At 41.5% G+C, this 144,179-nt stretch overlaps 1 protein-coding gene across 6 annotated transcripts; it reads right to left on the bottom strand.

Moving 5' to 3' along the window:
- Positions 1–61,932: 61,932 nt before the first annotated feature.
- Positions 61,933–139,977, bottom strand: FBXW11 (F-box and WD repeat domain containing 11). Of its 6 annotated transcripts, XM_029997928.1 has the most exons (16): positions 139,857–139,970; positions 131,048–131,127; positions 128,436–128,544; positions 123,034–123,135; positions 99,390–99,452; positions 98,064–98,289; positions 88,095–88,281; positions 87,177–87,267; positions 74,903–75,040; positions 74,170–74,288; positions 72,903–73,152; positions 71,623–71,741; positions 70,875–70,985; positions 69,786–69,864; positions 68,051–68,239; positions 61,933–64,455 (listed from the first exon to the last, which is right to left on the bottom strand). In XM_029997928.1, the coding sequence occupies exons 4-15, from the start codon at positions 123,082–123,084 to the stop codon at positions 68,078–68,080; spliced, it is 1,596 nt and encodes a 531-aa protein (XP_029853788.1). In that variant the 5' UTR covers positions 123,085–123,135; positions 128,436–128,544; positions 131,048–131,127; positions 139,857–139,970; the 3' UTR covers positions 61,933–64,455; positions 68,051–68,077. The 6 variants fall into 6 exon arrangements, with proteins under 6 accessions (XP_029853788.1, XP_029853789.1, XP_040975212.1 ...); XM_029997929.1 differs by lacking the exon at positions 128,436–128,544; XM_041119278.1 differs by lacking the exon at positions 131,048–131,127 and having other exon boundaries at positions 139,857–139,903.
- Between the last annotated feature and the right edge of the window lie 4,202 nt (positions 139,978–144,179).

Raw genomic sequence — 144,179 nt, 5'->3', positions numbered from 1 at the left:
GCAGAGTTTTACCAGCTCACATTACAAAGTCCTCTCTGAAGTGGTTGGTGAGCTATTTCCATTACAAACAGCAAGTGTTCTTGAAAGTAATTCAAAGAGTCAAATTAGGCAGATTACATCAGAGTATATTTCCCTGCAGCATAAGGACTTTTGAAACACCTGCCTGACATATTTCAACCATTGCAGAGAAACACAGCACTGACTGGTTTCAGGAACTGCTAGAGCCTTGAAAGAAAGGCTATTTTATATTTAATTCTACAAAACAATTTTTAATTAACAAAACCATTTTGTTTGCTATTTGTAATTTTGTTTTTAAATACAAAACAACAATAATATGCAGTGACAAGACGCCAAAAGCTGCACTAGCTAAAGTTACAGTAAGTTTTGTACACTTCATGTTAAATGCCTCCTATTAGTGCCAGCGTTTTGCTGGAGACTTTGTTGTCTGGAACACGTTTTAACTAATTAGATATATTACCCACAAAACTCAAGTGACAAGTTTGAGAAAGTAGTAATGGCAGAGTTGGACAACCCAGCATCAGAGACAAAGAGGTACAATTTCACCTTAGCATTGGGAAAGAAGAGTTAAGAGGGTATATAAATGGATTCACTGTTACAGCTGAACTGCCCCAGATGCATCACATCATAGGGTACTTAGCATCTGAAAAGTTCAGAGACTGCTGCAATTGCCTTTTCACTTAACTTCAGTTCTTGGAAAAATGCTGGAAAAAATCATTACACAAACATTTTCAGCAAGAGACAGAGATGACTGATAGCCAACATGGGTCTCTCAAGAGCAAATCACGTCAAAGCAGTCTATTTCCTTCAACAGCAGACAGACAGGTTACGTAGATTGGGGAAAAGCAGCAGATGTAGTTCATGCCCCAAATTATCAAAAGCAGGGTGACAAGGACAGGAGCAGGAGTATCATGATGTAATAATGTTTTGATGCTGCCTTTCAGGACATTTCTTCATCTCAATGTATGTGCAAAGCTGGCTGGAAAAAAAGAAAAATCAAACTGACCAAGTTGGTATCGCGGTTCCCTGCACTGAGCCAGGCTCTGCTTGGTTCTGTCCTAGCTATGGTTTATTTAGTATTTTCCTGAATAACTCAAATGATGGAATAGGTAGTATGCTTCTTAAACACACAGCTAACACTGAGCCAGACAGAGCTGCGAAGGGAGTGGAGAGGAATACTATGCACAGTGGAGAGAAAAAACTGTAGAAGTGGTTTGGGGCGAGGAGGAGGGAAGATTCAACTCAATGTGGAAAAATGCAAGATTTAATCTGAGTCAAGAATAATCAGTTGCATAAATCAAACACTGGGAATACCTTGTGTCTGATACCAAACATATAGACAAATAGTGGAATTATAATTGAAGAATCCGAACATCAGCAGCAACACCATGGTGCAGAAAAAATGTACATATAAACAAAATGGTAGCATGAGAGACATGTATTGTATTCAGCAGATGAACCTCAGCTCACTATATCCTGTTTTAAAAACTCCTCCTCAAAAATATAAAGACTGCATAAGAGAATAAATGAACAGACATGTCAAAAACTGAATGTCTGAAGAAACACCAGAAAAATTGAAGTTGTTTAGAACAAAAAAAGACTAAGAGACACTGTATTAGTCTTCAAGTACTTCTGGGATAAAACAAATTATCTGCTTTGTTTTCACCCTGGATATTCAAGTAGCATGCAGAATGTGGAAATACAGCAGAATCACATCAGTAAAAGCAGAAATATTTATCTGATATATATTAAAGTCAGTTTCATTAAGACAAATCGCTGACTCCTAAAAGAGGGTTCCATTTATATTGCAGTTTTTCACAAAATGACAAGATAAAGCTACTGAGAATCATAAAGAAGATGCAGACATTAGAAAAAGCTTTCCAATTGCACAGACAGTTGTGCACTGGATTGGATTGCATTGCAATGCAAAAGATTTCCATCAGGAGGAAAGGCAAACGTTTAAACAGATGGGAAACACCCACTTGCTCAGGAAGCCTGTCCTACTCCACCCACCCTCATCACTGGACATACCAGCAACATCCATTGCACTCTGCAAAACAGGAGATGGCTAGAGCACGGGACCTCCTCCTTTTTTTGAGGAAGGCAAGATGAATTATTGAGGTTGAAAACACTCCATGATCTGAGTAAGCCGCCACTTGGATTTAGATGAAATAATGGGGCAGCAGTTTCAACAAGGAACACCTATAAGTAAGCATGAAAGCAAGGGCCTTTTGCATCATTTCATGTTAAATGTCTGCCTTAAGTTAAGGACACGACATCTCAAGTTGAGCTGAAACGTATTTCTTAGCAGATATTTCTTACTCTTACAAGATTGCTCTTTTTTAGTCTTTGCATTTTTATAGTGCTTTCTATTGTCCCACATTATTTTTGTTTTTAAAATGATAAAAAAAATCCTTTTCTAAATCTAACTAAAGTTCAACATCACTTTTGCAGTTTAAGCTTCTTTCTTTATAATGGACAAAATCTCCTTATGCTAACAATGTAAGCCAATGTAATATATATCTATGATTCTTTTTAGAAATCTGAGATAAAAAAAAATTACACCCAATTCCTCATGTTAGCAGCCCCAGAAGTCTGTCAAGATGACTGGGTCTTCAATCTATCAATTTCAGGTAGTATTTCTGCTTTTTTAGAAGCTAAGTTTCAACCACCACTGCAATACGATGGTCTATGCGGAACACAGCTCCCATTTTGCACCCATCTGACACGATGAAAGTAATTAGTTAAGCCTGATGCATTCTATTAGCAGTGCTGCTGAATCTTTCTAAGGAACAGTGGAAGCAAAGTTTGTAGGGAGAGGTAAGCATCTTTTATTAGACCACCTTATATAGCATTATTGATTCAGGACTACACACCCAGATTTGTACTGAAATTGTTGAGCTAGAAATTAGTTTAACACTTTTCAAAGTGAGTTTTTCACCTCTTATTTCTACCAAAAGCAGGCACACAGCATTGCAAATTCTGTACATAAGCATTTTTGGTGACCAGCCTCTGATCTTCAGCTAAAAGGTGACTTTCCACCTCACAATTACAACCTTTCACTCCAAGTGAAGAAATACCTGCTACTATGTAAGAAATAAATTAACCCGCTTGTTCTCCTTTCACCAGAGGAAATGCACAATCACAAAACAACAGAAGCAGCAGGTAAAATTTCTAGTAATATGCCCAGAGAGCAGAGCTACCTTAGGCTGCCTGCTGAGATGCATGGCAGCATCATTCAGAGCACACTCATGCAATGCAGCAGCACTGCTGGGTTGCAACGTGCTACTGCTGTTTTAGAGCTGCTGAATTTTATGGAGCTTCAGTGGGAGGAGGAGAAATAGGCCAGTTCCATCAGTTCTTACCTCTATCTCCTGCATTACAAGAGCCAAATAAAAGACTGCTGTCAGCAAAGTTTAAAGTTTTTCTTATCACGTAATGGATCCCAGATATGCCTAAATGTTTGCTTTAATTCTTTCAGAGGTATGAGCTGGGGATTGTTACTTTCAGAAGGAACCTTGAAGTTGAGCTGCAATGCCTTACGTAGCACATGTATAATGAGGATGTCATGGTAAAAATGTCATTTTTTTTTTGTGCTGCACAAGCTCTAAAACTGTAAAACCAGCACCCTGTAAGTCAATCCCTAGTTTTATGGGGTTAAGAAAAATAGTTTATAAACCAAATAAAGCAGTTCTTGGGAGAAAAGTAAATTGATGCATCAGAGCAAGACCTTGTAATGCACACTGAACTGGGATCCAAGAAATTGGGACAAGGCATCAGAAGCAGCTTTACAGAGAGGAAGGATACTGCATTTTTAAACCCGATCATACATCTCGTGCCCCTGGCACAACCAATACATTTTTCCTCTGTACAAACTAGAGCATTAGATGGTCCCAGGAGCAGTAAGTCCAAGACTGAGAAAAATTAAATTAGCGTAGTCAAGAGTTATTGCCACAATGATCTTTGTTCTCACTTTTTCTCCCACAACAAATTGTTAAGTATTGTGAAGCATTTTGTGCTATTCTTCAAGCAATGTATTTTACATCCAAAGCATTACTTCTCACTTGCAAAAGAAATTCAGGATCAAAGGTATATTCTGACACTTGTGGTTTCCTTTGAAGAGCTGCTGCTCAGTGAGGAGGTAAGCGGGTTTCTGTCCAGCTACTGAATGACGGCACAGTAGGCTAGGTTTTAGACAAATTTTCATCACCTGCATGACTAAAGTACGTGACTTCTAGGTGCAGTCCATTCCTCAGGCATCTAATAAATTGCACTTGCAATGATTTGTACCCAAGAAATTACTAACCTAAAAATACATGACTATGAAAAAGCTGAAAAATCAGGCCCCAGTGTTTGCAACAAAATAAGTTTCAGAAGCTTTCGGTCAAGAAAAAAGCCCTCAGGAAAAAAAAAAAAAAAAAGAGATCCTGAAAGCTACTGTTCACTTGTTTTGCTCTTTTTCAAGAATTTAAGAATGAAGTTATGATATTGAAAACACAGCTTTACATACAACACAAGAAACACTGAAGAATTAAATAGTATTTCCCATTTATGGAAAAAAAGATTGATTCAAGACCACAACATATACTCAGTAGATGCTCCCAGAAAACTTTAAACAAGTTTCCATTGTCAGACGTGTGTGCAATTCACATTCACCTTGATGGGACACCTCCATTTCTTAACGAGGACCAGAGCTAGAATGCTAGATTTCAGAACAAAGTTGCCATTCCCCAAGTTAGATAGTTCTCCATATATTTAATGGGAAGTTTGTTTCATGTAACCACCCTCTGCTGTATACTAGCATACCTTGAAGCCTAATGAACCTACCCCAATCAGCACATTCAGAAAGATTAAGATCTCTGAAGGTTCCACACCACACTGAGTATCATTCAGCTGTGAGATAAGCACAAGAATTGTAATTTTGGCCATAGATACAGCATGTGTGGCCAAACATTGTACAATAGCTATAAAAAAAAGACAGTTTTGCTGTTCTCATAGTTGACTCAAGTCTCATACCCCTTTCCAGCTTACTGGAGTGACAGCTTCTACCTCTGGGCTCAACGTGACTAAAGTCACCATTAGTATCCTTATACATTGTAATAACTATCTATGTTTTTATATTAAAAGGGTCACAAGGGTCTTAAATTGCTGTACAAGCTCTGTAAGGCACAGAAATTATTTACACATAACTAACAGTGCACAGCGTTTCTCTAGACTCTGGACTGTTCATCTGGGTGGTGTAAAGTAGGAAGCACATGCTGGAGGCTGAGTACTTGAATTAAGGATAGCTTTCACCAAATATAACTTTGGCAGGACTCCACCACACTTGGCACTATACAAACCCATAATGATAGAAACTATGTTCTGAAGGTCTTAAGAGTCTCTAATGCATATGGAAAAGAAGTGAGGCACAAAGAGCTGAAGCAATTTAATCAAGGTTGTAGAAAACACACAGTTAATTTTACAGGTCCCAACACTGAGTTCAATACTTTAATTAAAAGGGCAGTCAATCCTTTCAAAAACAAAGTGATACACCAATTCAGGGATTAACAGCTATTTAGCTTTACTGAAAGGGAAAAAATCCCCTACCTAGAGAGAACCTCCCTACAGACATCACAATCTTGACAGACATTTTGTACCAAACCGATCACTGGTATAATCCCATGTATGTAATCTCAAGAGAGTCTGGAGTAGCATCAGAAATAAAGACATGCCTGTATGCGAGCTGTGTACCACATGGTGGACACCACAAACATGGCCAGCCAGCTGGTATATACTGCAGAACTCCTCAGGTCCTTGGTGAACACATCATTAACATCCCAAAACATTTAGCAGGTGTTATTAAACATTGTGAGCCACTTCAGAGATAATACATTGTCATGTGTTTGGTCTACATCACAACATCAGCCAACACCTGGCAAACACTGCCAATCCCATGGGAATTCTGGCAATGTCTTTACACAGTCGGATTCATGAAGCAAAGCGTGACTGCCTCAGAAAACACAGTTTTCTGAGACCAACTGGTGCAAGTTTTTGCAAAACTGAGAAGAGAAACTGAAGGCATCAGGAAAGAAAGATCCTGACCTCAGAAAGTCAGCAGAATTTCTATGAAAGCAGCCCAGATCTCACCACTGCAGCCTTTCAAAACTATTGTTGGTATCTTCACACCAGAAGAAACCCTGAAGTCCACAACAGCACTAGATCATCACAGCGGGGAAGAGTTTCTTCAAAACCTTTATAAACATAATGTTTTCTCATCAGAGAGAACTGGGCTGTATCATCTGTTACATAAACAGAATAATCTTATTTATTGATTCATTTTTTTCTTTTTTGTTTTAGATCCCAATACTTCTTTTCTTCATATACTTTAATCCAGGTTTTTTAACCCCCTTCTGGGAGCAAATCCAAAACAATTTAACAAATTAGAAACTGAATGAAGTGACAGAAATACTGAGTAATTACGTCACAATGACAACAGATGAATGTTGAAATTACTTCTCCACACACTGAAGGAGAGTCCTCTGGGGAAATCAGCATATGATGCCCAACTTTGACTCATCTTCAACTTCTGCAGTGCCATCTTTCTTGTACTATTTTTGGTATGGTGTTCATGAAAAAGATCACAGCAGCACTTAAGCACAGTATAAAACTCAAAACATGACATTAATTTAAATTTTAATAAAGGAACACTTTTTATTTAGTGTTAAATCATTGCCTTGATAGAATATTGTAAACTCCCCTATTAATAAACTCCAGATAGCCAGTTTCCCGAAAGGATGTTGCGTGATCAACAGAGATACTCCTAGAAAGATTCAACTGCAGAAGCAGTACGTTAATTGGAAGCCCATCAAGAGTATAGGTATCATTTACATTATGGCAGTATTCCAGACTTAGATGACCATAGAAGTAAGAGTGAAAGATCGTTCTTTTGCTGAAGGTACAAAGTATGTAAAAAAAGCCCACTGAGCAGCTGGGAGAGGAAAGCAAGGACTACAACATATGCAGACCACTGGTGCATAAAATTAGTATGAAGATGACTTTCCTGTCACACTCATTCCAAGAAATATTCTTGAAGAAAGCCTAATTTCTTAAGGGTCTTATTCAGTACAACAGGTTTTTAGTTAAATGTTTGAGCTGCAAGAAGTAAAGGTGTAGAATTGCTTCAGTATTTTGCCAAATTGAGAACAAAAGCTGTATGACAGGTTCAGATGGTGGTAACAGATACAAGCTGGATGTGTAACCCCACATACACAACAAAGTACCTTTCCAGTCACCTGCCACACAGACATACTGCTCCTCCATGAACTTGGTCCTGAGCAATCCCAACAGTTTCATGCAGGTTGTAGGCTGGCTGGAGTTATTTCAGCTACTCCAAAAGGGCACCCATCTCTGGAGCAAAACAAAGCTGCTGTTTAATAGCACGTCAACACCCCTTCAGGAGAGGAAGTGAAGGAAAATACCACATCCATTGAAATTTAATTTGAAAGAATGCACACATCGTTTAAGAACAGAGTGAGACGGAGACAACATTTCAAGAGAAATGCTATGCAAACAACTTCCCCTTCGGTATATACCACCACTCCCATCTTTGAGGGACTGAGTTCAGAGACATAATGGGGCCAAGCCTGTTAGCTGCTGGATAGAGCCCTTCGACAGGAGAGCATTCAAGACAGGAGTCTAATCCAAGTTAGCTCAAAAGCCTTTGAAGTGGGAATGCAGTTTATAGTCCTCTGGTAATTCCTTCCTTGATAGGCTGGAGCAAAGTCTTTTTTTTTTTTTTTTTTTTTTTTTCCTTCTTTTAATGGAAAATGGCCACCATTGGAAGAGGGAGGACTGCACCACTTCTGTCTGAGGGCAGTCGTTATTAGCCTCAGGAGGGAGTTAAGGTAGTTTATAGAGATGCATGTTCTTTTGATCAAACTACATTTATTTAGAGTTAATTTTAGTTAGAGCTAAGTACACAAGAAGCTGTGAAAGGAAGAAAATCTTGCCTTGGGCCTGCAGCACAGAGACAGAAAATGATTTCATTGTTGTCACAGCTCTTGCCAATAATACAGAAAAATGTATCAAGCTGGCACCATTTTTTTTTCTTCCAAAAGAATTTCCTGGGCAGTGCAACTAAAAACCCCTGGCAATAATAATGTTAACACAACAAATGATATAATTTATACACCTGTCTGATTCCGCAACAACTCTCCTCTTAAAAAAAATACATCTCAATTAACTTCACAAATACTTCAACAAGAAACTTTTTTTTAAATAATAAAAAAATTCTATCCAGTAATTAAAGTCAAACACACAACAAAAACAGAGGTTACCTTGAGGGTACCACTAAAATAACTGTGTCCACACATAACTAGATCATCCAACCTGTCAGGGGCCCAAAGATGCAAGTTACACTGTCAGTTTCTGAACAGTTTCCAAAACAACACCCAGGAACCCAAGCATCTCTTTACTCAGCAGGATAAAACCATACACATATACGCCTGCCTTCCCTAAACTATTTTTTGTTTTCCCCTGTTGTCAGTGAAACAAACCAACTGTGGTTTTGTTCAAATTTATTCAGTAAGTTGAACAACTATCCACCCAATGCTTTCCTACAAACACCCTCTGTATACCAGCTAGGTCTCTTCAGTCCACATCACAAGCAGGGTGGTGGGGAGGGTCCCACTGCAGCCATGACCAGTTAACATAGCATCAAACAAGGCTTTTCACTTCTGTGTCTCACTATCTTCATCCTTTGCGTCCCTCCCTAAACTGCAAGAACTTCAAAGACTCTTCTTCCGTAGTCCAGGCTAATGGAAATGGTCCCAGAAGTCTGCTGTGGTTCCTAGGAGCCACGATACAAAATACTCCTGGGATTTTTGCCATTTCCGGAATCTAAGCCAGCAAAACCCTGGATTTAAAATATGAAGGAATCCAACCAAGCCTCAGCTACAAACTTTGCCCTGGTGGAAAACACAATTCTCTGAAATATTTTGGATAAGTGAACAATGACAAACAAACAGTAAATAAGCATCTATGGTTAAAGCCAGGAAACGTGAAGATATCCTAGAGTTTCCATCACCAGTAGCTAATCTAAATCTAAATACCTGCATATGGGACAGCAGTTTTTCAGGACTCTGGCATCACATGGCAATTTCTGAAGCATGGGTCTGCTTTTGATAGAGGCAGTATTTCCCAATAGTGTCCTTCTTTCAGAATAGGTATCAACATAATTACCCTCAGATCCCGTGTACCAGCTCGGACCTGTCCCTGGAACTGACCTGTATTTAGATTGCTTCCTTCCTTTGCTTCAGATTCAGTTCTGCCAGCAAGGGAAGATGATGCAGGAACAGAAAGCAGAGTTTTAGTTGCAGGACTACACTGGATCTCAGTTACAGTCAGGAGTAATCACCAGGGATGGAGGTAAAAGGGAAGAAAATAAAGTTGGGATGGAAAAAGAGCAAATACAAGCACGTAACAGGGCCTCAGAGGCTCCAGGGAGGTTTCTAGCTCATGGTGGTGGCCACACCAACACATGTGGCACACAGTGTGCTCACAGCTCCGTGGAGACTGCTTGCTAAGTACACAGATGAAGGTGAGCAGAAAACAAGATCAAAGCAGCAGTGACTTGTCCACCATCCATCTGCAGGCCTGATGCCTTAATGGAAATAGAATATAGTCCTGTGCTCCCATCTGTTATGCTCCCTCATCTTGTTCCCACTCATGTCAGCTCATAGACAAATACTAACATGTTTGTAGTTTCCCCAACTATCTTCTCTACTGGCTCACATCATCCTTCGTTATTCACAGCCATTCAGGGAGCAACATGCAAACCAGTCATGCTAAACTGGCTATGTATCACTAGGCTAGCTCAGACCAAGGAGAGACAATTTAAAGTCATGCAAAGATAAAGCGATGTTTCCACTCATCCAAAATGGCCTCTAACATGCAGCAGTAGGTGCCCACTTCTACTCTGCCTTTGGCTGAAGGCTCACAGACTAATTCAAGGCCTGTCCGAGCAGCTCTCCAACCCTCTCCCCCCCATCAAGTCTTGTATTTTGAACTTTAGGCAGTGACTATGTTGCTTTACATGTGTGCGTAGTGCCCGCCCTGGTAGTGATCCTATGTATAACAAAAGCATTCAGTAAAGTCAGAGCTGGACCACAAGGCACTGGCTATAGTGCTAAAAGCCCTAAATCCCAAAATCTCTTGGACCGTGATTCCCAGCAGATATACTTCTTGAGCAGGGGCTAGGACTGAAACACACAGCTACAGGGAATGGCTCAATGCAGGGGCAGCACAAGCAAAAGAAATAATTCCAGCCAGCATGATAAGCAGAAACAACATCTAAGCTGTTTTCCAAGAGCAAGAGTTCATTCCTCCTTGTTTAAGGAGTTTGCAGCCAGCAGGACAAAACTGCACTATTGTACATGCAATAATGGTGGCCGATATCTCACCTCTCCTCTCCATTTTATATGCATCTAGAAATAAAAATCTTTTTCAGAAGCATTTTGAGTGTCTGTTACAGTTTCTCTTTCCTTCCCATTTTATTAAGTTCAAGCTTTGGGATATTCCTTTAACTTCTTTCTCTGGAGGAGCGAGAGACTTAGGGAGTAGCAAGTCTCAAATTTTGGCTACTAGAAATCATCAGAGATCCAACTGGATCCAGCCATTTCTGGATGGTCTCGGTATCTGGAGACACACAGGGTAGTGCAGAAGACAACCTCACTTCAAACAGCTAAAGATCAAGCCTGCTACTGGAATAGATTTGGGTGGTATTGGAGTGTATTCCAACAACTCAAATCAAAATGCTTTGTAAACTTTAATTCAGCCTGGCAGCAAACTGTGGAGGAGGTGAACATTAGCCATACTTCATATCTAAGAACTGAAGTAAAAGTTTTATTAGGAGACCAATCTTAAAACTAATCCATAGTCCAGTCCCTTATGAAGGATAGGCCTGTTGAAATCAGGCCTCAGGCAATTCACTCAGGGATAAACAATAAATCAATGTAATTAGATTGTTTCCAACCTAAGTAAATTATTTACAGTTTTCATGTTGAGTTAAAAGTTCTCTAGCTATCCAAATATATCCATGTAGGCATTATTTTATAAACCTTCCTTTTCTGAAGGAAATGTAAATATACATATACAAAAACATCAAGGCTATAGACCCAAGCACTCAAAACTTAGGAAATGCCAGAATTAAGTTTGCATGGGCAAAAGAAAATATTTTTCTCTTAATTTCATTCCCAGAAATGGTGAAACCATTTTTTGTTGAAGCTTTCCAAACAATTCATCTGAGGCAGACATTCAGCATGGAAAGTTTCAGCCCAAACAGTTAAAATTTGGCAAAGTTATATGCCACTGAAAACAGGGTCTTATAATGGGAAATGTGAGGCAAGCTTAATTACAGGCAGCACTACCAGCAGCACTTATAATATATTTAGGACTAAAATTTCATACTGGCTTTGCAAGGTCTGTTTTTCTAGGAATACTGTACAGAAGTATTTGAACCTTCTTACATATGTTTAAATTTCAGACTGTGTTTGTAAGTCTGGGGTCTTTCACAAGCTTGGCCAAAACTATAACACAGCTATTTGCATTAGCCATCAGACATAGAAGTCATTACTTTAAAAAAAAAAACTCACTTATATGATATGAAGTAGAAGCAGTCACAGGTTTTCAAAGGATCTCAATACTCACAGAAGTTTCAAGTTTCCACAAGTTTTAACATGGACTTTTTTTAGTTTGTATATTTCAGTTCACTCTAGAGCTGGTCAAATGGTGATGCTTTTCTTGTGAGAAGTTGGTTTCAAGATAAAAGCAAATTCTTAATACAGAATTTTCAGCAGATCTGATGAAATGAGCAGATCTGCTCAATAATTAGTGCCTGGAATTTCAAAAGGAAAGGAACTAAGTTCAAAGTAGACAGTTAGATATGCTGGTGTCTAAGTAGCTGGCTGGCATCATCGCAGTGCTCAATTCTCACTGGCCCAGCTTTCTCCATGGACTTCTGCAGCATGTATTTTGCATTCATTTCCTATTCTTGATGGAATCCACAAATTTCAATGTTATCTTGCAACACTGGATTAATTCTTTATCAGGTAATAAATCACAACCTTTGACATATGTATGGTTATAAATTAGCACGTACCTATATCAAAGAATTCTCAAGGTCCAAACACACAGTCGGGATTACAAAGAAACATTAAGGACAGCACCAGACCATAACATACTTTTTTTTATTTTGGGGTTAGTTTATAGGGGGCAGCAGCATTACTATATACAACTAGCTTCCTGTCTAATGCTAAACTGCTCACCACAGTTACTGATTTAGAGTTTTACAGTTTTCTTTGTGAAAACTGTTGTAAAACTACTGCCAAAGTAGAAACCCAGTAGGGGCTTCAACTTGAAGAAGGTGGTGGTAGGCTTCCCACCCCATTTCTACTGACTACCAATTCAAAAAATTATTTACAGGAACTCAGAAATTGAATGTGGTAGTGAGGGGACTGAAGGAAAATTTTGCAAGAGCACAGAATTAATTTCTGTGCTGTCAGTATTAAATTCTGGTTTATTAAATTCTTGTTTATTCAATTCCTAAAAAAAGTGAAAATATATCTTATGTAAATGTCAAGTTCTGTTTTATTCTACAAGCAATCAAAATGCATTTATCAAGAGGAAGAATGAGCTTTTGGCCAAAGCCTTGCCTGAGATGCAGGAGATCTGCTCCAGTTCTCTTGCTGACTACAAGCTTTCTGTTTAAATTTGGCCAATTCATTTATCTCTTCCAGGCCGCGCCTTCCTATTTTTATAGTGTAAATACCACCACCTCCATTCTCCTCCCCTTTTCTAGTTAGATGGTAGGCTCTTCCAGGTGAGCGCTGTTTCATCGTGTACGTTGTATACTGCCACCTGCACAACAGCAACACATCCTGGGGGGATTTCAAGGCACTACTACAATAGAAATAAATCCCAGCTCTCTCTGCTGTCAGTTGATTAAATGCATTCTTTCCAGCAAATTTTACACCCCCATTCATTTTAATTAAACACTCATATTTTATTTGGTGCTGCTTCAGTTTGCCTCTTTTGAGGGCCCCCCCCCCGCAAACTACATCAAACATTCTACTCAGCCAAATGTATAGTGACTTCTTTATTCACTTTAATAATACATAGTGACATAAAGGAAGCTTGTGAGGCAAGGCATCTATGGTAGGAAAAATAAAGGTGACCTGTAAAGTACTTCTCCAACTTTCCTAAAGACTTCATATTTGTAACTTATAAATCACAGAGGTTTGTTCCATGGTGACCTTGCCAATTATGCTACATTGCAATGAACATCTTTAAGAGCTCACAGTGACACAATGGCTTCTTGATTGAGTGTATGTGCACAAAATTTCCTACATCAATCTTGCAGCACCAATGGAGGTGATGTAAGAAAGCTGGGAAACAACCATCAACTGTAAAAAAGCTAAGGTGGCCCTCAGCAGCTAAGCACAGCTGTTTGTTGGTTTTTTTTTTTTTTTCAAAACTGATGCTGAGGTTTTAAGCTTTGTGTGCAACATCATCCTTATGAAAACAAGTGCGGAAGAACTTTATTTATAGCAGCAAATTTCACATTGTGTCTGCCTAAACCAGAGAGCACCACTATGATTAGAAGCATCTCCTGAAGGTTACAATTCAACTATAAAAATTTGTTTCAGACTTGTACTTGACATTGAGGGGCTCAGCTTCAGCAGCTGAAAGAAGGCACACTGCTCTTCATAGTAAAGAAAATCCTCCATTTTGTACGAAAAATTAGAGAATACATATGTATTTCTTTGGCCTATTTGCATCACCACAGGCCAACATTACAGAAATGCAACCAATTCCTCATAGAAAAGCTGGGCTTTCAGAGCCAGCCGGATACATTGGTATACTGACAACAGCTACATCCAATTTATCTGTAAGCTCAGTGTATTTCATTTCATCTCTTACACAAATACGTTAAGCAAGTTCTTACTAGTCTTCCAGTTTGCATATCTATATATAAAGATCAACATATATGGATCTTTCCTTGGTTAATGCATGTATCCATTACCATCTCTCCTAAAAATCTGTGCTTGTTTTTGCTGCAGAACACCATCACATTTTTTGCTCAAGGCATTGCTCTGAAAATTCAAACGGTGATTGTTTCTCTCTAACTATATCCCAGGGAAGGTTTCTAAAGGAATGAGACTTGACCCAGCTTTGACATGACTACATCTGAGGAAGCTGCAAACTAAGCAGGAGAGCTTCCACAGCTTGGTAACAGAACACCATTTCACTTGTGAAATTATCCTATTTTAGAGTACTTTCACCAGCTGTCTTAGAAGTGAACTAGCAGTAGTTATATATTGACTTCATACAAACCCAGCCTGACAAGAATGCCTTTACCCTCAAAACTAGACTCATGATGCAGCTTTGCCTCCATATTACCTGTGCTCCCTGGGACCTCAGGTTCAAATGGGGTCTCGAATATTAAAGAATTGGGGATTTTTTTTGTCCAGGGATATAGACTATTCTGTGGCACTGTGGGCGGTTCAGGAAAAGGTTAAGCTACCTTATCCCCATAGACCTAGTCCTCCTTTTCAGTGTTAGTACTCTGGCACCCCCAGTTCTGCCCCTGTCAAGAGCTGGAAGGGTCAGAAGGAACGAAGGATGGGGAAAGGGTATTCAAGCAGTTTTAGTCATGCGAAAACTATAGCATTGAATTTTGTCAAAGTGTTCAGAAGGGTCTGATAGGATTCAACCCGAAGCATTTTTACAGCACTTATCCTAGATCTCAGGTGTATAAAAATACAGAGATTTCTCCAGACTTCTCCTGTATCAAATATATAGTGGGGGAACAATGTCTTCACTCAAGCCAATAAATCAGATCTCTTTCCATGCAGTGTTTTAATGAAAATGACAAGATTTTCTTACAGCCACATTTTAACCTAAGATGCAACATCACTGAAAAGGAAAGGGTTTGTAGAACAACAGAATGACAGGCTGTAAACTTTACTGTAATCCTGAACTACCAAAAATACACTAGCATAGAATCTAGCATAAACCAGACTAATGTCTGGAAGATCAAGTCATAGAAAAACAGTCAAAGCTGCATTTTTCCATAAGAAACATCTAGGATGCCTGCCAGTGTTGTGATGCAGTAGGGGTACTGCAGCATTGGTCTTTCTAGGGAGAAGTCTTGCCTCCGCTGCCCATTCATATTACAGTGGTGCAGCCTTCACCCTCCCATTGCTGATCTAGAGGCTTGTGCTGCAGTGTGGTTTCAGGGGAACTCTGTAAATGGTGAGCAATTTGGGAAGGCTAACCTAAAACTCACATCTGCCAGCAATTACGCTCACTCACTGAAGCACAAAAGAATTCTGCTTATTTGTATTAAACTATAAATGCAACATGGCATTGTCTTCCAAATACAAAGATAAGTCTGTCATTACCTAGCTGAACAGTGTACATGATAAAAAAAGATAGGAATTATGTTCTTATTACCAAACTTTAATCTGGTTGCATATAAATCAGCATTGTTTGCTATCTCTTAAGATTTATTAGTGCAGTAAAAGATCCACTCTCAAAAACTAATATGCCTCCTCATAACCATATTCTTACACAGGTAACACCTGGGAATTCTCCCAAGCCTAACAGGCAGAGTCTCTAGGTTCAAAGCCATCAGGACAAAGAGAGAGCGTTAATGATGTAAGAAAATAAATACATCTCACCAGGTACATCCAACCTGCTGCCATCAGCTTTAATGGGACAGCATTTCATGGAAGACCCTTTAACACCTTGTAACTCTGAAGAAAGCTGCAGTAGCTGCCACAGTCTATATCATAAGCTGCAGAAACACGTGTTATTAACATGCAATGTGTATTATTAATGTGCTATAACTCATGAAGAACACACCGATCAGCTATCTAGTATTTACCCAATATGCTTTGTGGCCTTCATGGTCAGGTCCTGTACCCCCTGAATTACTCTCCTCCATTTCTAGCTCCTGGAGACTGGTATGACCTCAAGAAAGCTGTTATTCAAGACATTAGCAGTTACACCAACTGAACTGTCATAGGTATTTGGTCTTTGCTCTCTGGGGGTATTGTCCAAAGCTCAGAAGTCAAAAGAGGCTTCCAGAGTCAGGATCATCCCTGAGACTGTCAAGGATGGGTAATACTGCTGTGTGAATGAAACCTGACCTCCACATCAGCCAGAGCAGCAGCGCTGGCCAAAAATACCAGCCAGTATGCCACAGCCACAGAGCTGGTGGTTACAGAAAGAGGTTTTAAATGGTTTCGAGAGACATGGAAAATGCCACAATTAGGGGACTGTAGATTCCTTATGCAAATATTTTTCATATGTCCTCCCATACCAGGAGGCATTTGATTTTAGGCTTGTTTTCTTAGGGAAACAAGGCTTAAGCAACCACAAAGTCTGTTTGCTCCACCCAGCAACCTGTGTCACTCGTTACTGCATCTTTATTGAATTTATTTGAAACTGGATGTCCTGCAAAAGTCATGAAAACACATGGCCAGATAGAAAAGAGAGATTATTTCATGACTGAGAGGGATGAACTTGCACTGCAGCCTTTATTACATACTGCTCACAGTTCACTCTCACATACCAGAGATACCAGCTATTGCAAACAAACCCTTAAGAACCTGGTTTCACCAACTCTGCTACACATGGAACAACTTGCATTAACAAGGGCAGGAGAGGCAGTCTCATCTTTTGCACTCTCCTTCCCCTTATCGAAAAGCAGCTTACAGCAGCATCCATACAGCATGGCCAGCCATTTTGTAACAGCCAACTGGTTGAAATAGTAGAACATAACACTGCAAGTAATGGCAGAAGTCAACACTGAAAGAATACAACCTTCAATTTAGGATTACATTTTTGCACCCAAACAAGGTAGCATATACAATCCCATTATTAAAGACTCATAGCTGGAAGTCTGTTTTCCCTAGTGAAGCTCATTAGCAAAAAAATATTTCTCATACAACCACCCTTCAGTTCACTGGGAAGCATCCCACACTGGTAACAGAGGGAGTGTGAATGAACTATGCCTTACTACTTCCCTCTCCTTGCAGCAGACAAGGAAGCACTGAACCATAAACATGATCTGTAGCAACACTTGGAGTTGGTATATGACAATACAGTGAATTAGAAGCACATGTGCTAAGGGAGAAGTGTAACATAGTTGGCATGCTCGAGACATGAGTAAAGCAAGACATTGACTGGGAGATTAAATTACAAAGGTGTCAAATTTGTAGAAGGGATGAAGGCAACAAAACAGAAATAGCTGGCAAGATGGGAAAAAGAAACATTACATCAGAAAAGATTTTTTAAAATAGCAGGTTTTGTTGACATCCCAGAAGCCACTCGGACTAAATAAAGAAGGAAAAAAAAATGAAGAGGCAGGAGTTGAAAGTGGCTAAAACACCTTAAGTCCAGTCAGGGCATTGTTTTATATGTAAAGCATGTCAGCAAAGCAAGAAGCAAAAGAAGAACCAAGGCAGGCCTTGTATCTGCTTATTCCTTAAGCAGAAGCCCAGAGAGCATTATGGGCTTCCTTCTTGAAAACTAGCCAAATGCAGCCAGCAATAGTCTTGTGTGAACATACAAACATCAGGAAACAGAGTAAACACAAAGAATTACTGTGAGGCCAATGTCGCATTGACATCAGGACAAGGAAATAGCACCTGGTATAAAATAAGACAGAAAAGCACTTCTGTCTGAGAAGAAAGAAATAAAAGGGAAGGTGTGTGCCATTTCTATAAAACAGGATCTGTATTAGGTCTATCTAGGGAGATGTTATTACCCGTAAATTGGGTAATGATACTAAATTTGCATACAATAATACTAATTCGCTATCAATAAGTGTAAGATAACATAGCCTTACAACCTTCACTGCATAATATAGAGAATGGTAATTTCTGGTGTTATACACACTTAAGCAGATGTAATCAGAAAGAATTTACAGTCTAAGACCTAGTCTAGAAAATTGTATGCACACAAAAATTTACATCCCCAAATTTATTAGGACTATACACAGCATATAAAATTATTTTAAATTTTTTTGGTAAGAGGGACAAGAGTTTTAGATGCTTACAAAGACGTGAGTTGCAAGCTTTGTGCTCCAGGAAGAAAGCAAAAAAGAACCAATCCCTAAATGTGTTCAATTATGTCACGTCTCTTTCACTCACTTTGTCCCATCTCTCTCCCTCAATTACTTGCCTTCAGCTATTTCATCCCTAAAAACATACCACCTGTCATGGTTTTGGCTGGGATAGAGTTAATTTTCTTACTAGTACCTGGTATAGTGTTATGTTTTGGATTCAGTATGAGAAGAATGTTGATAACACGCTGATGTTTTCAGTTGTTGCTAAGTAGTGTTTAGACTAAGTCAAGGATTTTTCAGCTTCTCAGGCCCAGCTAGCAAGAAGGCTGGAGGGTTACAAGAAACTGGGAGGGGACACAGCCAGGGCAGCTGACCCAAAGTGGCATTCCAAACCATGTGACACCATGCCTGGTATATAAACTGGGGGGAGTGGGGCTGGGAGGGATCGCTGCTCGGGAAATAACTGGGCATCAGTCAGCAAGTGGTGAGCAATTGCATTGTGCATCACTTATTTTGTATATTCCAATCCTTTTATTATTATTATTGTCATTTTGTTATTGTTATTATTAATTTCTTCCTTTCTGTCCCATTAAACTGTTCTCATCTCTACCCACAAGTTTTACTTTTTTTTTTCTGATTCTCTCCCCCATTCCACTGGGTGGGGGGGAAATGAGCGAGCAGCTGCGTGGTGCTTAGTTGCTGGCTGGGGTTAAACCACAACACCACCTTAAATATTTTCAATGAAAAATCTAAGGCATCAGCAACTCTGAACTTTCAGACATGTTTGAAAATGGAAATGTATTTTCATTAGTTTGAAGTTTATTCATTAAGATTGTGTTTCTCCTCCAGCAGGAGCCATATTCATAGGCGTAGAGTTCGTAACTTCACTTCCTCATTTAATGCCCTACAAAAACTGTTTATTGCCTCACAGTTTTCTGCAATGAACATTATCTTTTTACTTACACTGTGAACTACAGAAGATCTTTGCATTTCTTCCTGCCAGACAACACTATTTTTACATATCCATAGACTTGTAATACATAACAGCATTATAAATCAATTGTTTTTCTACTACTGTATGTCAAAGCTCATGCTGTTTATTAATGTCATGCTATAACACTCTACCATAAAATTACTTCATTCTTAAATTACTTCCCCAAGCACTTTATTGGTCTTCAGCTAAAACTATCACCGCTGAAGACTGCTCCCCCATGAACACTGGTTTCTCACTCTAATCACACTGGAGAGGCAAATCATTTTACCACTATGGAGTGACACCAGCTCCCAACCTGACAGTTCCTCGCTACCCCGAACCATTGTTTCAAAAGCACAGGGAGATATATAAACTTGCTTTCAGAAATTCAGACCTAGACAAGAAGCCACTCTGAAGAGCTACGGTAATGGTGACATCCCAAGAACGAGAAGAGTAAAACATGAGCAAATAAGATCAACCAGACTCTTTATTAATGATTTCCTTGTCTAATCAAATAAAAAGAATTAGAGCCCATTAGCACCTGAACACTTTTGTCTCCAAAATCAAGAAATAAATAAAAATCAGGATGAGGGGGCATTAGAAAAACACAAGCAGCAAGAAAATGAATAGGGGAGAAAACTCAAAATCTTGTTTCTTTGTCATAGTATTTCACTGCAAAAACAAATGTAGACAACCAGTCCCACACACACACTTCTGGTGTTTTTTAACTAAATGTTGTAGGAAACTGCCTTCTGACCTGGTCAGCTTTCTATCTGGGACCTTCAAATCCTGGCAACAGTCATGGAAACTACTCTGCTGTCACCTCGTTCAGCACCCTATCTCACAAGGATGACTAAATGGAGAGCCACTTCTGAGACCTGGAAGTGATATTCCCTACCTGAGAAGGGTCTTAGGAAGCATCTGTGTTTCCCATAAGTAAGCCCCCACAGGCTAACTCATGAAGAACCAAGGATCTGGAAACAAACAAAACAAAACAAAACCCCAAAACCTATGAGTCAAAGCCCAAAACATGTAGAAACACCTCCTCACCTGCTAAAAGACCACTTCCACATTAGAACAAAATTCAGCCCATACGCCACTGCAAGGTCTGGCTTGAGTCAGTAACCTGACCATAACCAAAGAACGGTCTTCACACGATCTTTTCTAAACATTTAATCAACATTTCCTCCTGCCTAAGCAAGGCATTTTTCCTGTACGCTCAAATGCTCTTGACTCAGGACTTCACCTGGTACTGCAGCGTATGAAGGAGAGGGATCATTCGAGTCATCTGTTCCAGGCAACCACACAGTCATTTAGTGCAAGAAGGTACCCAGAAAAGCCATCGTACCACACAGCACTTCATGCTCTGTTATAAACATCCTATCAGAAGCCACAAAAAATATTCTTGTGGCACAGGACTTGAGCAGACTACCAGCAAGCCAGCTTTTTGGAGGACTCTATTCCCTGTTTGACAATTGATAATACAAACAGAAATATCAAAGTCTGCCAGTCCACAACGTTCCCAGTGTTGTTAGAACATGCGTAAGCCAATGATGAGTATGCACATGGCAGATACGCACAAAGCCATTCACTGCTAATTATAAATGAGATCTTACCTTTCCAGTGCTTGAATATGTCACTTGGAGGTAATTTCAGCAACTCTGCTGGGACTTGTTTACACTGTCAAGAAACAAAGAACAGGGAAGAGAGGTCAGACAGGAAAAGAGTAGATCAAAAGACAAAGTTGCTTGTTCACCAGTAAAAATGGGAATGATTCCTCAGTTAGTATCTGTATCCTCCAAAGTAAAGTAATGATCCCTGTAAGTCTCCCATAAATTAAAACTTAACCCTGTAGAACTGAGCAGAGCACTGTGGTACCACAAAGTCTACAGCATCAGGGACAAGTCACTTCCTCCACATAGCTGTGCCACCTGGGGCGACTGCCACTTACCCTGAGGAAAGAGGTTTGCATGGGGCAGAGGCTGGACTTGGTGGTTACAGACAGGATTCAGGTGCAAGATAATTTTGTATTGCAATGTGCATTCGAACCAAATCTGAGGTTGGACGTGCTACAACTTTTCAAAGTCAACACAGGACCCTAATTCAAGTCTTACAATATACCATCTTTCACAAACAACTCCAATCCAATCAAAAAACTGAAAGAAGTTTTTTTTTTATTGTAAAACAGCCTCAACTCCAGGTTACTCAGTGTTCTGCTCAGAGCACCCTTTAAATGGCTTCAGTCTCCAAAGATGGCACAGGAGACACTGCCACACTCGGCAATCAGCTGGTAACCTGACACTGAATCGAATCTCTTAGCCAAGTTCTTGGTTTGCATCCTCTGGATAGTTTCAGGACATACAGGGAAGAAACTGGCTTTCCTTTTCTATCACTCTGGGACTGTGGTAGGGTGCCCAGCCCTGGGAATAGCAGAGGAGAAATCTGACAAAGACTCTGAGGACTTCTGTACTATTTACAGTTCATATGCTGAACTTGATATTGATACTGCTTACTCTAGTGGGCGTACCATATACTCTTACACATGTGGAGCAATCCTTAAGGGTCCATTATTCTGCTGCTCCAAAAAGCACCTGAGCTGATAACATAAGCATTTTTACAGATCTCAGAAGAAACCTTTTTAAGCTCATCTACTTTGTACAAGCCAACCTTGAAAGATGAAGCACAGATGAAGCTTAAAAAAAAAAAAAAAAACCAAAAAAACCAAAAAAACCCACAAACCAACAAGCAAAAAACTTGTCACAAAATAAGCCACATGAAATCAAAGTTTAATTCTATAAAACATCTAGTCTAATTAATCTAGTTTAAAAATCAATTCAGACCAATTCCCCTTAATGCCTGGTCCCAGCCAGTGTTATCAGAAGTGTCATTTTTATGCCTTCCTTATTAGAAATTATTCCACAGACCATAAACAATGTCTTCAAGTGTGTCTGAATGTTATATAAAGACAGGTATAAATTAATGGGAATTATTAATTTCTGATTACATTGTGGCAACAAGATAATTTTGTATCTTTTCATAGCTCTGCAGAGGTGGAGCATATAGTTGTGGCAGCTGCATGCCTTCCTTTGACCCACCCCACAGGTCATAAACCAGATGCAATTAAATCCAGTTCTGTCACTCTGTTTCTTTTCAACAGAAATATTGAGCGTTAATGTCCTTCAGTATTTACCGAACTCCAGACAAATCCTGGCTGCAACCAAGCCAACGTGCAGCGTCTTCCCTCCCATGCAAGTCTGCCTTGTGAACACTATTACAGCCAAACAGCAACATCCTCGGTTGGCAATTACCATCGATCTCCTGAAATTATACCTGCTTACACCGATGGCCTGACCTAATTAGCAGAGAAGCCACAGACTAGCAACTGAGTTGGAAGAGTTTAAGAAATGTATAGCCTCAAGCAAGGCCCCCCTCGGTCCTGCTGGGGGGGGGGGGGGGTGGCACCTCACTTCACACAGCATCACAGCACCAGACACAGAAAAAAACCCACCCTCGGAGACTGCCAGGGTGCCGCTGAGCTCCTGCCTCGCAAGCAGAGGCAGCGAAGCACGTACTGTACTCACGTCCGCAGAGGAGCCGCCGCCGCCGCCGCCCCCGGAGCCCCCCGGAGCCCCCCGCCGCCCTCACGCCTCACGCCATCGCTGCTGCTGCTGCTGCTGCTGCTGCTGCTGCAGTTGCCGCCGTCGCGGTCACGTGGTGCAGGGGCGGGGCGATGCCGCGCGCGCTCTCCAGAACGTTCCGTGCAGCCCCGCCGGCACCTGTGACCGCCACGCTGGAAAGTACCATCTGCTCCGGCGGGGGCGGGGGTGGGGAAGAGGTGGCAAAGAGCCGGCACTACAGAAATGCCCTCTCTATCATTGACGCTGAAATACCAAGGCGGAGCCGGAGGGATTAAGCAGACCAGACATTTAACCCAGCTGCTTCGCCAGAACCAGCGAGCCTTCCTTTCCCGCCTGTTACTGCACAATGGTTCGTTCCAGCCGCTCGGTGCAGGGAAGTGCGAGGGCTGCTGGCTGGGCACGCCTTATCTGAGGTGATTTTATCTGGCTGTTCTTCAGTTCAATAATAAAGCAAAGCTGGCTGGGAGCAAGCACTTGAGTGGAGGGGAAGATTCCCCTCAGGACAGAGCTGGCCCCCCTCAGAACTGGGAGGAACTGTGCCTCCCAACAGACTCCGTGTTCTTGATGGTAAAGTAACACTAAAATAACAAAAATAATACAATGCCCCTTCACACAAATCATGCAGTTATGCATCAGAGTGATAAAAACGGCCTGAAGTGCTCCCTTCTGGGACCGTCCCGTTGACTACCCTGTCAGCGGGCGCTGACGGGTGACAGGAACGGGCTGCGGGTGCCCTGCGCAGCAGGCAGTACCAGAGCGGGTCCCCCATGGGGACGTCTCCTGGCTGCTCCCACCTGCTCAAGTTCAAAAAACAACAGGCATTTTTAAAATAGCTTGTATCCTACCCTTTGACATTTCAACTTCCCTCCTTGTTTCCCCTCTAGTTTGACAGTCTGTTAGCAGCAATCCCAGACTCGCAGAAACTCTCGCTGGAACAAAGTAAAGATTATGGTTTGGCATGAGGCGCTGTCTGATGATACGAGACTGCTAGCTGTCCCCAAAACTTACATTTGCATAATTATCTTCCACCTTTTGCCAATATTTTGCCTTTGTGCTTCTGTTCTCCTCGAGCCACTGTCCCTCTACAGCTAAGAGACCTTTTGTTTTCCTTCAGACCCTCCTTCCTGGCTTTGCTGCTGAGAGGAACATACAGCAGAACAACCTGTTGTTCAAAGAGGGGCAAAGATATCTTATCATCCGTAAGACTGGGTTTTTTTCCTCCTGTCCCCCTCTCCTATCTCACAACTCCTTTTAGTTCCCCAGGGAAAGGACAGAGCATTGCCTGCTCTCCCCAGCGCCCATCTATTTTGCTAGAAGAAGGAAGCAGGAAAGGTATCCAACCCAAACAGAGATTTCCCCCAGGCAGGCAAGAACAGAGTGTGACAACTGACATGTTTCATCTTAATGCAAATCCAGCTCCAGCAGATTTATTATTAAACTGTAAAAATTGGCAATACTGGAAGGAATTAGTATCATAGAAGATCTTATAGTCACAGGAGTTTTGGACTAGTTACTCAGAGAGATAAGGACAAGGAGCCTCAATGAAAGACAAATTCATACTGGTTGCACAATGCTTTTGCTGCTGTGAACCGAGAGTAATTTTCAGTGGGCAGTACCTGAAACATGAAGTACATCTGGTTTACCCTGGTGTAATATGAGACTGAACTTTGAATTTTTATGAACACAGAGAAACAGCTGCAGAAGTTAAACCTCACAATAATCCCCCTCAGTAAAGTATTTGGCCCAAAAAGGAGTATATAAACTCACAGGCTTTGTGCATCATTTCTCATATATGCTATTCAGGTCTGTTGCTTCTCAACACACATAGTGCAATAGCACATTCAGCCACATATGTAACATTAGATTTAACAAAAGGATAAAACTTGCAAGTACTTCAGACATTTACATCAATCCCACCTGACATAGCAGGTGGCCCTTCAAAGCACCTGCAGTTTATTTGTTATCAAAATAACCTAGGAGGTCCAAAATGACAAATCAGGGTAGCATCGTAGCATAGAATCACATCAGAAAGAAAAATAGACCTCACCCATGAAAAAGCACTTCACTGCCAGTCTTAACATTCATAGTCACAGTCGTACTTTTTCTGCTGTCAGTGAGCTCTGCAAAACAGGTTCTGGGCTCTCAGAGGCCGGGAGGAGACAGCCTCAGCAGCAACAGCTAATAGGATAACCTTCACTGAAGCTTTGAACAAGCTGAGAGGATGATACAAACTGTCGAAAGTACCCTCCTTAGTGTTGTGACATTAGCTACTGCCAGTAAAGCAGTTGCTCCTTGGCTCAACAAAAAAGTACATTTTCTAAATGGGACACTGGGCCTAGAAGAGCAGAAAATGTGTCTGATTTCATTTTGAAAGGAGGGAGTGCAGAGAACTTGATTTGTAGCCTGCATCATGCTTTAAGATCCTACATGATGAAAGCTGTTATTATACTTTCAGGGTCCAATGCTGGCAATCCTTAATTACACTGAGCAATAACACTTCATTACTTGAATAAAACTGTGGGGTTCAGCAGGTCTGTTTGTGTGAAGTACTATTCAGACTGAGAGTTGCAGTTTGGCTTCAGTGCTAATTGCTTCTCCTATTTCTTCATATAACATGAGAGCTTCTAAATGCTTTTCCAAAGAAGCCAGAGAGAACATTGCGTGTCTGTTCCTTTTTCATGTAAGAGAAATGCATCGCTGCCCTTTACAGTCATTATCAAGATCTGTATTTAAGCCCTGAGAGCGCCACAGTCATTTTTACTGTTTAACGTATTTTGGGCTACTTTCAGTTTTGTCTAAGTTAATATCTTGCAGTAGTTGGTTTGTTCTGGCCTCTCCTTCCATGATACATACTGTGCAGTAGACCTGGCCACTGAGTCTTTTATGGAATACTTGGTTCAAAGAATTGGATTTTTAGGTGTTGGAAAAAATCAAAAGAGTAGCTCCAGAGGGCAAATTTACTAGGTCAGAGCTCTGAGAAGTGTTACATAGATCTCCTGACACAAAAACAGTTTTAGGCAGTTGGGAACAGCCTTAATTTGGGCAATTGAGTTTGACATGGCTGTGACTGAACATGATTGAAATCCACTTTAGAGCCCCTAGAACAAGACGACAAGTCAAACCTACCACTTGAAAATTATTTCTTTCATATCTTTTATTGGCAATACTATGAACTTCTACTTAATGGTGTAGCAGCTGCAAAATGTCCAGGTCACAGCTACAGTTTGGGGAAACAAGCAGAAGTTTAATTTGTTACCCAAACAACCTGAGACTCTGAGACGTTGTTCCCTTTGTCAGCATACTCCTGCCATCAGACATTCTCTTAAAGCATGCAGTAAGGATTGTCACTTCTGGAGCTGGTTACTAGTGCAAGGGTAGCTGTGCTATATGAGAGTTCAGGACATGAAATAAGACAAATTGCTTTCAACTAGCACAGCAAGTTTCAGCAGGACTGTAAAGGGACATTTTTCAAGGCACCCAAAAGGAGTTGGGTATCACACTCCTATTGAAAGACCACAAGTATTTAAGTAATGAACTTCTCCTTTGCACTTTGGAGGAGCAGCAAGGAGTACTAAACAAATAGTGTTTAAATGAACACCAGCCTGCTTTCAAAGTCATCAATGAGAGCTCTCAATCCTGGCCAGTCATCTGAAAATATTCACAGCCGCAGACAAAAGACTTTAGAGTCTCCTCTTTAAAGTTGGAGAGAAAAAGCCCACGCTGCTAGCTTTACTCAAAGGGCATTCCTGATGGACAGTTATCCAGATGTGTTCCAGCTCTGTGTGAAGTTGTGTCCTGCAAGACTCACTAAAATGTTTCTGTAGTCATGAGACCAGGCTGCAGGAAGTTAATCCTTGTCATCACCTTTGTGACTCACCTTGCAGTTTCAATTGGACAAATTATTCCTCACATCTCCTCTTCAGAAAAATAAACCACTGTGTTCAGTTGTTAGTGCAGAATGGCTGCCACGTTCCAGCATGGGCAGATGGATTACAGCAGTGAGTCATCAAATTGAATGTACAGGCGTGATAGCTAAGATTTATAAAGAAGCCTAAGCCTTATTGATTTCACTGGAGTTAAATATCTAAACCATTTACATTCTGCTAAAACCCCTCAGCAGTGTACCTATTACCTATGATAGTGGTAGCTGTATGTTATATGCTGCAGGAACTTCAGTTTTACAAGATAGCAATTGTTGAGCAATAATGCTAATTGCCACATGATCTGCAATGCCAATGTGGTTAGGAACACGGGAAGAATGATTGCAGGTAAAAAATTTTGAATTGTTCTCAAAACAAACAATGACAATGTTCAGACCAAATGTGAATAAGTAAAAGTTTCATTCTTTTCATTTTAGTGTCCTTAAAAACTGCTTCCTTGAGGACTCTGACCCATAAAGCAATCTGGGACAGAGCTGACAACTTTTGTTGATGGTGGTCTTGTTTGTTGACAAACCAGAAACTCCAGGAAAAAAAGTAATTACTTTGAACCATATCCACACAAGCTGTCTTACTGTTTTCAACTGAGATATTTGTATAAATAAGTAAATTTGTATGAATATTTATACAAGTATCTCTGAGTATGTAACCTAAGCAGTGGTAGAGCTGAGATGCAAGTTGTCTTAACGACGAAGACAAGATTATGTCCTATTGTATTTTTAATACCTTCTGTCTTCCCTCTTCAGCACTCTTATCAATTATTTATTCAGTTATGGTGACTAAACAGCCTAATGAGCAAGGACCTGAACACATTATGTCAAAAGATACTGACATAATAACCAAAGAATATATGCAGATGAGAAAAGAGAGCAGCTGGCAAAATAAATAAGGAAGTGAACTCTCTCAGTGTAAAATAACTGATTTTGGCATCAGAATTGAAAATCACAACATGTCAGAGACCAAGAGAAACCTTCATAATACAGGTCCTGCTTTCAGTTAAATTACTTACTTGTTGAACAGCCTCAGTTAGATGGCTTCATATTGCTGAATCTGTTTAGATCTTTTTTCTGAAAATGTGATTCATCTTATTCAGCCCCTCCTTTATATATTTTAGAACATATTTCACCAGTGATTTGAGATCTGCAAAGCTATTTCAAATATTTCCTGTGGTGTATTGATAAATAAACAATAAACCCAAACCTACTGTCCTCAAAGTCAGACATCCTGGAGGCTCTGACCATGAATTTTCTTCAGATGCCCATTACAGATGGCTTTATCTCCAACATGTCACATCAAGAGCATCACCTGCTGCTTGTAGTGCTCCTTTGTTAAACAAAGGGACCTCTGAGAGGCACTCTGAGGTAGAGACTTTAGCCCTTTACATTAGCCATCAAGGATTCAGAAGTTATTACTCCATCAGACATACCAAACAGCCCCTGGAAGTGCCTTGCTCACTAGTCATCTCATTGCCAGAGACACCATTTTCCATATAAAACATGAAAATTATAAAATGGATATAAAATGAATTACCATTGTGAAATCTCAGCAGAATATACCCCTCTCTGCTGCAGCCCTGATGACTAGGTAAGGTAACAGGAGTACAACAGGAGTTAGGAATATTTTTTGGTTTTAACCCAGTGAGCAGGATCCCAAACCCACACAGACTACCTATTTAATTGGTAAGAAGGTATTGTTATGACAGCCACATTTGAGATTATAACACACTTTGATGTTAAAACTCAATAAGATTTCAGTTTATCTAACCCCAAAAGACTCTCTGTGGGAGATGCCAAGTCTTTTTTTTTTTTTTTTTTCCTCAGGGAAACTAAGAATTTAATTATATTTCATCAGAGCATCATCTATACTTACACTCTGAAGTTGCATGGTCTCATTACATCATAGATCTCCTAAATCCTTGTAGCACACAAACACCTCCATCATCTTTCTATTTATTTAGTTACAAATTATCTTCACTTACACCAAAAATCTATCATGAATTGGATGAAGACCATCTCACAGAACTGTTTTGCTATTTTCTATGCCCGCTTTTCAAGCAGCAATGGTATCCTCTTCATCTCTTCCAGAACTCTGAGTGAAACAAGATGTTTGAATTACTTTCTCTAAACCCAATTTAGTGCTTTTACTAGCAGAACAACCAACTGATTTGGTGTAGAAAGAGCACTGTCAGATTCATCACTAACTTCAAAGCATGCAGCCTCGGACCTTGGAGTACAGCTTTTCTGAGAAAGATAATGCTCAGTGTAAAGTGGCATTAGATCTATCACTGCATATGTGCAAGGTGGGCAGGCAGATTTATTAAAAAACAAACGACAGCTCATTTGACTGAGCAGGCTCATATTCTCCTGCAGGCCCTCACACCTGTGATCAGAAAAGCAGTCTTCAACATCTGTCAAATAATACTCTACCCAAGCTGATGGACATACGGTAGATATAAAGAAAGTAAAAAGAATTGGTCTGTTTTATCACTGTGATGCTGAAAGATGTTTTTCCTTGCTTATTGCTGTATGAATAATTAACTGGTTTAATTAACTTTTCATTCTAGGTAAGGAAATGCGATGGAAAGATGGTAAGAGTACTGTAAGCCATCAAGCCTGAGAGCCTCCTGCTGACACTGAACTTTCACAGAAGGATGCTAAGGAAACTACTCACCGGAAGAAAATTGAACCCATTCTGTAATTCTCTGTCAATGGTGCCATTCAGTTCACTAACCTCCAGAAAGCAAATTACCCTCTGTACTGGCGAATGGCACAGAGCATCTGTGGAAGCAGCAATTGATAGGAAGCATGGTAGCCTTATCAGCAGATTAGCTGCTGATTGCATTAAAATTAACCTCCTCCCAGACTTTCTCTGTGCCCATGTCAGGAACTGACAAGGTAAAATCCCATGCTGCTTGTTTAATACCAAAGAGTTTTAGTTTTCCATGTTACAGTTATACCTGCCCAAACATATACTTTGAGATTTTTAAAAAAATGGAGGGATGGGTGTGGAAAATTAACACTGAGGTGGGATCAGAAGCAAATTCAGAACAACCAAAAAGCCAAGGTAGATGTTAAGTTGAACAAGATTCTGGGCTAAGTTTATGTGACTTGTTTCCTTTTCCAGTTGACCACATTTCTCTAAGGCTGTCTTTCCAGGTTTGCATCTGGAAGGGGTATCTTGAAGACAATATGAACAAAAGCAGGAAGAACATGGAAAAATGACTGACACCAAAATTTGGATGAAGTTTTAAAACAGTGGACTGAGACAGAAGGGAGAACAAAGGATTAGGTCTGTTGTAAGAGAACACTAAGAAAAAGGTGGGACACAAGGGCATGAAGGAGGTGTATGAGGCGGCAGGAAGGATTGGCTGTAGTTGAGTGGGACTTGAAAGAAGCAGGCATAACAGGCTAGATCCTCAGCCTGTTTAAATTGGCATTGCTTCTTTGACTCAACAGAGCAGTACAATTTACACCAGCTGAAGAGCTGGCCTGATAGCTGCAAGTTTGAGGATAGACCATATTCATCACAAGGCTGTAAACCTTCCCCACCCTAGGAAAACAAGAAGTGTAATCTGGTTCCTGAGCTTGCTGTAGCCAAGTGGAGAAGGTGCCAAACACCTGAATATCCCATATGTGAGGCTCCTTATTTGGGGTAAGAAAAAAAAAAAAAGACAATAAAAACAATTTTACTGCCAAATAAAAGTGTCCCTGATGCTTTCCTATAGAGAAACAATGACATCCAGTGGTGAGATACATTAATCACAGGGGCTTTACATCAACCCTGTCTCAAGAAATCAGAGCTCATACCTGTTCCACGGAAGGGATCAGTTGCTGTACCCATTACCCATGTGCAGCGCTATTCCAGCCCTTGGAAACTTTAAAACTGTCCTTGCTGCTTTCTTTTCTGATAAGCCAAATGCCTCTGCATTTTTCTGTCAGCTGCAGTTCTGAAGCCCTGCTCTAGGTCCTTAAAGTCTAATAAGGGCTTCATAGTTGCTAAGAGAAACATCTCCAGGTGATAGCAATATTATCTTCATGAGCAACTGAAGGCTTCTCAGCAGGGTGGGCAAAATAGAGTTTGCAGTGCCAGCAGAGCAGATTATTGCCTGGCACTGTCCTCCCCATGCCAGTGGTGACTACCTATGCCCTGCCTCACCTAGGTCACAGACTAACAGGCAGCTCCAGGCTGGAAGATAGAGGGAAAAGGTGATTGGGAATACAGCGTCTCATAAATCTCTACTTCTTACCCTTAGGATAATCTGATACTTGCACAGAAGTCTCCTCCTCTTCTCCTCCACCCCCACCCCTGAAGAGGTCAACACAGATCTGGACCGTGATTAATAGTCCCAGGCTGCAGGCATCACAAAACTGCCTGTTCACACTGCTTTGTTTTGTCCACCACCCCAGTGGAGACAGATGACCTTTGGTTTGTTGTTTTATTCTAATTCAGCTTGCCTCCCACTGCTACTTCAGGGACTAACCCCTCAACCCCAGGCTATTCAGTTTGATTTCTATTTTCAGCTCCTTTTTGGATTTGTACTATATATTGTCATCTGTGGTTTACATTTTTAAAATTACACTCAGTTGATCCCTTCCTATGATTTAAGTGCATCATGAGCTTTCTGAAGAGAACAGAAGGGCCACTTAGATAAATTGACAGGTGATGCACTCAGCAGCAAGGTACTTTATCCAGAAATATTCTTGGAGTAAACTGTCACACCACCACTAGTCTGAAGAGTCTGGATGAAGAGCCGCTTTCCAGAACTGGGACAATTTCTTTCCTAAGTTTGTCCAGAATCCAGTCTTTCTTGAGCTGCTGGAGCGTATCCAGAGAAGGGCAACCAAGCTGGTGAGGGGCCTGGAGCACAAGTCTTATGAGGAGCAGCTGGGGGGACTGGGACTGTTTAGTCTGGAGAAAAGGAGGCTGAGGGGAGACCTCATCGCTCTCTACAGCTACCTGAAAGGAGGTTGTAGTGAGGTGCGTGCTGGTCTCTTCTGTCCGGTGGCTGGAGATAGAATGAGAGGAAATGGCCTCAAGTTGTGGCAGGGGAGGTTTAGACTGGATATTAGGAAAAATTTCTTTACTGAAAGGGTTGTCAGGTATTGGAACAGGCTGCCCAGGGAAGTGGTTGAGTCACCATCCCTGGAGGTATTCAAAAAGCACATAGACAAGGCACTTCAGGACATGGTTTAGTGGGCATGATTGATGGTTGGACTCAATGATCTTAAAGGTCTTTTCCAAACTAAATGATTCTGATTCTATGATTCTAAGCTTTATTTCTTTTCTACTATCTAGGCATCTCACAGATTGATGTATTTACCACCACAAGGTACCCTTAAGAGGAGGTGGTGCTGCTATACCTGTTGTATTACTGCGAGGCACAGTGGAAGACAACCAGAAATTTTTTCGTATAAGCTCTTGGGATGAAAACACCTACCTGGTAGACTTTTCGAAAGAAGATGGATACTGGATTCCTAACAGGATTTTGTCATGTACGTACTTTCAAAAATCCCATCAGACACCCAATGTCATCATTAAGTGCCTAAACAGTCCAAAGACTGCTCCAACTGTTTCTATCAAAGCTACACAAAAACCTGTGCTAGATATGATACTGAGGAAAAGCCTGAAGTGCACCACCAGGATTGATGCCCTGTTGAGTGAAGTGCTTTAATAGCACACAATTCGGACTGATTGTCCACTCTAATTTATTTATAACCTTCACAGGCAAGACATACAGAGGAGACAGGGAGGCATATAGAGGAGAGAAAACTTTGCTTAGGGGCACACAGCAAAGTCTCAAAATCAATGCCATTTCTGCTAAATTGTGCTGTTTGTACCAATTGCTTGTCTACAGCCTTTGGAGATCAGGACTTCTAAATAGTCTAGTTGAATCATCCATGCTAAAGTATTTTCCCCGTTTCATTTTTGCTAACTGACCCTTTGCTTTCATATTAGGGAGCAATGTTAATTTGAGGAGTGGATTAGTTTTCATGGTATCTTTCTTAAACACCTCACTCACATACTCTCCAACCCTTTCTGCTTCCAAGCTAAACAATTCTCACTTTTGCACTCTATCCTCAGATGTAAACCCCACCCAGCCTTCTAACCATCTCATGACATGCTTTTGGTGGACTTCCAAACCAAAGAGGTTTCCAAACTGAACCTCCAAAATGTTTGAGGTTTCCCCATCTCTGTATAGTACTTTCCAAGAGCACACTCCCATTGATTCTGGAGGCAGCCTTGAATCAAAACTAACCATAATGCAGTCAGGAACAAGTCTGGCTACTTTTTAATGAGGAAATATGCTCTTGGGAAGTATCATGCAGTGATGGGCAAACCTCAAACACGTTGGAGGTTCTGCTTATAAACCTCTTTGATGTAGAAGTCTCACCCAATGGCAAAAAATTGGTGATCATGCATGCACAGAAGCATGCCAGCCATGACATGAGAGCGCTATTATCATGGTGGGCAGGCAGCACAGTCCTCACTACACACCCATGCTGCTGACTGGCGCAGTCCTAAGTTTTAGCAAGAAAAGAACACTTCATTACCAATAATAAAATAAAGAACAACGCAGAAGTATGCAATTCAAGTTAACAATCACCCCTCCCCACCCCATAAACTCCCACTGCAGTCGTATCTAGTAGAGCCAGTTCTAATGTTGCTTTCAAATCTGCAGCTGCAGAGAGCCCCAGCCAAGCCAGGTTCAGATGATAATGTAGCTTTAACTGCTCATTGTTCCACAGTGACAGAGAAATCAAGCTCTGCTGGGATGCACCACCCTTTTTTTTATTAATCTAAACTAAAAGACTTGAACTCTGGAAGAACAAATTTTGCTTTTGGTGCATGTCACAGTTCTCCCACTGAGACAAGTCCATCTGCAACACGAAGTCATTATAGTCTCAGCTTCAAGGCTGGCTTTTTATTTCAAGCTGCAGAGTCTCATGCCTTCTACATCAAAGACCTGTCGTGTTACGTAGGTGGTAACCAATGCTAGAGAAACAAAGAATTCTGAAGCCAAGGTAGAGCAAGAAAACAAAACAAAACAAGGCACCAGCCACTCTGGGGGTGTGTGCCTGCCCATCTGTCTGCCTCTTCTCAAAGTCTTGCATGTGAGGACAGAGGTGATTTTCCTTCACTCAGAGAACTTTTTCACTGTGCTGATGAGAGTTACGGAACAGAGACCCTCTTTGTGCTACAAACAATACTAAACTTCAGGACTTATTCAAAGTAATTAATTTATTTGTTTGTTACACTAGACAACTCCACAGGACACCAGGCTCTGCTGATTGGTTTCCCCCATGCTCCTCATCCCTTTTCTTTTCATCCCTGTCCCCAAACACATACAAGTAATAGACCCAACTACCTGAGAGGTTCAGTGCATCATCAAAGCGCTGTTAAAAGGCTTTTAAGTAAAACCAAAACTACCTCTTGTTTCTTACAAAGTCCAAGAAAACAAGGCATTGCTGTTTCATAGCTACAGAGTCTGCACCCTGCGATACTACAGCAAGTGCATTAGAAGAGAGTCATGACAGGTCAAAATAGCGTTATGTACCTGCAGCCTCCGGAAAGGAGGGGAGAGAGTTAGTCCTAAACCTGTTAGAATGATTCCAAGCAAGTGTGAGCAACTGCTATTATTGTGATGTCCAACTGAGTAATATCTTATTTCTAATTTTAACATTCAAGAGGAACTTTTTGTTTGGCCTGGCTTGGCCAGAGGGCCATTGGCAGTTGCCTATGGCTCAAATGCTAATATGTCAGGAATTCAGATTGGCATCCTGCGTCTCGGTGCACTGATGAGGATGTGTTGTTTCTCAGTGAACTCTCACTTCCCGTCTGCTTTGCTGTCGGCCTGTATGAAAGCCACCGAACAGGAGACTTGCAGGTCATGTGGCTCAGCTCCCGTGCACCGTAGGCTCTTGAAAATTTCAGTTGTATATCTCTGTGGCTCCTACTCAGGTGAAACAGAGGTCACAATCATCAGAAAACTTCTCAAGTATTAGCATTTTTAATTTTTATCTGATACCCTATGTAATATAGAAAGCTGCGCAAATAGCCTGGAGAAAATGACGTGAACCAAAGTGAACCTTTCACTGTAAGGCCTGAAAAGATTCCATTAACTTTTTAATATCAATAATACGTAACTTTAGATTGTCTTTTCGCCTCTGATATCTAGCCAGAGTGGGTGCAGGGCCAAAACAGAAGAAACACTGTGCTCACATTTGTAACTGTACATTACAGTTTTACCTTGGTTAAGTAAATATGATAACCTTAACTCAGTATCAGCAGTAGCCCTGAAGGTATAGCTCTTAGTTGCCTAAGACTGGAAGAACTGATGAGGAGAGGAGGTTAAACCCTCTGTTTCAAACTTTTGAGTAAATAGGAAGCTTTCCAGAGGCAACTACCCCTTATCTGACCCAATTAAAAAGTTCACAACAGTTCTGCCAGAGAACTCAGATAAGCCTCGCTAAACTTGACCCAACCTTTTGATCCACTGAAGTTCGGACAAGATAACCTCAAAGTACATTAGTGACATGAAACTGAATCAGTCCTGAAATTAGAGATGCAAAAGACTGACCTCATTTTTCCTTTCCTAGCCCTTTTTTCCCATTCCTGCCCAAAGTAACTCAAGTTGTTTAGTCTGGTATTTCCTAGTACTTTCATGTATTTATTTTAAATAAAATGAAAGGATGGGGTAGCCATTATGAGTCTTAAGAGGTTCCACAGTCCTCTCTTGCTAGTCAACCTAAAATTTTCTTTCCTTTCACCCTTCAGATCTCATCTCATGTGTTTCATTATGTGGTTCCTCTTCCCACTTAGGGCTTTCATATATTTGAACTCCTTCACCCTTCCTTGTGTCATCACTTTGTCAAACTCTCAATACTTGCTTTCTTTTTAATTATTCCCCCCAAATTTTTTTGTCTCCCTCACCTGATTATTTTCACAGCTACTTAATTCCCACCAACTCACTCATATCTTCCATCCAATTGGGACACACACAACTGAACACAATATCCCAAACCCCATGATGCCAGTGCCATCTCAGCAAAAAGCATAATTCTCTCTTTAATATCTGATTTGCTGTCTCGCTATAACTCACAGGTCATGTCCAATAATACTGCTTCCAAAATCTCTCTGTCTGATTAAGTACTTGCAGTTTCCTTTAGACATATTAGCTACATTTTTCTAAACTGAATCATGTTTGTTTTCTTCTTATTATAGTACTAATCTCTTGAGGCTTCTTTTGTACAAGTGGATGGAAAGAGTTTTTTTCCCCTTATTATTGCACAAGAGGGTTTTATGTCTTTGGATGTGTCATAATAAAATGGTTTTGGTAGCAGCAAACCTAATTCCTGTTGTTATTAAACCATAACACACTTCAGGACAACTTAGTCATTGTGGAATAACACTGTCTTGTGAGCGCCTCACAGACCTTGCAGGAAGTGCTGAAGTAAGAGGAAGTGGGCTAGAGATAGACAAAGAGGAAGGATTTACAGGCTGAGTAAGAAATTAAATTCAGCTACTCTTAATGAATTAGTTTAAAAAAAAAAACACAACCAAACACTAATCACTGACAGCTAAATTTTTCTGTTACTCAAATTTTGCAGTGACCCCCCTTCATATAGTTGAAGGACAGCAAAAAGCATGGTAGGAAAAACTTGATTCTTAATTCTATGTATATTTTTGATGAAAAAAACATAATCCAGACTTTGGCTCAGCAGGGGAGCAGTGTATGTCCTACAGAAACTCTTGGGGTACTTGGTCTATAAAGAGGCTGCTCTCCTCTTGACTTACGTGTAATCAGTATATTTAATATGTAAAGATGGGCTTTGAAGAATTTACAGCCAGTCATGGATCATTTTGGAAAGGTATTTTCTTCACATTCAAAGCTGGCCTTTCTTCCCAGCCACTCACTCCTCCTGCCTTTTCAAATAAACGCTTCCCAAATAAGAACTTGTTGTAGTGGGAATGGTGCACTTCTCTTTTGGAGAGTTGGGCAGCTGTCATGCACATAGCCAGCCATGGCTTGTCCCAGGCCCCACAACTGCCTGGGAATTAAAATTTTGTCTATCATCTGAAGACAAATGTATATATCTATATACATATATAGATATATACTGACAGGTTTCTGTAGTGGCTGGTCTACTATACATCTCCATCTAGACTTGCCAAACAACCTTCTTTCTTTGACCTAGACAGTCTGAATTTCACGTCTGGTTAGAGTGTAAACTGGTCAGCAAGAAGACCAAATTGACAGCCTGACAGGATGGAAGGGAGAGCTCCCCACATCCTCTTTAGAGGACTGAAAGGTTATGCTGCTCAAGTTTGTTGCAAATCCAGCACCATCTGACAAAGCTGAAAGATAAGATACAGCAGAATGAAAATTCACATGTGAAAAAGCATTTTGGTAGTGAGTTAGCCCAGATGTATTACACCTCTTGCATTCAAGAGCCCTGGTCAGATCACACATCTCAACTGAAGAAGCTGGCAATGTACCATTTGATACCTATGAATTTACATGATCTTGTGGCAGCTGCATGTATTTATGCACCAGCTGGATGTATTTATGCACAGAACCTAGTTCGAAGAGGCTTATTTTGGGAGGTACCTTTCAGAAAAATACCCTTTAAAGTTACATCATTTTAAAAGAATAACAACCTGTGTCATAGGAGATGGTAGTCACCTCGGCTTTTCCATTCAGCTGAGAGAACATCGCACTTCAGGGTCATTCTGCTTCCTCGCACTGCACTTTGGGAATGCTCCATCATTCATACTGCTCTGGGCAAAGAGTAGCTTGGGAGCTAGTTGGAGAGGAGGGGAGCTGGCACACTGAGTGAGGGGGAGCTCGGTGGTATCTTGACACCAGCACTGCCTGCTACCGCTGTCAGCCTGCCAAAATCTAGACTAGTCCCCACAACCTGGACAGCAGAGAGGTGTGGAAGTGACAGTGAGGAGGAGCAGGGAGGAGAAGCAAGTAGAAGTAATAGTGGGAGGAACTAACTGGTCCCAGAGAAGTGAAGTGGATCGGGAGCAAAAACTCAAGTCAACAAATGGAAGAAGGAAACAAAGAAGACACAGACAAAAATCTTCACTTAACAGTTTATAGCAACAAGTCCTAGGACAACTCTCTGAGTTTGCATCCCTTGGAAACAAAGCCATCAATAATGCAATCCTGGAAAAGCATCCCCACTCCAAGTCTTGAACAGTATGGATCCAGGAAATATTAAATCCATCTGCTGTGGAGAAAATGTTCTATCAACAACAAAAAAACCATTTGATTTATTCTCTAGACACTGGGCCCAGACTTAGTCACTAAGCTGTGCTATCTAATGTGGTTAGACAACTTCTAGGGAACTAACCTCTTGTTGCCATTACTCACAGTATTTGCTTTTCCCCTATTGCCTTACTCATCTGATTCCTCCCTTCTTATTATGACTCTGGTTGAGTTGATAGGTCATAATTCATACTACAGGCTGAGGCTTTCATGCCTTTGTCAGTAACTTGAGCCAGGGAAGTGAGTTATTCTTGCCTGTGCCTTGTTTCTCTGTCTCATTCGTTCTCCATCTGGGAGTGTACCTAGACCTAGAACATATAAGCTCTGTAGTACTACCCGTCAGGAGAGACGCTGAGTGCCTTTCCCTCCAGTTTTAGTTACAGCGTGTGTCTGTGAGTGTCTTTGGATGAGTTTTTTGCTTGATACCAGGTACTTAACAGAAGCCTACAATGATACAGCACCATTAGTCCCAAAGTGCTTTCCAAACCATAGATTCATCCACCTAAGTTATCCTAACTAACATTAAAACAGAGGCATCATTGGAGAAGAGCAGGCACACAGTAGGCACTTTCCCTGCAAAGCCGATGTGTAGCGGGCTTTTTCTCAGGCATTGTGTCCAGCCCAGCTCCAGACACTTAAAAAACATCTCACCTACCTTTGATGCTAGTTCCAGGTCAGTTAACTAGCTCCTCGCATGTGGATGAAAGCCAGAGCATGGTTTACACTCATTTTATACCACAGCCCGCTCATGTTACACAGCAGACACAGACTAAAACTACTCAAGTCATGACAGGGAACATAATTGCTTTCTCTCAATGATCACATGTGCCAGTAGTAGTACAGAACAGTTCTTCTCCATCCTTCTAGGCAAGGGCTCACAGAGCAGCTACGTTTAATGAGAGCAAATGGCTCATGACACCCCCTCACCCTGTGCAGCATGACCCACCCAGACACAAGGATGGGGCTCCACTCCAGGCTGCAGGTGCACTGAGGTTCCTCAGATTGTAAAATGCTCCTCTGTTAAATAGCAATAACTTTAGCTAATTCTACTGCGATAACAAAATCAAGAATGAGGGGAGACAGGATCCTACACTGCCAAAAATGGTTGCCCTCTTAATATGTGCTCTCACATCTATACCAAAATGCTGGTTACCAAATTGCGTGATGTCCATATCACTTACTGGTAGACAAAAGGCAAAGGATTTACATGGGGCAAAAATACCCCTCTCCTCCCATCCCATCCCATCCCATCCCATCAACCTTGCATTCTTCCTCTTCAAAAAAGAACTTCCCTAGATAGAGAAGGCAGGCCCTACCTCAGCTGAGCATTTTCTTATTAGAATTTAGGATATTCTCTGCATCTTCCACCATCAAGGGTTCAGCATGTTCATTACCTGCAGCAGTGTAAGTCAGATCTGGCTGGTTCTTGCCTAGGTGACATCAAAAGAAAAATCCAAGGATTCAGTTAGGTAACAGTAAGGTGTAATCACGTGGCCACTTGAGACACGTTGAATTTCTTCCCGGGAAGGGTGAAAAAGTTGAGCTCACTTGCCAATTTTTCAATAACCAAAGTCTTAAAACAAACAAAACAAAGCCAAAACACCCTCCCCCTCCAGTACAGAGAAACATATGAGAGAACTTGAATCAGCCCCAGCAATATGGACAAATGCAGAGCTGGCCCATTAAAATACACTTTACCTGCTTCAAAAATGCCCTCACGATCTTTTGAATTGGAGCAGCGATTCCTAATGTGCTGTTTGACAGCTGCCATGGCCTTGCCAAGGGTGGTTCCTGCTCGGTGGTGAGTGAAGTGATTATTGTATCTGCAGTCAGCTAGACACTGCAGCGTGGAAACCTGGGAGATGAAAGGCACCATATAAATATACAATATTATTACTGCTATTACTATTATTTCACTGGCCTTTTGCCTCACTTTCTGGTTGAGCAAGAGAATATGAGTATTCCTGAATGTCCCCAACCCTGCATTTAGTCAAGCCTTGTCTTTAGCACTGTAGACCTTCAGATTTAATTTTTTCCCATCATCTCAGTTCACAGAGCCACAGACCATGTTTCTTTACTTGGTATTAACTTCAAAGTATTTTTCCTTTTAAAATACAAGTCAATGTTATTTGTTAAATGACTGTTTTGAACTTGGATCCAATATTTTTAGTAAAAAAAAAAAGGAAAAAAGTTTTGTTTTGTTTTTTAACTGGAAGGAATCCAAACTATCCACGGCTTTTATAACCCAACTTCCTTATGAGTCAGGACATTTATTGCCAGAAAAATATTATTTTAACTTTATTAGTGCAATATAGCAGTGACATCTAGTGGCTTTCATCAGCGTCATGATGAGCGAGGGAGAGGTGCGACTGGCAGGACTTGTGGGAACAGATCCAGTTAGGGATTTTATTATGCAATTGTTGAGAGTCAGTGGAAGTTGGATGAGCTCTTCTATAGAATTTACCAAAATTAGAAAATTCTAATAGTATCATAAAAATAAACTCTGAGAGAGGAAATTCTAATAGTATAACACCCATGGGTGATTTCTTCAGGTCACGTTTATAACAAGTAAGGTAAAATTCCTGAGTTCCTTTATCCCAGCAGAAATATCTCATTGTTCACACTAGGGACGTCCTTCACCATGAAGTAAAGAAACAATATTCTCAAATTTCTAAATCGATGTTCAGTCTAAGGCAATTTACAGACCATGCAGCCTAAATACCATGGGCACAGCCCAGCTCCTTTTGAAAGAAGCAGGAGTTGTGACACAGTTTTCCATAAAGCAAGATCATGTCTTCGCCATTAATTTTTTTCAAAGCTGAAGCTCCTTCTCAGGCCTTCAGTCAGGACACATTTGCATGCAGACAAAATTTTACACTCAGGAACACTGAAAAGGGTCAAGATTGGCCTTTTAGTAACAGGACTGAGGCAGGACAATCACCAAACTGGCAGAGACAGGGAACGTTTACAGGGCTCCTGAAGTAAAACTGACACCAGAGTTTGGTAAATGTAACACTTCTGGTGATGGCATGGAAGTTTATCATCAGCTTTGTAGCTGAAAATATTTTTTGTTAACTGTGGAATAGCATTAATATTACAACCAACTTGTGGGTTCCCTTTCTTCGTCTCTGAGCTTGCCTGCAAAATTTAGTTGCGCACAAAAATTGCCAGATGTTCTTTGAAGACAAAGCTGATTCTGCTTGTCTAACAATGCTCAACTGGCTTTGGAGCTTCAGGCTGTTAAACATTACTGTGATTTCAAATTCTACCATAGATCTTATATTTCTTTCTGTCCCTTTGGATCAAAAAGTTCTTCGTTACTTGGTCAAACTTTCAACATAGAAGGCCCATTTAACAAAAAAAGGCTGTAACTGAGAAAAAGCTATTAACGATTGTTTTATTTAGTTGTGGACACTCTAGCTACACACAGAAAAGGAGATGAAATATTGGAAAACTTATTTTGTATAAGCACTTTATATAAACCTATTAGCCTGTGTTGGCTGGCTGCAGCTTAGGTAAACCACAGGATCGCTCTATAACAGACAGAGATCTTGCACGAGCTTTGCTGAGAAAGCCCACGTTACGCAACAGTTGGGTTATGGCTGTGCAGGTGTGTGCCTGGGCGTGTGTGTGCGTATACGTGCGTGCATGTGTTTTATTATGAAAGGATTTACTTTTCCATGTGCAGCAGTGACAGCACCCCAGAGGAAGTCGTAGCTGGGAAGTATCTAATATAATATTTGCACTGCGTCTGCAGTTTGTGTCAGCGTGCCAACGTTGTTGCTCTGCTCTCCCTCCTCGGGATTATTAGGGGGTTTGTAACATTAAATATAATGACTGTCTTTGAAGTTTAGACTTAAGAACTGAAACGGTTTTTCCATGTTGGCAGTTAATCTGCAGCCTTCTTCCACGGATGGCAGGCCAAGGAAACAAACGGTCAGCTCCACATCTGCCTGAAGCACCTCCACAGACTCAACCCACCGCTTCCACCCCGGACGAAGCTTCCACCCCAGCCTGCACTTGGCCCCAGCTCCATCGCGCTCCTGCAGTCAGGAGGAGGTCAGACCTGGGGGTGTCCTCCAGCGCTCCTCGGGCAACCCCCCCCTCAGGGCAGTGCAGCCCCTGCCCCAGGGCCACGGCCGATGTCGTCCCCGGGATCTGGGTTGCTGCTGCCCACAGCGCAGCATTCCCCGCGCGCTGGAAAGTGGTGAGTCAGAGCAGCGGCTGGAGGGAGACTTCAAATACTCCAACAGGTCTGGCAGAAATATTTATACACCTGCATTTTCAAATATGCTCTACTTTCTCACTTTATAAATACATGGGATCCAGTTGAACACTTGGCCTAGCGGAGCCAAGCATGCCCCTTTTTATTTGATGAACCAGCTGTTTTTCTGGCCTGTTCACATAAACATATTTGTGTGTGTTGATTTTGCAGTTCATTGGGAAAAAGAAACAGATGACAGGTCATATGTGCATTTTTGTTATGTATATAACTACCACATAGAAAATTCCCTTCAGTCCGTTTACTTGTTTACTTTGCATGAAGGGAAGCAGCACATAAAACACTCACTCAGAGAAGACACGCGAGGTGGACTGCTAATGCTTTTTTAACCAACCAGATGCAAAATCAGTTCATACAGGTGAGGTGTTTCAGGACATGGTTTAGTGGGCATGGTGGTGTTGGGTGGACAGTTGGACTCGATGATCTTAAAGATCTTTTCCAACCTAAACAATTCTATGATTCTGTGTTGCAGTGGGTCTGTTTACAGATCACCATGGGCTGCAATATCATGTGATATGAGTCCACACATGGGACAACCGATGTAGCCTGGACAGCGAGCTCCTGCTCACATATTCATTCCTTTGGTTTTGGCTTCCACACCCGTGTTTCCATGTGTGAACTGGCACTGGCATTCAGGATTCAGACCGGGCTTTTCAAGGGATCTGAGATAGCCCTCCGTGGCACTGAAATGCCACACCAGTTGGCTACTTTGTAGGTTGCTTCCATTATCTCCTTCCACAAAGCTAGATGAGTCAAAAACCTACCTGCTCATCTCCAGCATTGCACATAGGTGAACAACAGACGCAGGCTTGTGCTCCTCCCTGCATGGAGGCTTGTCAGGAGCTAATGCAATACGACAATCTCAACCAGCTCATAAAATTATAACGGGATGTCAAGGAATTTATTGCCAAGTCTGAAAAAGAAAAACATTTCAATATCCTATTATGGCCTCTCTCCAGCCCTATAACCTGCTGAGAACTAGGCTTTAAAATGCTGTACCAGCCAATCCCTCTGAACTTTGACTCCTATTTGGAGGCATTGTTTTTTATTCAGCTATAAATAAGCTGAATTATGGGCCTTTTCAAGGGGGACGTGCATCTGGAACATTACATGGAAAACCTCAGGTTAATGCTCTGACAGTTTGTCTAGGCAGTAAAAGGTAATTGCATGTAACACCACAAAAGTTGTGCAATCCCCAACATAAGGAACTTCGCTTCATGCAAATCACTGGAATTAGACGAGGGATAGGATATACTCCTTGGAGGTGCCAGATTTCATCTTGCCAGTTTTATTCTTTATACTTACCTTAAGAATACATTTATAATTTAATATTTTGCTCTATTTCTGGTTGTCTTTGGGGCCAAACTGGAGAAACTAAAGCACTATAAAATGGTTCATCCTGGTAAACATTCACATTTCACCAGCTGCTTAAAATAGTCACAGTATATTTTCACAGCTATCTGCCCCTTCCATTTCATCAGCAATACCACTGAACTCCTTATCTGGGGCAACAAATGAAATTTTAAAAGATCTTATTTTTGTGTGTGTGTTTTATTATACGATTTCACAGCCAAGCCAAAAGGGAGAAGGCAAGTTAACAAAGAAAGCCCATTTCCCAAAAGAAAGGCTTGTATTCTTGATCATATCAGATGTAACAATGGCAATGGATGTGCATAAGCCAACATGATAAAGCACTGGGGCAGTACTAGCCAAAAAGATATCAGTAAACTATGAAGTTTTACTTCATTTTGAAGTAAAATCTAATACTTTCTGCTTCCTTTGGAATTTTACACAACTTCTCATTTCCCTGTAAAAGTTTGGAAGCAGCTTTATTTGAAAGCTCCCAAGGAGGTGTGCTGCAGGGACAGGATACTTGTGTAACATACCTGCGCTCACACACTCTTTACAAGTGGGTGAGTGCCTTCACTGGGGAGAGGGGAGAAGTGCCTGGTCTGCCTACATGCTAGCCATTCCATTCAAGTGCAATAAGCAAACACGGACCCCTTCACTCCCTTTGTCAGCCAGACTACCCCAGTTGGACTGGCCCCAAAAATAAGTGAGGAGAACAACCTACTTAATCGACAGCTGAGCCAGGTGGCTGAATATATGGGAGAGAAATCGTTTCCAAGTTGCGTGCCAAGCTCATGTTCTCTACAGTGGGGCCCCATTTTGTGCTGGGGAAGAGTTAGGACTCCGAATCGCAGTGTCATGGGATGCTTTGGGCAGCGAATCGACTGCTGTTGGCTGGAGGTGCTGAGAGACAGTGCTGCTCTTGCTGTAGCTCTGAAAATAGATCTGCACCTGCTATTAGCATCAGCTTTGCCATCAAAATCCTGTCCAAGGGTGTAAATAACTTACAAATAAGACAGATATTGAAAATAGACTCCACTCTTCCTCCCTATCAAGGAAACAACCCAGACAAGTAGTCCAAATCTTTCCGACCACTCAAAAGTCAAGACAGAGCATTACAAGTGTTAGAAAGAAGGAAACATAAAACAAACCCGCACACAATTAACAACTGTGCAATGAAAGCGTGCAACAAACTAACCTAGATTAAAAATGTGGTCAAAGATCCAGGTATAAATTGACTTGAATGTACTTGAAGAACTACCAGGGCAATAAAGTGAACTTGCGTGTGCCAGCTTCTCTGCTCCTTTTCTTACTCTCTGTTTGCCTTGCATGTGGGTTCCAGGCTTGCCAAGGCACTGACTGTCTCCTTCCGTCTTCTGTTTTGTACCTGGTGCCCAGGATCACAGTTGCAGTTGAATGTGGTGGTTATTCTGTGAATGAAAGTATAAGAAGGTAATAGAAGATATCATAAGTAAAAATTTCAAAAACAACTGATCATTTTAAACATTTTTTTCTGGGGTATGACTTGAGCTGCTTGAAATTCAATACCCGGGTTGCAAAGTAGTTCAACAATGCCTCTAAATTAATCTTCAACCACTGAGATTTCCAAAATCATATGACATTTTTCAAAATCTTTGCCTATGAGTTTAAAATGAGGACAAAAAACACCCCATCTACTCCAGGAGGCGGGGAAACTTTATCCCCAGGCAAAGTTGGAGGGTATACATTTGGAAGAGGTTCTTTTTGAAGGTTCTCCCAAACTATTTACAAGCAATAGGTTCTGGGATGCTGCTAAGAAGGAACTAGGTAATGAACAGGTATACACATAAGTAACAAAACCCAATTATACAGGGAATATAAATCCAAAGAGAGCAATATAAACTTCAGCTGTATATGTCTGCTAGTTTCACCCAACTGTGGGCTTGAGGTCACTTTAAAGGTGACTTGAGGTGATGCTTTAAATCAGTAGTTTTCATATTGTATGCACAAGTAATGTTTCAGCTCAAACCAGTCCCCTCCCAGTGCCCAAATTTTCCCATTTGACAAGCCACTTTGCTTACTCCAAACTCAGCCAAAGCAGAGCAGGCACCAGCCTGCATGGGACTGGGACAAGCAAAGGGTCTCAGCTGAGAAGAGTTCTCATGCTGTCAGCCCATACAACAACACAGACTTCCTAATCAACGTGACCCTGCTCCTGCTGGGGATTTTATTATTGGGAATCAGGCTGGGTTTGTGCTGAATTCTCCTCAAAGATGGAGGATTAAAGCCACTGGTTTGGCACAGGTGACCTTGAACTATCTCAGAATAAGCTAAAATAAAACTTGCCTTAGGGTTGTGTCCCCATTTACCTTGAACTCTGATGGCCCTGTTGTTCACATGAATGCTGATGCTCTTCTCACACCGCACCGCAGCATTGGCTGAGCAAAAAGGACACATATCCAGTCCATGAAGTTCCTGCACAAAAAAATATTGATTTTCCTTAAAGAGGAATATCATCTGGACAACGGTTCTATCACTGCAGTAACTGAGAAGGAGCATGGCCCAGCATATTTGGATTGTGTCACATGGGACAAGTTAAAAGCTCAGCAATGGGCTCAGGAATTGCCAAAATGTCACAGAGGTAGTGGAAGAAGTAAAAGTCTCGCCAGCTCTCACATGAATGTGTGTTGGCTCTAGCATTCATGCTGGAAGTCTTTATGTGGCAACTTGAATTTCCTCATTTCACTCCTCTTGTTTCAGTTATCCGGTCATGGAGTGAAAAAGCAAAACAAAACAAAAGCACCCAACGTACATGATTAATCACTCACTCTGCATAACTCACAGTAAATAGCCAAAGGCTAGTCACGGCAAATAATTCACCAACACTCTGCAAGCTGAAATACGTTTGTATGGAGTGTTCAGCCAGCTCTGACTAGCAGACTCTTAGAAATGTGTATTTGCAGGAAACTCATCAACAGAAAAAAAATATGGTATTTGTTACCAGCATCTTTGCCAGTTCTATTATTTGCCTAATACGGCAAAACACGGTAAGGATGAAGCAGAAGGTGCAAACAAACCATGATATGCTCACCAGAAAACCAGCTGGGTACGAGGGTCCCATACCACCTGGAAGGACACTTGACTTTATTGCCATGCAGGATTCAGACCTCTCAACAACCACAAGTGGGGCACAATTTCCAAAAGCTTTGCTTCACTTCAGCCCTGGACACAGCTCAGATTTTCAAAAGCATGTGATACCAGACGTAGAAAGCCCTTTTGAAAACCCAGCCATCCAACTTGGTCCCTAAATGAGGGCTGAACTCTGTTGGAACTAACCATTCAAAGCTAATAACCTGGCTTCAGGCTTGCTATTGTCTCACAGTGGTCATCAGATGCAGGAGAAAAATGAAACCTTGAGGTCGAAAGATCTTATCCAAGATCATCATCAGTAGAAACACATTGCTCTGCAAACTTGTTTTCTAAATGGGCTTCCCTCCCACTATACCCCAAGTGGCACATGGCCTGAAACACAGATGGATCAGCACCAGCACATATACAGCTGTAAATAGATCATATATAATGGTGTTTCATTTTGTATTCCCAGCTTGCCAACAGATATTAGGCCATGTGTCTGGTCGTGAGAGAGAGAACTTAAGCCCTGGAATAATAGCTACAAAATTTTCCTTTGTATATGGCTGTGGAATAAGGGTCCCTAAGCAAGATCAAGGTCCTGTTGTGGGCAAGTGAAATGATTCATGTAAAGTCATGAGTAAGTCTGCTCTGAGGCATTTTTTCCAAGAAATTAGGCTGCTCTAAGGTTAATTAGCCAAATACAGTATCTGTGTTCGCTTTCCCTCTTACATCCATGCGAAATAACTATGCACTCCAAAAGAACCACAGGGAAAAAAAAACAACCAACCAATCTGCCCAGGCAGGTCTTTGCTGTACTTGTTTGATGGTATTGCTTGTCATTACAACAAAAAGTCACTGAGCAATTTAGGGCATTTTGTCCACGCCTTTATATCCCACGATTGTGTTAAACAGGGCCCTGTCATATCTAAAATGACATTTCTAGTGCAAATGCCTGCAGGCTTAATATTTTCCCCCAGGATTATGCAAAGTAAAAAGACCTCAGATATGTAAATATTCAGAAGGGGCAGTACAGAAGAGACACATGCAGTACAAGCAAGAAACCAGTTCATTTATGCAGACTCAAAACTGCAAATATCCATGTTTAGGGACTCCATGCAGCCCAGCAAATACACCCAGAGGAACACTCAGGAGGGCATCTTGTCTGTTTTCTTGCCCAGTAACGGGAGCAAGAACGTTTCTCTTACAGGAGAAAACAGCACGTGTATTTCCTCTGCTCCCTCTGCTCGGGAAGGCCCACGTACTACTCACTGGTCTCCCAACGGAACTTCAAAGCTCAAGGTGCTACGAGGAGGGCACGTGAGCAAGCACATACTTGCACGTGACAGCATTATCACGCTCGTCACGGTCTGCAAATTAGCTCAAGCATCTGCTAACCCCATGCTGCCGCAGTCTGTCTCTGCAGCGAACCAGGCCCTGTAAGCGTGGCTTTGAAGGAAAAGTTAATTCATTCTTCAGCATCACTATTTGCCTTGCTGGTCATGCAGGGCTAATTTTGGTATTGCTTTCGTTGCTGCTCTCGCCCTGAATATATGATTTTTCTCCCTCCGTTCCAATTCTCTTTCCAACCCCTGTCAAGGCAACCAGTGCAGGCATTTATGGCCTTTCCGTTTGCTGAAATGTGATCTTTAGCAAAGCAAAGTTTGACCTCTCTTGCCTTTCAGGCCAGTACAGCTTTCTCTTAAGGCATCACTGGCAGTGGGCACACAGTAGCTTTTTCACAGAGCAGTGAGGATGCTGCTAGTGAAAAGACAGTATTTTTTCAGGACGAACAATGCACACTCACACACACTCCAAACCTGTGCCTTTGTCACATTTCCAGAGGGACTGCGAGGTGCAACCCGAAATCAGAGCCGGAAAGAAGTGAGGAACGGTGCATCTCCAGCAAGAGATTCAAACTGCAGCGCAGGCTCTCCTCTTGTTTTTAACAAATAAATACACAGATACCTCAGTACCGGGATCCAGCCTGGCACTCTGCTTAACCACATGCTTGCCTAAAAAAAAAAAAAAAAAAATCTCCCATGGGAACACAAGCACTTCCACGCCAATCTTTTTCCAAATCCTGCTTATAGTTAAACTCCCTGGCATAGCATCACCATCATCTAAGGTCCTTTCCCAGCCTCTTAGTCCAGCAGCTGCTCGTTGAGCTGCTCCCTGTTTCCACCAAGCCTTTCCAATGCTTGAGAAGAAGCACCAGGGCTGTTGCTGTGGCACACCGCTAAGGAACACGCTGCCCAGTCCTCTCAGTTAATCTTTTGTCTCCCAGAGCCAGGCAGTTTGTCCGTCCTCAGCATCACTAGAAAATGCAAAAGGTGGTGTTGCCTATGGGATCAGGAAGCACATCTTCGTTGTAGCGTCTTCTCCCTCACCATGCCTGCCCAGGCTCTCCCCTCCAATTTTCACTTGCATTTGGGCTTTTTGTATGTGAATTTGCAAATTTTTGCCAGTTTTTGACACCAGCAGCCTGAAGAGACAAAACCAGATGGAGACAACATGGGGGTACGCGTAGAATACATCAGCTTTGCTTTAAATGTATGGCTGAACCACCCAGTAACTCCAGCCTAAGATGATGATGTCCAAAGGAAAGCCTTGCTGTAGGAAGCGTTGGCACAGAGGTTAATGCAACGTGGTGATCTAGCCACAGACTTTATCCAAGATTTAAACTGCTCTTTTCTTCTGTGCCACAGCTCCGTAGCAATGAAGAGGGATAGTACCTCCTTTCTCCCATCCTTTTTTGGCCTTACCTGTTTGCAAAAATCTGGTCATTCAGGTACACACACTTCTTTTTTTGAACTATGTTTCTACAGCATATACAGACTCAGCATTTGCTCCATTTTCAAGATACCACATAACAATTTTTTCTAAGATAAAAGATTTTGAGTCCACAGCTTTGCTGAGATAGATCAGAGAAATCAAGCTAAACCCAGGCTGGAATGAACTCACCAGCTGAAGCTATGTAAACCAACACATTAAGACAGCAGGAAGTCTTGGGAGGGTGGTAAAATTAAATTTTTCCCAAGCAAAACATTTTTATTAATTTGATAACCACCAGCATTTTATTTTGACATTAACTAAGATTCCAGTCTAGATAATGGGAAATGGCCGCTTTCTGTTAAAAGCTGAGGGATTTACTCTTTTTTTTTACAACAACATTCAAATAGCTTAGATGCATTTGCTCCGTTTCTGATGGAGAATTTCACCTATAAGCAGCATATACTGGTATGTGTTTTAAAAAATATTTCCATATGCTGAAGGAATTCAAATGGTTGCCAAAGAAAGTGGCTGTTACAGCAGCAGGCTAGGGCTGTTTTTAAAGGCAAAAACTGCTGCAGAAACGAGGTATCCACAGAGGTGCACTAAAGCAACACTAACTGCAGTGACCTTGAGATGACCTAGACCTCCTCATATTACAAAAATGGAAAGGGAGTTAGAAAATCTGAGGCCAATTAGGCGCTTTTTTTTCCTGGAGACATGATGAAATTTCCTGAAACAAAAACTTTAGCAAATTCTATAAAATACTTCTAGCTTTGGTGGAAAAATAAATTATTGCCTTTTTATCTCCTCATTCCTGAGGCACAGAACTGGCCCACTTCTGTTTGTGCAGATGGATTGGAGGGAAAACACCCAAAGAAGGGCCAAGTGGTGAGATTCTTGGCACGAGCAATTAAGTGTGAAGTTATTCTCAGGGCTGCCTATTTGTTATTGCAGCAGGAATCATTAAGATTATATGGAAAGATATTGTCTGGGAAAAAGTGTGAAGTAAGGATTATATGTCCTGAAATGCGATTAGCGAGCAAAGCATCGTCTGTCCTCCACAGGGTCTCTCTGGACCAGCAATACGGAGGTGGCTGCGCTCAGGTGGCTCCCGGGATGCTTGGCTTTTGGTCCGAACTTCACTTCTGAAGAGCATCCATTGACCAGGCACAGAGGCGGGAACCATCGTTGAAGAGAAGGTTGTCTCTTCACTGCCCTCCAGTGCTTCGTACTCATCTGTATCCACCCCAACGAATGTTCACAGCAGCATGCGGTTTCTAGCGGGTTCAAGGTGCTGTGGAGCATCGCTCATGTCACGTGCGGGCAGAAGCTGATCCCGGAGGAGAGTTTGGTGTTCAGCAGCTTCCCGTCATCACAGCCAAGCAGAGGCGGGTGTGATGGCTCAGCCTCCTGTTGAACATGCCCCACTTTGGCTCTCTTGGGGAGAGGCACGACTTTGCCTGGCCTGCACGGGCTGCTGCCCGTGGCATCTGGACAGCCCAGCACCAGCCTTATGGTGGGAAGAGACCTACCTCCCGGCAGAGCTGTGCCCTTACCTCGCAGCTGAAGACAGCTTGTCTGTGCGGGGGTTGCCTCCTCCCTGAGGACCCAGCTGAGGCTCCCACGGGACGTACACTGGAGGGCACGGCCCCTTCTCCTGCCCTGTGCCTGGGTGGGCTCCCCAGCCAACAGGTACCAGGTCCTAGAGCCAAAATGGTAGGTCAGAGGAAGGCTGAAGAGTCCCTTCCCCCTCCGCTGCTGTCCCTCCACCAACTCCTGCTGATTTCCATTTCCAAGTAAGATGCGAACAGATGGGGAGGACCAGGAGTGCCGGTTCAGCTCCAGCACAAGCCCAGAGCATGAGCTCTAATGCAGAGCCCAGGGACAGCATTTTCAACTCTTCACTGTCACGTCTGTCCCCAGAGCCATCGTCCTAGGAGGCAGTAGCTTTCTCCACCCTTCCCTTGCTAAGCCCAACAGCTCACTTCTTTCTGAAGAGAAGATAGACCCCAACAGCATGGTGTAAGCGGGTCTTATACCTCACTGGCAACGTAGCTACAGCTGAGGCCCAGTGTTTGAAATGAGGTCACCCGTGATGGACAGGCTCCACGAAGGCTGTGAGTCCCATGGTCACAAAGCTGGTCTTCGCAGCCCAGATAGGCACAACCACCACAGCACAGGGACAGTCGGTGATGGGCTTTGAACCTCAGGGCCCCGCTGTTGCACATCCATCCCTGCTTTGGATGCCCTGGGAGCACCAGATGGGTGCCCCACAGATCAGATTTAGCTCGCAATGCAAAGAGCTGCCCCCCCGCCAGTCACTGTGGCTGTCCATTGCTGCCTTCATCCAGGAGGTGCTGAGCAAGATCCACGTTGGCTTCTCTAAGAAAGTGGTGCAACCGGGACAGACGAGGCACCTCTGCAAAGCCAACTTTCCCTGCCACCACCGCTTGTGGCAGACCACGGGGCTGCTCCTCACCCTGCCGCTCTGCTGCTCTTCCCATCCCCGTGCCCCCTCCGCACCCCTCTTTTGTCTGCAGGCCAGGAGCAAATGGAGAGGGGCTGCAAAGAGGGATGGGGTACTGTGCCAAGGAGCAGCAGGATGGGATCAGAGAGTACGAAGGGTCCTCGGCAGATCGCAGCCCGACCGTGCACCAAGACCGACCTGCCCATCGACGCCTGTGTCTCTCTAAAACCGAGGGTCCACGTGCAAACCCAGTAAGCCATTTTCTCTCCCGCCCAAGGGGAAGCAGAGGTTTGGGGCACCACCACCCTGGCCACTGCCCCGCGCCTCTCTTCCTCACTCAGCGCAATCCTGTTCAAGAGGGAAATGTTTGCATTTCAATCCAAATGCTGGTGGTTTGGACTTTTCCTTTCACAGCTTGAGTCTCGTGGCATCTGCTGCAGAGTGTGACAAGGGTTTGCGAGCTAGCCAGGAGCATGTGCCGAGATAAACGGATGCCTACAAGCGCTGGGGAGGAGCCGGCAGGATGTCTTTGCCTATCGCTTGCCAAACCAGCCCAGGGGATTTGGAGTCGACGATGCGTGTGTTGAGTACTCCAAGATCCTTTTCTCAATCAATTCCCCCCACACTACCTCCGAGGAGCCGCCGCAACGCAGACAAGCACGCTGCAGGGTGAAGAGTGCAGCCACATGCAAAACTCATCAGAGACGTCGTGTTTAGACAGGAAAGACCTGCGAGATCACCGCGTTCATCTGCTGGCGAGAAGCTTCGTTGCGCTGATACCAGAAATCCCACAGACAAGAAGAACCTGCATTCCTCTGACACGGCTGGATTACCCGCGCATGAGGGCTGCTCCGGGTTTACAGCCACGATCAGACAGTAAGAAAGATGATACGGGGAGAGAGGGTGGTCGAACTCCAAACCAGATGCAGCCGTAACTAAATACCGTTCCCACAGCGCTGATGGTGCTCAGGCAAGGCAGTGGAGCAGCGTTAAGTCATTATCAAAGAGAAGACAAATTTCTAATGCCTAATTGGATACATCCAATTATGTTGTGCAGTGATGCATAAACCACGTTGAAAATTCTGTGGAATCTCTCCTTGGTTCAGTTGTAATTTTGACTTGTTAAATTACTATTTAGAATATTACAAAAAAAAAAATCTAAATGCTATAATGAAAGGAAAATCTTCTAATGGTGAAAATTAACTATTTCAGCCAGTGCTAACAGCTTTTAGTGGGCACATACCACATATTTACTGATAGTGGAAACACCCAGGGAAACTGAGTGAGCTCATACAACTAAATCAAGAAGAGGGCTAGGTTCAAATAAGGCATTCATCCTGCTACAGTACCTGGACTCAGCCCCAACTACGTCTTCAAAGAGGATGTTAGCTATAGATTTGGGTAATTACTGCTGATCCTCGTCATCTTATGTCCTGAATTCCCATTATATTGGAAAATAAAAAGCATTTCTGTAGAAGGCATACAGCACTACCATGAAGACACTGCCTCCCATAGCAGTATTTTTTCCTGGTATGTAAGTGATTAACAACTGACTCGCATCCTGTTTCAGTACCACAGAGCATAGCACAAATGCTTTTAAAGTATCCAGGGAAAACCTGGAGCTTGGAAAAGCCAATGAATGCTCCAGCCCCCGCCACTCCAGAGCAGTGGCATGGCAAGGCTGCAGGAACACGGGGTCCAACACTGCACGGGGCGGCCATAAAACCTGCCATTGACACAGAGCACGGCCGTTTGCTCGGCAGGCTGGGCCTGGATCACAAGAAAAACCCATCAAGCCATGACAGAGCAACCAAAATGCAGTTTTAGCATCCCCAAGGGTGGGTTTTTAAACTGCAGTGATGATCGCAGCCTGTTTCAATGGTGCTCTAAGCAACGCGGCTTGTGTCTGGCACACGATGCTTTTTCTCTCCACCTCTGCTGGCATGTTCAAGGGAGGGCTGCTGTAGATTGGGTCTGGCCTGGGGTTTTTAGGAAAAGCACTGTTGGAGTGGGGCGGAGAAGAGGATCTTTCCTGAATTTATTTTTTGCGTTATTCCTATGCTCTTTTTTTTAGGAGAGGTTGGTCCTGAGTGCTGTAGGTCCTGAGGCTCTTGGTGCAGTGCAGAGGAAGGTCCATGTCTTGCATGGATGCAGCCCATCCACGCTGCCAGTGATGCCATGTTGTTTAATTCAGGCTTTTGGCTGTCAGAAATCCGTAGCCCAGACCGTTACACACCTTGAAAATAAGGACTAAGGCCTTGATCTTGATCCAATGGGATATTGTGGTTGGTGCTGTAAAAATACAGATGCCAAGGGCGTGAATCTGGACTCACTCTCTTGGAAAAGCACTGAGAAGTCAGTCCTGTAACTTGCTTTTGACATTAAGCAGGTGGCTCCCGTGGGAAACTCAGCCTCTCTAGGCTGAAAGGTGCAACCTAAGGAGTTGCATGAAGGCACTGGCTCCACCAGTCCAGGGATTTCCTTCCAGCTGAAAGATTTAAATTCGAAAAATCTCTCTACAGCTTTTCTTCGTTTTTTGTTTGCTTGGGTATTTTTTTATAAAAGACACGAGGATTTCCCCAACCATACTAGAGAAACATATTTCCCGTAAGTTAACATCCTTAGCAACAGATTAATTTCAGTAAAGCTATTAGAAAACAATGAGATGCTCAGAGCATCCCAAAACCTTGAGTCTGAGGAGGCTCCACCAGATCTAGGACTGACCACCACCTGGGAAAAACGCAGGGCACTTGGCTGAGCGCTGTGCATCCCACAGCTCAATACCTGCTTTCCAGAGATGCTCTAGAGAAGCTCACATTTAACAAGAAACCCAAGGATTCAAGGTGAAAGAGTAACTTAATTGAACATAGAGAAGGTAAATCTGATGGCAGTAGGAGAGAGAACCCAGAAAAACATGCCACAGCCGAGCACAACACTCCTCTGTTCGCAACTCTTTGTTCTAGCAAGAATTCAGGGGTCTCCCCAGATCAGGTGAGGACGTGACCGAGTAATTCCTTGAGGGTGGTCAGAGGCTGCGCTGTACGTGGCACCGGGCGAGCCGTGGCTGTGCAGCCAGAGCCGTGAGCTGCCACAGCGGGGAGAAACAGAGCCCTCCCCTGCTCCACACGCCCCACAGCACTGCTGGTTTTGGATGCAGAAGCCTGGTGCCTCGGTTTACCTTTGGCCTCTTCTATTCAAGGCAGAGATTTGGCTGTGGAGGACACACCTTTCCTTTTGGGGGAGGCTCCGCTGGAGGGATGCGCCAGCTCGGGAGAAGCTTTACTACTGAGGTGGCTCTGCAGGCGCCCCGTGATCTTCTCCAGCTGAAAGGGCAGGCACCACCTCTTCGCCCATTGCCCGCCTGGCCGAGGGGCTCATCCAGCAAAGCCAAAGAGCCCCTGGTCCCCAGCCCACCTGCTCCTCCAACGTGGAAATGCCAGCCTGCCTCAGCGGAAGACTTCCAGAAAAAAAAAGCAATCTTTCCTTCTGAGCACAATATGTTCAGATATCAAAAGCAAAACCTTCAAAGGGGTCCTTCAAGGGGAAAAAAAAGGAGGAAAAGAAAATATGAAATTTTCAACTGTGGAAAAAAAAATAGTCAAGAGATGCAAATGCATCTCACTTTATTTGCACTGGCCTGTGCCAAGGAAAAGATGAAATTGCGATTCTTTAAATCACTCAGACAAGGAAAGCTGTTTCTCCTTCAGCCCGAGACCCGTCTCCAGATAAAAAAAGGGGCCACCCACCCCGGGGCTGCCTCGCCGCCCCGGCTGGCGGAGGCTGGGGCAGCCCAGCCGCCCCGTCCGCGCGGCCAGATGCGAGGGAAGCCGGTCCTGCACCCACACATCTCGCACGAGCGTGCCGGAGCCGAGCAACGGCCGTCTGCGCCGCGGATCCATGAAGACGCAGCAGGAACCTTTCGCAGCTTGTTCTCCACGTCCAGAGGGAAAACGTCTCCCCGGAGCGGGCGCTCGCCCCCAGCCACCTTCTCCTCCCATCGGCACGCGCGGCCGCCGCTGTTCGTGGAGCCTTTCCAGCAAGTACCAAGAATAAACCTCCGAAAAACATACACCCCTCGCGCTTCTCCAGAAGGGGAAGTTGCCGTTTCCGATCCTCCCGGAGGCTTTTGACTCGTGTTGCAGCTGAGCGGCCCGTGGACGGGGAGAGCAGCGGCCGCCTGGCGCGGGCAGGGGCGCGGGCAGGGCTGGCAGCACCCACCCCCCGGCCCAGGCGAGGCGGTGGGTGCCGAGCGCGGGGACCCACCGCCTCTGAGCCGCGGCCGCTGGAGATGCGCAGCCGTGCCGCCGTCCCCGGCAGAGCTCGGCCCTGCGATTTTGCGGCGCGAGAGGGTGCTGGGGATGAGGGCGCGGCGGGGGCGCGGGCGGGTGGGGTGGATTTGGGGGGTGAAGGAGCTCAGAAGGACGGAGGGAAAACCCCCACCCGTGGGGACACAAAAGGGACATCCCTTGGAAAAGAGGCAGCAAAGCTCCTGCCACGGAGACGGGGAAAGAGGCCAGGACGCGGCGGTCCCTGACACGACTAATGGCCCCGTGCAGCCAGGAGGAAGCACCCACGCGTGGAAACCGGCTCAAACCACAGGGACACCAAAGACTTCACTGGACCGGAGTGCTGCAAACAGCCGGTCACAGGTCCTGGTCCCCTACAGCTTCCTGAGCCCTCAGAGCGTGTCACGAGCGCGCAAGTACTCAGCACCAGCCTTCCTGTTGCCACCCCTTGGCCTGTTTAGGTCCTAATTACTAGCCAACACACTGCCTCAGTCATGAAGAGGTTGAGCGTAAAACAACATTTTGCCCCCAGCAGCTCTGGTTTGTGGGCCTGGGTAGGAGGGGACACGTGGTGCCACCTCCTTCCCCTTCCCCAGCACAATGCTGGCTGCCCTTGCTCCGAGCACCTCCGCGACTGTCTCCACCTGATCCCCAGAACAATTTCTAAAACTTTCCTCGTATGGCCTGCACAAGGGACGGATCTGAGATTCCTTCTAGGAGCTGGGCCACGTTGAGCTGTGGCTTTTGGAGGATGCCCACCGCATGCCCTCGCTCCTCCCCACGGCCTGCTGTGCCGTTCGCTGGGGTTTCAGCGCAGCGTCCCCCCGCTGCTGCCTGTCCTCGGCAGAGGGGCCAACAGCTCTGCTCAGCACCTGCCCTCTTCCGTATCTAGCTGGTTTGCTGTTATCTTTTAACCGATCACCTGTCATTTTCTCACCTCTGTAATTAACACCGGAGCCCCCAGTGGCACACGGCCTCTGCCATGCGTGGCCAGGGTGGGTTTGGAGGTGCAGAGCCACAGCAGAGCCAGAGCATCCCTACGGGATGCCCCGCGCCCCAACCCTCCTCCCCACAGCCCCCAGCTGCTTCGAGGGCTCACACGAGGGCACGGGTGCTCAGCGCCCTTCCCAGGTGCCAGCAGCAACGCTCAGGGCCAGCACGGCAGCGGGGAAGGGACAGGTCTGCGCTGCCCCCGCGCCAGCCCCAGGCAGGGTGGAAGGGCTTTCTGCAGCTTTCTGCAGCAGATGCTGGGGCAGACTGAGAGAGCCCGCTGCCTGCGGCACAGCCCTGGCCGTGGCGTGCAGCCGGCTCACAGAGTTGAGCCTCCGTTGCTGCAAACGGTGCTACGAAACCCGAAAAACCCTCTGGCTGGCCTCAAACTCGGCAGTTGCCTTGCTCGGCGGCAAGGAGGACCAGGAGCACGTCACCCCCACGCTCAGCTCCTGCTTTTGCCCTCCTGGGAAGCCAGGGAAAGTGACAGTGACAGCGAGCATCTCCGTCCCCCCAGCCTCTCCTGAGCTCTGCCCGAGTGGCTGCCTTGACCCATACCACCCCCCGCCATGGCTCTGAAAATCGCAGCCCCTCGACCCAGGGAGTGGACTTAAACCAGCAAAACCATGAAGTGAGCTCAAAAATAGGAACAAGTGAGAAAACAGCCACCAAAGCCCTGCCTGGGGAGTTTGCGGTTACAGACACGTTTGAAGCACCTTGCACCCACACACAGGAGGGCTCCAGGGCAGGTTCACCTCTGTCTACTGAAAGAAGTTTGCTCTACCCTGACCCAAATCGTTTTGCTCTCACCAGGGCACTTACAGCTCCAGAGGCTCATTCCTGCTCCCCTGAGGGGCAGAGGGGTAAGATCTGCTGATGCTGTTGGCACAGGAAGGCTTCGTAGTGCTCCCTGCACGCCTTGCTGTAAAGCTTCGGGAAGAAAGGCCAACAAGTCATTTCAGGTGCTTGCTTAATTCAGCCCATGAGATGACAGACCCTTCAAAATGGTTATTCAGAGTTGGGCAAGTGCTTCCAGAGCCACCTCGCTGCCGACAATCGCATAAAAGCCCCAGCAACGGCACTGAGGCAACACGGAGCAAGACATCTCGAGAGGGGAGGTGGATGCTGGGCCGAGCTCGCAGCCCCGGCCGGAGCTGAAGAGCAGCTCAGCCGTCACTCGGTCTGGCTGCGCGGGCACCAGAGCTCCGGGCAGTAAGCAGGACAGGGGGTGCAGAGCTTGGCAGACAGTTAACCTCGGAGGAAACAATAGCTGTAACGGTATTTTTAAGAAAGTATTTAGTTACCAAAACTTTGTTATGACTTATGACAGTCCTTACGCTATTCAGGACGAGGTGATACCTCGTACCTTACCTGTTGTAAGTGGGCAGCTTAAGGAGTCGTCCGTACACACGCAGCCAGAAAGATCCATTCCAGAAAGACACGTCATTTACTCTCCAGCTTACACCAGGAACTGGAAAGGCTTCGGGACAGGCCTGTTACCTTCATACCACGTTACAAGGCTGATTAAAAGCTCCCAGTTCCAGCCTAGCAAAGAGGTTTGGTGTCTGCCCAGCGTGAGCTGCAGGACTGTGCTGGGCAGCCTCTACAGCCGAGCCAGGCAAGAGCAAACACCGAAACGCCCATTCCCTGGAACCACTGCCCTCCCCGGCAGGTCCTGCCCGGCCGCAGGAGGTCTGGCACAATCAGCCTCCGCAGAAACACGACTGGGCTCACACAGGACGGGAAGGCAAGGTGCTCCTCTGCATCCAAGTGCTCCCTGCGCACCCCGGTCCCTGCCAGCTATCCTGTCTTTGCGAGTTTTCCCAAGGCCCCCCACCACCCTCCTTCCCACAGTCCCTGCAGTCCTGCTCACACTCCCTGCTCTGGTCTTGTCCATCTCACAGTTGCTCAGAGAAACCGAAAAAAAAAAAAAAAAAAAAGCTTCAGGAAATGGTGAGAAGCAGAGGTAAATGAAGAGCACGCATCTGGGAAGAAAAAACATGCTGCAGCAGAGGAGAGGTTCAGCAAAGTCCAGCAAAAACTTGGACCTGAAGTGCTCAGCTCTGCACCAAGGAGAAAGCTCAGGGCTGGACAGTTTGTAGTACCCGGCCCAAACATCTGCTCAGCCCACAAGCAGCCATCCCACTGCCCTCCCACTGCCTCCTTCCATCACGCTTTCCACTGATTAATTTGACTGCAGTGCATTTGTACCCAGTTGAGCTCATCAACACAGCTCCAACCTCGCCAGCCAGCCTGGGCTGAGCTGAATCCAGTTTAAGAAGAGCCCTTCTCCAGGCAGCAGGTTTGTTGTCAAGCTGTTGCCTCGCAGTGCTGACACGGTGGAAAAGCCAAAAGCGACTTCCCTGCATGCGCGGACATGCGACAGCAACCCGTCCTAGCAGTGATGGACGGGCAGCCGCATTCTTTGGGTGACAGATGAGGCTGGAGAACCGCACTCCGGTGGGATAACCAGAGCCAGGGGAGCCACCGACATCAAACCTTGCCTGAAAGTCACAGCTCGAGTGTAACAGCACAGCCCACTGCAGCGTACCTTCAGATATGAATTTTAGAAGAATCTCATAAAAATAATTTGTCGCTCTCTGTTGAGCACTTGTCCCCTCCAACCCTCTTGACAAACACTGCCCACAGCTGTGCTGAAGCAAACCCACGGCTGCCCAGAAGATAAACCAACACACAGCACAAACCAGGACAGCGACACAGCTCCCGATGAGAACATCCCTCCCCGCCAACACAGGGCACTGAGGGACCTCACACACACACCCCTCCATCACCTCATTTCACAGCACAAACCCTTTCCCGTTGCCCGGTTCCCAAAAGCGATCAGCAATGAGGACCGACAGCAGCCTGGGGTCCCCCAGCTCCCCGGAGCATCAGGCGACGACACGGAGCGAAGCCCCGGGCTGCTGTACGGCGGGGCAAGGCAACGAGCGGGGTAAACCCCAAAACCCGCTCGACGGTTAATGGCCAAATCTACCTCATACCTTGCAACCCGAGAACACCCCATGGCCTCTCCTTAACCGGGGCCAGATGCTCCCCACATCTGCCCTCCTTCTCCGGTGTTTGGCAGCAGCAGGGTTCCGCGGTGCCCGGGGCAGCGTACCGCTCCCAGCCTTTGGGGAGAGGGAAGAGGGAAAAGGGGCCCCAGACCACGCCAGGATGGGTGGGAGCACCCGGCCGAGAGGTGCCTCCGCAACTTCACAGCGAGGTTCTCTGGTGGGAATTAAGAGATGACTGTTAAATAGGCTACAACTGCAAGGGAAAAAACCCAACAAAACAACCAAAACCAAAGGCCACCCAGGTGAGATGGAATTTTAAAGTTTGACCTCAAAGTTTATACTCCAGATTTTAGCAGATGTATCACAGAGCTTCTATGGCTTATTTGGATAATGATATTCAGCAGGACATTCACGACCCTTTTAAATGGTTCGGCAGGGCTTCACTTTTTACGGTGCACTTCTAGCAGAAAATAAATGAGATTTTACTTGCTCTCCTCTCACTAAAGTGCAGCTACAATCTGAGCAGCAGCAATGTTGCTTTGAAAATCATTATCCAGTGTCAGAGCAGGCCAAGGAGAATAAAAAGTAATCTACATTTAGAGAGATATTCTGAAGACTGAATTTGCCAATACTTAGCCAGAACTTTGCTCGGATTCTTACCACAGAGTTTATAGCACCTTTAAAAACACTTCAGGCTAGTGCTTCCAACAAACACCTTACCAAAAAGCAACACTTTCAAGAGAAGGTCACTGGTGAGCCCCATGGCGGGCATACAAAGTTGGCTGAAGCACGATGATTTAACAAGACATTTTCACCCCCGCTGCCCTCATACCTGGACCTTGACAAGCCAGCAAGATCCTGGCCAGTCCCCCCACGCTAATGGCATGAGGCTGCGGCAGAGGATCTGCACCGTCAATCACTTCTGGTCTGATCGTTCAGAAATGAACTGGAGCAACTCAGTAACCATGCAGCAGCAGCTTCTCAAACTGTTTAAAAGCAAACTCAATTCACAAATAAAACTATTGACAGAAGACCAGGGGAGAGAGGCCAAAGATGAGAACTTTGAATCGCTTACTCTCGCTAGTCACTGCACATTAGCTAAAGAAAACCCAAGAAAAAGTTTTTCTTGAGACAGAGCTAGCACTGGAAGACTGTTCATCCACACAGGGCTCAGGGCATGAACACAGACTGCTTTAGCAACCACGGAAATGGATAATATTTTAAAAATTCTATCTGCATTCTTGATAAAGTCAGAAAAAATTCTTCTTGTGATGCCTCTGCTGATGCGCGACATGGAAGGGCTGCGGCAAAGCGGAGGAATTAAGTGCCTCTGAGATGGATGAATTACCTCAGCTCTGTTATTCACTGCATCCTCCCAGAGTATGCACTGTAACAAACGGCGGGGTAAAAAACCATCTCAGAACTGCACGGACCTGTGCCAAAGCACGCAGCTGGGGCACTGCAGACCCCTTTTGGACTCAAAATGCTTTGGCCAGTAGCCATGTGCCGCCTTACACCGGGTGCTGCCGAATGAGCGGGGAAAGGCACCCGCTGGGTCAGCGCTGCCGGCACCGGTGCCCAACGCAAACTCTTACCAACACGAGCTCCGAGTCAGCGTAACTGCGCGCTGAGCTTGCATGAACTAATGCATAATACCGATGTTTGGTTAGATGACGTTACTTATCCATTTATTTGACAAATTAAGTTCAAACTTTTTTTTTTATTAAGCACATTCCACAGTACAAAGCTTTAGATCATGAACCATATCTGTACAATTTAACAGTTTCAAGAAGCTGTTCATACACCAACTTTCCAAACAGATAATTGGCAAACATAATTACAAGTTAGAATTAGACTATCCCAGTGCTTTGAAACATTAATATAGCAGTAATGTACAGTTGCTCAATTATGGTTAGCAAAACAAAGTCCAGAGTGCAGCCAGGATCACTACCATTAATCCCAGGAGTCAAGTTCCTTGGGTGCCAATCACAAAAGTCCACTGCTATGTTACACAAAGCACAAAGAAGTTTAGACTGCATGTTCAAATACCATTATCTCCCAAGGAAAAACATGAATTCAAATCTTACACATGCATTTAAAAAAAGGACTCCGTTCTTCGGAAACAAATACCTTTTTCTTCAGGGCTGCAACAGATTTTTCTTTTTAAACAGTTTAATATTAAAGCTATTAGATGAGAAGGGTAAAATAAGACACTTTCACGAACTACTGTCAAGCTTACCAAAAAGTGATCTTATGGACGCTGCTTAGGAGCGTGTTTTTAATCTTCTGTACTTCATCACATTCGGTCATCTCGATGAAATAAATATTGTTGTAGTAACACATAAATGGGAGTTTAACTTAAACACTGATCCCAACACCTCTCTCAATGTGAAGGGTGAAGAGGAGAAAACCTTAAGTCGCACTTCTGTAACGGTTCGGTAACGCCTCGACGTACGCTTTCTCTGAATTCGCTTGACACAGAAACAATGCGTCTAACCACGGCTGTCCCACCGGTAACGTGGGAGCGATCCCTCAGCAATTGGACGTCCCCTAACCTTTCTGATTGTACAAGGGGAAAAATGCAAACCCAAGAAAGTGCTGCCAGAGGACAAAAAAATACATGACGTACAAAGGATCAAAGGAATGACAATACATTTCTGTGCCAGCACGCATCTTCCCCAGGAAAACAGGCGGATTTCACGCTGAGCTCGACTGAAGCACTGAAGAAAAGCCACTGACAGGCGTAGTCACACACGAGTAATGCAAATAAAATATTCACGTTTGCATTTATCCATGTCTTACTCTGACATCAGAAAAATGCAGTAGCATTTATATGACCACATAAATTAGAGGGGAGACTATGACAACATAAGAAGAAACTACTGAGACTTCCTAAAAAAAGCATGCTAACGAAGAGGAACCATGACCAGGACATCGCAACATGGTCACAGCTGATAGCTATGGAAAAGAAAACTAGCATGGTAATTAGCATGGTAATCAGCATGGTAACCACAGCATTGACTTGAAGGGACCTCCACTCCACCGTAAGGAAGTGTTACAAATCAAACATAAATAAATTTAGCTTTGGCCCATGGCATCTTCTCCATTGAGCAGCCAAACTAATGCTAAAGAAGGACATCAGTAGGTGTTTGTGAGGACCTACTGGTGTTAAAAGAAAGACATCTGTAAATACTGCGGCACAAAAATATAAGATACAGAACATAAATTAAACATTTTTTAATTTTTAAAAAGTTTAGAAATTACATTTTAAAATATGTAGTTCCCATTAAAAAAAATCCTAATGAATACTGAAAACCTCCTTTTGCAGAGAAAATGTCTAGGTAACTCATATTAACCCCTACAGTGCCAGTAGTTAGAACATCCTGCTGCCAAGTGCTACCACATTTTGTGTAGTGTCAGGAAATCCTGACTCCTAGCACCTGGAGGTTACACTGTTATGTACATCATATCTACATGCTTATACAGTATTTGAAATGAGGCAAGCACACATGGAAAGGTTTTACTATACCAAACATTAGGAAGCGTAGGACGGCTGTAGTACAGAGCACAGTTTAAAGGAAAAGACAGTGCTATACAACTAGTTTAGATAACCTAGCCTGAATTACAGGTAATCTTTAATTTAAAAGAAATTATTGGTGCAGAAACAAGTAAACTGTAATCCAAAAATATTACTGAGCAATTCAGAAATATTTCTAAGAGTCCAACGTACACTCCTATCAAACAAAACAGGCTCTGAATCTGTCATGAGAGTAAAGTCTAAAGGACAATGGTGACTTTGAAAGCAAAGCTCTGTACATTCTGGGCATGTGTTTGGCACCCAAATTTCATTGGAGAATGTTTTTTGTTTAAAGTCAGACAAAAGTGCAAAGCAATATAAATTAGGCCAAGTCCTTTCTTGACTTCCGATTTATTTCTGAAAAACAAGCCATCAGAGTTCAGTTTCTACGGACAATTTACATGTGAAGCTTTGGATTTCTCATTGCAGGGAAGGATAGGCTTCTGAAATTCATCTACTCGAAGTCAGTGAATTTGTAGTAAATTCAAAGACGACCACTGAGAGCAGGAAAGATTAAGAAATTTAGATATAGAATTGTGCTGCTTTGCATCTACACAGCATCTAGAACCAATTCTGACTTTAGCTGTCAATCAACATCTTCAGGCATGTAGTAGCCAAAAATCCAGTAGTTCAAGACTGTGAAACCCTGAAAAAGACAAAAGACAAGCTGAACTGACAGAAGATACAAATCAAAAAGCAACGTTTGGAGACATCCAGAGGAGGTTAGGCCCACGCCATCTTTTGCACTCCAGGCTGAAACTAAAACGGCAAAATACCTGCAAGGAGTGCAACCCTTACGCAACCCATTAAGGGGGTGCTTGCCGTTAAACACTTCCCTCCGCGCTAGAAGTCCTTCCTTTGAGGAGAGATGCATCTCCACAGGACGCTACCTTTGTTGCAGAATATGCTCTGAATTCAGTTAAGTAAGAGCAAGATTCTCAATAGCACTAGTCCTTGGGGGTCACCTACAGGTTGGCAGTTTTCTTAGACGTAGTAAGAATCAAAAACGCTCTTGGGGACCAGCAGGTGAGCCACCAGCTAGTCTCGCTAAATGCTGAACGCTATTTACTGAAACAGTGACTTACATACATGCGAGAAAATTTTCCTTTCTTCTCCACAATGCAGAGGAGCAAGTTTTGCACAGGATGCAAGTTCAGTTGCTTTAATACATGATTTTTTAAGAAAACCCGACAATAAAACTCAAGTAGTTTTGTATTTCGGTTACCTTTTCCAGCCACACGACTCCATCATTAGCTTGGAGCCAGTGCAAGTTCTTCATGTAATTAAATCTGAACTTTGATATTACCTGCCACTTCCCAAAACCATTTTTAGGGACTACAGAGAACTGCCCTCTTCTGATATAGAATTCCCATGAAAGGTTAAAACATCTTTAGGCACTTCCCCTTCACTTCCCTTCCCCCAGCCCAATGCCTACTGCTTAATGTAAGAATATTAGACTATCATATGGTAACAATTTTTATCATGTTACAATAAACAACAGGAATTCAACAGAAAGCAATAAAACTCTCGCAGCCAACTGCCAGGACTGTCAAAAATGATCCGCTTTGAAGAGGCATAACACTGCAAGCCTTGTAAAAAAGTGTATGGGGCTGCTTCAAAATTCAGAAAACTATAATGTTTGAAAGCATATAAAACTGTTTCATTAAATGTCATAATGAAATATTAGCTGTTTGACCATAATTTTATGTAGCTTTATGTTTTTTGGATTCTGAAGTCAGACAAACCTGTCAAAAAGTGACATCACAGCATCTCTCCTGTATAGGAAATAATTATTAAGGGACTGTCATTACCAACACCAACAACTTCCAGGATATGGAGGTCGGCATGGTTTCAGTTGTCTGTCACAGGACAAGTCAGACATAAGCTGTGCAAAACTGTCAAGTGTGCAGAATTTGAATGGAAGAACACACCGCCAAAGGCATTTGATATTTCACTGACAAATCTCAATGACAGTGGGTCTTGTGGGCCACATGTGGCAAGAGAGGAAAGTAAGACACCAGCATATTGCTGGTCAAGCAAATTGATAGAAGTTTTATTCAACTCCTAATTTCTTTTACGCTTAAGACACACTGTGTATAGCTTTTCCATGAATCAAAACTAATAAAAGAAGCCTGCCAAATATACTGCTGTAACTTAAATAAAATTAAAAAAAAAGAAAAAATTTGTCAATCTCCAATTATGTTCTAAGTTAACAGAAGAAAGGGTGTAGTAACTGGAAGACAGATGGAGATTGTTCCCAAAACTATTGTTGTCTTCTCACGCAGCCCATTCTATCTGCCTGAAAAGGCAAGGGGGAAGGAAAAAAAAAAAAAAAAAGAAAAAAAAAAAGAATTATTCTGAAAGGAGGAAAAAGTTTTCCATAGAGAGGGAAAACCATTCAACTGCAACAAGCCTTGGAGTTTCCACAGCAGAAGTTCACCTAGGTATGGACCCAGGTGGCACAGAAGCCAATGGCAGCATCTCTGTCTCAAAAGGAGCAGGACAAAGTCCCTAGGGACATTGCCATCAGTGACAGCATCAAGCTTTCCACAACAAGGATGCAAGTATGTCATCCTGGATCAAACAAAATCATTCTGAAGTGGAAGTCACAGGTAAGCAGTGCTGGAGGACCCGGCTCTTTGGATAGTTTCAGGATTTATCTCCCAGAAAGTTGTGTCTTTTAACCATTTCCCCACTCTGGACAAACATTAAGGTTAGCAGTTTAGCCTTTTCAGATTTCTGTTGTCCTCCTACTGCAAGCAGGATAAGGAAGTCCATGAGTTGTACTAAACTACCCTTGCAGCAGTGTTCTTAAAATGTGGTTTTAAGGGAAAATTCCATTAACTGCTGATTCTGCACACTAACTCATCATCATAGCATAAGACTTCTTCCTTAATCATGGGCCTAATTTTACTGAATTAATAACAGGTTCAGAAAGACAGGAAACTCAGTCTAGCAATGGCCAGCCTTTTGCTTTGACTCTCTGAAACCTAATGAACCAACAGATCCAAGTGTCATATCCAGAGAGGACATTACCTTGGTTTTTTTTTTAAATGAGTTGGAGTTCGGTAAGCAGGAAAGGCAGCCAACACTTTCCTGAGGAATGCTCACAGGTGAAAGAAAACTAATTTTTAAGAACCAGCATCTCAAAGAAGCAAAGTGTGTCTTCACAAAGGAAGGTATTTCCTAGCCAGAAGCAGAGATCCTACAGGAGGAGTGGAAAAACCCAAGGAATTTATTGCCACAGCAGGGATAAACATATACAGATAGGTAACGAAAATCCATGCTTACATGAAGCCAGGGAAAGCTTTTCCCACAATGTTTAAGCAAACTATTAATTATCTACTTCAAATAAAATAAATCCTTCCTGTTGGGGCAATGTTAGTCCTAACTCCTCTTGCTGTGGTGTCTCCACTTCCTTGGAAGCATCCAGTCTCAGCACTGGCAGAGATGCGGCACTGGAGAAAGGGGTGACTGCTCTGCTTTGGTAAGGCAATTTCTATGTTTCCAAGTCCCAGCACTCACAGCTATTTATAGTTTGAAGTGCAATTGTTGGCAGCAATATAGATGACATAAGGAAAAGAATCCACTGTCCTAACAAACAGATCTACAGCAGAGCTTTTACCCACTGTGCTTCGAGAACTAAATGAAGCTGACTTGCAGAAAAATGGAAACACAAGAGGAAAAGTTCATCTGCACCGTTTCTGACAGCTCTGAGTTGTCAGGTTGCCTAACACAATGTAATTTTTAGTTCTGAAAGCTTTCCCTGCTCTTTGTGCTTATCACAGAACTGCTCATTTCTGATGAGCATTTGTCCAAAGATCATATACACATTCAGTTTACTAGAGGTGTATTACAATGCTCATTACAAAGCTTCACATAGTGAGCAGATGTATCAAGAACTCTGAAAGGCTCTGACTTCACAGGATATCTGGAATACCTGTGCAATACACCACATCTCCTCAGTTTCCAAGAATGTTGTGAATACATAATAACTTTCCATAAAATACCTGAAGTACCCAATTATAAACAGGAGGGATTATAGAAGGGGGTAAGATAACGTGACAAGTTTTATAAGCTGAAGCATGACCATACAAAGACTAGACAGTGAAAGAAGTGGCATAAATAGGTTTTCTTTTCTTAAGGAAAACATCAGCTTGTTGTTTTGACTAAGCCAACCTGCAGGCAGGGTGATAATATCAGATATTTATTATACCTCCAATAAAAAGAGGGAGGCTTACCTTCTGAGGGTAGTAAAGTGCAGACTGTTATCTGGAGATGTAAGTGTATGTTCTAGATGGAGAGCGGGTCTCATTCTGGGCACTGGGTGGCACATTTAAGAAATCCCAAATCAGAATTGTATCGTCATGGGAACTACTAATGATCTGAAATTCATCAAACTGGAGTCTAAAGACACGTCCTGAATGTTCCTGTGAGCAATACGAAATCAGTTAGCAAGGCAAGAAGAGGGTAACATTTCATTACTTTTGTACTCACACGTGTATTCAGACACAGAACGGTGTATTCAAACTCGGGTGTGCTGGTTAAGAAACCCTTAGTTATAATTACACTCAAGTTTAAGAAAAGCTGGTTTTGTATGTAAGCTTTTTTCAGCAAAATACACAGCTTCCAAATGCAGTGCTTGTAAACCCCGAGCCTCCCCTGGAGGTGCCAGCCATAGAGACCGAGATTATTAAAGACAAAAGCAGCCTATCAATCAAGCAGCAGCAATTTAGAAGATTGGCTGGCACTGACAATCTGCCAGGGCTCCTTCTCTTACATAACATTTGCATTCAACACTGCTGCTAACTCTGTTTTTGTATAGCCCTAATACACCACATCACAGCTTCATCTAGGGCACGCTGCTGAAAGGACCATTATGGCTTGCTTACTAGTCAAGATGACTGTGTTCAAACGCTGCTGCAAGAAAGGGAGGTGGAGGAGTACATGCTCCATCAGCTCTTCCAAGAAATCTCAAAATGGCAGTAAGAGGCCCAGAAAAGGTTCTCCTCTTTGTCCAGCTTATCCATTTTTAATAAATTTAAAAGGAGTACACTACTTTTATGGGAAAACTAACTGAAGCTGTCAGACTGATCTCCAAACTATAACCTGAGCTACAGTATACCCACAGAAGGGGAAGAATCAACTTTTTCAATAAAACTAAATACACTGCATTCATATGGAATAAAAGAATAGTTAAATCTCATCTCTGTGCAAAGACTACTGAAAAGAAAGAAAAAATGAGAAGCATTTCTGGCCATGTAAGCACTTCTTTAGGTGTTGGAAAGGCCAAGCACATGCTGAATAAGCCAGTTACTATCACATACAGACAATAACTTTGGCTTGCTACTAGCTTGTCAAACTGAATCCTGAAGTAAAATTTCATGCACATTTCAGTGAACAGAACTATGAACCCATTTCCCTAACTTATTTTCAATTAAATCTACTGTCATAAACCAAAACACTCATTACAAAGGAAAAATATAATTTAAGCAACAGCCTTAAATCTGATAGTCCTCTGAAGTGATTAGAATTCCTGTCATAAACCGTTCGACTCAACCTCCCTTCCCTCTTCATGTCTCTTCCTTCCAAACTGAAGGGTTAGGAGAAAGGTTTGGGAAAGGCTCACAAGATTCCTCCCCCCTTTTTAATAAGAGGAAATTTAAAGCCAGTCCTACAATGACATTTGAGAAACACACCAATAACTAGAATGATTTGATACTGTGTCACGCTGTTTTTTTTTTAAGACTATCCGAGAATCTCAAACTAGAAAAACTTGATCTTTCTTTTAAGCTCAGATCCAAATCATTCAGGATATAACAATATATAAATTTTTCTTTATTTTTAGAATAAGCAGCAGCCTAGGCTTTATAAAACATCCCGAGTTTCTCACCTATCCCACTGTAATGTAATAAAATGCCTCTCACTTACAAATAAAAGATTTCAGATAACCCCAAGTAAATTAATTTTACATACCACTAACGTACGCAAGCATAATGTACTTGCTGGGGCACGAGGGTCAAGAGCAGCTTGCAAGTCCCAAACTTTAATTTTGCTATAAAGTAAAATAAGAAGGTCGTTATGAAAGCACTGTTTCAAGTATAAGCATAGAAGAAACATCTAAAGCAATGGAAAGCATGCCAGAATTTCCCTACAGCTAGTTCATTAGGATCAAGCAAAATGTTAGAATCTATCTTCACCAAAATACTAATGCTAGATCTCGTAAAACACAGATAGTTTTGTATTTCTTTTTAGCAGCAAATACAGTGATGTCTTTGTGATGGGCCAAGTGGGTTGGTTACATGAAAGACAAATTGACTGTGTATGCACAAGCCATTTTGGAACTGCAGAAGATCTCAAAAGCTCACAGCACTACTGATGAGGTGCAAAGTTCCAGCGGGAATTAAGCTAGAACTGCCAACCCCAGTGACACACTAAACCCAAATAAAAGGCTAGAGACAAACACAGTTCAAGAATTGTTTTCAGTAACTCTACTGTTCACTTGAAATATAAATCAGGCAGAGAAAGAAATGGAGAATTTGGACATGGATGTAAGCTGTCGTGAATCCACTACACAATGAAAATACTGAGCAAGTCAGAAGCACTAACAGTGGGGCTCCTGCCCTCAACCCAACAGAAATGGTCACTAAAGACTTCTGAGAGCCCCACAAGATACATTTACGCTCACAATAAACATTTTCAGTGCTGCTGTCTTACAAAAATAGAAAGCCTAAACCACTCCAAGCACACAGGACCTGGCAAGGAGGAACTCCTGAGAGAAAAAACAAAGGAATGTCACTTCAGCCAAACAAACATTTACTTTCTATGGGAAGTCAAACTTGAGTGATAACACAATTTAGGAGTGTGCTAAAGAGCACTGGAAAAGCAGTTTCTCGGCTACTTAAAACTGCAGCCTACTGCGTTGAAATGCTCAAGCAGAAGCCACTCAGTTAAATATTGATCCATTAGCCAAATCGAAAGAGCCCTTACACAAGGCTCAATGGCTTTCAGAAGATGCTTTGCTAAGAAAGGCAAGTTTTCTTGCAATTGCTTTCAAAAACGTACCCATCGTAGGCTCCACTAACAATCCTCTTATTGTCGAACCTGATGCATCGAACCAGTTCTTCATGGCCTTCTAATACTCTTAAACAGGCACCGCATTCAATGTCCCATAGTCTTAAGAGAACAGAGGAGAAAGTCTTTGAGTACTTCAGGTTCAGCACTGTCCCTTAGCCTCACATGCAGTGATTTAAGCATGCTACTGAATGGTTTTCTGTGGGAGATATCACATAATTTGCTTAAAAAGGCATGAGAACCATGAGATGTTCCTTCCATGCTTTTCAGAGATAAGTTTGCATCGTAGCTGCAGTATATCAAAATTTAGTCATTCAAAATTACATACAAGTAAAGGTTGGATACGTGTTAAGTAATCTTGGGAAATAGTAATATACTTTTTTCTATTCTGCACAAACAAACGATTGGAGTTTCAGAAAGTAAGTAAGAAAACCAGTGACCAACGTCCTCCTCATCTGTCCAAGCAGAAGACAAGGTGATAAACTACAGCAGTAGATAAGAAGTTTTGTTCAGCTTTGACATAAACCTCAGGTGTCCCACTTTTTCACAGGGATGCGATACATTTACTCTCACACTGAGTTAAGCTTCATTCATATGTCATCTGCTCCAATAGCAAGACATATGAAGGATGTTTTGTGCATGCAGCAGCGCAGGACAGCATCAAAGGTCACGGGAAATCCTACTTTCACATGTGCAAATGTGCACTGTTACATACCAATAGCCGCTTGCAGGCACCCACCTAATGGTATTGTCTGAAGATCCACTGACAACTAGTCGATCCCTGTACTGGAGGCATGCAATGCCACGCTTGTGCCCATTTAGAGTACGAACAAACTCGCATGTACTTGTACTCCAGACCTGTGAAACACAAGATAAATGCTCCTCTGAGAATTATGCCTAAACAAGGCTTTTGAATTTCAGTAGAAGCTGTTATGAATTCATAAACAGAAGAGGTCTGAGGCTGACCATTGCTGGATAGTGGAATGAAAACTCACATAGTATTTTTACGGGCAGAGTGGGTACCTGGCATCAATGGAAGACCAGCGCTATGGGGACCTAGCATTGACAGGAGCCACGGGCACTGCTATTGCACGTCGAGTCAATGAGAAAAGTTGGGGGGGTGGGGTTGCATATAAAATATTTTCAGGTGGTAGAGACTGCCCCAACTGATATCAACAACTTGATTTCACTTGAATATTGATAAAGTAGTAATAATTTTTAAAAGTGGAAGGTATCACACACCCCCACGTTTTTTTACCAAAGAAATTGCTAGCAATCTACTAGTAAGAGAAGGCCAAAACCATGGCCTATAAAGTTCAGTGGCTGCTTCTTTCTTAACATTAAATGATTCAATCAACTTTGCCCATTTTTAATGAACTGTAATTGAAGTTGTAATGTAGAGTATCCAGTGGCTCATTTTCCAACACAGAGTGCAGCAGGATCTCTGGCAGATATTTGGACATTAAACTGCCAAGAGCTTTTTGGCACAGTCTAAGGTAGCTCTGGTTCTAGAAAGGGAAGGGGGGAAACGCCTTTGTTACATTAATACACTCGGGGTAACTCAAATCTTCTGGTATGTAATAGTCTTCAAATACAGCCTCTTAATTCTTCAAACATGGCAAAGTCTGGTTGCGCTGCTGGGAAGGCGTGGTGAGGAAAGGCAACTGCTGATAAATTTCACATCTGGAACAGGACTGCCAATTGAAATAAAAAATACCGCTTGGAAAAAGGCACAAAATGTGCCACATTTAACAAACAAACCGATCTTGAGACTAGAGTTCAAACAGCGAATGGGCTTTACTTTCTTGCAATTGTACAACAGAAGCCACAAAAATGTTACGAGCCTAGTTATGTGCATAAAGACATTAACAGCTAGCAAGAGGAAGCAGCTAGCTGAATGGTAAAGAAAAAGGCACAGAACTGCTTATGAGCACCTTGGCTATTCAGAGTTGAATAACACTCAGAAGCTTTTCTGGCTTGGTAGGCACACAGACCTAGATTAGAGCTCTGCCAACTTACTTTAATGGTCCTGTCACCTGACGCTGACACAATATACTTGTCATCGAAGTCTACCACGTTAACGGCAGCACGATGGCCAACTAAGACACGGCGCAGGGTGATGTCAGTAGGTGATGCCATATCCCAAACAGCAATTGATCTGTCCTTTGAGCATGTCACCATTAAGCCGTTACTGAACCTCAAATGAAGCACTGCCTCATTGTGATGAATCAACGTGTTCAGAACTTCACCTGTATTTACATCCCAAACTCTGCAAAAGAAAAGAATTTTATTCCTAATGAAGGATGATGGCTATGCATGGTATAAAGCATAAACATGCACAAGTCTGCCACTATCTCTAATGGAGAGCTCTCTGGTTGTTTAACATCTCTTAGGGCATGGGGAAGGTGGGAAGGCAGGAAGGCAGGTGCTGAGGAAACACCCTAGTTCACATCTCAGACTCACAAGCAACAATTAACAGCAGCAAACAATTATGCCTCAGCTGGGACCACTGCTAAAAGAGAGAGCTGCTTAACAATTCTACAACTCCTCCAGGATGACTAAAACTGGTATGATGTATAAATTGATGGAACAGACCAAAACAAATACTATCCAATATGAGGGATTTTTTTCAGTTTTACACCATTCATTCAGATTTTGTGCACACCAGTAGCAATTGGGACGTAGCACTCTCCGGGGCTACCTCCTAGCTTACATGAAGTGAAAAATCACTACTAATAGTACCTGAATGGTGTTAAGATCAGCTCTTAACTTTTGAGAAGTTTTGTAGAGACTGACATTGGTATACCAATGCAAGACACCAGGAGGAGGCAAGGCCCTTCCACTGAACTACCCGAGTGTCTTTATATCTGACATCTACTGACCGTTGAATTCATATAAGGATTTAAATTCAGTATCATCAAAATTGCAGTCAGACAAGTGCTCCATATATACCAAATACCCTTTCATTAATAGTCATAATTAAAAGATGTCAGAAGTCAGTGGAAGAAGAAATTATTGTATAGTTGGCCATCAGCCATTCTACAACTTCAGGATAGGGCCTTGAATCACTCGGGTCACATTCCTCCAAAATTCTTAACACTAAAAAAAACGAAACAGATTTGGAAAAAACTTTATATAGTGTGATGCTTTGCCAAGTATGACTATCTTGGTTTTGGGATAATAGTATCACATTCACATTAGGGATGTTTTCTGATATTTAGAGATTATTGTAAATATTCCCAGCCCTGATACTCGAATGATTTTTGTGCAAAAACATAACACTCACCTCACTGTAGAATCTGAAGATCCCGTTACAATGACTCTTTCATCGTACTGCAGACAAAGAACCGAGCCAGTATGTCCTGTTAATACTTTCAAACATTCCAAGCTTGTTTTGTCCCAAATCTGTTAAAAACAAGAAGTATAAATGGCTTATCAAGATCAAGAACATGGATCCCAGACTTGAACATTGCCGCAACTGTGAAGGAAGGAAGAAAACTACGAGATAGCAGGAAGAATCCATGGGCAGTTAGCTTGTTCAATCAGTGGGCCTGTCCTCCCTTTTAGCTTAAGGAAGTCTTGACGCAAGTTTTTGACAGAACAGTGAAATAACCAACGATCGTGAAAAGATAAAAGCCTGTTTTGTAAAAGGAAACGCCACGGACATTTAGCATGAAAGCAACCTACTAGCATAAAAGCAAATTACTAGCAATGACAAAAGACACAGCTAAGGACTGTGGCACATGCAGTCTTCATTCAAGTTATGTGAACTCTGATTTCACAAGCATTTCTTTGTGGTGAATAGTATTGATCTCTGGCTGGCAGTCCCTAAAGTTTCCAGAACAAAGTGCAGGTGAGAACTTTGCCAGGCTACAGAAGACATCCCATCCTCATAAACCCTGCACAGATAAATACTGTCCCATGAAGAGACAAGAGAAATCAAGGAAACACAAGCAGTTAGCTTTCCAAGGTAGAATTACCCACTTATCTCTAGGGAAAAGACTGAAAAAAGTGTTTACCTTAATGGAGTTATCTCGTAGGCCACTGATAATCTTTTCATCATCATACTGTAAACAGTAGACACCTTTGCTGTTTTCAGAGCGGCACTGAATCCTTTGCAAATTATGTCGCCCACATCGCCAGTTAGATTCTATAGTCTAACAAGAGGGGAAACAATCAGGAGTTAGGCACGAGGCTGCATGCTTGAGCATGACTACTCCAACACGTACACAGCAATCTTTCCACTTTTGCATATGTCATCCTTAAATTTGAAGTATATAAAACTTAAATGTATCTTTTCTCCACCCCAATACACAAAAAGCAATGAATTATAATCAGGACTTTCATAATTTTTCATGACAAAAGCTGTGTTTAGTGGTGAAAATTATGGTCAACTAACCTTAACAAGAATTTCCAAAGGAGCCATTAGAGTGATACATTTCATAACAATTCAGTTCCCCCCACATATTTACACGACCCTCTGACATAAGCAGCAAAGATTAAACCAGGAGCTCATATGGTGCCATGTTCAGCCTCACCTGAGTAACTAATATTACAGAACTGCTGAGTCCAACAGGGAGGTTATGGGTGTTCTTGGACCTTTCCTTCCATTACCCCGTCATTTCACCTATTAACTGTTGTTACACATCTTAGAAAGGGATTTTGAGATATGAAAGCCTCCTCTAAGTACCTTAAAAAGGCTGATAAAAATAAAACTGAACAGGGACTAAAAGATTTCAAATAATCCAAACTTACTTCCCCCCCCCTTAAAATCTGTGGAAGTGTAATTCTCAAAATTTTCATTCTGAGAGTTATTTTTAAGGAAAGAGACCTGACACACCTCAAAAAGCCACAAACTACTTCATAGCAGAACCAGGATGATTTCCATGTTTTAATCAGCTTCATTACTTGTAAGGCAACCAATGTTGGTTTCAAAGAAATGTGGGATTTTGGATAGGAAGTTCATAACGACAATCATAAGAGAATCCGTGCACAGATCTCCAGGCCTGCAGTACCTAGACAGGCTGGGATGCTTTCTGTCTTCCAGTACAGGCACCAGAACAGGCCATTTATTTAGCTGTTTCCCTGGGATCCCCCCCCCAAATACTGCATGGAAATCTGGGGAGAAGCTGATCGACTGTCAGTTTGTTTGGAAAAGCACATTTATAATCAAATCCTAACTTACAAAGCAATAGCAGGCACCTCTGCAGCTCCTCCAAGACTGGAAAACAACTGAAACGCTTATTAAAGGCAAAAGTGCAGTGTAACTATGACATCCCAATTCTAGGAAAACACGTCTGCTCCAAGGGAAAACTGACCTACCACTTTGTTTTCCATGCATTTACTACTTCAATTGCCTCCCATTATGCAATTTGGAGAGACTTATACATAGTCATAATACAAACCTGATGGGCCACAGGAATTTGTCTAAATCATAAGTATTAAGAGATGCTTCTAGAGGAGCATGCTGACAAGTTATTCATCCCCTCTCATTCTCTTCCAATTTGGTGGGGAAGCTAATGAAATTAAGATAGCAAATCATCTGTCAGTTTGGGATCAGCTCTTCTGGCCAGCTAGCACACTGCTGATTGTCACACTGGGAACTGGGCTTAAAAAGTTCAAATCTGACACTGCGCTGGTTCAGCCTTGGACTCCTGCCTTGAAGGCAGCAGACTGCTCATTATGCTACTTGCTCAGCATGGGATGGAGGTTTTGAGGAGGAAAGACAGGCAATTCTCAAGCTTTATCTGAAGATTTATCATCTGTGCTAGGAAGGCAGAACTGCAACTCATTAACTCCTTTGCTGCTACAGAGATGACCCTCAGAAACAGGAGAGGATTTTAGACATTAATAGCATGAACCAATATAATTACAGATCTGAAGGCCAGATATTTAAAAATGCAATACTGACACTGAAGACACAGGAGATAAAGCATCACAGATTTGAGTTAGCCAATTTAGTTTTAAAAACCATATACGTTGAGACATTCAATTCTAAGTAGTCTTAAGGGAGAGTTTCATAAAGCAACGTTCTTGGGAAGGTCTGAAATAAGCAGTTGTACTTAACATGTGCCAGATTACTCTAGCTGCCGAGTGCTCAAACACCATTTGAGCACTTTCACACTTCAGCTTCCTGCGACGATTACCGATAGCTACAGAATACATTAAGAACACCACAAATCAGAAATTTTGCGTGTAACAGTTTCCTAAACAAAACAGCAGTCAGTAAAAGTGTGCTTACCAGACATTCGGGATGCTAGCTGGCTTAATTCTTAGAAGTTCACTATAGGAAGCTACTTAATAAGCTCCCCATAAGAAAATGTTGGCTTCAAATAAAAGAAACTAAAGTATTATTTATATCTGTGTGAAGGCACGATAAAGCAGTAAGTCATATGCAGGTGCACATTTTAATTCTGTGAATAGATGTCATTTCATTTAGACATTATACGGTGTGGCTACTGTGGGAAAATACTTCATGTTTTTCGAGAACTTGTAAAATCCCCTTACACTGCGTAAATTTTCAATATGCTGGGAAAGTAGCCACAATACACAGAGAATATACAGCAGCATTTCAATTGGCAATAGAGTGAAAACAGATGTGGACGTATAGAGAAATAACATTATTTTAGATGACTAAATACAGCTGAGTGGGTGGGCAACCCAGAGGACCCTCTGAAAAGGAACATGTTTAATACAATACTGGCAACCACATTAAAGCTTCTCACTATAGAAAATTTCTGGTTCTTACTGAATAGGGCAGTTTGTAAAAGTCTTCATCTGCAACTCCATCCAGGAGATATCTTAATAAACTGTGTATACACCAAGTAGGTAGGCATGCATGTACAAGGGGTGAGGAAGAAATTGCTATGTTTTATGGACTGTTACAAGCATCAGGGAGTCAATGATGAAGAGACTCACAGTTTATTTGCATATTTATGGTACCAAACCTAATACCAATATATGCAACACCCACTACTGTATTTTCTACAGATCCCCTCAAAGTTTCCAAGATAACTGCCTCTAAACTTGGGTTTCACAATTAAAAGCAAGATGTTGCAAAACACTATCTCCTTAGTTCACACACACAGAAAAAAAAGTTTCTCACACTTTCCTAAAAGCTCACTAGAGCAATAGCAGCAAGTAGCTGACAAATGCTGTATAACCAACAAAATCTGGACATACAAGGGATAAAGACCAAGCATGAAGCCAAAGCATCTGCCACAGCAGGAGAGCCATTTGGCAGCTGAAGAAATGCATAAATGGATAAAAAAGGCATTTAGAGAGAAAAGTACACATAGAAAATAGTCCAAGATGTAGAGGTATAGCCAAGCCTTGACCATGCCAGAATATGTTCACTGGTACAAAGATGCACTGTAAAAAGAGATGCAATTCACCTGGATTAACAGTTGGAACATTAACTATACATTGGAAGTGTTAAGGATAATCTACTAGGAACAGGGTTTTTTCCCATTTGATAATGTACACTGTGTTCAGCTCCTTGGCTAAAAATCACATTTTTATCCTTGTGAATGTTATTTCAGAGTAAGTGGGTTTATCTTAATCCTATAAACCAAGGAGTTTCTGTTCCCTCTGAATACACAATTCTCCTGCAGGACAAATGGGGCAGAAAAAAGAAAAAGGAACATACACATTTGTTACGTATGTAGGGATTTCTCCTGAAGCATTAGGCATTTACACCAGGGGCAGTTAAAACCCAAACCCTTGTTCTTCACATGCTTTCTTCAAAGAGAAAAAAGAAAAGCCCTCCTGACTGTGGCAGAGGAAAGGCAAAAGCAAATGAACATGTCATCAGGGTGGAGAAGGCTTAATATTTCATTATGAAGTTAAGAGGGTTTGATAAGCAAAGACAAAATGACAGCTTGGCCATAGCACCAGGCTCCCTGCACCTTTGAAGCCTTTCCTCTCTCAGGCTCTCTGAAGATGCTACAACCATTAGGGGGAAAAAAACAGCATCAATCTCTTGAAGAAGGATTCCCTAGATCCTGGCCTGAGTCTGGAATTCACTGTTGGATCTCCAAGCTGCTGTTAGACAGTGAGGGCCAAAGAGCTTTTGTAGTCTCTATATCAGCCTGAAGAAGAAAGGCTATGTGATGCTTATTACCTAGAAGCCTTGAACTGGTCCTCGAGAGGAATCTGCAGAGAGCTAGCTATCCTGTCATTACCGCAACAGCATAAACCACAAGATTTCTGACCACACAGGGATGACTGCCTCACAGCAACAGATGACAAAACGTGCCAGCAGCAAAGCCTCCTTCCAAAGCAGCCCGCAGAGGGATGAAAACCCTGCAAGTAAAGAGCATCACCATCTGTCTTGTGAGTGTCATCACTTCTATAAACCACTGTTAAGGAGCTAAGTGCCAGTGGTAGGCATGTAGCAGCAAAGACAACTAAAAACTCACAGACCACAGGGACTGGATCAGCACTGAGGCGGGTATTGTACATGGACAGCAATAAAAGCCCTGCACCAAAGCAGTATGGTAGAAAAAGTACTTGCACTATATCCAACATCCCCTTCATAAAACACCTCCTCCTCAGACCAGCTGCATAATGGAAGTGATGAACAAGAAAATTATGTGGTCAGTAAGGTCTACAGAGCTACATCTCAACAGAGTAGCTGAAGAGTTTTGGCTGCAGGCATGGTATATCTAATTACACATTCACTAAGACTTCAGCATATAGTCACCTCAGCCAGTAAACATGTCTTTGGAAGTGAGCAGCAGGGTATACAGATAGCAGTAATTGAACATAAATTGGCACCGCTATTAGAAGAGAGAACACCAAGTGCTGCAAACCATCCACCACCGCATCTTGCCATTTATTATCCTACTTTTACCATTAAGCATATTGCCTTTCCCTATTAATTATCTTACCCTGTTCCGTGAAAAAGCTGACCCAACACGATTCATGCTACACTACAGGACTCAGAAGAGTAAATAGATTTGGATTTTACTCTCAAAATGCTTTAAAATGTGGAAGGCAGCAGCTATACAACTGGGAGCTGCATGACACTGTGTCCCTCCTATGGGAACTATTGAGTGTTTAAGTTAAATTTTATATACTACTGATCTGAAAATGCAGGCACTACTGCTCATCAAAAGAATCTGCACTTTCCACTACCATGAATTCTTTCATGTTTTACATTATTCACAATTAAAGCTAAGAGAAAGTCCAGAAGAAAAAAAAAAACTACATGGAAGAAATTGTTGCCATGTTACATGGGAAGAGGTAGTAAACATAGTAAACGAATGCAACAAGTAAACCTAAGCGAAGATTAATTCAAAACAGCGATCAACTGATTTTTGGTATTTACCTCATTTCATGCAAACAGAAGAGTCAAGTAAGAATAAAAACCACCTTTATGAAGAACAACTGAAGCAAGTCTAACAAGGAGAGAAATAAGGATTCACTATACCCCACTAACATATAACATATGCTAATTTTATACATATATATGTATATATTTAAAGTTCAGCATGCATTTGTTTAATACAAGCAAAGGCCCACTTTCACAAGAAAAAAGGGAAAAAACTTCCAATAATGGAAAAGTGGGCTTCTGGAGTGATTTATAAAAATCACAGGATACTCAGGCTATGTTTTGAAGAACAATCTGAAATTAAAGCGAAGCCAAAAAGCTAGGAGTGTACTACTGAGAGCCACTCCACATCTGAACACTACAGGGGCTTTATCACTTTTAGTATGAACTCCAAGACCAGAAGAAAAGCCTTAAACTGCGAAGTCCAAAAAAATCCAAAAATCTAAAGAACTCTAGAGAAAAAGGAATGGGAAGCTTTTCCTAGCAAGTGTTACAATTAAATCATGATTTCCTGGCAGAACAAGACCTAAAACTCAAGAGTTCTTAATGTTTACAGCTGCTTAGGTAAGATCCAAATGCGGGCAATATAAATTGATGAAGTGTTGTCTCTTTCTGCATGCTATTGATCCAATATGCACAAAGTTGCTCAAAGGTCCACCAAGTAAAACTATTCCCAAGTCTTGCTGCAGCTTTGCTGAAACCTTTCTAAAGCCACATTTAAAAAGAACAGATCGAACTTACAGTGCTGAACAAGACACATCTGGACCGTGGAATATGCTAATGCCTTAACAGAGGATGAGAACGCGACTTGTAGAAACTGCATTAAAGGCCACTGACATACAAGGAATATAGGAAATTACTTTGGGAGAAAGCTGACAGTATAATACTGACCATTTCATCAAGCATGAAGCAAAGACAGCATGTTCTTTAAGTGTCAAAGTGGTGTTATACACCAGAGAGCGCTTAGGCAAATCAGAAAAAAAAAGGCAACAAACTGAAGTTTCAGACCTAAAGAACAGTAATTCAGCATTAGGACTATCTTACTGCCCAGGATGGAGGTAGTGCCTGACTTGAGGGAGAAAGAACACACTGCAGAGGCAGGACATGAGAGACTTTGATTACTCCCATGTAAACGACATGTAGCTGCATCATGTCCCCGTGCTCTGCCCCATGCATCTGCTTCTGGATGCTGTCAAGAGACAGGATGCTGTGCTAATCTTTGGTCTGACCGGTACAGTTGTTCTGCTTCCCCGGGGAGGGAGTAAAGAACGCTCTCAACTTCTACTCAGGAGAACCTGTAACAGGAGGATGCAGATAAGCAAAGCAGTTGCTTTTCCCTGAAAGGTCTGTCTTCTCTATCAAGCACCTCTGCAAATGCAGCCACAAAGCGCGAGATCCCCAAAGAGATACAAGGGCAGCATCTGATGAAGAAAACCTTTTTCATCTCTGCAGCTGCCATGATCACAGTAACACCCACTGATGGGTCTTGCTGGTTTTCTCTTAAAGGATCCCCATTGCCACCAACTTCCATCAACTAGGTCTAACGCACTTAAAAGTAAAATTTCAAGCTTTCAAGTTACAGACACAGGATCAAAATATACTAACTTTAAATGGACCCCTGCTCACACCAAAGCGATACAGGAGAAGTACTGCTGTAACTTCCAGACCTGGAGAGGAAATCTTAAAAATACAAGCCAACAGCAATGAAAACAGAGGGAGGTCCTCTGAGGCACTTCAATGACACATGCATCTGGACTATACACAACACCTGACTAAGAACAATGCTGCTGAAAAACAAAATTATTGCACCTTTTAGATTCCATTGGAGACAACAGCTAAGTTTATGCACAACCCCATAAAAATACAAAGTTCTATTTAAACAGGTAGTTATCAGCCCCTATCTGAGCACAGGGCATTCAAAGTACTCAAACGGGAACAATAAATCCCTCTTTCAAATCTGCAGAAGAAAACCGGCAGTCTGAGTTTGCCCGTTTGTGGAAAAAAGTAGGTGTGACGCGGGCAAAGTGAACAAAAAAAGCCAAGCCAGGGATCCATCCCATGCTAGAGGCATCTGAAAGGAGTCATCTGCCCTGTTCAGACATGAGAGCCGAAATCGGTGCCATGCACCACAAGAACTTTGTCCCTGCCGCTCAAAACTCTCTCCTTTCCTTGGCCGGTTTCATTTTTAAGAAATGCCTTTTGGAAAGTGCCTGTGGAGCAGAGATTTCAAAGTCTGGCTGAAAAAATTTCTAGGCATATAATGCTGACCAGATTCTCCACACACACGCACATAAAATTTCTCCAACATCATAATTAGAACAGTACTAAACAAACGCATTTCCCCCAGACATTATACACTGCAACTTTCATAAACAAAGATCTCCCAATGCTGGCAGTGACTTAGGGCAAGAGCTGAATTCTTCCCCTTTTCAAATTTTCCCAAGGCTTTAAAATTTCAGTTCCAGTCCTAAAATCTGAACTTTTTCAAAATTCAGAAGAACACATGGTGTTTATCTGATGGCCTGGCGCCACATTTTCCTAAAGTCTTCAGCAAAATCACATTTTAATTCTCATCTTAATTAGGTGGACCTAAGTCTCCATGGAAACAAGATGAGGGCACTTGCCACGTGCCTAAAGATAAGGGGAACATTTGTGAAATAAGCCTTCTCAACTCATCACAAGAAATAGATACTTGTGCTAATCCTGAGGGGAAAACAGAAGATTTGGCCAAGCTTCACAAATAATATGGAAAAAATCCAGGGACTTGGGGTTCTGGAATCAGCAGTACTAAACTTCCCATCCTGGCAGCATGCCGATTAACACAGTCCCATTAAAAAGACTGACCTTCCCCACGATGCTTTGAGACTGCACCTGGGCACAGGATACCCTGCACCAACCAGATCATCTCCATAAACAAGGTCTTGCAAACCCAGGTTCAGGTTTCTAGGATAAGTCCCAAATCAGGTTTTCCCTTTAAAAAAGCTCGTAAAGAAGCTTGGCAATTCAACATCTGACTTGGAGACATTTAAAATTACTGGACCACCTCTTGTGAAATGAAACCTAATTAAATATTTGGCTTCACAGTGGAGGTGGAGAGTAACTACCTCTTTCCAAGAATTTGGTTTCAGATCTCTAAATGTCCTCTTATTTTCAAATCCAATGATTTCAGAAGTGACATTATGTTCCTAAAATGTGTTTGGCATGAAATAAACAGATATTGGCACTAATAAATTTTCAGAGAGGCAAGGGAACCTCACTTTGCCAAATCATTGCCTGTATTACCTTGCAGCTAACAACACTTTGTGGTCGCATGGACTTTTGACCCAAAATGCAAATAGAGCCCAAGGGAAAGAATTCAAATTTGCTATTTATCATTCCTCATTTTTCCTTCCAATTGTTAATTCAGGTTTTGGATTACTTTTCAAATTCTGTCAGTCAATCCAAAGGACAGAGTGCATTCTCCTTTAAGCTCATCTCTACCCACAACCCAATTTAGTACCAGCTGCAGTAAATTAATAACTCTTATCATTAGAAACAGTCTAGCAGAATTTCGTTAATCTTTGTGCTCCACACGTAAAATACTGAACGACAAGATTTTTGTGTTACATCAAATATATTTTAGTGTATTAAAAAATCAAGTCCTTTGAACACAAGATAAATGTCTTATAAAAATACTTACATAATTATATAAATGCTAATATCGTAGCCTTTGGCTCATCACTAGCTCCCTAAACTCAGACCCTCTCACAGAAACAGGAAGATCTTCTTAAAGGTCCAGGCAAATATTTGAAGAACAAACATTTTGTTATTCAGAGATACAAAATTCTTCATCACAGCTAAGATGAAAGTCATATTTAAGACCTTCTGCACATTGCTTTGAAAAATGAATGAATGGGAAAAGTACAAAACTGAGGGAGAGCATGACTTCAGGCTTAAAAACAGAGTAAGGGGAGGAACAAGTTAAGAAGTGCTCCTAATCTTATAGCTAATTTTGTTGTTACTGTTACTCACCATCTACATTTTTAAACAGTGTTAAAAGCTTCTTTTGACAGTCCCTTAGGGAAGCAATTTGTGAAAAGTGCTTTAAAGGGTGATTTATTAGAAAAATTGTAATAGACTTTTAGAAGTACAAGAATTATTGGACCCTTGACTATTAGCAGAAACACTAAGCCCACTCCAGGTTGGAAGCCTGGAAAACAGCAATATTTCAGAAGGCTTGAAGGAAATATGTAAACAGGGAAAAATTTGACATGGCACAATACCCCCATACTTCTGCCTTCCCCCTCCCGTTCAGCAATTTTGAAGAACCAGGAGTGGGAAACGCACTGCCTGTACAAACTGAGCAGTGATGATTCTGGAAGTAGCCATTAGTTTTCAAAGAGAGACTTCACCGCTCTAGAAGATGGGACAAAGATGCATTTGTTTCCAGAATCTGGGCAAACAGAGGCTTACGCTTACTTTTGCTGAAGTGAAGTTCAGAGGCAAGAGCCCGCAGCTGAGAGGTCCTGGCTCCTTTCAGCTTTACTGCTCTACCAAAGTATCCACGGGCCATGGACAGCATTGAGGTTATTTGCCAATACCTTAAATTCTACCCCAAATGATTGACAACCACTAATGACCAAAGGTTTTTCATAGGTTTATAGACACAAGCACGGAATGGAAAGTACAGACCTACAGGAGATTTTCCCTGAACGGCCCTAATTCTGCTTCCATATTCTTGCCTCCCTCCATCTGAGTTTGAGACACACAGGAGTTCCCTGCATTTCCCAGTAATATTTAACATCGTTCAGGATATAAGCATTAGATAGAAACCACGGAAATCATATGTAAAAGTAGCTGGATTGCCAGGGAGTTTGGAGTGGGCAGAAACTATGGCAACAGCTTACAGTTTACTCTTTGTACACCACAGAAAAGACAACTCTTTTCCCACGCTCCTTACCCACATTACTATTTTTAAGTACTAGTGGCATAGCATGTTTTACATACAGCATGCTCTACCACTCCAGCTCCATCTCAAAGCTTGTCACGAGATAACCCCTTACTCAGCATATTCTACATTCATCACATCATCCACCTGAGCATTATATAATGAAAAATAAAAATTTGTGAGTTGAAACTCTGAAAGAAAGTTAGGGTTCAAAAGAGTATTATAAATCCGTGTTTCTTGACTCCCAGACACCAAAGTGTTTTCTATCCATTTTGAATACATGAGCCCTCACCTTTCAGGCTGTGCACTGCAAATTTTTCTCCTAATTTGAGGCTTTAATATGTTTATTGTTAAATTAATGAAATTTATTTATTTAAGGATTATGTTCATTACTACAATATATTTTTAGTGGCATACCCTTTCCCCACTCCCAGATATCTAGAGACTGAAAATTTTTTACATTTAATATTGATACTGGTGATGAAAGAAGCATGAGGGTTTTGGTTTTTTCCTACTTATTTCATACTAGCAAGAACTGTCTAGTTCAGGAGCTTCATTTCTGTGCATTGTACTTAAAGAATCAAAGTACTAAACAGCAGATTGTGACAGTTCAAAAGGCCTCAGAAAGTCCTCAGAACATCTCTAAGGAATACTCCCATCTCTATTAATAAGAATTCCTATACAGATGTTCCACTTATACCTAAACAAATGAAGAAGTAACTTTAAAAATGTGAGTTATAATAATGCTGAACTCTTTCAGTGCTATACACAAAGGTTTTCCCACTGCTTTTTGCCCATTTTCTTTACTGAATTATGCCAGCATTTTGCAGAAAGCAAGAAAACGTCACATTAAGAGTTCTCCTTAATCCCATGGGCTTCTTGTCATTGCAATATCTCTCTGTCATCCCTTACACAGATAAGACATCTCCCTTCAAATAATAAAATGTGTATCATTCAGCTCACAAATAAATATCGAGTTTGATCTTATTTTACCTAGGCTACATTTCATGCTTAGTTCTTTATCTTTAAATGTTTATAAATTGTGTACCAAGGGTTATAAAAAATATTTGAAAACTGGATTCTGTTTTCCAGTAGATACATTTTACAGATATGTTAAGAGTTCTGAATAATTTTGTTTACTGAGTGCCAAGCAACACAAATTCACATTTGCCAGAGCAGAACGATTCCCTTAGTTCACATCTGTCTTAAACATCAAAACATGTGTTTCCCCACTAGTGAATTTCAGACCAATAATTACACATCTGTCACGTGGTTGAAATAAATCCATTACAGTCTGTGGTACAATTTAAGAGTTTTGTGGTGGGTACACAGCAAACTGAGCAAGACAGATTTTCTGCCAGTAGGCAGAATACTAAGATTATCCTAATTTATCAGAAACATTTTAAAATAAGTGAGCAAGCCCAAATCATAAGCAAGATAAGCAAAATTTTATATCAAAGAAAAGAATAGTCATTTCTGCCGTTTCTTTACCACGGACACCCCTGCAGGGGTTTATCATTGTAGGACTGATTATTGTTCTCATCAAACCACTGAAGGGGGGTGGGGGGGAATCCCATAATGTGAAGAAAGCTGTATTTGCAACAGTCACCACTTTAGAAGTAATAAGTTACTAAATGAGCAACGTTTTAAATGATTGGTGTTTAAGGCATTAACCCTCAGATCACCTTCTAAGTGAGTGTAACCAATATATTAGAACATTCAGCAATACGTGGAATTGTCATGGAGTAGCGCGTGTCCTAAAACAGCAATTTAATTAAAATCCATAGTCCCAGAAGGTTCCAAAAATCTTTAAATGCAGAAAGGGTGGTGTAAACACTTAAAGTTAATGCACATACTGTGGCAGTAAGTTGCCAAGGGTGTTTTTTACATAGTGTGAAGAGCCAGAGCTCACAAAGTAGTAGTGATACAGATACATATGATACGCTTCATTGCTCCACCATGCACCACCTTTGTAACACTAACAATATGCAACATTATTTCTCCTGCAGATATTATATATCAGAAAACATACCTCTATATCCTGTATTATCTTTGGGTATAAGGACCTGTAAAATGAATTTGGGGGGCCATCTGTTGGTCTGTTTTTAAACAGGTACTGATCCCTAGAAAAAAACAGAAACATACTTTTCAATGTACCACAAAGAATCCAGACTTTAAAGGAATTGAAAATCTGCACAGAACAAAACTTTATGACATATTCTCACAGAATACTTGTAAGAATTTTTAGCATTGGTGTTACAACTCTTCTGACTTTACAATGACAGCTGTATTTAAAATGTCCAAGACTAAAAAGATAACAGGTGTTTTCCTTATGGTTTTCCAAATTAGGGTTCACTGCTTCATAAAGCTTTTAGCCACCAGGGTGTCGTCCTCTTGCTCTCTACAATATGCCTTGCATTTTCTTAGGCACACCACTAGAGAGCACAGAAAAACAGGTTTCTAAAGCAGAACACCTCACCTCTTCAGATTCTCGTAAAGTATAGAAAAACTTCATTGCCACAAATATAAATGGTTTCTCTTTGAGAGAGGCTTCTGCAGCCCAATGAGCTATTTTACATTTTAAGCAAAAAAAGTTTACTGGAAAGACTTTGCTTGAGAAAAAGCCCTGCAAAACATGTTGTTGCTAGTTTTTGTGAGCCGATTCTAATTGTTCTCCCTGCAAAAAAGAAATTGCAAACTGCAAACAGACTTACCATAAGAAAGCTAGTGTTGAAAGACACTGGTGCACAAAAGGACAGGGGACAGAGCCAAAGTAGAAATGGGAGCTGACAGCTTTCACTGTAGCTACCACTACTAGTCCATAGCAGAGATAAGGATCTCAGTGATACCAATTTACTATAAACTTATTTTTTGGCAGAGCTCATGATTAGGGAAATTTGTAAAGGAGAAGACTGCAAAAGGTGAATTTAGTTATGGTCAAGGTACTTACCAACCCCTTCTTTCTGACAGTCCCTTCCATAGTGGATCTGTGCGTACCATTCTTTCAATCAATTTTTTCCATAGCATTCCCTCAGAGATGACTCTCTGCCATTCCTTACATACCAGCTCTGCTGCACAGAGCGATCTGGCATCAAGATAGGAAAGGATGTTTTCTGCTATGTGATCTAAGCCTTGCTCTATAAAGAAATAAAGGCAATCAAAATGTCAATCACTTCACAATAAACTACTAAACAAGTTTTGCAATACATTTGGAGAAAGCCAACACAGCTTTAAGGCACTGGAGCAGTGTGATAATTGAATTATCATACGCAGAAGCACCAGTTACAAATTAATCCAAACAGGTACACCAAAACATCTCTAACACTTTACTCCTTTTCTAGTACAGTCTGCCTACTGGACTGTCCCAATTCCACAGAGTGAGAATGAGCGCAAACCAAAATTCAGCATAGTATACAAGCAGCAGAAAGCATTTTGCTTCTCCTGAGCACAGAATCCTGGACATTTTGAGCACGTAATGCATTGGGCTACATGGTCGAAAAAGATCATCATCTTCAAGCAGATGCTTCACTAAGCAGCAGTAATGCAAAATTAAAGTATTGATTCTTTTACTACTCCCTTACATATAACGATAGTTCAACTCAGCAGAAGACAGGACTCCACAGGAACAAACGCAGACACATCCAGTAGAAGCGTGAGCAAAGATTCTGCAAAAAATTTCTAGCATCACATGCAAGGACATCTTTTGTATTTAAGCTTTTTCTATAACCTGCAGATGCCAAGCCTGAATTTTGTTCAGGACTCTGGTGGTAGAGCATATGCCAGAGACACCATGCCCTGCAGTCTGGTGTAAGAAGGGGAAATCAATGAGTTTGACAGCAATTCATTAATTGCAAATGGTGCTTTAACATCCAAGGCAGTTATCCCGATTCATGGTTTACTGTCACTAGATTCCATACTTAGAGAAATTATTACTGAATGACTTATACCAGACTCTGGGGGTTTTGAGGCTTCTCTTCAGCTAGAGAAAAATTCAAGAGGGACAAGTTTTTTGAAACAACTTCAAGCTGAGTAAATCAGACTGTAACATTCAATACAGCACTTATTTTTGGGCCAATGGATGCAATTGTTTCTAGTATGAGAATCAGCTAAGAAACATCAGGATCAGCAGGAGTCAAGTAACTCTCAAATGACAGGGGACAGCTCAGCTTCCGCACCATAACTTTCAGCGCAAAGTACATTTAGTTTAGCTTCACAGAGATTTCCCAATGTATTTACAATAGTCATATGAACAGATACTATCTTAGCGTCTTTCTTGCGTCTGCTGCTCTCCCACCCTCAGGGCACACTACCTTCTATGCAACGGAGCGATGTGTGAGTTTGCATACTACTGATTTGACAATGCTAGCTTTACTGGGTCAAAGAATGAGTTCAGCAATGTACCACAAGAGAACTCCCAAGTAAAACAACATTACTCCAAATGAAAGCCCTTTGGCAGTACTTAGACATCCCAGAAATAACAACTACCTGGGCAACTCTCATGCTCTAATTTCACCTGCAGCATTAAGGTATGTTGGTCAATAAGCAATAGTTGTTAGTGGACTGGGGAAACACTGACTTTCATCATAAAGATCCTAGCTACCAGAAGCAGCTTATTAACCCCTGTGATCCTTTTATATCATGGTAGGGTTAGATTTGCATATTAAATGCACTCAACATGCCAGTAGAAGTTCATATATACCAGAATTGGGGTCCTGCCCATTGATCCAGGTCTATGTAAGGCAATGTGCTGCAATATATTATTTCATAAATATCAGTTAATACTTATCCAAAAGCACTAGGTACTTAAGCTGAAGCTAATAGAAGGAATAAGCACATCAATAAAGATGATGAATACAGTAAGCTGCCACCACAGATCTATCAAGACATAAAACAGGTGGAACACTGCATGCATTTGCTTACGGTCTTTGCCTAGATCTTGTCTCCTGCTGAGGGTGTTAGATTTAAAAATATGATTGTAGTTGAGTAAAGGTACATACATAGAAACCACTTAGATAATATACTTGCACTAAATTTAAAATAGCAATCAAACTTCTCTTGTTCATATTCCAACTACAGTGTCATTGGTCCCACAAAAATCACTGGTAAGTCTGTTACTTATTTCAAAGGACCTGCAATTTTCCTTTCCCAAAAACTCCACTAAATCAGAGATCTAGAATAACTTCATTTCCATGAATAATGTATGCCAGTTGGCCCAGCATGAAAAAAATCTTTCAAGCTAGGAGATGACGACCTTTTTAATTTTCCACTTTATCTCATGACAACCTAGTTTAGGCTTCAAATAGTCCTGAAAAATCAAAGGAACTACTGTTAATTTTTTAAGGAATTAAGAAGTATGTTCATATAGTCCTCCACTGCACACTAAATTTGGCATGGCCTTCGTAAAAATGAACAGCAATAGAAAGGAGAAACCAATACATGTAGCTGAAGAGCATTTGTTCATTTCTCCTATGTAATTTAGAGAACTATAAAAAGGCTTTAAAGAGTGGTGGAAGCTCCTACAATGTAAACTGTGTTTACACAGATTTTTCAATACAAGCCATAACAACAGATTCAAGTAACTGAAACATAACAAGGTCCAAATAACTGGTGGGTCTCAAGTCCAAACACTTCCAAACCAGCAAATTCTCTCCTAACAATACCATGTCTCAGAGCAGCTTTAAGCTGCACCATCTCCTACATCAGCAGTTTGAAGAAAATACCAGGGCATTTCAATACATTGTAAAAGTGGTCTTCCAGTCTGCCAAATCTCAATCTTTCTAGTAAATAACAACTTTGAGATTCTAAACACTGTTTACTTAGGATATATTTATCTTACTGTGATGCTATGCGATTTGAAACAGTTCAAGGTTTTTCTGGAAAATGTAATCATTGCAAGGTCATTTTCAAGAATTAGTTTAAAATCATGAATCCTTGGTTATCAAGGAGACAAACTAATTCATAGTGCAAAGTGGAGGACACCACTAGATAAAACTAAAGAAAACACACAGGTCTGCTAAGTAAACATTTCTCTGATTCTGAAGGTTACAAGTATGAACAGGGCACACACACCATGTTTTAACAGGAACAGATCTAACAGTTATTTTAGACTTCAGCACAAAATAGTTGTGTTCAACAACATAAGATCAGCTTATGCCAAGCAAGTGACTGTCTAGTACATCTATAGTGCTGTAATCGCACAACGCAGTCCCCTATGTATTTTCCCAGCACAGAGCACATTACATTTTGAAGAGGAAGAGGAAGAATTTTCTAAAAAAAAGCATTGCAGTTGCCAAAGCAAACAGTGCAGAGGATATGGCAATTAACCACCATAACTGCAAACTCTGTATTAGTAGAGAACTACACTGAGGTTCCTGTATAAAAGGTGTTTAAGACTCCCATTTCACTGCACAATTTTTCTTTCAATAGCCATTATACAACATCTGAGCTTAGATCACCCTCCCCTCCCTCTCCAGAGTACTAAGTTAGTTCATTCGCTATCCTCCCAGCATGGGTACTGTCGTGCAGGGCTAAAGGTGTATTAGTATTTACCTCGTGGGGATATTCAGTCAAATCATTAAGTAATAAAAGAGACTACAGTGCTAAGAAATAACAGAATTGATAATTCAGTTCAATCATTATCAAGCTACGTTTCAAGGTTACTAATTAAATATAAAAATGAATGACTGCAAAGTTTGGAAGAAGTTAGAAGAAACTAGGAGTAAACACCAAAGTAGGTTACAGTTAAACCAGCAGACCCAGAAATTATTAAAAAGGGAGGAAAACACCCTGATGCCAACAGTATTTCTGCAAAATGTGACAGAATGACAAGTGCACCAACTTTCAGCTTCCAGCTTTCCCAGAGGTACAAGGATGCTGTCCTGTCCCTTCCATGTGAAAGGCATTTTTTAATCAGGGGTGGCGTGGCAGAAGAGCAGAGGCACACATCAAACTAACCTTTACAGATGACCTTAATTCCAATCTGTTAGAAGAAAAACACACTCCAGCTATGCCTGGGTTCCAAAAAAGCCAGTAGCACAAGACACACTCATGACAGGCAAATCTTTCAATGGCTGCACTTTTAAGGTGTAAAATTCTTTACTCATGCACCTCAAAGATTGCAGGTGAATGAGCGAATGAATGATGCAAAGTTCATCAAATAAACTGTCTGTACAACCAAAGGAACAGCTATCCTTAGGCACATTTTGGTCAAAAATCTGCTCTTTCTCTCTAGTAAAGATGGGATGATGGGATCCATACCGAACAGGTACCCATCTACTGGATGCTTTTCTCATTCCAAAGCTGAGAAGTGTAATTTTGCCTAACTGGCATAATTTGGTAATACAATCATCACATGTGTACTAACCTTCTTAGACGAGGGAAACTTAAAACGCTTTTAGTCAAAGAGCACTAAGCAAACCGTAACTCTGCACTTATTTCAACCATGTACTTAAAGAAAGGTTATGGGACAAAGTAGCCACGCAGGCACTTGAATATACTGCTAACAGCATGCTTACAGTTTTGAGCAATTTTTGAAATGTAAAGATCATGAACATGTCAGATGTGAAATGAACAATTCCCAAGGGAGAAAGTGACAGACAAACAGAAGATGTTCAAATGATATTCATGCACAAAATAGTATTTTTAAAGTTTATCTGTTACTGCCATCTCCTGGCAACAAACTAAATCATTATCCTCCCCCGAGAGATGAAAACTCCAAGGAGCTGTAAAGTTACCAATAACCAACCTAATTAAAAGGCTACACTGCAAAGCATCCTTTGAATTCAACAAGTACATGGTTCTGTGTTTTGTTGTTGCTGGTGGTTTGGGTTTTTTTCCCCCTCTTCTAACATACCTGTATCATCTTCCAGAACATACTGAACAGGTCAGCTTGAGAATGGACCTTGAAATGCCTTTCACAGCTTGGACTACTGCATCACTTGGTTTTCAATAGCAGGCAAGTGGTTTTGAATCAAGCACAAACACTTTAGGAATTTCATATGCAGCATGCAGCATATTCCGTCATTAGAAATCCATGGTGTATTTTAAACACTTTGTGCGAGTAAGAACGTACATGTCATTTAAAAAGTTTCATAAGAATTTGATTTAGATTACAATTTTGAGACCATAAAAAAAAAAAAAAAGTATGTGGATCACAGTCACGATGGTAGACAGCATACACCAGGGCTTGCTTTCTATCCTAACACCTTTTAGCATGAGGCAAACATAGGATTGTTGAAGTCCATGGTTTTATGATTTCCTATTTAGAAATGAATGTGATGTCTGAGTAATACAGTGTGTGTATTCATCAACTTAGGTTCAACTGCTTTTAGTTTTCTTTTCCTTGTGAAATACTATTTTTCAAAAAGATAGTTCTCCAGATTAAACGCAATTGCACAGAACTGATCAAGAACAATGATACACGACAAAGCAGAAACATTTTGCAATTGTTCAGTCTTTCACACAACTGCCTTTAAAAGAGCGGTAACAATCCTCTGAGAAACAGTTGCGAAAATCTGGATCCAAAGCCACTTCTGATGCTTCAAGTCTAGAAATGCAACCTGAATGACCAAGGTACCACCAACAGTTCAACCAAAAACTAAGCCTTTCTTGGAGAGATCAATGTTGCCATTTCTAGCTGTCCACAGGATGATTTGAAGCAGAGGTGAAGAGTTGGCAAACCGCTGCCGAGGCACCAGGAGTCATTAGTGCCATTTCCTCAGACAGAGGTACAAAACTCACCGTGCCACAGGAGAGCTGGCCACAGCATCCCAAACCAAAGCCTCTCCTCCCCTTCAGGGAATGCTGCGACAGAGACTATGCTCAGGAGTGCACATGGGACTGGGTATTACAATGTGTTTGGTGCCTTTCTGCGGCATGTGCAGAACTCACAAGTATCAGGCTAAGACCCAGGTCCTTCTAAAAATCCAATTTTGAAAAAAATCATTTCACTCTAACATACATACCAAGCATTTAGATACAGGGCTAGAACACGGTTCCTAAGGAGAGTAACTCTCCAAATAAAGTACAAGGAAAATCTTTCTTCCTAAGATGACTTGTTTTCTACAGGTTAGGAATGTTCTCAAGAAGATTAGGCTTGACTGCTATCTGCAGAAGGATGTTTTATGGAACTATCAGATCAAGTGTTTGGAGAGACAAAAAGCCAACTGACAAGCACTCAGCTTGTTTTTATTCACTTCACTAACCCAAGGCTTTTTCAGACTCTTGCTTGTGGTGTAATCCTAGTACCAAATGCTCATTAATGTTTAATTGAACTAAACCAAGGTTTTCAATAAAAGCTAACTGCAATCAGCTACCACATATCCACAACAGTGATAACATACACATGTATGCATATCAGTCTGGGACGGTACACTTTTAACACATACAGCCTGTTCATTATGAAGCCAGTATTTTAATGAGTTTTAAGGATCAACTGTGAATTACTAGGCAGAAGCCCTTTATTAAGATGCCCAGTTTTCACAATTCTCTGTAACACTGGTCACAGTTTAAAACAGATTTTTAAAAAGTCAGAAACTCAAGTGTTTTCTGATGTTAAAATATGACAATCTCATCTTCTATGCATACACCGAGCCTTGAAAGCTGCATACTGAGCATGAACACACAAATGCTTTGCTTTGTCACCAAGACTATTCTTAAGATTTTTACTGCTTGCAAAAGTACACAGATATAAATTGTTCACATTAAAAAAGACGTCAAGTAAAATATTTACCCTAATTAACATAGTAGGAACAGGTCCAAAGCACAGATACTTACATAGGCCCACTATAATTATTTCAGACAACATGCAGGACTAAGTTTAAGAGACACTAAGGCCTGAAATAGCTGCATATACCTATTTTACCTTAGAAGACAGTGAATATTTACGTTTATAAACAGTCTCTGAAATAGGTACTAAACCCTATTAATTTTCTTCAGCAAAATGCATCTAGCATTTATTGGTACACTTTTCAAAGAAAAACATTACTCCCAACTCTGACGCCTCTAGAAGAGCTTTTGCAGTTTTATAGAAAATGGTGAAAAATTACAGCTGTTGTTGATTATAGACCCCAGATGAAGGTTTGGTTGAATTTCAATAATAAATTAAAACAATTAAAATCCACAGGGATTTCAAAGCTCAATGTGTAAATATCACTTTGTATGAAAATGAAACCCAAATGCGGGATGTCAACTCCATAAAACTGACTAACATTAGATATGAAACAGTCACTTAGATCATGCAACTGTGCAGGCTTTTATTATTTTAGAAACAAATTTCAAAGAAGCCTGGCAGGGTTTTACTTGCCTGACACAGCGTATGGTTCTCTTACGAGTTTTAACACACAAAACAGATATGAAAGGGCCTTTCTTTCCTAATCAAGGGTGACATGGTAGTGCTCAAGGGTCAAAGTTGTAAGTCGTTTAAGGAAAGGGCACAATTTGGATGTGACCACGCGAGCAATATTAACATCTTAAAAGATAATTAAGAAAATCAAAAGCACAGAGGTGACATAAGTTATTCTTGCAATTATGCTGTCCATTATACACCACTGCCTTTTGAGAGTTGTTTTTGACATGCCAGAGGAAACACCATTGATAGATGTGGAAAAACAATGAGTATAGGCTTCTGAGCCACTCTGATCAATGGAACTTGCAATAGCTGATACAGTATTAGCCATACTCCATGATGGTGATTAGCAGTAAAGGAAAGAGCCCAACCACAGCCCAACTTGTAAGAACAGACCCTGCAGACTTCAACATTCTGCCACCAGTTACAGAAAAGCACACCAGAATTACGACTTTTTTCCACTAAAGTGAAGGGAAGCCAGATACCACAAACTTTTTCATTTTTCCCTGCATTCTCATAGGTGTAAAATCAGCAGGGACAGTAGCAAGCAAAACCAATTGCCCTTTAAAACAAAGGAATTTTACTTCTTTAAGACAAGTGAAACTATCTTTTAAAAGGTAATACTTTATTGTTATCTTTTGATGTGATGTTAGCCCAACACAGGATTGATTTCAATCGGCTCAGGTTAAGTTCTTGGGTAAATTTATACAGCTGTTCTTCACATACCACATTACCTTCAAGAAAGGCTGAGTATGGGAACAGTTCCCAGTATTTACATCTTTAAAAAACAATAAAAGTTGTAAACGTAAATATATATTTATATATACAAATGTGGTGTAAGCAAGCGTCAGCTTATGCAGCTCCCAAAAATTTCTTAGGAATAAATACATAATATGAAAGAACTGTCTAACTCTATATCAGCCCTGAGGTAGAAAAGCAAACAAAATAAAACTATAATTGAAACTCATACTTGCACGTGATCACCATGACTGTCTATTTCACTTTATTTTTTAGTTAATCCCAGACACTCCCTAGAGAAGTCAACATTTAATATTTTGAAAACAAGCTGGAAGAAACATCCATACTACCTAAAGGAGACAGCTCTCCACTCAAAATGAGGAGCACATTTTTATGTGTGTCGCCAGACAAGCTAAGTCTTCTATAAAGTAACTCTTGTGAAACTGAGATGTGGGGGAAAAGGATGCTCCCTCCCTTTCATAGCCCTGTTTTACATTTTTAAGCCTGTTTTTTAAGAAAATAGAGCACATATGAAATTCCGTGTCCTACCGTATGTTCTTCATTCCCCTCCAACTACTAAGAAGTTCATTTCAACCATGCTTGACAGATGAGCCAAAATCCCCCCATCACCTCCAAAAGTTGAATTCCTCCAGGTTTTGTGAAAATATAGCACTACAGAGAACAGAAACCCCCTAACATCCAAGCAGCATTCTGTTCCAGATACCAGGAAAGCCCATACACACAAGACCACCTAAGCACACCAATGGCTAAAAAACCTTCAGAGCTTGTAATACTATCAACCTTTAAAGGAATTTTACTTCAGTGGTCCCTGTGCTCAAGAAATTACCAGTTTCCAATTCCTTTCACGATTTGCATCACCTCCTCATCCGCCCTCAGTGTTCACTGTTGTGTCTTGGCATTCTTGGGATAACATCCACAGACTCACTGCAGGTGTGAATCTGTGCTATTATCCTGCCAGTGGCAAAGAGGACATTTTGACCACTTATTTCATGCTTATTTCCCACTCTATATGTCCACACATTTACCTTTAGAAGAATCAAATTGCTCATTCTCCCCAGCAGCAAAAATCCACAGATACAATTCCTTCCAGAAATTAATGGGAAAATATATGCAAATTCCCAGGAGATTGAAAGCTAGAGATTCTACATACCTAGTTATTACTGCTCCATACTTTTTTGAAGAAAGGCATATAGCAAGTGCAAGAACAGATTTCATATTCCAACTACTGATACAGGTTTGCACTGATCGGTGACAGAAGAGGTTCTGAGCAACTGAAGGAAGGAATCATGGCTGGACTATGCAATAAAAATCCACAGGTGCTTTTGCTGCTGAGTCAGTAACAAGACCAGACAAAGCAGATTCACTCATCTAAGCAGGCAGCTTTTTATTTAAGATTTAGGAAACTTAGAACAAAACTAAAATGTAATGAAGACTTCACAAACGAAAACACCTCTATAGTCTTTTCTATACCTATGGGGTTCATATGAAAAAGGAATTTAGACCAGAGCTTGCAGAGATACAACTTCTGCAACAACTCCGTTCCAATTTTAACACAAACTATTCTTCAGGATATGCTACTCAAACTACTTTTCCATGGAACAACACTGGCATCCAGTGGCCAATTCAATTAATCACAGAAGTGAATGACTTCACAGCTGCCCTCCTGCCCTTCTTTTGACTAGGAAGCATCACTTTATTTATACAAGACCATCTAAGTCTGGAGGATGTTCTGAAAAGTTTGCATATACCCGAAGTATTAAACAAAAAAAAAAAGTATTTATAAATGCACCTCTTGTAAAATAGATATTAGTTTACCTGGTAACGCAGTGATGAAGTCCCGTTGTAACATGGGCTTCAAGTAAGAGTTAATATGTCCATGCTGATAGTGACACATTCGTGAAATAAGGTGTTCCACAAATTCAACTTGATCTGATTCAGACCACTGGTCAAAATATTTAATACACAAGTCTTTTTCCTTTTCGTAGTTTCCTTCCGATGGTCTTTTTCTTGAGACAATCACAGATGAAGTTCCATTACTTATCTGTTTTTAGAAAAGGAATATCAGTATTTAAATATAAACAATAGGAACAGCTTTCTAAGAACACTCTCAAGGAAGAACATGAGAAGATGCAAAGAAATAATCAACAAAACTGAATTTTAAAACACATTCTTAAAGCTATGAGTTACGTCATGTATATTTCATCTTTCATAGATAAAGATCAATGAAAGGACTTTGCACATAATTACAAGTCACTTCTTACACTGAAAGACTTGAATTCCCTTACAACTCTTACCATTTAAACAGCAAGAAACTTAGTTCTTTTTAAAACAAACTTGCCAGATTAAACCAGTGGTTTCTGCTGCATATTGCAGTTTGCCTCTGCTGCATATTGCAGTCTGCCTCCACAAATAATTTACACAGGTTCCAGCAGTTGAAATAATACACATTTAAGAGACGTACCAAAGTTGGGTATTAATACTCTAATTAACACAAAAATTCAAGACCCTCATGTCAGTGTTGAACTGCTTGTCCATAAATGAAAACTGAGAATTACACGATGTCAAGGGCTTGTTCTGCTTTTGAAAAACAGCTCATGTCAATGTTTGGGACATCCACATAAAAACATCATTAAAATCCTGGGAGCTTTAGCTACAAATAAGGATGCTACAAAAAGAACACCGCAGGACTTACTGCTAATTAGTAAACAGAACCAAAGATTAATGCCAGGCTCTTCTGAGCCCTTCAGGAGACCAAGAGGGCTGCTGGGGAACAACTGTCAGCTGTCTGAAATATTCCCAAACTTCTTCAAAGCAAATTGGTTGCAACTCCTTGCCATGTGAAAGTATTGAATTTTTCCTTTTAAATGACAGTCACGTGCTCAGAAAGACTGAACTGTATTCCCAAGTATCCTTTGGCACAGAATTGTCCTTTCAAGGTCAGCACAAACTACAAAATCTGAGAAGATGTAGTAATTTCTCAAGTATTATTCATTGGCATCACCCTTCACTTGAAGGCTGAGCTAATTTTAGGATGATACAGTCAACTACATACAAGGATGCAAAGATGCAGGATTTGGCTTCTCAAAAGCAAGAACATATAAAATCATGCCAGTTCTCTTTCTACACAAATGTTAGTCCTACCTGCCACAGGGTATTTTTCTTTGGAGACTCATCTTCATTCTGATCCTCCATTACTGATGTGTTCTAGGAAAAAAAAGAATTATTACTTCAATTTTTTATTCTATGGCAGTTCCTTGCTCTACAAGCATTATGAAGAAGTAAATCAATTTAACAGATAAAATTCATTTTCCCAGTGAACAGAATTATCAAAGATTTCTGGCCACAAAACCTGGGTATTATAAATAAATTCCCCTTTTAACTGACATGTTTATCAATTCCATTTACTGTAAAGATAACTCCCCAACCCCTCTTCAATTTCCTTTGACAGGTTTTCATGCAGCCTTTCAACGCTTTTCTCACTGGGAAATAAATTCACTTTCATCCTACTCAAGCCAAAGTAATTAAACCTGTCAAAGTAATCAACTAGCACTTTCTGCCAAAGTTAAATTGCATACATCTAAGTTGGGGAAAAAGAGGAAAAAAAAATAAATCACTATACACTACTTACATGCAACAGAATATGATTTTTTTTTTCCAGCTCTAGCTTACCACAAGGAGGAGGGACTGTTCTCTGCAGAACACCTCTGTAATTCACTGTCACCATCTTTCTTCACCCTAACTTAATTACAGTGCTCTCCCCACATCATAACCGCTCCTCCCTACTATTTTCTTCCCTTTTGTTCAATAACAAGAGATGTAAGAATTTCTATAAACATTCAGCTGCAAATGTTTCTTTTGGAGCTTACCTCAGTGTTTCAAAGTCTTTCACTCATTTTTTCCCTTTTTGTTTTTTTAATTATCTGCTCCCTTTTGCTGTCCCTACTATAATTACCATCTATTTCTACCTACTCATTGGTACCCCACACCTAGGCAATTACTGCTCATTTAGCTTCCCACCAATCCTGTCCTCCTCACCATTCATGCCCAGGAGACACCAGCGACCTGGCAGAGGGCTATCATGCAAAACTGAATGTCTTAAAACATTGTCTCTATTTCAGCCTTCCTCCCCTCTATCAGCTGTCTCAGCACGAAGAGGAACAACACACTCAAGTAAAACACATGATGGAATAAGTCACACAATTCCTTTACTCTTGTCATCACAGACTATGGATTAACCCCTTAACAACCACATCCACCCCCATTCAAAACACAATTCCACCTCAAAAGCATTCACTGCTTCATCTCCTTCTCTTTCTTGCATAAGGCATGTACCACACCCATTCTGGTTTTGGCTGGGATAGAGTTAATTGTCTTCCTAGTAGCTGGTACAGTGCTGTGTTCTGGGTTCAGTATGAGAAGAATGTTGATAACACACTGATGTTTTCAGTTGTTGCTAAGTAGTGTTTGTACCAAGTCAAGGATTTTTCAGCTTCTCACGCCCAGTCAGCAAGAAGGCTGGAGGGGCACAAGAAGTTGGGAGGGGACACAGCCAGGACAGCTGACCCAAACTGGCCAAAGGGGTATTCCATACCATGTGATGTCATGCCCAGTATATAAACTGGGGGGAGTGGGCCTGGGGGGGGGATCACTGCTCGGGAACTAACTGGGCATCGGTCAGCGAGTGGTGAGCAATTGCATTGCGCATCACTTGTATACTCCAATCCTTTTATTATTATTCTTGTCATTTTATTATTGTTATTATTATAATTTTTATTTTCTTCCTTTCTGTCCCATTAAACTGTTCTTATCTCAACGCAGTTTTACTTTTTTTTTTTTTTTCCTGATTCTCTCCCCCATCCCACTGCGGGGAGGTGGGGGGGGAGGAGTGAGTGAGCAGCTGTGTGATGCTTAGTTGCTGGCTGGGGTTAAACCACAACATGCACCAAAACCAGAAAACTTGAAAAATTAACAGTATCACCCCTATAGGCAAGACTTCCTCCACTGCCTGACTATACTGCTTTGTCGAAAGTTTACCTTGAACCCTCTTCTGCCTTGCAGTCAGGTATGAAAAAAACATGCATCATATGGACAAAAGATTACATTATAAAAACTATGTCCACTAGGTGATGGACAAACTCAAGTCTATCTAGTTATGACACACATGACAACGACAAACACAAGCCCAGGAGATGGCTAGTGGGGAATCCAAACATGGACAAAGGCAGTAAAGGTTTTGCGTTACTCCACAGATACATATATTTTAGTGTTTCTGGACATACACAAAACAGTAACACTGGAAAAATAAACTACACTTTCCACATTTTCAAAATTATAGTCTCTTGAGGGGCATTCCAGTTATTCATAACTACACACTGTTCATAATCAGCACTATCACTGACGTGCAAACGATTCACAAACCATGCTCTCCCACCGCACAGTGCCACAAGAGGGAGCACAAATCAGCCGTAGACTTACTGGTACCCAACTGGCCCACACCAGTTAAACTATTTTGGAAAGTAAACATGACTCCTGGGAATTATGCAGAGGGGGGTTGTTTGTTTTTTTTTAATTTTAAATTTGAATGTGTAGAAATACACATTACAGTGATTATATGTTGTAATAATGTTTTCAATTACTATGTCCTTAAATGAGTAAGGAATATCTCATCCCTTTTGCAGTTGAAGGCTAAATATATGCATCGATCCTATGAGCTAAGAGCAAGGAACAGGAACTCTCACTGAGAAATCAAACACCTTGGGTCAGCATATTCAGCAGAAATCCCACGTTATATCAACTTAGCCCCAACCTAGCTTTCCTTCGGTAGGTCACAGCGAGACTTTGCCATTGCTTTCTTCTGCTCCTTTACTGGGAAACATCTCAGAGATCATTGCTAACTTTCCTTGGGATGTAGGCTAAGAAGTGTCTCCTAAATGTTACATCTTTTCATCCTAGGAACATATAATAAAGCCATAGCAGAACAGCCCTGCAATGCAAAGTGCACAAGAACACAAACTTTACCAAACCAATCCGACTTCCACACTACTAGGCTGTTGATTGGAGAGCAAGTTTTTGCCTTTGGTGTGCACCTACTCAATTCTACTGTGCCTCTGTTGCTGCCTAGGTAAAAAAAAACTGGGTAGCAGGCTTTAGGGAGATGCTACATCCTTGGCATGTCCACTGATACAAGGGAGAAGCAGGAGGACTGCGCTCCTCCTGCCCCTCTCCACTTGTCCCTCCTTCTGAAGAGCATCAGAGCACAGTCTCAGCTAAGAGGACAGTGTCTTAGATCCACAAATGGGTGACATGGCACAGGTAGTACTGCTGCTGAGAGATATTTCCATGTCCTCTCAACATCTGGGCCATGAATGTAAGGGCAGACTACATGGATTGATTTTTAGGCTGGAAATTTAGCACTGTATTTTATGTATTTAACTGGGAAGCAGGCAGGTGTGTTAATTTAATTGTATTTATTGCTACAGCGTTTACTGCGTTTTCTCTCTTTTCCCATCCTAAACTCACTTTGTGTTTTCTCTACTATATTTTAGAGCTTGAGGGTTTTAATCCTTCATTCTTTCCCTTTCTGCTCCCAAATGTATAGCTTGTTTTCCCTAGCTATATATGTATAGCTATTATATCTTCTCTTCCTAATAAATTCACTCTACTTCAGTCTAAAACACTTGATTTTTGGGGTCATTCCCCAGATCACACACATCCTAACTCAGACTCTATGTGTCTCTAAAGCACTTAAGCCTACTAACTGAAGACTAAAAGATAACTGGGTGGATCCTGTCCTGTTGTCTGGAAGAAGCAATTAGAAAGCTCTAATCTGTCCTGTACATCCACAGCACTTGGCAAAAGAAGAATTTCAAAATTCCTAACAGCTATTGTCACTAGTCCTTGCTCAGGAAGGTCTCCAGCTCTTGTGCAAGAAGACAGATAGGCATCTACAAGTTCAACTCTTCCCTTCCTCATTGCTGTTCCCTTCTCTCAACCTGTACCTTGTTGTTCACCCCACCCACCCTCTACGTAAAGCTACCATGCCGGCCACCTCCACAGGTTTCCCAAGTAGCTTTAAAGTGGACTTAAAGTAGCTTTATCATGGACTTCACTCCATTTCCCTGCAGCTCTGCTGCTGAACAGCATCAAAAGCTGGTGCAAACGATGAACTCTCAATTCCAGTTACTCTGGCAAGGCCATAAGCCCCTGCAATATGACTGACCTGCAGACTGTGAAAGAACAGGCTTGATTTTTTTACCCCCACAGCCACAAGAGCCTAGCAGCTTCTCACAGTGGAAGCGTAGCTTCTAAATATTGTCAATTAATCCTGTTTATAAGTTCATTTTTTCCAGAAATTCTTGTTAAGTTGCTCACAGCTCTTACAAAAGTAGAATGATTATTTCCAACCAGCTGTCATTCCTTAATTAGTCAGCCTGGAATAAGCGCTTTCCATCCCCTACTGGGAATGGCAGCAACAGCGCAGTGATAACAATGGGTCTAAGCATAGCTGTTTTCCATTGCCTTATAGTTGTTATACCCAGCCGAATAAAGTTACACTGAGAAAAGCCTCTGCCTTTATTTTCACTAACACTAAAACCAGCAGCGGCAATAAAATTTACAAATTGCTCTACAAGCTGTAGAATTTTAAAAGCTTGTTTCCTGGAGATTTGCATCCCGTATTCCTCGCCTAGTTCTGCAGTAACTTCAAGCTTTCTTTAGTCTTTCTGCTTCACAATACCGCAAGTCTTCAGGATTTCTATGAGATGTAGATGAACATGGCAAACAGGTTCAAAAGTTACTTGGGGAGAAAGAGGTACTGACAAGCATAATTAGATAAAGCTCATTTCCTTTGCAGATTATGAAAAGCTTCCAAAATAAAAACAACCATGAATGATCCCCAAAGGCAGAAATTTTATAGGTGTTATAAAACTTCATAAATCAGTTTCAATTAAGATCCTTAGATACCTGGTAGCAACTAAAACTGGCATCTCAAGCATAACAGTTCCACATATGTATGGTTCTATGACATTAGGTGCAAAAGCACTGAAGTCTTCCTGTAGATGAATGGCACTCAGCCTGCAACGCTCATCTCACTCATGATATATATGAAAAAAAGCTGCATCTTTTCTTGCAGAAATCTATCAAACTGGTACAGGCTAACCAGATTTCTGTTAGCTATAGGCAGGTAATGCTTGGGTTTGCACCATGCTTCAGGACTTGGGAATGCCTTTAGTCACTTAATTGACTCTGAAGAGAAACAGCATGGTGCAGCTTTGTTCTTTAACCCAGTTTTAGTTCCAGTATCGAGACAGCAATTATAGAAGTGATAGCAGTGATCCTGGCAGTGATCCTGGGAACTGGGACAAGACACACAAGTAGCAGCAGTAGTACCTAGCAAGGCAGACAACATCGCTAAGTTTCTTTCATGAGAAGCTTTTCCCTACCAAAGAATGGATTCACAGGATACAAAGGATGGATGGACAAAACTAGACAATACCTGTGTTACCCTGGGGGAAAAAAAAAAAAAAAAAAAAAAAAAAAACAGTCTTCAATTATTATATTTTTGGCTATAATGAAGGGGAAAGTGACAGAAAACAAGAACTTGTATTTCCCACTACCCTTGAGACTACACCAGTAATTCTGATCTGAGTTAAAGACCAAGCTAAGACTTTAAAAATTTAATTTTTGACAAAATTCCCACTCACTGGAAAAGATACCAGGAAATTTCAGTTAAAATTACAAAATAAGCAAAACTAATCAAAACAGTTCAGCTAAACAGGCTCTGACCTCCTTTAACAAATCACGTCTACATCTGACTTTAGAGAAGTTGAAGAAACAATAAAAAAAAAAACTAATACATACTTGGATATCTTGAAGTCAAATACAGCAGATAAAGCTCAAGCTCTGTATACTCAAGTTGCCTTCTGAAACCAGCTCTACCAGCACAAGGATTGCTGAAGGTATTAATTACACATTTACCCAGAGGAGGAGAGGAATCCACCATCCTATGTGACAACTGGACCACATCAGTAAGGAAGAAAGCTGGGTAACCATCTTTACCATCTAAAAGTGATGAGCATGTGTCCCTCATGGCTTCCTGCTTTTAATATAGCCAGAAAACCCCAAATGGTTTAAAGCATTTCAAAATGAATGCAAGCCTCTGATTAGGATGTAATGGTCACCATTTTCTAATCCAGGAACCTGTTAAACACTGTTTATTAACAACATCTTGACACTTGATCAGGAATAGGAGGGGATCTTCTTCTTATAACTACTGAGAGACTCTTAATAAAAATATACTGTAGCACAAACACTAAATGAAGTTGGAGAACCACTAACTCAAAATGCACAAGATGTGAATCAACTCTTCTCACAGCAAGGACCAAATCCCTTACTTATCGCACCCCTCAAAATCTGTATATACCAGTCTGCAAAGAAATGCAAAAATACTACAGTGCTTCCAAATGCCAGATCAGAAAGAGGTGGTCACTGACAGAGTGTGCTTATCCTAACCTCTGCAAAGATTCATCACTTCAAAAAATTTCTTCAGAAGCATAGCCATACGCTATATATGGAGGACCAACATAAAAGATTCCTATATCAAAGGAGTAAGCATAAAAAGATATGGACAGTTTTACGTAACAAGATAAAATACACCTTTTTTTTTTTTTTTAATTTAGTGAGATAATCAAGTCATGCAGAAAAACCCAACCAACCAACCAAACCTTGAGCAAAGTAGAAAATAGAGCCCACAGCCAAATGGTTTTCCAAATAAGGAGTTTCTGAAAATATTTGATGGTAGATAAGCTCAATCCACTGTCCACAGTCACTATAAAGCACTTTGAAAACAAAGCTCTAAGGTACATCAAGTTAAACTTGATTTAGTTTTAGGTAGTCTTGTGAGGAACAGGGAGTTGCACTCCATGATCCTTATGGATCCCTTCCAACTGGAGATATTCTATGATTCTGACTTGAAAGTTAACACTGCTGACCATGGACATGTCTATATTTGACATCTGTATTAGTAACTGCTTGTTTCAGCTTAAATTAAACAATTTATGTCAGCACTAGGGATCTGCACAAATTAAGCTCAATATGCTTCATTTCCTACCTAGCTAGCTATTCTCCCAGTTGCCACGTTTTATTTTAGTGCAGTTATTGTTGGAAGTTCAAACAAAAATATACTTGAAATATTAAGAGAGTCTACCAAGATCCAACAGCTGAAGGCAAAATTAGAAAAAAAATCCTCATACTGAAAATAAGGCACCATTTTTATTTGGTCTCTGACTAACCACCAAAAGGTTTACAGGAATATAGGGTAAATTCAGTACCAGCAGACAGTTATCCAGTTTGTGTTTCAAGTTGTGAAAACCAAACACTGTAGCTTGACCACAAGTTGTAGATGTGATGTTTTTAAAAGATACCTAATGCTTTTACATACCCCGTTTGACCTCTCAAGGGCCTATTTTTTAGGAAGTTTTGTCCAGAGCAGTAAATCCCCCCAAACCAATAGTCGCCTGCTCCTGACTCTGATCAGAGAAAGAAAATCTCAAGTCACTCTTCACCTAAATGTTCCAGAACAGTTATTTTTGCAGGTTCAAATGAATATAAGCAGGTAGTAAACAGGTTATCTTGTTTAATCTCTAATGCTTTGATGACTGGCAATTAGTGCCACTATTTTAACTTTGTTTCTAAAGTATCAGTCTTCACCTTAACCTCATTACAAAATTAATTTGCTGATCTTCTCTAAATACATAACTGCATATCTCTTAACATTCAATATGTCTGACTTCACATGAAGTTAATCTCTGAAGTCAATCTCTGAAGTCAGATCAGTGTGGGCTGTACCCAGAGGACTAAACTATATAACTTGTTTTTAAAATTAAATTATACACAAAAATGATCAGCAGTTCCGAATTACTATTCCGATCCAATTCCACGAAACACTAAGCAAAGGCTCTGACTCCGCCACAGAGCTGTTGGTAATGGCACATCCTTTTAATAGGCAGTTGTATGCACAAACTGCATTCTGAAACTACCCAGTGGAGCAGTTAATTTGTTAATTCACACCCCAACCTGCAAAGCACAACTGCCAATGAAGTACCGTAACTGCAAAATCACCCTGCTAGCTTTTCGAACTTCAGAAACAGTGTAATACAGATTCTCATAAAGGTTAGTATAAAAAAAAAAAATTCACTGATTAAACTAGGAGACAATTTAGGATGTAATAAGAAACAACAACGACAAAGTGCTACTTTCATCCAAATTAACAGCTATTTTCCAGCATGCCTCTATTTCCAGTCAGCAAATAGATGTCACTAGAAAAAAATACAATTATTGCAATCCCAAGAGATATCCAGTGTTTTCTGCAGCAGGTATAGTTTCTAAAATAAAATGGGGAGATGGGGAGAATGCTTTTGATCTGTCAGCCAATTCAAGTTCTCCATGCCTTTGTTTTTTTTTGTAAATATGTAATAGCTTATTACTTCTTAGGGGCAGGCTTACCTCAACAGGTACCGCGGGATCATGTCTTAACATACTCCTTGCGTAACTGTTTCAAAGACACCCCAACTCTCATTTAATTTTCTGAGTGTCTGGAGTAAAGAGTCATTAATCAAAAACTGCCTGTATCCATCCTATATTAATATGTTGTATTTACAAGGACAATGAGTACTGAATTGTGTAATTGTAGCAATTTGATGACTCATCCCTGCACCATTCTGAGTACTGAACCATGAAGCCTTGCAAAACTTGCACATCATGCAAACTATTTTGCTGAATATAAATATGTTGAGTCCCAAATATATACACATATTTTTAATCACTTTCTCTAAACCTGGCCCTCAAAACAGAAAGTACCAGTTTTATGCAGAATCAGCGTACTAAAAAAAAGCAAATGCAGTTTTAAATTCAGCTAGGCAAGGTTTGGGGGTTACATTAAGCCTTGCTGTAACATTTGCCACAGTGCCTACTTGCTCAGCTCAAGCTGGTAGTTGAAAAAAATTCGAAGAAATAAGAATAAAAATAAGAAGAATAATAAGATCATCTTACATTGTGAAAGAGCATCCAGCAGTAAGGTGCTGCCAGCAAGTCTTAATGCAATGCTCCACCTGAAGCTTACTGATCATGTTTTACTTCAGATGAAAACTGGCTCTATTTTCTAACCAGCTGGACTCTGCAGCCCTTTCCCAGCCTAATAGGAGGTTTAATTATACCTTCAGCTTACAAGTGTTGCTTGTTTTTCAGCTGTCTCAGTTCATGCCTTTAACTATATGGTCACTCAGCCTTTCTTGGCAGATACTGTATGTGTGCAGTACATTAGAAATCCACGTTCTTGCCCAGAGCAGAAAAATCTCAATACTTAAATAGTATATTAAAGCAGTCATCAGGCTTATCATTGATATCACTGCAAATGGTTGCAGTCACTTTCCTAAAACATTTCTGAATTAACTTTCGTAACTCTAGAGTACAAAAAGAGAAATCCTTTCCACCTACAAATAATATTTTTAATAGTAAAATGTTTACATGAGAAACATGGCTATGACAAACTGGCTGTAGAAAGGTACACAGACACTAGGAGCAAGGTACTGGTTTTCTTTTTTTTTTTTAATTAAGAGAAGTTACCTCAAGTTCTCAGCTACAATTACTGTTATTGTTTTTGCACTAACAATATTGCTAATGTTCATCTAATTAATTTTCCAAATAAACCTATTTAGGTAGAACCTATTTGCACTTCTAATCTTAATCCATCACGAAATAAAACACGTTTTCCTCTGTACATTTAAGACTCAAGGGAAACTTCAAATCATGTTACCTCTACAGTGAGCTTGCTGAAACTACTGAATTAAATGCAACACATTTTCAGATCCACTGCATCGTGGATGCTTGTCCCGTGCTACATATTTGTTCAGACCATTTGCATCTACAAGTATACCAAAAGCTACCCTACATAACTAGATTTTGTCAGGCAGTTAGGAGGATTAGATATGTCAAGCTTTTTTTTTTTTTGTGGGGGGGGGGGGGGGGATAATAATGGAAACATTAAGTAGTATTTACTACTTAGAAACTGTCTCAATACCTAGTAAAGAGCCTCTTCAGTTTTTATTTCCCGTATTAAAAAACCCATCACAAATGAAAACTTGAGAAGAAAATACTGACTCAAGATTATAATAACTTTTCTTCCTTCCAGAGCAGATGCAAAGAAACCTCTTCAGAGTAACTCATCTATTCATTTATAGGACTTGTAAAAGAAAAACAAATTACTTAGAAAGTTGCATTTCACTGCTGACTGCTCAAATTAGTACATCCATCAGAACCACTTTAACCGAGGAATTTAAGCACACAAACAGCAGCTGACTTCAAGGACTCCATAAGCAGCCAAGACATTTTAGAGCTAACTGATGCATCCCTACAACACACTACTTCTACATTAGCACTCACATTTCAGTGCCCTGAACCAGCTTGCATGCACCTCCTACAAGCCAAGTAGTTCAAACAGAGTATCGTTTCCAAAAGTGTTAGCACTGTGTGGACACCCTGAGTCAGGTGCAAGGCCAAATTCAAATTACACTTCATGCTGTACAACTCTGTGTACAAAAGCTGCAAGTTGTACATTTTTCTCTGCATTATATTCATGGGTAAACAAGGCAGGAAACACACCACTCACCCCTACACAATTAATAAGCCCCTTAACAGTATTTCAGGTTAAAGGTAGGATAAGTAATATCTCAGAAGCAAATTTCAGGCTAAGATAGTAATTAGATCACTTCAGATTCATCAAAAATAAATTAGCCTATGTTAAGATTAACTACATTTGCAACTTGGCTGCCTGGTGCAAAGTTAAAATACTTCAAGGGTTATTCCTAGATTCCCAGAGGGAATTTAGGTTCAAATCTTTGCTGCTGGTTCCATGTGAAACCAGCTCTGTCCAAATTTAGTTACCTCAATGTGCTGGCCAGAAGACAGGCACAACCCTCAACACGAAGGTGTCTAAAAAGCTGTATGAAGCACAGGACAATAACGGGCATCAGAAATACAGACACTGCAGCCAGTTAAAGATCCAGATCATTAAGCCATTTTTTCAAAACCTTATCATTTTTTTTCTCATATCCACTACTGCTTAACACATGCACTGGGGCTTATTACCTTTTTCTTCCCTGAAGATCTAGAAAAGATCTGTAGCCCTTTAACCCTTGAGCAAAACAATAAAAAGGAACAGAAGGAAGAGAAGCAGCAGACATGGACTTCCAGCCTCAGAAAAGTGGCTGAGCAGCAAACATAAATACCACATATCAAAGCACACGTAACTGAAGAACAATTTAAAAATAAGCCACTCCAAACAACTACAAGCCCACAGCCACGAATTCACTGGCATTAAATACTAATACACTAGGACTGGAGAACCAAAAGAAGCTATGAGCTTCAATTAAACATTCAATACTTTCTTCCAAGCATGCCTATGTATTTTCTCTTAATTTTTCTAAGACTAGATTCTGGCACTTCTTCCTCTACATCCCTTCTTGGTTTCCCTGGCCACCAGAACTACATCAGAATTTATTCTCATTCTTTGTTTTTTTGCTCCTCCCCAAGGATCAACAAAACTTTAACCAGATTTTGAAGAGGTTTCCATACAAACTTTTTCTGTAAAAGTTATAAAAAGGTTACCAAAAACACTGAGGAATCTGAAATAATAAAATTGCAGTAACCCTCAATTATTTGTCTTTTGCAAAATAGAAGGTATTTGCACACAAAAGAAATGTAGAAAAAGTAGCCACCGCAATGAAATATTCAATAAAACTAAAGCCTAAAACTGGTCAGCTACTCCAAGAAAAAATCCTGTGCTGTTTTAAGTCCAGTTTTTTCCTCCAAAGATGCATGGCAACATATTCCAGATTTGGTAACTCATGAAACTCTATCAATCCCTCGTAACTATTCAGGAAATCCTAATTGTGTCTGAAACACAGTCTTTTGCTTATACACAATTTCAGTGTGTTTTTGTAATTGCCAATACCCAAGCACCCAAAAACCTGGAGAAAACCTTATCTCAAAAAAGGCTGCAGACTAACTTCAGCTAAGGAAAGATGCCTTCAGTAACACAAGATGTAAAAAAAAAATACCCAAATCATTTTTTCAAATATCCACTCAGCCTTGCCTGGGGTTAGCCAGACACTCTGGATTCGAGTGCTGATTTTATCTCAGTATTAAAAGGAATGTGCAATTGCATAATTTAGATTTCACATGATTTATATAATGGATGTCTAAATGCGCCTGACCTATAAGGCCAGCACCATTTCTCCCACTACGACTTCAAAATAGAGTTGATTAAAAAAGCACATCATTATAAGACTCTACAGAAAAGGATTTGAGAATGGGAGGAACAGTTGCCCAATGTCTCAGGTTGCTCTTTTTGGAAGATAATGTTTAATCTGTATCACATCAGTGACTTACTTTATGTCGCAGCACACCATCTTGTAGTGGCGTAAATGAAAGGTGGCAAGCTGTTGCATGGGGCAGCAGATCAAAAAGGCAGGGGACAGCTGAAACCAACATATTGTGCAACGAAGCCTTGAAACCAAAGCTGTGACCACTGCAGCGTGCCAGCAACCATCTCCTTACTTCCTGAAGACAGTTCGGTTTGATGTCACTTCAATAGGAAAACTGCTGTATGTTTCTCTTATTTCTGAACAAAAGGATAGCATTATACAAAGTTCCAGCTATGGTTTCTGTGGCCTGATAGGGAATCTGAAAGGGCTTTTGCTTCCGACAAACTGCACTGAAGGATAGCTTTGAAGTTAGCAGGGCTCAAAAAGAATTTAATAGATACTGCAGGACAATATAAAAGTCTCTACAGTAGAGTGATGACAATCACTTAGCAGCAGGCATCCTGCATTTTCACTATTCAGGTACTGAACTCAAAGGCATTTGGCCTAATTCTTATCATTTTTCCCAAAACACATACTTACATATAAACCTGAGACCTTCGGATTACATTTGCTTTAACAACCTGAGCTTAAGTATACAGAACTGTACGTGGATTCCTGTAACATTACGGTAAATATTTTTTCGGTATTATATGCCTTGAATAAATTCTCTAGTTCAAGTATCTTCAAAAGCAGACAAAAGAACTATGATTTTCGAAGTTCAAGTGTGCATTCAAATTCTGCAATCATATATACAACTTCAAAGATATCTTCACTTGATCCTTGTTTAAGTGATTTTTCAAGTAGGGCATTTAATTATTAGCTACTGAATAACTCAGAGAGAACTTTGAAGTCCACTTTCATCCATTAGTAATTTTTTTTTTAAATATCATTTATATCTTTTTTTTCCTATCAAATTTAAACTCTTAATAGCCCTAATCCATTTAGTACAACGATGTTCAACATTTATCAGTTACAACACATAAGGAAAACCAGCTGAAGTGTCCATAGACATGCCAAAAGAAGTTTGCATTCATACACTTTATAGTAAATATTTAGCAGTTGTCTCTAAATTGCTCTAAATTAGCTTGTCTCTAAATTGGAGAGACATGGATTTGACAGATGGACTGCTCAGCGGATAAGGAACTGGCTGGATGGTTGCACTCAAAGAGTTGTGGTCAATGGCTCAATGTCCAAGTGGAGACCAGTGACGAGTGGTATTCCTCAGGTGTTAGTATTGCGACCAGCACTGTTTAACACCTTTGTCGGTGACAAAGACACTGGGATTGAGTGCACCCTCAGCAAGTGTGCCGACAACACCAGGCTGTGTGGCAATCGACACGCTGAAGGGAAGGGATGACATCCAGAGGGACCTTGACAGGCTTGAGAGGTGGGCCCATGTGAACCTCATGAAGTTCAACAAGGGCAAGTGCAAGGTCCTGCACATGGGTCAGGGCAATCCCAAGCACAAATACAGGCTGGGCGATGAGCGGATTGAGAGCAGCCCTGAGAAGGACTTGGGGGTGTTGGTTGACAAGAAGCTCAACAGGACCCATCAATGCGCATTTGCAGCCCAGAAAGCCAACCGTATCCCGGGCTGCATCAAAAGAAGTGTGGCCAACACGTCAAGGGAGGTGATTCTGCTCCACTACTCTGCTCTTGTGAGACCCCACCTGCAGTCCTGCGTTCAGCTCTGGGGGCTCCAGCATAAGAAGGACATGGACCTGTTGAAGCAAGTCCAGAGGAGGGCCCCGAAGATGATCAGAGGGCTGGAGCACCTCTCCTATGAAGACAGGCTGAGAGAGTTGGGGTTGTTCAGCCTGGAGAAGAGAAGGCGCCGGGGAGACCTTATAGCAGCCTTCAGAACCTAAAGGGGGCCTACAGGAAAGATGGGGAGGGACTCTTTCTCAGGGAGTATAGTGGTAGGATGAGGGGTAACAGTTTTAAACTGAAAGAGGGTAGATTTAGATTAGATATTAGGAAAAAATTCTTTACTGTGAGGCTGGTGAGGCACTGGAACAGGTTGCCCAGAGAAGCTGTGGATGCCCCATCCCTGGCAGTGTTCAAGGCCAGGTTGGATGGGGCTTTGAGCAACCTGGTCTAGTGGAAAGTGTTCCTGCCTGTGGCAGGGGGGTTGGAACTAGATGATCTTTAAGGTCCCTTCCAACCCAAACCATTCTATGATTCTATGAGTTTATTTATTCTAAAATAATATAAAAAAGTAGAATAGATAAAAAAAATACAGGTTAGAAGGGTAGTTTGGATCATCTCTAAAGCCTGGCTTAATAATTGCATCAAAAATTGTGTGTGAACTTGAGGAATGCAAAAAACACGTAAGAATTAAAAAGCAGAGTTCAGCTTCAACAGCTGAGAGTTTCTAAAAACACCAGTGCAATGAACAGAATTCAATACTTACAAAGTGAAAAGGTTGGGATGAAGATGACCTATATTATTTCTCTAGGGCAACAAAGTCAACTCAAACTTCTGAAGTATCTGTAAAATGTACTTGTCCGAAGCACTGGGAGACCCTCCTGTGCCACAAATTAATGCCTTTCTGTAGTGGGGCTTTGCAAACATGACTATTTTACCATAGAAATATTATGCAAAGTAGTAAAAGGTTTTGGTGATAGTTCCTTCTTTCTCTGCTGTACCACTTCTTCCATACTTGACAGATGGGTATTGGTAAAATTTGCTCAATCCTGCTGTTGGGTTTGATACCTGTCCTATCCTTGACACCAATGCCTCCTTTGATTTATTTGAATTCTACCACCATTTCAAAGGATCACAAAAACCGAACCACATATGTGAAGACTCTCATATGCCACAGCCTTGAAGACCTATAGAACAGCTCATTGGATGCAAATAAAGGAAACCAGGGAAACCCAGGAATGGCCTGCCTGCTAAGGACCCCAGGAACTTTTCACACTGAAATGTCCTTGTGATGATGACTCTTAAGAGTGGAATCATAAATATCAGCAATATCATTACTAACACTGGTATCAAGACTGCTGCTTAATTCCCCACAAGGAAGGGATCCAATCCTCCTGCTGGTGACGTTTCTGATAAGAAGTCTGTGTGAAGACACTGCAAAAATCTAGTTTCAACCTTAGTGGGAAATATTTCATTGTATTTTTCTGTTTCCTTGAAAATTCTTCCATGGGAAATAGACCAAACACCTGCAAGGAAGAGGACTATATCAAATATACCTGGAATAGACAGCCTTGCATTTCCTTCTCCTCTCCTAAGAAAGATTTCACTGCCTGCCAGCATAAGCATGGCACTACTAGAAGGCAGGCAGAGAGCAAGACACATTACCTAGCAAATTTCTTTGCACCATAACAGGATCAGACAGCAAAAAAAATCCTCTTTTCCAAAGGAGGTTGAGAAAGCATAAACATGAAGGTGCGGCTAACAACATCCCTCCACTCAAAGACGTAGTCTTTTGCAGATGCATCATAAGAGGTATCAGGAATAACAGCTCCTGCCCACTACTTGTGAAATATATTAAGCTTAGTGTGATTGTGTTAGCTTTTCTGAGGAACATGAATTTATGAGCTATAAGCAACAGCTCTGGATTTACTGAGGCAAGGTCTAGTATCTTGTGTTGATACATGAATCCGTCATGAAGAAATGTACTTGTCTCCTTAGGGACATATCCTTCCCAGTCTCAGACACAATATATTGTGATCTCTAAATGGTACAAAACAGAAACACTAGCAAAAGGCAGGCTAGCAAGTCACCCAAAGGAGTAAGGAGCAGACCTCTAAGCTCACATTACTTTTTCTATGTTTCGAAGTCCCTTCTGCAGCAGACAGCAGCTTAGTGAAATATCTCAAGAGGGAGTCATATCACCATTTCCTCCTAATCTCTACCATAAAGATTATTAAGTAAATTACTAACTTTTGAATACCAGCAACTTCTGAAGAAAAAACAAAGGTGAGAGAACTGCCCACCAACTAACAGCCACAGGTGAAATAACTTGAAAAGCTGTTTAGAAAGAGAACCAGGCTCCTGAAAGGAGTCACTCTTCTGTTCAAGCAAGCTTGCAGCTTGGGGATGAAGTGTATGATCCTCAGTGCTCTCTAAAAACTGCTGAAAACAAAGTCCAAAAAAAGGCACTCGTATATATTAAGCTGTTTATACTAGCAAAACCCTTTACCCACAAGCAGAAAGGTTAGCGGTTGGCAGCACTCAAACAACCCCACCCTGGAGAGGCCACTGCAGATGACCCCAAGCTGCAAAGCGGTTTCACAGCCTGCCTCTCGCCTCCAGCCCGCAGTCACCATTTGCTGCATGCTTACCACAGACCAGACAGAATACACCCGGACCCGTTCAGCAGAAGCCATAGTCAGCTACAAGTGACTGATGTACGTTGTGCCTGGGGAAAATCAGGAACCAAAACTGACAGATATTTACTCCATTTACCAGTCTTCTGACATCAGGGAACACACTTCTGCTCCTCAGCTAAGGAAACTAAAGAGGTAGAGCTCCGGTTCATGGCTCAATACTGGCTCACTGGCTGAAGTTTAAAGGAATCTAGTAAGTAACCACTCTCTTCTACTTAAAAATAAACACTATGAATTGACCCAATACAGAGAAGGTCTCTCTTCTTGCCCCTAAGAAAGAACAGGCTTAGTTAATTATTAAAGTCATAAAACTGAAAGCACTTAGATACACAAAGGATGACTGAAAAAAGTGCTTATCATAACACTTTCCTTCAGATAATAAATCGTGCTTCAAAAAAACCCAATCCCTGCATTTTACATTTACTTATCCTACTGGTGTCTAGACCTAGCAACAAGCTGCTGTAACCATAAGAGACTGCAGCCAGAGCCGTACCTGGCTCTCATGAGACCACATCCAGAACACCGGTCCCAGTTTTGGGCACTCCAGTACAAGAAAATCACTGGGATACTGGAGTGTGGTCTAGTGGAGACCACCAGGATGGCCAAGCACTGGAGCACAAGCAAAAATACTTGCAAAATACTTGGAATATATGCAACTAACACCAAATTGAGCTGTCACATCAGCCCTCAGTCTGCAACACACACATAATAAGAAAAAAAAAATATTATGAGAAACTGCTGAAAACAAAATCCAAACTGCTATTAATTTTGAGAGGAGACTCCAGCTTCAGCCAGAAGTAACAACAATACTGGGAAGCACTGGAGCTTATTAACAGAGGGAAAACTGGACATTTTTACATCAGATCTACAGACTGGGTAATTCAGGCCATCTCACAGCACAAAATGGCAACAGGCCTACTGCATGGATATCTTTAATTGCTTCTATATACAATACTACGCTTAGTTTTAAAGCTTTCTGTCTCAGGAAGAAGTGTGTTTAAAACAGAGGGACAAGCACAAATATTTCAGATACTGGAGAGAACATTCTGTTCCTTTAAAGAAAAGGAATCAAACATGCATTTCTTTTTAATGGACCTGTTGGACTGCTTCCAAAAAGAAATGGTAACAGTCCCACTGTTTTGAGGCAAAATACCAGAAAACATGTCAAAGAAGTATTTGTAAAGTACTTCAAACCTAACAGAAGAAGCAAAGCAGTTGTCTGGCTATGACAACTCATTTTAACAGCTGCATAGAAGAGTAACATTTTCAAAAGGATGCAGACTACACTGCAACAGGCTATTCATCATTTTCCAATTTGTGATTTCATGCACCATAAAAGGTTTTTGCAGAATCCATCTACTGCACTCATTGTCATTTTAAGAATACTGCATGTCTGTGTCTGAATTTGTACTGTGGAAAAAAAAGGATGATGAAGTTTTCATGTCAATAAATCAAAATTCTTTGTTTTTAAATACAATTTTTTCCAACTATAGTTTCCGTTGTTGTACTTCCGGTATCTGAATAGAAACATCAACCAACAGAAGCTCAAAATCAGTAAATAACAAATACAAGCTTAAGCAAGTTAATGCTAAGTTGTATCTCATCAATAAATAGGAAGATAAACCTCCTTCTTTGTGCCTCAGCTCAGCTGTGATAGCACTGACATTCCTTATTGCTAACAAATAATCTCCTTTGCAAGGAATGCTATTGTAAGGAATAAATATTAAAACCCTAATGCTCCAGAACTCCACTTGCCACTGGCAAATAGTAAGTTCTTCTGAACAATAATAAATTATAAATTGGCCAATTCAAAAGGCTTTTAAGACCACGTTTTTGTGAAGACAGCTTCCAGTTATGGAGAGTAAATCAATACACCCCTGTCTTAATCTATAAGAAGGAATGACACTGGCAAGAACTAAGTCAATGTCACCTTCCTACTGCTTGTCCATCACCAAGACACGTGGTGTAAGAATGAAAATGCAAATCAAGGAAAACCTACAGAGCTGGACATCCCATTGTGCAGAAGTTAAGGATAAAGGACAGTGAAGCGCACTATCACAAGCCTAAGGACCACTGAGCGAACAGGCTGGGAGGAGTCAGGGTAGCTTCAAGTCTAAGAAAGCCACTACATGAATTGAAAGACCTGGCCTCTGGAGGAACAAGTCAACTTCTCACACTGGAAGCTCTGGAAGTGAGAAGTTTATTATTCCTGTAGTGAATCAGTGCTCTGTTAGAGCTTCTAAGCTACATACCCAACACATGAACATAAAAGGAAGAGCAGGACACTACATACAATTAAGCTGAAAATTTTAAGGACAATATAGGGAAAGTGTACAGAAAACCCCAATATGCTGGGGGGGTCTAAATAAGCAAGAAAAAAACTAAGCAGAGTTTTAAAAGAAAGATACAGTGATCTCTTTAAAAAAAGTCAAGGAAAAGTGTAACTGAATACAAGGAAGAAAGACTTGGTTGAGCAGTATGTGGTTACTATGTTAATTTCATTACCTCTATTTACTAACATATTCCCCAAGCGTTATCTCATCACATCCTACATTATGCAATAATTCAAAGCCATGTTTGAGTACTTATCTTCAGTTGCTTAATGATTAGTCTTCAATTCACACTGCAGATGTTTACTTACAGAACTAAGAACACTGGACATTTCTCTTTGCATGACAGCGCTGTTGGAGCCATTTCCCAAATCAGCATGAAAAAATATATTCAAAACCACTGCAATGCTTCACGAGGATGAAGCTATGGAAGGTGATGTATCCATATGGTTGCATTACACAACTGGTTTATCTAAAAACCTAAATAAGAGACCTGTATACTTTTAATCTTGCAGTCAAATCCATATCAAAGAGGATGAAAACAGTAGCTATTTGAATCCAAGTGTGTTCACAATCATAAGCTCCTCAGTACAAGAACATTATTAAAGGTAATTAAGTAGTTAAAAATAAGGCCTCAGAATCTATAGTAGTTTCAAGTATTATGAGCTGGCATTTAATATATGCTTTTCAATACAACAATAAGTAATAATAAGTGTCAAGGACTTTATTTCCAAATAATATTAATTACACTGAAAATCAGGACAGATAAGAGCAAACTTCAAGTACCACAAATGGGAATAAATATTTTTTAATAAATTATCTCTCTCTCCCCTCCATTCACTAACAGCTCATAGAATGCAGAAAGTAAGTATTTCTCCAGTAAACTACAGGAACTATGAAGGTGTTTTACTGCGTGAGAAAAAGCACAGAATACAAAACCAGACTAATTGTGGAGAATTGGAACACTACCTCCGATCCACTGGCATCAGAGGACATTTGCTTAAATGGTACAGCTTGATTTTAGAAGAGCCTAGTTAGGTTTTATGATTGCTAAGAACATTATGGAAAGGCAAGAGTAAGTCTAATCTCTGCTTTCTTCTTTTAGACTGATGGTAGATTACTCTTGAAGCCTAAATGTTTGAAAAATCACTACGACTGAATAAGAGCTTCCTGAAGAAATTCTACAAGGCTCCAGATTTAAGACTAGAGTTTTTTCCCCTCCTTCTGGTCCATTCACTAATTACTCTACACACACAACACACACAGATAACAGATACAACTCCCAGATAACTTCTGTGAATCACGGAAGGGCTTCTATATTTCCCTTGTTAAACTTCCTATTAATCATCATTACGCTAACTGAATGTGTGCTACAGAACAAAGATCTCCTGGTATATATGCCCTAGCTGTTTTTACATGTGGGCCTATAGCTCAGGGAACAATGAAGGGCAAGTCATGGTACCAAAAATAAAAAAACGGGGAAAAGCAGCTGGTGCCACTTTCACTTCCAAGTTCCCCTGCGGGCACCACTGAGTCACACACTTGAAAGGAGAACCTTTTTTTGTTGTTTTTTCTGGTTGGTTTTTTTTTTTAAATCTCCCACAGATGCTTTTAAAAGATTCAAAACCTCTTACTCCTGGTTGCAGTTCTACAAAAAACAGACTTAAAAAAAAAAGTCTTTCTTTTGGAACAAAATTTAAAACAACAAAGCGCTCTCTACACCTTACCAAGTAGCATGGCCCACAGGTATCTGCTTAGGACAGTTATCCCTCTTACTCTCTAACCAACCCATCAGGAGGCTGCAGCCAGCAGAAAAGGACAAGCCCTGCAACACACAGAGGGGCCAAACACCTTGGTAAAATCCCTCCTCGGTAAAATCCCTCCTCGGTAAATCCTGAAGTACAACAGGCTGGATACACAAAATTTTTTCTTTCCACACACTGAGCTCCCAACAGCTTCAAAGCAATCCCACTAACCTGAAAAATGTGGTTGTCCTTGCAGTGATGTACTTTATTACTAGAATTTGTTAACCCTGTCAGCTGTTAGTATTATATAGTTAAAAATGTTCTGGGATTGTTAAATTCCTACAGGCACATGGAGCAAAAAGCCTACACAAATTAACTGGTACTTCAGATGTGGTTTTCACAAAAGCTGACAGATCTGTAACAATTCCTGAAAACAATATAGGTTTGAGAAATTTTTCAAAGTGACACATCCTGACATAACAGCTGCATTAGCTATGCTTTTTAATTATAAATGACACCACATCTGTGATAATAGGTTTCCAAAAATCTCGTGTATAAAGCAGTACATTCATGAACAAACTGTTTTGTATTTTATCCTGTAATCAGTATTATCAACAGATGTAATGCAATGTATTCTGCATCAATTAATCTACTGCCCAGCCTGCTCTGAACTTTCACCTGTTCAATTTACAGTTAACTACTATGTACCTACTGATAGATACTGTAACGGAAAGAAAAAAGTGTTCCTAATAAATAGGTTTACTATTATTTCAATTGAATATATAGATTTTTTGTTTGTAATACTGTTTTAGTAAAAAGCTCAGTTGGGTAAACAAACCAGTTCATTTGCCATGATGTTCTAACTGATGAGAAATTCCCAGAGCTGATTTATAAGAAACCCGTGGCAGTCAAAGTTCTTAGATTCATCATTAAGAAGCCCTTGCAATTTCCAAACCAGGTATTTGCAGAAATGCAGGCCTTGCCTGCAGTAGGGAACCTGAGCTTCTTAAGGACCCCCCTTGCCTGACAAGTCTTTTTGAAATTCACTGTGTGTGGGTCCAGCAGCTAGCCCTCTCCAAGGCTTGCAGTCCATGAAACCAAGATCTACACCTACCATTTAAAAGAGTTATTAACAGCAAAACTGGTCCAATCCTGAAACAGTTCTCAAACTGTTAACTACAGTTAGGCATAAGTCACAAATTCAAAAGTCAGGTAAAGAGGAGGCAAAAAAATTAAGCAAGAAAGTATACAACTGCAATCCCAGGTCTGCACCGAAGAACAGCCACCTGACAGCAAAGCAGCAATTGTTTCGAGCTCACTGCTCACATCCCTCACCCGGGTTCATTAACAACCCTTGAAACGATTACTGACCCATCCCACCAGACTCCATCCAACCTACTCCCAACATCACTATCCATCCTAAAAACAACTATGACAGCTTGCTGAAAAATTCTGAGATGCTCTTTGGCCAATGACAAGTTAGGCCGCAGCAGAAAAAAATTTTCAGAATTTCCACTGAAAAAAAGTTTAATTTTACTTTTCCAGTGAGGGGGTAAATGCTGCGGATCAGTGAAAGAAAGCAGGAAGATCTTAGACTAGAACTAGCTTGTAAATATTCCCAAAACAGACACCAAACTTCTGTGACTTTGCCCTGTCATGACTATAAGCATCTACTATAACCATTATTTGGCCATGAAGTAGTGCCAATTTCTATAAAATTGTATTATCCATCTATATGTCTACCTTGGTCACAGGTTCCCCCCCCCCCCATTTGAATAGTATATCAAAATTGGAAACACAAAGCATTCAAACAAAAATATGTTTGTATTTTAACAGAAATTTTGAAGACATTTTTAATTCTGAAACTCAAATTTGCTGGAACTCAAGTGGCCACATTTTGCAGGCAAGACGAAAGATTTTGAAATAAATGGTTACCCTCTAAAGCAAGACATTCATGTTATTCAGTGTCTGAACTGAAATGGACTGACTGCAAACAAAACTCAATTTGTTTAAGTTTTCATTCACAACAGCAATTTCTTTTAAGTAATCATTCTGTACACATGAAAGACTGAAGCATGGAATAACACTATTGTTATAAAAGATACTAATATTAAATAACAGTTATGTACTGCTGAAAATGTTACATTCAGAAACACTTTAGGAAGTGCCACGCAGTTACTACACATGGTCTGCATTTTCTTTCCAAGGTAAATATCCTGGGAGTTGAAAATTGTTAACTGGTATCAAAATCTCCCTTTTTATCATTTTCAATCCCTCCCAAACCAGTGAAGAAACAGCAGCAATTCACCATCTATAAATTACGCAGGCTCAGCTTCAACAGCTAACTAGAAGAAAAACAACAGAGAACTTGAGATTTAGTGGTCTTCTATGCAGAGTAAGCCCCCCCATCCCTTGTTCTTCCTTTTTTAAGTTAAGAAGCTAAGTTAACAGAGTAACCCAAAGAGCTCCAGGACTCCATGCTAACTATTCTGCATTCAAACATGCGCAACGACTGTAATGTAAGGCTATAACCAGGATCACGCTTAGTAGAAAATAAAAAGCTTATCCTTTCTAAATTAAATCACACAAATATTACAGGGTAGTCAGTTCATTGCAATTTAAGAGAAATGGCAAAGCTCATTATGTTATTTTTTAAATTAAATGAGAAAGCAAAACGTAGCAGGCAACATGCACAACTATGCTACTTATATCACAACTTCAGTAAACAGGCAATAAAACACAAAAGCTCACCACCCCCCGCCAGAACCTACTGTACAGAAAGCCCTCTTAAGATTCACTCCTACAATGCACTTAAGTAGAAGATTTCAGAAAAGGATGCACAAAAAACATTTAGCAGACTTAACAATTTGATTAAACAGAGTCCTGGGAGTTTAACAAATGTTCAACAGCATACGCATAACATTTACAACAAGAAAGAAGAAAGGCACCTGGAGACATCTGACACTGGGCATGCTCTGCAGGCATCTCAGTGCGCACATGCTCTCTACCAGGTTGGAGCAGCCTAGCCACAAAGACCTTGGCACAGAACACTGCAGGGTGACAAAAAGGAAGGAAGAGAAGAAGCAGTTAGATGCCACAACAAATCACTCAAGGCAGGCAACTCATTAGTATGTTAACGTGGGTACTTATCTAAGTTATTTCTACATTAATCACAAGGTTAGCGGCCAAGGGTAAAATAACGACTGAAGATCCCTTTCAGAAAATAAGCCATACCTCTGTCCTATCAAGGATAACAAGCTGATTTTCCTCATTTGCAACTGCTTGGCTTTAATGCCCAGCTGAACATTTTAACTTACTACCAGTAGTATCAGAGTTGTCACGGTTTGGGTCCATCAGTTCAGCAATGCTTCCACACATCGCTACCGACAAAAGAAGTTCTGCTGCAACGGGGGAAGATGCCTTACTCAGCAAACTGGCCTGGCCATAATTGCTTGCAAGATTTTTACCTTTGCAGTCACCCTTGGGCAACAGAAGTGCAGGAGCTTTTCATTAGGGTGGCAAGTCTTTAGAATACAACCTGGAAGAGCTTCGGTAATTAGGGTTTGGCACCCCGCACTGTCTCAACTTTCTCAAACAATTTGTGCTTATTTATTCTGACAGCAAAGCCAACATTAACTTCTGAGGTTACAGTCTATGTACTGGGACACTGACAACCAAAAAAAATGTTTAAGTATTTTTTAGAGAGGAATACCACCTAGCTAAGTTCAAATTGCAAGACCAAGTTCTGCTTAGTCAAGATGCATGGTATCCTGATTAAATGGGTTACTGGGGAAAAAAGTTTGTATTATCAGTTGAGGGTATCACAAAGCCAAATTATACCCTAACTACATTTATTACTCATACCACCACCCAAGCCAGAAAGAATCAAGCTTAACTACCGGACTCCATGTTGCTGACACTAGAAGTTCAGAAAAGTTTGGAAATCCTTTTTGTTTCTTTTCTGAAGCTGAAGAAATTTGATGCAGACAGACTCCCCAAACCTTTTATAGCTCCGTGATATTATTTCACAGTTCCTTTTAAGGACAGAATAGCACATACACTACATAACCATCAGATAAAGTTAGGGAAAAGGATTCAATTCCTCACTATCAAGCAGTGCACAAACCCAGCTCTAAAATTTGGCAAGGACTTAGTTTTCAATACTTTTCACACAGGCTTCCAATTTAGTTATAACAAACACCAAATCTTTAAAAGAAAAATCCCACGCAGATCAAAGTTGAAAGTGGAATAACCAGAGGTAAAGACTCAGGGAAAGTGGTTTGTGCCAGTAATGAGGGGAAGGAGGGAGCCCAGAGCAACTGAAGAGGTTAAAAACATATTATTTGTTTAGAAAATTCATATCTTATGAATAAAACAAAAGAAAGCCTAATATTTTCATCTCTCTGCTAAGGAGAGAAATTAAAGCAAAACCAGGAAAAGAATGACCCTATCAGCACCAAACCACACTGGAATTCTCTCTCCTCTTATCCAGCGGGAAGGCTGCAATTCCATATGGATGTTCTGTACTACGCATATATAGTGGGTGCATATATTTGGCACAATACCTGAATGGTGTTGCTGCAACACGGAACTGCTGAAATTCAGGTCATCACTGCAGATATTTATTAAAGCCCAAATAAATTTATGCATTTTTAAACGTACAGGCCCAGTAAAAATTTTAATTCTGCTCACATCACTTAGTAGAAGTCATTGATCAAGAAACACAACAAACTTCTCTCCTAAGGTTTTCAGATAAGGTGTACAAAACTGTGCATATAATCTGTATAATGAATCTACACCTACAGGAGTCCAAAAATTGTAAGCTAAAAATCACTCGTTTAGGTTATCAGACTGTGTTTTCTTTTAGGAACTACTCTAGCTAAATAAGCTGAACTTTAAGAACCTAAGAGAAATATGGGTAACTTGAAAACAATTTTTTAATTTCATTCAAAATACATTAGACACAGAGGCCATCTCCATGCCAAGTTTAAGCCACACAAACCCCTTTCCACAGTATTACGAAATACTGAATAAAACGGTTTATAAAAATCACTGGACACAGCTGTAGCAATGATATTGCATAGTACCACAAATTAAGTATTGCATTCTACTTCACACTAAAACAGGAATGTGCAAATATTTGTGTGCTTCACTGACATGTTATTTCTTGACCCTGCTTGCGTAGGAACTGTCATAATAAGAGCATAATAGTGTAGTAAAGATTTAATTTTTGCATAACAAGAGCCTGAACTTATGCCTTCACTTTCCACTTGCCTTTCGTCAGGATGCCAGGGAGATACAGCACTATTTAATAAAGTTTGGGAAAGGGAAAACGACACTGGCCAACAGGCATAATATTAAATGCACATATCAGCCAGTGTCAATCCCACCAGCAGAAAACAGAACCATACATGTTAAGATAAGGCCAATCAAAACTCAAATTTTAAGGAACAAACTAATTCGCAATGCAGGGTTTTAATCAACTCACATTAAGATAGCTGTGTGTTCATCTGAATGCACTACTTGCAGGGGAGAAGCAAGCAGATGAAAGAGGGGCTTTACAGCTTCATGGCAAGGAGTAAATGATGCTGAAAGAATAAAGACAAATAGAGAAACCCTCATTCTGATCTTTTAGATGCCTTATGTTTGGAAAGATTAACACATTAATTTTATTATTATATGATTTACTGTAATTCTATACACAAAGAACTGCTTTGGTGGTCCAGCCTCAGGAATTACATTTCAAGATTTACGTTTCAATCTTAAATCTCAAATTTAAGAAACTTATGCAAATGCTTGCACTTGCATTCAAAACTATAAATTCTCAGTAATATCAATAAAAAGGAATATGCTTCAATGTCTTTAAAGGTCAGATGCTAAGAACTTCTTATATTAATAGTAAAGCACACAGCAGTGTTCCTCCAATAAATCCACTTTTGTAGGTGGTAACTCAGAGAATGGAGGCACAAAAAAATAAATAATAATAAAAAAAAACAACCCCAAACCTATTCACCTTGGTATTTCTCAGGTGTACAGTGCTGCTATTTTGTTAAAGCACTGTAAAAAGTCAAGAAACCTTTCATTTCAGCGCATTTGAAATTCAGAGTTACATCCAAACAGAAATCCTCACATTTTCCTACCCTTTAAAAAAAAAGAAAAAAAATCTCCCATTTATCCTACAAAGCCCACTAAATTGCTCAAGAAGTGAATACAGACTATAGCCTGTGATCTTGACGGAACTAATACACCTTTGATATCCAGTGATGGAAATACTGCAGTGTCATAATTAAGAATGACAGCATGTACATAACCAAGCCTTATTGCTGGAAGTTTTATGAAGTATTTACAAAACTCAGAATTTTTTACCACATTCATTTTATTTACACAAGATAATTTAAGGTATCAAAATTTATTGGTGTGTTTACAGTTTGGGAAATTATGTTCTTTAAGGCAAAAATATCCTTGCTTTTGAAAATCAGTTTCTAGACAGAGTCCAAAAAAGACTGGTGAGGGGAGGTATTTTGGAATTTCAAAGAAAAACACAGTAAATCAAATGAAGGAGCTAATTTACTCCATTTTATTAAAAAGCATTACTAATTATACAAATTCACTCCTCCTGCAACTTGTTTCTTCTGCAGTTTATTACAAAACGAAATTGAACATAGGAACCTAACAAATCATTCAAGTTTACAAATCCTAAAAGTTTTTAAAAGAGTAAAAATTTAAAGTTTAAAAGACTTTACAAAGTCTGAAATGCTTTTCCCAACTTCCTTGTGGCAAGCCAGCTCCTCAGTAAGGTTAGTTCATGTTCTGGATGTCTGAAGGGCTATGAATAGAGACTCCAACTGGCAAAAAAGGTACAACCAAAAAACTTCAACCTTCATTCTGAATTCTCTTCAGGTTTTTATATAAGAAACTCACGTGCTATTCAACATCAGTAATTTACTGTTCAGTTTACTTTGAGTTAGGCCTGGACCAACAGAACTGATACTTCTTCATTTCCATTAACACTTAATATTGAAAAATTCATGGGGTAACTGCTGTTACTTAAAACCCTCTCTATGGCTGGGAATGACAGGCACATTCGCCAGTAGCTCAGATTTAATGCTGCAAAAAGGGGTATTCTGAAAAGCAAACTTAGACTTAAGGACAGTATGACCGTTCATGAAAGCTATACGCTCTCAAGTCAAATTTAATATCAAGCTCAGATCTTAGTTTCTCAAAAATCAGCATTAACCACAATAAGACATAAAAAAATATAAAGCAGTAACACTGTTCAAAGGCCTTCAGTATTATTTTACACTCGGCAGGGAATAGTTGCCAACTACTCAAACTCCATCCCCTTTTGCTAGCTGGGATATCATCCAGATCTTACCTGGTGTCTTTACTTCAAGTGATTTATTCAAAATAGTGACAAGCAGAACAGTGTTGAACCAACGAGATAACAGAACAAGTAGTCTGGATATTTGCAAGAAGTGGAAAAGTAAAAATGTCAAAGTATACTCTTAAGTGTGAATACTTAATCAGAAATAAAGTGTGAGGGCATGCATGTAACACAAATACACGTGTTCCACAAGTGACAGCCTGGCTTGGCACGATAACACATTCACTATGCTGCGCATTTTGGTACAACATTTAATATCTTTGCTGAGGTACTCGTAAACAAAGAAACAATTTACGTCAGACCAATAGTAGTACTTGGTACTCTTCCTATTCTCATTTCAAAACCAAGTTGTCCCTTGAGAGATGCAGTGTATTCACATGCTCCATACAAGTTTGTTGGAATCAGTGCCATCACATCACTACCTTTCCCATGTCCAAAATGCAATCTCACATCCAGTCTTGAGTGTCTGATTTGGAAGGCTGAGTACCTTTCATACAATATATTTCCAAAATCCATGGAGTTTTACATATGCATTCAAGTGTTCTGCTTCAATTTAAGAATGGCTACATTCTCAGATCAAGAAAGTTGTCTTAGGTGTAACTTACTCTTGCATTTCTGTCCTTCAATGAACTACAAATGCAAAAGTGAATTTCTCAAAAATAAGTATTCACAGAGTAGCAAGGTCATTTTAACTTGTGAAATGTTTTTGATTATTCCTTTATTGTTATCAGATCATTCTAAAAAAAATCGGTAACCAATAGCTGAGGCACACTTCCTTTAGAAAAAATCTATTTAGCTAAATGATTGCCATTCAAAATAAAAATCGCTCAATGTTACAACCTTCCAATAACCATTCAAGATCTGCACGTACATTTCTTGCATTTGGGGAAAAACACTAAGTGAGGAATCAGGAAATTTAAAGCAAGACAAAGGGAAATAATTTATCAGATAAATTCTCCTCATTACCACACCGTTCTTCTAGATAGGACAATGAATTCACAGAAGGGTGATCGATAACGCAGTCCCACTCTGCTCCTGAAGATCAAAGTATGCGTTTGCTACAACCAAATGAATGCTACAAAAGGAATATGGGTTCAATGGAGAAAAGATTAAACGCTTTCTTTGAATATAACAACAGTCTTACTCCATTATAATTTATTCATCAGGATAAGACTCATGAGATACAGTAGCTCGTTTTCAGGAAGATACAAAAGACTAGGAAGAAAATCCTAGTATGTTTACATAAGTCACTCTGAATGTTAACTGAAATAACCTAAATTTTCCAAAATACGCAGTATTTAGATTAACTCTTGCTTCCTTCATGTACGTACATCCCAATTCTCAGTTTCAAAACTCCAGAAGTGTGATATTCCTTTCTGCATTAACATATCCTATGCTACATAAAAAAAGGCCATTTCAAAAGAAAAATGGCTTTCCTATGCTCTTATGCAGCAGGAAGAGAGGTGTTACAGACATCTACAGACAGCTGCACACCTGCTTTTAGTAAATCATAACTGGGGGGGAGAGAAACTCGGAAAACAGACCTAGCACTGCCAACTGAAATAGTAGAAACTTTGCGTAAGTTAAACACTTAGAAAAATGTGGCTGAAACTTGTCTAAGAAGTTAAAAGTTGTCTTAGACTCTTTTCTGTGTTAAGTTTTTAAGGATGAGGCCTAACACAATCTAAAAATAATATTAACCCCATCTAAAAATCTAATATAGACAAGGCAGCGTGCACTTTAACTTGACGAGTTTAAATGCATATGAAGTCTGGGCTCAGCACATAATAAAGTGCTAGCTTCACATTCAGGGTTTGTACACCAAATGCTGCAGAGGAATATTTACACAGCCTTTGAGAGCTGACTCACATTTGAAATGTAAGATTCAAAACTTGGGCAAGAACTAAGCCTCCAACCTGCATACACTTGCGCTCAAATTCAACTTAGCTTTACTGCTGCCTTTGATAGGACTGTTCCACGTTTCAAAAAGTTAAGCAATATTAAATATCATAACATCTGGTATCTTAATCAGGAGTACACGTTTATGCTTCCTCTTCCCCCACCCCCCCAGCGTATTTTAAATTATTTCCTCTTTTCAGTTTTTATCATTAAAGATGTCAAGTTCACTTCTGCCTCCTCATTCTCTCATTTTAGAAAAAGGCACGCCCTGAACAGCAATCTTCCACGGGAAGATGTTATTTTGCAGTGTTAACTCCAAGGTGAGTCTGATTGGTGTGTGGGACAAATTCAATTTGGTATTGGATGAGACTGCAAGAAATGTGTCAGACTAAGGTTAATGAGTATTTCCCTTAGATTTTCCCACAGATTTTTTTTAAAGAGTTACACATGCCCAAGACTTCTCCACCCTAACAAAAACAAATTCAAGTCCTCAAAAAATCAAACCAAGAAACAACAGTACCTTGTGCACAAACAATTCATTATATATGCATTCATCAATTAAATTCAAGTATAATTTTTGCACAAAATACCACACCAGCAAAACAAACGCAGAGCTAAAACAATATGAGATCAACAGCACCTACAAGAGTTTTTTCTACAGTAGATTAAATATTGAGGCCTTAAAATTTGCTTTAATAGCTGTCTACAGAAGAGAACACTCAAGCGGCTTAGCGTTATTGCTATTAACATCAAAAGGAATTGAGGCATACTGCTTCGTACTAACTTTAGAAATAAGTTGCCAAGTTCATTAAAGCACTAACTTACAATAAAGCTGGGCATTAGGAGAGGTGCAGGTCTCCCATTTGCACCAGGTATTCAACCTGCATTACTTTATTTTCCTATCAGCCAGGGACGCCGCTTGCTTTCCTAAGACACACAAATACCTTCCAAACTTGTCTTTAAGATAACATGCTGTAGCCTTTTACAGTCATCTCAAAATCTCAGATGAATGTGACTCAAAATACAACCACGCTCCCTTACTCTGAAATAAACCCACTATAACTTTAAAGCTCATCTTGAAAACCATGCCTTGCAACTGGCTCAGCTATGCTTTGAAAACAACTAGGAACGGAACTTTATGTTCAAAGCTCTTCAAGGATTTAAAAGGCTGACTCCAAGTGCTGCCCACAACAAGATTTCAAATGCCATTTCAGCAGGATAAAGCTACTGGAATTTGTACTACGAGCAACTAGACAACTTCTCTAAATTTCTGATGAACTCATCAGAGGACATGGCTAGAAATCAGAGCAGATAGCTATTGCTTTCCTGAACTTGACTGAGAAGTTCAACGAAGTCATTGGTAAGGCTGCTTTCTCCTTCAGAAGCAGGATTTGTAAGCTGTTCGCTTAGTGCCCCTGTACCTGTAGACACTGCTTTCCAGCTCCACAGAAGGTAAGTTTACCTTATGTTCCTAGGTCTGTTTTTCACAGTAGGTTTGCAATTTCCTAATAAACTGCATGTGCATTTACTGAATACGCCCTTTCTTACTCTAAGCTCAGCACCTAACTGGGTGTGTTCTAACACTTTAGGGACATTAAGCAGTTAAAGCAAGATACTGAATTTGCGGACAAACTCATCTAAGCAGAAGCAGCAAGATATAGTACAGGGTGACTTCTTACCTGAAACTTTGTTTCTGGGCTTCAGATCCACCAATCCAGAATGAAAGGGGATTCGAATGGGTTTTCCTTCTCAGACTTGTCTGTTAAAAGAGAGCAGCCAATCATCTTCAGCTTGGTGTATCTACTTCTTTCTTGAACGAAATCCCAATTACGTACTCCTAATGCTGTTAGAGAGACAAGGCAGCCTAGGCACCTTACCAGTCCAGTAATGACTACGTTAGTGGGGTCATCGGATTGGTGGATCTAAGACAAAGAAACGGTTTTAGGGACAAGAAATTGCTTTCCCCTGCCCTGAAACACCCAATGCTCAGCAGTGTTTTGGGGCTACAGCTCACTTTGCAAAGATTAAGGAAGATGAGAAGAAACTACAATGCAAGTAACGAAGCAAAATGCTAAAGCCTCAACTGCCAGCTTACACCTCATGAGCCTGCTCCATGAACCGCCAGAATGGTCACAAAGGTTTTCAAAACAGTTCAGTACAGTTCTCCTACTTTGCCATATACATGCTCTAAAGCATTTTCTTGCAATGATTATTTCCCTGTTTCCAGACTCAAAATGATCTAACTTGCCTTACGTATCTGCAGCACAAAGATGGAGTCTTCAAGACATTTATGATCTGAATGACAGCACTGAATTCAGTAAATTTTCAGTATCGCTGTGTCTCTGGAAAACAATCTAAAACTAGAGGAGAGTAAGCCAAGGCATGCTACTCCCAAGACAAGAAAAAGTCACCTCTTACTGAGCAAGATGAAAAAAGGCCTTCATCCAGTACTTTCAGCAGTACACTTAAGAGTATAGGTGACTAATTTAAAGCAGCTGTAACAATAACACCTAAGAGAAGATGGAGTCAGCGGAAAGCCCATACTATGTGTGTAACAGAAAGTGTATCCTAGAGAGACCAGACTGTGTGCCTTCCAGTCAGATCTTCAAAAAGTTTGAGATGTGGCCTACAAAATTTCCCCTAACAGCAGCCAGAAGCAACAGCAACATTTTCTATAACATAATGCTGCAACATCCACAGAAGAATATGCCGCCGCTGTCTCTCACCCTTTCCTCTGCTCTCCAACCCCTCCAGAGAGCTGAACCAAGCGTTCTGCAGCCTCCACAACCGTGCTCCACGTCTCAAAGCACCAGCAGCTCGGCAAAGAGTCAGAGAAACTGCCATTGTTCGCAGCTGTGCCAAGACACTGTCTCAAAGACAGCCATGTCCCTGACTGCCCAAAGCTACCCGAAGAAAGGCGCATCTTCATCGTGGGGCAATTTTCTGCTTTTCTACCACTGGTAAAGCAAAAGATTACAGGGCGACATTGCAAGGACAAAGCAGCGCTGTAAGCCTGATACCGTGTCCAATCTATGATTTTTAAGGCTGCCAAGTAAAGTGATAAGATGTCAAGGCATATGACTCAGAATTTTAAGGGTACAATATAGCTCAGTAAGAAGCCAGCTATCAAAATTATATAACGTACTGATTTGCTAAGTCACAACAGAGTCAGCAGGGTGTTGGAAGGAGAGGCACTTAACCATGAAGGCATTCCTTAAAAGTATTTGCAAGTGTTACAGCACAGCTCTGATTTTTGTCTCGAGAAGTACTGGCATGATGGAGACAGCCTGAATATCAAGTTTCCCTGGCTAGTCCTTCGTCGCCCAAATAGAATTGCCTGAAAGATTCTCTATCAAATACAAGCTGTAACTGTAACTTAAATTTTGCAAACAGATTCTGAGTATAATTTTCAAAAAGCTGTCTGTATTTTTGTCTGAAATCTTTAAACTGGCGTGACTGAAAAGGATAGAAGATTTGAACAAAGTATCACCGTGCGAGGCAACCTGAACGCAAGTTGTCACAACTTCTTTTGTAACAAAACTCCATGTTCAAGAACTCCTCAACAGTGTGAAACTCAGAATACAGCCCCGCAACTCATAACACTGAATATATAGTTATGTTTCTCCTCTAAATCAATGAACAAAACAAAACCTTGTAGCATTGCCACAACTAAAAGTTGATCTGAAAAGCCCTTCTTTACCATTTTACCCAGAAAGCACATCAGTCCCTATTCCTAGCAAGTAGGTACCTACCTACACCTTACAAATTTCTGTCTGTATTGATACAAAAAATGAGCTCAGGAAGCTGCACTACTCTTTGATCCTCAATAAAAATGTTCATTTCCTGGGGTAGAAGTACAGGGACGCAAGTCCTGAGGGGGCCTGGATTAACAAAGCAATGAAGAAACAACATGCCTTCAAAAGCTCCCATTGTTAATTTAGGCTGCATGAGAAGCAAATTAAGTTTCCAAAAAGAGTCAGTGCTTTTCTGTTGTTAAAATACAAATGGTGTTGCATTATTTTTGCATTATCTTGTCTCAGCCATGCACTACTCGTACTGGGAAATGTGTGGAAGTAGTACAGGAAAACAGAGTAGGCTGTCAGATGTCACACTGCTGAGCTCATAAACACACCAATAAACTGGGGAAGGAAGGGATTTTCCAGAAAAAGTGGATTTTCTGTGAATAATGAAGTACTACCAATACCATGAAAATCAAACCGAGAAATCAGATTATATAACAACATAAACAGTGGCATTAGTATAAAGACGACATCACCAGAGAAAAAAGCTGGAATGTTAAGTATTGTTACTAATCAGCATTAGTTTAAACAACTCAGTAAATATTCTCATTTCCCTTCAATTTATTTTCTCCCTCGCAACAAAAACAATTGTCACCGAGTAGCCCTCTTATAACCATGGTCTCTTATTCTCTCCCACACATCATTCTTCCCTCATTGGCACGTTTGCTGCAACATCCATTTCATTTTAAACCCATCAGCAATCTCACTTTGCACGTTGCTGCACAAGCACTCAAAGCAGCGCAGGAAGATGAAACTGAAAATGCCAAAGCAACGGTGACCTCTAAACTCCACAGCAGTAAAACGTAACGCATCAAAAGACATACATCAAGTTGATTTAACAAGAAGCAAAGGTGTTTTAGAAAACACACATGAAATGAAAAGGTACATCCATCCTTCAAAGAACATTCCCAATTCTCTCTAAGGGTACAGCTTGTAACAAGGCAGTTTGTTTTGCTGAGATGCTGCTTTCAATGCTCATTGGTGACCCAAATTTTTAGCAACGTTCAACAACTCTGCCTAAGGGATACAGTCAGAATGGTCTGAAATGTAGAAATGGCATACATGTGCTTTACAACTTTTTAAAGGAGCAACCCAATAGCACTTCAGAGAGGGCAGCTGGCGCGCATACCAGCATGCCTGCAGAGATGTGATCTCATTCCACAGTGACACCTGGACACTGGATTTATGAGCACAATTCAGGACCTCCCGGTCCCAAGCCAGAGCTCACAGGCAACACATCGCCCTGAAACGCAACGCGCCCAGCGGTGCTCACACACACAGGAAGCTCTACACATGTTTCAGGCAGCAAGGGAACTTTCTCTGCTGGATCTCACTTGCTCAGCATTGTTGGAAAGGTTGGAAAATTTAGTAATGTTACAAAATTTAACTGCATTGTGAGGCAAAAAACGTCTCCGAATCTCGAATGAGATTTAAGAAGCCTTTGGTGAAACACCAGCGTTTAGTCTCCCCATTTAGTCTTCTTTCTGTTAAGAACTAAAAGCAATTTAGTTTCAGAATTTTCCCTACAAATGGAGCATCTGCAGTGTTCCTTCGCCTGTATAAACTGATGGCTGCTGCCATAATGATCACAAGCTTCAGATAACTTTTTTCTTTATAACCCCTCTTCTGCATCTTTGTATTCTCCTTCTTCCCTTTGCCACCCCATTTCCCCAATCAGTCTATCGTTTCATCTAACCCTTCCCAAAAGATACAGCTTTCCACACTTTTTTGTCCACTTCCCTCACTTCATCATCACTCTGCTGGCTCTAAATGCAGTTGTCTTGCTCTAATTCATTTTCTTAAGCTCTTCCTTCCCACTTTCTGCACCGCTGCCAAAGTCACAGCAATCTATTCTCTTTATATTTGCATCCTTCCTCTTACAGGCACTCTCTGAAATGTGACTGTCACTCTGATAGCCTGTGCAGCAGCACAGATCTTGCATCCTTTGCCCCAAAGGCTCGTCTGCGCCTTCCTAACAGCCATCTAACCCTCTTCAGATATCTGCTCCAGCCATTTCCTTTCCCCCCCCCCATGTATGAAACTGTCCAGCATCCCATCAACTGCATGCTTTAATGTCTGACATGCAGCTCTCAACTCCGCTAACTTAGCTACTGTAGATTGAAAAAAAAGATAACTGCAAAGAGATTGTCATCCTACTGAGGAAAGCACTAGTTTACACACAGGTTTACAAACATCTTACTAACTCTCCATCTACTCCCAGCATTTGACTAAGAACCAGCCACATTTTAGCTAGAACACTACTTTCTTTGTTTCAGATGCAAAGATGATTGTTGCCTGTATCTCTACCGCTATGAAAGTAAACTCTTTGAAGGATTCCTCTAAGAACATGTGGAAAAAAATTCAGAAAAATGTAACCGCCTGCTTGGCTTGCAATAATTGAGACAGGGAAGAAAAAAGCCAGAACATTACAGCCCTACTGAGATGTATACAGCAGCTGCATTTTAGTTTCCAAACAGAATGCTAAGATTTATTTTGCACTGTAAAGCTTTAAATAGTTTGGGGGCACAGCCATCTCCAGTTGCACTAATCCAAGGAACTTCAGGTACCGCTGGCATGATTTACGGAAGAAGCTGCTGCTGGCAAGGCATGCCTACGTGAGATACTTTATTCTGAGTTTGTTACCTTTTGAAGACCTTCAGCTCACATCAAAGTTCTGCCAGGAGAAACTGAAAGACTTTTGGCAAGATATTCAATTATAGTTCTTCATTTATTATTTACAGAGGCACTTAAACACTGGACACTTTTATGAGAGACAGAGAGAGACGTTCTAGACAACGAAGGCAGTATATTAGGAAGAGTATTTTCCATATGTATAACTTTAAGATACAAATGATAATACAGTGTAAACAAGTGCTTGTCAGTTTTATTCCTCGGCACGGTCTTTCCATAACCCTTTCGTGCTACTACATGGAGCAGTGTTATATTGAATTTAAACTGCCAGCTCTGCAGCAGAGGGATCTGTGTTTGGAGAACGGCACGCGCACCAAGGACACGGTGGAAAGACAGATGATAATAAGCTCAGTAAGGGTGAGAATTTACACACAGTTGGCTTCCTGCTTCAGTAACCATGTCCCATAGGTGTCTGCTGGGTACAATAGCCTGGGAGCAACAGATCTCTTTTTTTTTTTTTCCACACTGTCCACATCTTATGCTGCATGCAGTTCCCCCAATAAATGCATACCTTTTAACCTGTATAAAAAAACCTACTTGCCATACTTTTAAAACCACTTTAATACAAACTAAGCAGCTAATTACCCCCTACTTTGAAAGTCTGCTGGTACAACAGAGGTATGGTTCAGTGAAGCTTCCTGAGAAAATGAAAACACAAAGCTTTTAGCAGGTATTGAAGGCAAATGCATATAACTGAACAATACAGATTTTATACACAACTCAGAATCTATAGGGAAAAAAACCTGTTTCACAGAGCATTGTTGTTGGTACTTCACCTTAAGAAAGAAAAACGTTTGGTTCTTTAAAAGAGCAAAAAGGTTACAGTTATCTAATTTCACAGAGAAAATCAAAACCAGGGGAAGAAAGAGCCCTTTCAATCATTTTGGCTAGCCCTCCATCTGTTCTGGATTACTTCCTTACTACTCATTTTCTAATAGTTTGCTCACTCACGCAAAGCATTTATAACTGAGACAGCCTAAGTACAAAGGTATCTAAACTAAAAACAACCCCATCAGATACGCTGCTAGCCTAAATGTGGACCTCCCGCAGTCAACACAAGTTAAACTTTGAGGCCTCGTGCCCTCTTGAAATCACCTCTACAGGCAATGGGTATCCTGCCCATAGACCCATAGATAGCATCTGCAAATGAAAGCCATGAAACGAATGTCACCACTAAATCAGTTGCTCATCACCGTTAAAATGGCTAGATGACATGATTTGCAAAACCAGAGCAAGAGATGTAAAGCCTTAAACTGTCCTAAAAGATACAGTTACTTCAGAACACTTGCTAAAACTTCATATGGCAAATGAAAATTGTCACTCTGAAACCTTCAAATATTTCTCTTAGATTCCAGCTTTAAAAATAGAACAGTATTATTTCCATGACTGATTTTTCTTTAAATAAATGCAAATGGTCTATCCAGTGAAGGCACAGTTGAGGGCTAGAACATCATGTTCTGAAACTTCCGTGCAATTAACATGTTGACACATTATCTCTTGTTTATCAGCCGCTCAGAATGATAGTGTATTTGCTCCTCAGTACTTTTGCATCATACATTTACTCCTGTATTTACTACAGGTTCATCCTTGGCATTGGAGGGAAGTGATCGAGTACCCAAAGAGCATCAAAACCAATCTCCTGTATCAAAGAGAGGCACAGAACATCCTGCTTTTAGTAAATAATAACATTCTTAAAAAGAAAAGCATCCCACTAAGTCTGACACACTAGGACAGTCCCTGGTTTAGGGATGTTTGCCACCAGCATTAACAACCGATACAGAAGTTTGCATATAATACTGAAATCACTGACTGAAAACTCAGTCAATACGGCTTCTACTTCTGCTTTGTGTATTCAAACAAATCTTCCGGAGAATCTTATCTTCTACAACGCACAGAAAGGCAAAACCTCCCTGTGCAAAACCTCCGAGCAATGCCTTCATTTAGGAATGACTTTCAATGGTTTCAGTGAAACGTTTACACTCAAACACAAGTGTTTCTATGCAGGCCTCCACTACAGTTGAAATTAAATTCAACTACCAACTACATTTTAGAGAGTACCATTTTCTACAGGAAACTACAGACTTAATCATTTGCCTTATTGAATTTTTATATTTACTAATTTCTTGTGAAAGAGAGAAAAATTTGTTTCTTAAATCTGCTACTATGTAATAAAAATCTGAGTAGCCCCATTGATATTTGCATCGATTAGCACATTTCCCAGGTCCAACTGTAAATACAGGGTGCAACAATTATCAGCAAAAGTTACCTTTGCTTCTGCCTGCTAACAATGTGGCCCCAAATAGAAGAAACTTCTAAAAAGGGAGAGCATTTACAAAAAGACACCCAAAAAAGTTGAGCGAAGCAAACGTACCTTCCAGCCTCAAATGCTACTTTGGCACCTCACATAACCCTAGGCTGAGGAGTATTAGTAACCCTCTGTCCCAGGTAGGAAAAAAGCCACTAGAACTCACTTTACACCTCGGAAATTTAGCAGACATCTTTTCTGTAGGCGACTCATCCTGTAACGGATACCCGCACAGCTGCCCCCAGCCTCTATCCTCGATGCTGCAGTCCACTAACGCGGAAACGGTTCTGATGTCACCCAGTGCAAGATCACCGAATCGATAGGGATCAGGAAAGGAGGCTCGTTAAGAACAGCTTTTAAGCTACTGGCCTCAGCGATCAGAAACAAATACAGAAAGAATCACAAAGGTTTTTTAGGTTTCCCTTTTTTTTTTTTTTTTTTTTTTTAAATTTCTGCTTCTTGAGAGCAGACAACACTGGAAGAAAGTTTGTATTTTCCAGATCAGGTAGTTTAGCAAGGACTCTACCGGTTAAAAAAAAAAAAAAAAAAAAATTAATGTCTCCACTGAACCCAGCTCACCTTCAGAGTGCCTTAAAAGCAAATTTTGCACTTTACCACTCAATTCTGCACTACTGCATGACATTTTGTACGTGAAAGCAAATTATGCTTATGACAAACAAATTAGAAGATATTTAGTGATTATTACTCTCTCTCAGCGCCTAACTTAAATTTATTCATCCCTAAAGGCAGTAAAACTAGGGCCCCTAATATTTGGCTGCAGAAACCTAAGATCTGCTTATTTTTTAAAAAAAACAAACCCTTCTCTTTCTATTGCTTCCATCTGGCCGCCTCTCCACTAACCCGAATTTAGCGGCGTAAGCGTTAATCAGGGGTATAACAAATACACCCATTAGGTCTAGTTAGATAATACCGCGTTGGCCGGACCGGAGCTCCAGCACCGGTGCTGCTCTGGGAAGACGGGAGCTGCCCCCCCCCCCAAAAAAAAACACCGACCCGAGGGGCACGGCTGCTAGAACAGCCCCAAATCCTCACGCTGTAAGTTTAAATCCGTGTGTCCCCCCGGGGCCCGCCAGCCTCTCGCAAATGGCACCGGGGCGGGCCCCGGGGGCTCCGGCGGGGGGAGGCCCCGGCCGGGAACCAGACGCTGCAGCTTGTTTTTTGGTTTTTTTTTTTTTGGGGGGGGGTAAAGCCCGAGCCCCGCACCGCCGGGGTGCTCCGGGGCATTTCGGTTTCGGTTTTTGCAGCGTGCCCGCATCACCCGCTGGGGCGGGTTGACTCTGACTGAACGCAGCGGGGAGCAATTTTCCGCGCCTCCCGGACCGGCCCTGCTTTCGGGGGGCTGAGGGGGTGTTTATTATTTTTAGTTCTATCCTTTTAATAGCATTAAAGGGCTCGTCGCGCCCCGGCCTGCGCCGGGAGGCCGGCCGGCCGCGGTGGAGGAGGGGAGCGGAGCGGATCCCCCCCCCCCCCACACACACACACAGCGGGGCGGCGGGAGGAGCGGGCCGGGGCCGAGGGCGGCCTGGCCACAGTCACCTCGGCGAGGCGGCGGCGGCGGCCCCCCCGCAGGCCCGGGCGCGGTGGCGGGGCCTGCCGGCGGGCGGAGGGAAGAAGGGGGGGGGGGGGGGTGGTGGTGGTGGGTGGGCAGCGCGGGAGGCGGGGGTCACTCACCATCAGCTCGATGGTCTTGTCCTCGATCACCGAGTCGGGCTCCATAGCGGCGGGCAGCTCCGCCGCGGCGCCCCGCCCGCCCCCGCCGCCTCCCCGCGCCCGCCAGGCCCCGCCGCCGCCGCTCAGCTCGCCCGCCGCCCCCCCCCCCACCGCCGCCGCCACCACCGCCGCCGCCGCCGCCGCACGCACGCTGCGTCCTCCGCGACGTCACGACGCCCGGAAGAGGAGAGGCGTCACCCGCTCCGGCTCCCTCTCAGTAACCGACCACAACTCCCGGCGGACCTCGCGGCCCCGCGCCGCTATTGGCTGCGGGAGGCTTCCCGGCGTGCCCCGCGGCGGGGCGGGGAGGAGGGAGGGGGGGCGGTGCTGGGAGCCGCGGCGGTCCCCCCGCCCGCCGGCGGTTAGGCCTCGCCGGGGCGGCCCCGGTCTGAATGGCAGCGGCCGGGGGGCCTCGGCCGTGCACGCTGTGCCTTGCGGTGGCCGTCGCTCCCGGGAGAGCGGCAGCGGCGCTAGGGCCGCGCCGTCGCCCTCGGAGCAAAGCGGCGCCTCGGCCCCAAGGCGGGAGGAGCGGGGGGGTCTTCACGGCGAGAGGAGGGAGCGGGAGGGCCCGAGGAGGACGGCGGCTGCTCTCGCCAGGCTCCCGAGGACGAGGGTTCCCTAAACACACTCTGTCCCCGCCGGGTTCAGTATCCTAGGACTGAACCAGGGGCTGGCGTGATGTCGTTTTCCCGCTTTCCTACCCAGGCCGACGGAGGGAGAGCGGAACCTTCCGGCAGCCGGTCCCTGGGAGAATCCCTCCGAAGCGTGCACAAGGAAACGGCTCTAAAATCCTCCTGACTTTACCCAGAGAGGAAGCTGGCCCCTGTCTTTGCGCCACACCTCAGGACTATGTTCTCCTGATTAAAATTCGGAAATGCCTGGGGAGGAAGGATGGCCGAGCTGGAAAGGACTGAAAAACTCAGGCCCTACGCTGGCAGACGGGTCAACATGGCAGTAACATTTGTGTTAGGGTTTATGAAGAGTAACATTTTCATAATGATACTTTGGTTGGTTTTGTAGCTAATTGCCGCAAGCTGTTACAGCACCTCTGACCGAGTTTCTTCTTGGCGGCAGAGCTGGGTATTACCCGCTTAGTCCAAAACGACGGTTAAAAACCCAAGAGAAGTTGCAGCACGTACCTTGGGAAATAAGAAACCTCCCTGTCTGAGCTCCTGCGTGGCCCGCGGCGTAGCAGGGAGGCGGCGGCGCTGCCTGGGACTTGGCACCTTCACAGTGCTCTAAATCAGTCTGTAGGGACCCGAGTTTGGAGAATGGGACTTCATTTGTTTAACAACGCACCAACGGCATTTTGTTTTTACCTCTTCCCTCATAAAACAGTGAACACACAAACTTGTTAGCATCATGTTTTTTAGAATTACCAAACTATTAAGTGGTGGTGTTTTTTTCCTTAAGTAGCAATAAGAAATGAAAATAGAACCCATGAAAAACACCAGCTTCTGCAAACTGTATGTAATTAGGAAAGCATTATGATACGCAGAATCACGTGCTGATTATGCACGCTGTACTGTTTATTTAATAAACAGTCTTATTTAAGAAGTCCCGTTCTGCCCAGTCATGTGCCTCTGGACTGATCTTGCTGGCATCGCTCGGTCAGGCAATGCTGTCTGCGCTTTTAAGCAGAGTACCTATTTCTGCTTGCGTTGCTACTGCAGCTGCTCAGCCCTGTACAAGATAAAGATCATGGATATACTGAAATGGGATTATTCACCAAATGCTGAGTGACAGCAGGCACAGCATTTGGAAGATAAATAGATGGTCCTCGCCAGAGGAAGCTTTCAGTCTAGGTTAGATGAAGACAGAAGGGGCCAAATACAAAAGCTTGAAAAGGAGATATGCCATACTTGCAAGGAGATGTGGAAACGTGGATAAGGTGGCGGCATTTCCATCTAGCTAATCACAACCCTTCGCAACGAGCAGCTTTTTCAACCTTTAGGGTCTGTATCCTGCTGGCAGACTGTGGCTTGCCGCCATCCTCCACTACCGCTGCGGAGAGGCACCGAGCATCTGCAGGCTTCGGCTGCTGGGAGCCAGCTGGCGTGTCAGGTGGGATTACAGGATCGGCGACACTGAAAGCTCAGGTGCTTGGGGTGACCAAGGGCACGCAGGCTGCGATCTGATGACACAGCAGGGACCAAATGCATTTGTAGGCATTGGGAATTGGAAGCAAAAATGTCATAAGCAGCAATCTGGCGTAACAGCACAGCACTAACGACTCTGTGCTTGTGATGAAAACGGACTCGGTAGCTTCATGCTAAGCATTTTTTATTCCGTTACCTGTTTAAATCTCTGCCAAATGGTGAAGAAACAGAGTATGAACAAAAAGTACGTACGGAGTACATAAAAGTATATACGGAGTATGGAAATGGTGCAAAGTCCTTTCTTATTGACAACACACCTGCTTTACAGGACATTTATGTCAGCAGAAATGTATTTTATTAATTAAAAAATGCTTAAAAGAATACTTATCATGAGGTCTAAAATCTTTTCATAGCATTTAAAAACGTAATCCAAGAGCAGCAGGTCTCCTTCCCCGTCAAACAGCTGCTGCGGCTCAGTGTCTGGGGGTAAAACTTTGATGTGCCCCAAAAGCTGCCCCATTGACATTCTTCTGGACAAAGCGAATACCAAACATGCCGTTGCCCCAGAGTCCCTCTAACTGGGAGTACGAAGCCCAAACTCACACACCGGCGCTCACGTCAGCTTGGGCTGTGCAAGCGCCCGCTGACCCTTACCCAGACACGCTCCATTTCCACGTGAAAAAACATCCGAGGGCTTTTCCTGTCAAACCTGGGCACCCAGGCTGGCAGCTGAGCTGAATTCTTTCCACCTTCACATCATGACCTATAACAAAGGACTTGCAGGTCCAATTATACCCTGTCCTTCACGTTGTGTAACGCCACTGACCTCGGCAAGCTCACAAAGGTGTCACTGAGAATAAGGCAGGACAAAAAATCCAGCTCGCTTTTGCTCTCCCTGTAATCAGACGTTCGCTCTGGAGATCAAACAAGGCAGCAGATATTTGTTTGTGACACCAAAGTAAAAAATCAGCATGTCTCAGTCTAAATATACGCATGGAAGAGATTTGCTGACTGGGACAATGCTATTTTACATGGCACTTCGCAAAGTACAGCTGTACAGTCAGGCGAGTTTTCTGACTGTGGAAAAGATTGTCCAGGGCATAGGAAAAGAGAAAAGAAACATAAAAGAGAAAAAAAGGCAAAAATTCCTCCATTTATTTAAAGAACGAGTAAATCCGTGGTCTCATTCTGGCAGTCTGAATGGTTAATGCATCGCAACGACAGATGCTACAGGAGCAGGCGTGGGTCTCTGAAACTGTGGCATGAGCTGTGAGATGGAACTTGAGTTCCTGTAATCTGCTTTTAATTTTGTGGAAAAAAACAATTTCTATGATATGAAAGAAAGAGAAGAATGTTGACAGTAATTAAGGAAAGCATTATTAAAAAAATCAAATTTTTTGGCTTTAATGCAGAACATAAGAAAAGCAAGAGCAGGGGATATCGATCCTTATATCTGTAAATTAAAGTAAAATTGTTTCTGAGCAACTCATGACTTAAGAGCTCATCAGGACTGAGTGACATGTCCAAGGCAAGGTCTAATAAGATGGATGAAAAATCAAGTTTTTTATGAACTTATTCTAAGATACAAACCCATTGGATTCTGATGAAGCCAAGCACTGTATTCCCATGACTACAGGAACCGCACGACTGCAGTAAGTTGCGGAGCGTGTCTCTGGGTGCGTGCTCTGTGTTCGGGTTAACACAACGCTGTATCAATAACTCCTCTGTGTGTGCGTGCGTGTGTATCGCCATTTGCTGACAGATCCGTGTCACGCATCTGCACATCAGCAGAGCAGGGACAAAGCTGGTCATTAAGCGCTAATGACGACCTTGTTCAGGTGGAAGCACACCAGGGCGGTGGGGCAGTTTCAGCCTAAGAGGACTCGCTCTGCCAGTTTTCCTGCGAGGATGAGGATGAGGGGGAAGTGGAAGAGGGAAAGTCCCAGTGCCAACGAACCGGAGATGCCTCCACGTTGTGCAACACGGCAAGAATTCATTGAGGTTGATGTCACCGTATCGGAGCAAAAGTAATCACATGTTTAAAAAAACCCTGGAAAGCTTGTACCGTGGGTCCCAAGACTGGCACCGTCCCGAAAGCTGCGGGCATCCGAGTCGCTGTGTCCGCTCTGCGAGGGGGCGAGAGGCTGCCCCAATGAGCTGGGGACGCGCAGGGAGGCAGCCCCAA

The sequence above is a fragment of the Aquila chrysaetos genome, chromosome 22 (genome assembly GCF_900496995.4).
Source record: "Aquila chrysaetos chrysaetos chromosome 22, bAquChr1.4, whole genome shotgun sequence".
Lineage (NCBI taxonomy): Eukaryota > Metazoa > Chordata > Aves > Accipitriformes > Accipitridae > Aquila > Aquila chrysaetos.
This window is presented reverse-complemented; position numbering and strand designations above follow the sequence as displayed.

Bases quoted from the DNA above. Each gene is read 5' to 3' on its own strand.
- FBXW11 (XM_029997927.2), bottom strand. From the start codon at position 139,901: ATGGAGCCCGACTCGGTGATCGAGGACAAGACCATCGAGCTGATG. The intron at 88,282-98,063 runs GTAAACTAATAT...ATTTCTTTATAG, and splicing joins CTTCATCACTGCGTTACCAG to AGCAAGGCTTAGATCACATA. The intron at 73,153-74,169 runs GTGAGTGTTATG...TTTCTTTTGCAG, and splicing joins TCTTCAGATTCTACAGTGAG to AGTTTGGGATGTAAATACAG.